This window comes from Sceloporus occidentalis, unplaced genomic scaffold, assembly GCF_023333645.1.
Source record: "Sceloporus occidentalis isolate IW3139 unplaced genomic scaffold, rSceOcc1.0.p SCAF_11, whole genome shotgun sequence".
Taxonomy (NCBI): domain Eukaryota; kingdom Metazoa; phylum Chordata; class Lepidosauria; order Squamata; family Phrynosomatidae; genus Sceloporus; species Sceloporus occidentalis.
In genome coordinates, this window is record NW_028316991.1 from 17738964 (window position 1) to 17883142 (window position 144179).

Sequence of the window (144179 nt, forward strand, 5' to 3'; positions counted from 1 at the left end):
CATCCGCACAGATGAATAATATAACAAAATCTAAAAATACCAAATGAAGCGACGAATAAATAATTCTGCAGAAATGAAGTAAAAGCAGAACTTTGAAAGCATTGACTGTGTGAAAATAGAACCCGGCTCCAGTAAGATGACGGGCAGGAATACGAACAAACCGTGTTATTTCTAATGAATAGTTGAGGGGGTGACAAGTGGCTCAGGAATGAGTAATGACTGGGACCTCAAGCAATAATAAACAATGCAATGCCAGCATTATTAACGAGCGTCACATCAAAACACAATGCGGCGGTTTGTACGAACAAAAAACAAAGAACTGCGTTCGTACTTATTTCTGGTGTGGGTCACACGCGGAGAGTTCTGCTATGTACCAAAAAATAAAAGAGGGAAGTTCAGGGAGCAGATACGTTACAACATGAGGTCATAATCTAAAACTAGCGGGTCAGAGTTTTAGATGTAATGTAAATTAGTTGGATTATACTGAGAGGGTGGCAGATAAACGGAGCAGCCTCCCATCAAACGTGGTAGAGGCAAAATACAGAGAGGGAATTTAAAGACGAATGGGACAAAAGACAGGGACGGGGATCTTGTTTTGAGGGATACAACTCCCATCACCATCAATCATCATTTTGTCTGAGGATAATGGGAGTTAACGTCAACAGGTTATTTTAAAAATAATAAAAAAATTTATGTGTCCATGGTTGGCATCTTGCAATTCTAGGGTCTCCAGGCAGAATCTGCCATAGTATATACTCGACTTGGGCGCCGCCCAACTCTTCGTGTTGGTCTTCGTGAATGTCTTCGCAGGGGGAAAAAAATCTTCGTATCCCACGAATATTCGCCCGTTTCTGTGTTCAGTTCGGGCGAATATTCGTGTACATTCTTCTTGTTCATTTTTTGCCGTTTTTGTAGAAGGGGTTAACACGGGGTTAACGCGGTACGCACTATGCAGCAGCTTTGGCGCCAGGATTTTAAATGTCCGTACGAGCAACTCTATTGGTCGTCTGCAGGGGCCTCCTCTGCCATCAACCAATGAAGCCCCCTGCCGTACGGACATTTAACTCCTGGAGCGGGGAGACTCCCCAGGCCAAGTTGCGCCTTCTGGAGTTAAAGGGCCGTGCGAGTGAGCCTATTGATTGCCTGCAGGGGCCTCCTCTGGCATCAACCAATTGGGGCAGCACATATTATTCGTACTTCCACAAGGGCCAAACAACATATTGTTGTTTCTGTAAGTCAATTATGATGTTAGATCCTGTCTACTCATTGTACAGCGCTACTAAATATGATGGTGCTATATAAAATAATAATATATTTTTTACAGTATGCCATTTATATCCACACAAGAAAATTGTAAATCAGCAACTGACATTGCCACGCTGGTTCCCGGCACGTAATGTGGTCTGCTGCTGTATACAAGGATTATCAAATCATGAACAGAAAGAGGACGGTGCAAATGGACGGAAGTTTGTACAATTTAGCATTTTCTCTGGTCAATTTAAAAAAAAATTAGGTCAGAAATTAGCAGTCAACAAGGGCGAAAGCAAACGTGGGAATAATTAGTGCATATGACAGAGCCATTGTTCCAATGGCCATTTATCACGCCCATCACTCCTGTGTTCCAATGGCCCTTTATCACTCCCATCACTCCTGTGTTCCAATGGCCCTTTATCACTCCCATCACTCCTGTGCTCCAATGGCACCTTGGGTTCGCTGATCCAAGTTTAAGTTTAATTGATGGTTAGAAAACCCTTTTCACAAGTATGTTACAGCTAGAAATGTCCTTATTTTCCATGAAAACAGCTCAGTGACTTTTTTTGTATGCGGTGTTGTTTATACGGCAGCAAGGGTTATATTTTTTCTTTTTTTTTTAGAAAGCAAAGCTTGAAAGCTCTCCGACGCTTGTCATAGTGTTACAATGTCGTCTAGTTAAGATACACCATGATACACATCAGTGATGGCCATTCATCAATGCCTACAACCTGCGCGCCTAGATCTAGTTTGCTGCACAGAGCAATGACCTTCCAATGACCCCAAAGCTATTTTATACATCACTTTGAGCTTTTCCTGAACACAGCCGCGTTGTCAGAATTGTAATAAAATGCAGACAAGCTGCTCCAGAGAAGTATCTCAAACATGTTTAATCCATAGAATTCCAGATGGCTGAGCAACAGATTGCTTTGGGTGAATTTAGAGACATGGTGGGAGAGAAGATCACGGTGACATATGTACTAACCAATATCTGCCGGGTTTTATTGAAGGTGTCGCTGTCCCAGTTTTAAAGCACGTTCAATTCATTTATTAAATCTATCTATATAGGCTGCGGTTTTGAACCTTACAATGGCAGCCTGACCCAATCACCGGCCACCAGGAGGTAACTAAATAAAAGGAGAGGAACAATGACCAAAATGGTACCGGCACAAAATTAGAACTTTAAAAATTGTAAATAATGCTTTAGCTAACTTTAAAAGCTATTACATGGGTTTACTTATGGTACGGAAACGCAAAGTGGAGGATATGGTAGAAGTAGATCGCTCCGTAAAATCCTTCGGCAGGAGCTGTCTAATCATCACGTATTAGGGCACTGCGGCCATTTTTTTTTACCCCTTAATGACAAAGTCCGTACATGTACGGGCTCTAAATGGATTGTTTTCAATGGGTTTAGGGACCGCCCATTGTCCTTAAGGGGTTAATGGAGTAAAATATATATATATATAGATGGGAGCCAAGGTCAATATAAAGTTCCACTCGGAAGCACCATAATGCACAGTAATGGAAATGCAATCAAACCCCATCTGATTTCTCATCTTATTATTAAAATCATTATGATGAGTTCCAAATTGTAACTTAAATTGTTACTAGAGATTATGAGTCTCAAGTCTTTTAACCCCGTTACTCCAGAAGAAGTACTAAAGCTTATATTACAATTACTGGCATACTTCCCTTGCTACAAAAGAGTTAATAAGTCCAAGTACCATCAGATCTGACTTTGGTGAGGAGAGCCGTTTCTGTCTGCTTATCGGTGCTTAGTACATGCCACTTGGATGTATAATGGGCCGATATATTTTCATTTAAATCTCATTTAATGGTATTAACAGCGAGTGAACTGCAAATGAATATATAACTGCTTATTAACGATCGTTTGCATAACAGCTGCTGCGACTAATTGTAACATTTTATTGCTCTGAGTTTTGTCTTTATCAGCACGTTACTGGTGTTATTGTTACTTGTAAGTATGACAATATATATATAGTAATGATTCCAACAGCTCATCCTCTACCGGCAGGTTTACCATATTTCGGGTATATGTTCAGATAAGGATTAGTACCTCTCCACTTCTCGAGCTACTATGATGTCATGACCTGCTTTGGTAGCGTGATGATGCCATGAGCGAGGCTTCTGCAAGAAGGGTCACGAACTTCACACTAATGGTGGGTTGGTTTAAGGACTCCAGTGATCTCCTCCTTGGGTTGCTAACTAGTATCCCAGTTGTCTATGTGTTAAAAAGTTTTACAAGAAAAAGGAAAAAAACTTAAAAATATTGCTGGACTTGCTGTACAGAAGGTACTTGGAGGCTGATGACACATGGACAGATGGACTTCCCATCTGCTTTTGATATTGTAAGGACAGAATAATGTGATGAAAAAACAAATGGTTCTTTTTCACACTATCGTAGCAATTCATTTTTGCACTTACTCTCCCAACATTTCTTCCTCAAACATGAAAGAAGTGGTCATTTGTGAAAATGTTTTAATTTCAAATTTTAAAATAAAAGATCATTTATTTTTAACACTGCATTAACCAGAAGCACAGCCAAAAGCCTGTTTTAAGATGTTAGATAAGATTATCCAAGACATCCTACATTACATTTTCATCTCCTGTTACAGCTCTAATTTTAATTTACTTTAAAAAAAAAAAATAAAAAAAAAAATACCCTAAACATTTTTTAATCTGATTAAGTAATTGACCACCACCTGGTTTGCATATTTGCATAATTACTATTGTCTACACATTCATGAAGTTAATGCTAACACAGTGTATATACAGCAGAAATGTAAATTACCAAAATGAGAAAAAACACAAAGATTTTAGGCTGTCAGGGGTGGCCTGTCGCCACCCCTGACAGCACTCACATTGGTGTTCTTCCAATACGGTCAGTGGAATTTTAGAATGTATGGACTATAGATACACAAATATAAATTAGTTAAAGAAACAGTCACTGGGGAATGGCTTTAACAAAATGTAAATTGAGTCTTGCATTATGTTGCCCATGTCTTTTTAGAGGGTTTTCATTCAGCTGTTAGACCCATCCCATAGGACAATCCTTCTTTGAAACCCACATCTCCCCAATATCCTTCTTTTCTAGGAACTTGTGATATTTGTGGGATACAAGTCCTCAACAGCCCTAAAAGTTATTATTTATTCATTTAAATAGCACCGCCACATTCCACAGCTCTATGCAACATGGAAGCCAGACACACCATGCAGTGCATCACAAAACGGTATGGACCTACTGAAACACAAGCTGAGCGGGGTCCTGCTCAAAAGAGCTCACAATCTAGAAGTCAATGAGATGTGACTATATAACCAGCATACATTAATATAATGTTACATTAATATTTTGCCATCGCTGCTTTGTTCTCCATGATGTGTTCGTTATCCCGAGAAGATGTGGAATCACCAATGGTCAATGCATGGTGGCTATTGTGAGACCAAGAGACAGAGAAATAAGATGTCCCATAAACATTTTATTCTTATGGTTAATGAACAAAGAGAAGCTGACAACATATGGAAAGAGTTCTGATCATTGCTTTAAGTGACAAAGCTTACTGAACAGGAATGAGCTATCCTATCAGAGTCCAAACTAATCCAGACAGGGGATTTGTAAAAAAAAGTCCTAAATTCTTTATTAATACAATAGGATAGATTATTCTAACACACATGCATTTCATCCTCAACTGATGGACACGCCACAAAAGATTGATTTGTTTTTATCAATTGTTCAAGGTAACATTGCTCAAAAGATTGTTCTAGAACTTAAAATTCTGTCTGTGCTTTCAAGGCTAGGCTGATAGTTATTGAGCAACACTTGTGATAAGTGGATAAAATAATTCACCCAATTTTTTTTAGACGTAGAATCATATGTGTTACAGCACCCTTAAGTGGTCAAGACTTGCTACTTCATTAATACATTAGATATCCGTTGGGTGGGCATTAAATTATTATACAACCAACGCCATCCCATTCGAACTATGCTAATGGAAGATATCGTAAACTACTAAAAAAATTAGTTTATTATTAGAAGAATATCATAAAAATCATATTCTTGTATTATCTATGCATTTTCATTAATCTCCACTAATTCCTAGTCAAAGCACCGAAATAGTTACTTCTAGTGTTTGTAAAACCAACATCTTTAAAAAATCTCTTTAGAATGAATTCTTCACCTCGTCTGTTATTATTGACATCATCCCGAGTTGAGTGCCGGTAATTAGCATTCTTCCACTAGGAGAAGGGAGGCAGACTGGTCACAACTCAGCTACCGATCAGGCAATTGCACTGTGCGTCTTAATTATATTCTATCAGCGTATCTTCCGATGTATCCTGTTCTATTATAGTCTAAGACGAGTGGGTTGGGATTGGGCGAGAAGTAGTTTGTTAGCCTGCCGGCTCAGGACTCTCACATCATCTGGCTTCCAGAAGTCGGTCATGGAGGTTAGATGTCTATTTGTTTAGGAGTCTAAACCAGGTCAGGGACATGCTGAGAATTTTTCTCCTATACTTCTTGTCAGCTGTTGCAGTAGACAGAAAATTAGCTTGGAATTATTTAGTGATATCCTAGATTACATACCAGTAAAAAAAGTCACTTATTAAGATTGATATATTTTTTATATCATTTTATATTTGTGTCTCTACAGTGTGTGCTTACAATTCTATTGACTAACTGCTTTGAACAATTAACCTACATGTTATAGCAATTTATCATTTCATCAGAATTTGTGTTTTTTTTCTTGTTTAATGGATCAGTTAGGATAAACATTTTATTGTTTCTTCATTTAGATTGTTTCTTCAGCCGTTCCGAGTGATTATCCTTTCTCTATCTGGCGGTAAATTGTTATTCTTGGCATTTTTATTAAAGGCCATACCTGTAAACTTGGTTACTAATTAACCTTTGATGGACATTGGTGTTCTACTGTAGCCGTGAGCCTTCCATTAAGCCTCCTCCGGTATACAGGACACATTTGTATTTTCCTCTCTTGACTAAAGAATGTAAGAGAAAAGACTGCGGTACAAACCATCAGCATTTTGGAGTCCTAAATTATGTAGGAAAAGATTCAGAACATTCCGCTATCTCATGCTAAACTATTTATGTACCCTACTAGAATCGATTTGAGTCCGGCGATAAGGCATACTTAGAGCCCATTTTAACATTATTCCCCCCCGTACATGCCCAAAATGCGATGCATTCAAACCGGTGCTGGGATACAGCTGTTGAAGAGTGATGTGAAATTAAAGAGGGAATGAAATGTGTGATCTTATTTAATCACACCTGGTGCTTCAATCTTTCAGTAACAGTGCCCGGCTACACTGTGTCGAATTGGATTTACAAGGGGAAAAATAAAGGCGGAAAAATGAGTTAACCCCTGCGGAGCTGAATTATAGGCTGGCCGGCTAATATGCTCAGATCAAACATATTGGGCAGACTGTTCATCTACGTGCGTACAAAAGCTAAAGCAGGCTTCATTACTGGATGGGAATGAATTGTTCACTAAACGGTTAAAAAAAACTATTAAGCAGCTTATTCTGAGCTGCTGATAAACCTCTAATAACATAGAAACATAGAAAGTGACGGCAGAGAAGAACCATTCGGCCCATCCAGTCTGCCCCAGGAGGAAACGGTCATAAAATAAATAAATATTTAAGAACCCAGCTCAGAAGCTGGCATTTTAACCCCTCAAAATGCATCCTTTTCAATGGGTTTTGGGACCGCCCATTGTCCTTAAGGGGTTAAAAAGTGACAAGTGCTGGGTATAGTGCATTAGCCCCGTGGCCTATGCAGACCCCACTCATCCAGCAGGACGGGGGCAACACTGTAGGGGGAAAAAGGCACATCCGGCTTCATGGTGGTCTCCGGCTGGTGGATCAGTGGATCTCTTCCTCCCAGAATGAGATACTACACCAGATCTTAGCTGAAAGGTTAAGATGGGACCTATGGTGGCTTCCAGGTTGCAAGAACTAGCTTCTCAAGTAGCATAGGATCATGGGTAGGTAAGTACTTGCATAACATTTTTTAATTATAACGTCACTATTTGCCTTTTTCCAGGCAATATTACAGACCTATTCCTTACAGCTATTCTCCATCTTGACTTCCATCCCTGCCCCATTTTCTACTCTGTTTTCTCATTCAACTCTTTTCTCCTCTACATTTTACTATCTGCTTTCATCTCCTCTTCCAGAGATGAGACACCTAAAAAAAAGTTAATTCTCGTAGGGTTCTAATTAGAAGATTATTTTAATCTATGTTCCAATACTACTCAATGTATGTATAAAAGCATTTGTTAGTGCCGCGTAACCATGGGGAAATCTGAAAAATGGTATTTTTAAAGTAACCTAAAAAGAGATAAAATGAAGGTCCTACACACTGTTGGCTTTCTGTAAAGTAAAAAATCCAACCTGGGAGACTTGCAATTATCCTACATTTTGTATCAATTTGCCTGGAACCTGATGACACCGGGGGTTCGTTCCCTTTGATGATGAATGCTGGATCTTTTGCTCTCTATTACAGAGGTGTATATGAACATTAAAGGCAGGCTACATAATACCAAACCATTGTATTCCATTTCAATAATTGAAAATGTTCCCTTCAATAGCCTGGACACGTACATTATCTGGGTTATGCATACCCATACTGGCAGTGATATCAATCATTTGACCGGTCCCATTTGTCATTATGACATGAATGTGTTGTGATATAGTTTCATGTGCTTTTCCATTAGTCCGAGAACTCAAACCAATGGACTGGGTCATACGTGTAATTTATTAGGCTTTGCACATAGGAACATGCCTCAAACCGCGATCCTTTTGTTGATTTAATCTTTTATATACCAATGCCGGTAGTGGTAAAAAGACCATGGGCTTCTTATTAGCGGGTTACAAATTCTGACAGACAGAGCTGCTCAGTAAAGGGACTCACTGAGCACCAGATCCATCTGCGATATAAATGAACCAATTATAACGACATGCTAAAAAACTCCGCTGATAAAACCTTCAAGTGTTAGCCAGCCTCATTCTGCCTTCCAGCAACCATATGACTACACATGGTTTCCAATATACGAACAGAATACGTTTTACCAAAATAAACTCAATGGTTAATCTGCTTTATTACGGCAGTAGACAGACAACTGGTGTAGGTTATACCAACACACACACATTATAATATATACTGTACATACACACATACATACATACATACACACTAACCATACTATTTATCTACATGAGAAGACCTTGCATTCCCTACGTTAGTATAAAATACATTACGTTTTCATTCATCCAAAAATGATTTTCAGCATGAAAATACCCGTTGTCAGTACAAACAACCCGATTCATATTAGTGTAGCTCAGACTCAGCTGACAAACTCTGTGATGTGAGGTTTAGTTAACGGCCTCCGTAAAACGGAATATGTCAGGTCTAGTTAGATGCTTTAATTAAGTGATAACATGATTTAGATATTACCCTCTACAAAGTGATACAGAGGAGGTTTAATTAAAGCGACACTCTAGACCTTGTTCCAGATAAAAAGCGTATTCTATTGCATGCAAAATTTCAAATATTGGAATTTAACAACCACTGACTCATGAACCAAATTTTACGTACGCTTTCTGCACATGCGCCGTAGCTGTTTAGGAAAAGCCTATTATTATCATGGTGAGAAGACTGCTTACACAGCTTCATGCGACTGGCTGAGTTTATCTCCACGTCAGGTTTTCTCAAAAACCCTGCAGGATATTAAATGGCGTTTGCTTACGACACAGAAGCCAAAATCTTGTTTAACCCCTTAATGACAAAGCCCGTACGGGCTCAAAATGCATTGTTTTCGATGGGTTTAGGGACCGCCCATTGTCATTAAGTGGTTAATAGTTTAACTCCTATTGTCTTATGTCTTGGGGTTCTAAACAAACATTGGTCTTTTAAGGGTGACACCAGACACAATACTAAGTCTTGAAGTAAAACATTTTCAGGATTGGCATTTTAAGATTCTAGTTTTTGCGTAACATAATGTTTTCAGACAGCGGTGTATTAGCCATTTAGTCTTCTAGCTCTATTATCTTTGCCAAATATACTAGATATAAACATTGCCAGGCAAAAAAAGTCCAAAAACAAAGTAATAAAATATTTTGCAATTAAATATGTAAAAATAGATGCCCAAAACCTCTTACCCCTCTCATTAGCAATATACATTAGAAAATAATGCTTTCCTCACTCCTAAATTTCACTTCCAAAATGAAATAAAAATAATGTTGTATGTAAGGAAAGCATTTTTACTCGCTTATAAAAATAAAAGCCTATATATCTGTGGGATATTATTCTACAAAGATAGAAAAAAAAAAATTGTGTGGCAACATTAACATGGAAAAGGGGGATTATAATTGAACAAAGATAAGGTAAAATGGACAAAAAAAAAGCCTGGACACAAAAATATATATATTAAAAAAAAACAAAAAAAACGCCCTTGATATTTTCTTAATTTATAGAACAAAAAACTTTAATAAATGTAAAATCTTGCCTTTTTGAATCCTTCATTTGTAAAGCAGAAGCCATGTGGGTTGTTTATTGTGTTTTCCTCTCTATAGGCTATGGATGTGCGCTCGGCTAAAAGGTTCTGCAGTCAAAACATCTACATGTTTAAAATGTGCTTAAAAACAACAAATCATTTCTTTTTTAGAACTTTAAACCAAAAAAACAACATTAAAGGAGAAGGTGATACGGCACCTGTCAACAATCTCGTAGAACTAAATGTTTGAAAGAGCACACAAAAAAATTCCATCTTCTCTTGATCTTACAGGACTATTTTTTGCTGATTTTGTGTATTGCTTTTAATTGACTCAAACATTTTGCGGGTATTTCAGCTCAAGGGGGAAAAAAAATACGTTCTGAGTTTTATTACTTTTACGGTTTTATTAGGTTTTTTTATTATTATTATTATGAGGGGGGAAACAAAAACAAAAAAAACAAACACAACAAACTGACGTGAGAATAAATTGCCCTGTTTTATTCTATAAAAAAAGGAAAACCAGGAGCTCTAATCATAATTTTATTAAATGTCAAATATAATTGGATTCCACCAGCATTTCTAGTGTTATTACATTTGCCTTCATGATATGGCTGACACTGAGTATCACAGCAGCGTGCTGCGCGTTCTAATAAATCATTCTGTGTAATGGACAGCAAGGTGCTTCAGCTAATGCAAAAATGAAAGGAAAAAGCAGAAGGTAATATAAAGCTTCCAGAAATTATATAAAAAAATTTGTTTTATATATATATATACATATATAGGTGTGTGTATATTATTTTTTTTTATATTTCTAATATAGCATCCATCATAAACCATTTTTACATGTACTTAAACTATGTAATAAATAAGTTATAACTTTTTCGGATCATGCAATATTCACTATATTTATTTTAACATGTATAGCATGAGTGGTAGGCTAGACCTATCAATCATTAAATCAAATGTTAAAAACATGGGACACAGTGGGCACTTTGAAAGCGGTGTACACTGGTGTCAACCAACGCAATTTGTGGTGTCTGTTGCCCTGCTAGCTCTCTCTAGAGGAGGACTGGACTGCCCGCTGCTGGAGAGGTAGGGCTGGTTGGGGAGATCATGGATCTCTCTCTCCAACCATCTCAAGATAAAACGGAGCGCGAGGTCTGTTCATAGTGAATGATTGTACCCTTCTCCGGGTCAAAACCCAAATCCTCTGGGTCACAGAGTCTTGACAGGCCCCACTCCCCACCCATTTCCCTTTTAAATAGGGGTGTTTTCCGACATCAGCAGGACCCACCACCAACATCTGTGAGAACGCTCTCTTACTTCAGTGGGTAGTCCTGGCCACGTCCCGCCACGTCTATGATGTCCAGGTGATTCTCATACTTATTTGAAGCTTACCCAATCTCAGTGGAGAATGAGCCAATTCTCAGGGTAACCTTGTAACATCGACGCTCGAATGCTTGTGACGATTCAGAATATTTTTACCTGCTGAGAAATCTTGTTTTTTTCTCAAGGATTTTTTTTACAACTATTTCCCTCCCTTAACTAGTCACTACAATAGAACTTTTATGATGGTTTTAATATTTAATGAACATGAGAATAAGCTACCGTATTTGCTCGATTATAAGACGACCCTGATTATAAGACGACCCCCAAAACCTGAATATTAATTTAGAAAAAAAAGAAAAAGCCTGAATATAAGACGACCCTATAGGAAAAAAGTTTTACCAGTAAATGTTAGTTCATGTAAACTATGTGAACAATTGTTTGTTAATAAAAGCTATGATTGAGAAAAATATTTTGTTTTTATTTCATTTCCTTTTTTACAACCTGCCCCCAGTTATGCACATCTGCCCCAGGCTTGCCACTCTGCCCCAGAAATGCCTTATACCCCCTATATGCCTTTTAACCCTCTAAATGCCACTGTGCCACATGATACGCCTTTTAACCCTCTATATGCCACTGTGCCCCATGATATTCCTTTTGACCCCATATGTGCCACTCTGCTTCCAGAATTGCCTTATACCCCTATATGCCACTCTGGCATTTAGGGGGTTAAAATGCATATTATGGGGCAGAGTGGCATATAGGGAGGTACAGTGGCGTCGCTACAGGGGGGCAAGGGGGGGCAATTGCCCCCCCTAGGTTAATCCTTGCCCCCCCTGTTGCCCCCCTGCCGAAATTGGAATAAAGTCGCAATGCGACTTTAAATCCCGTCTTTTTTTTTTTTTTTTTTTTTTTAATGTGGAGGAGAGAGAGGGTGCGGCCCGCGTAAGATCGGCAGCCAGGGCAACCGATCTTACTTGGGCCGCACCTCGAGCCCTGCTACTTACCTGTGGGAGGGTCTTCTGTACTGCAAAGAGGAAGCGGAAGCTAGCAGAGAAGGCAGAGGGAGGCCGCGCCCCCTGCTGAAGTCTGTCAGCGGCATCGAGGAGCTGCAGTGCAGGTAAGGGGGTGGGGAGGGAGTTTGAATGAGAATGTATGATTGAGGGAATGAATCTGTGAATGAAGTGTGTGATAGCATGGATGTGTAAGTGCTGGAACCTAGGCATGATGGGACTGTGATTGCTGTTAGCAATCACACTCCTATCATGCCAAGTCAGCCAGTACATGCTGAAACCTGGCCAGCTGCCCCCCTTGTGTAGTGATAATGCCAGCAGTATGGGGTCTGCACTTACAGCCACCCTGTACCAGCATGTACTGGCTGACTTGGCATGATAGGAGTGTGATTGCTAACAGCAATCACAGTCCCATCATGCCTAGGTTCCAGCATTTACTGGTTGGATGTGTAAGTGCTGGAACCTAGGCATGATAAGACTTTGATTGCTGTTAGCAATCACACTCCTATCATGCCAAGTCAGCCAGTACATGCTGAAACCTAGCTAGCTGTCCCCTTGTGTATTGATGCTGCCAGCAGTATGGGGTCTGCACATCACTTACAGCCACCCTGTACCAGCATGTAGTGGCTGACTTGGCATGATAGGAGTGTGATTGCTAACAGCAATCACAGTCCCATCATGCCTAGTTCCAGCATTTACTGGTTGGATGTGTAAGTGTTGGAACCTAGGCATAATGGGACTTTGATTGCTGTTAGCAATCACACTCCTATCATGCCAAGTCAGCCAGTACATGCTGAAACCTAGCTAGCTGCCCCCTTGTGTATTGATGCTGCCAGCAGTATGGGGTCTACACATCACTTACAGCCACCCTGTACCATCATGTACTGGCTGACCTGGCATGATAGGAGTGTGATTGCTAACAGCAATCACAGCAAGCACAGTCCCATCTTGCCTAGGTACCAGCATTTACTGGTTGCCTTGGTATGATAGGAGTGTGATTGCTGTGTGGGCAGTGTGGACGCAACTTGTGATCTATGCCTGTAATTTAGGGGGTTTTAAATATACCTTTTAATGCCGTGTTTTTATGTGAATTCCAGTTGATCTATGCCTGCAAAGCTGGGTTTTTGCGTTATTCTGTAGAGCCATATCTATATATTTCCATACATTATTTATGTATACCTGCAAATACAGTGTTTGTATGTCTTATTCAGTTGATTAATACCGGCAATGCTGTTTCCATGTATTTATTTGATCTATACCTGCAAATACAGGATTTGTATGTCTGATTCTGTTTATTTGATATATACCTTCAGTGCTGAGATCACAAGTGAATATCAGTTGATCTATACATGTAAAGCTTGGTTTGTGTGTTAATGTGTTGATCTATACCTGCTATCAGCAACTGGGGCTAATATTAATATATATATGGGCAGCAGAGGCATCAATACACAAGGGGCAAAAACACTAAGGGGGGTATAAACGACAATGCAGTGTGAAAAATCCATCCTGATGTAGATGTCTGTGACGTAGATTGTGTCCTGCTGTTTGTGTGTTTTTGGTTATCAGTGTAGCAGAGCCTGTCCTCGGGTGTGTGTGTATAGGTGTTGGTGTGGCAGAGCCTGTCCTGGTGTGTGTTTGGGTGTTGGTGTGGCAGAGCCTGTCCTGGTGTGTGTGTTCAGTTGTCAGTGTGGCAGAGCCTGTCCTAGGGTGTGTGTTTGGGTGTCAGTGTGTCAGAGCCTGTCCTGATGTGTGTGTGTGTTTGGATGTGGGTGTGGCAGAGCCTGTCCTGATGTGTGTGTGTGTGTGTTTTTGGTTGTCGGTGTGGCAGAGCCTGTCCTGATGTGTGTGGGTGTCTGTGTCGCAGAGCCTGTCCTGGTGTGTGTGTCTGAGTGTTGGTGTGACAGAGTGTGTGTGTCTGAGTGTTGGTGTGACAGAGCCTGTGTTGGTGTGTGTGTTTGGTCATCTGTTTCCTGGCACTTAACTTACAGTAGGAATTATTTAATTTATATTTATCCAGAGATAAAATGCCCTCCTGAAGTTGTAGTGACTTCAGGGGACAAAACGTTCAAGGCCCTGAAATCATTTAGTGGAAAAGTTATTTATTGTGTTATAATATTTATTTCAAGGTCGCACTCAATTGTGGCTTCAGGCTTCCCATGTTGAATGATCAAGTATTATTTTAGCCCAATAACAAAAGTATAATTCCATAGCACATTACTTTTGGAAATTATGAATGCCCCCCCAGTTTGACTGTGATATCTTGTGTGCCCCCCCTATATATTGTTTCTAGAGTCGCCACTGGGGAGGTATAAGGCATTTCAGGAGGCAGAGTGGCGCATAGAGGGTTAAAAGGCATTTCTGGAGGCAGAGTGGCATTAAGGGGTTAAAAGGCATTTCACAGAGCACTCTGCCTCCAGAAACTCCTCCAAACTTACCGGTGCTTCTGAGTCCCCGGTTGAGCGGAAGTTGTCTACGTGAATCGCGTAGGGGGGGGGAATAACACAGGAGGATCCAGGTCCCCTGCATTTGAGTCCCCACTGCTTAGTCCGGGCAGCGTGTAGAGCTCTACGCGAATCGCGTAGACAACTTCCGCTGCAGCGGACGTTATCTACGCGAATCGCGTAGAGCGCTACACGCTGCCCGGACTAAGCACCGGGGACTCAGAAGCACCGGTAAGTTGGGGGGGGGGTATAACACAGGAGGAGACATGTCCCCTGCATCTAAGTCCCCGGTGCTTAGTCCGGGCAGCGTGTAGAGCTCTACGCGATTCGCGTAGAGCTCTACACGCTGCCGGACTAAGCACCAGGGACTTGGATGCACCAGTAAGTTGGGGGGGGGCATAACACAGGAGGATCCAGGTCCCCTGCATCGCTGAGGGGGATCTGGATCTTAGTCTCATAGTCAGACCTATTTGAGGTCTGATTATAAGACGACCCTGATTATAAGACGAGGGGTATCTTTCAGAGCATTTGCTCTGGAAAAAACCTCGTCTTATAATCGAGCAAATACGGTAATTTAAGAAGTTCCCAGGTATGAACTTGGAGAACAGTTAAGTATGGCGGCGACAGCATCATATTGTAAGATATGGTAGAAAGGTCTGCTCACAGCAGAATGGAAACTCCACCATGAATGGTTACTCCTTGAGACCTAGCTCAGAAATCCTAACCCCAACAAGTGACATGTCCTTGCACGCAAGACTTCTGGCTTAACGAATAAAGATGACCACTGCTGGCAAGGCTCTGGTACAGCTAATAGACATAACCTTTCGAGTGAGAATTCAGGTTTGACAGGTATGACCCTTATGACCGATCCCGTGCTAAAATTAATCTTTTCTTTCAATTATTTTTAATTTACTAAGATTAGCTCCTTTTGGAACAAACTAAAGAAAAGAACATGTTCAATAATCCGTAATATATTAATATTAAATTAGGAATCTATTTGTACTAACCGTGTCGCTCAGACACGGACTTGCTCTTCTCATACACTTAATTTCTAGCCAACATGGATATTCTAGGAGGACAAGAAACAGAGAGGCAGATAAGGGTCAATTAAGGACCTCAAAAACTAGAAACCAGTGATAAAGTTAGAATACAGCATGGGGGAGAGAGTTAGAAATTACTTTGTCCTAGACCCGCTCATTACTGAAAGCATTAAAGTACAAGCATATTTTAATACAATTTTAATTTAATTTCCTATAAAATATATATTATTTATCTCACTAAGGAAGCATTAAAAAACGGGGATGCAATGGGAACATTGTAAAAGTCAGGCTAAAATTACTTCTAATTAAGTATTAGTGCTTGATACATAGCAACGTTGGGGGGTTAAATCATACTATTCCCTGTACTAAAAAACGTAACTGGAAACCCCATGGAAAGGAAAGATTTAGCACGTTCATGTCCAATGAGGCCTTGATGAACATAATTGTTTATTAATTAAAATCAAATCATTGAAAACCTGGGTGGTTATAGGTAAGGAACAATTTATAAGTGAGTGCCATTTATAGAGCAGCTAGCAGGAATGTAATATTGGTTTCCATGGTGATTGGTCCACATTTAGTCTTTGCTCCAGAATGGATAAATATGGCCCACAGTTGAGGTTCGATCTCTTTATCTGTATTTTTAAAAGATTAAAACCACAGGCAAAGATCCTATTATTTTTTTTTGTAGCACTCCTGCTTACAGAACGATCTATATCCAGAGCTCTGACAAATGACGATGTTTAAATTAAGAACTTCATTTTTGGACAAAAAGTCCAAGGAAAGGGTGATTTTCTTTCATAATCGTATCACTGTTGGGTGTATCACCCAGATCCCTCTGGCAGCTCAAGGTCATACTTTAATTGGCTGAGTAGCATTAAAGTGCAAGCTTTCCAAATAAATTAGGTCTATTTTTCTATTTCTCTAATTGTATCGACCTTGTCTTCACCTATTTCCTGTATCTTCATGACAGGCACAATACCATCTTCTTCTTATAAGTGGCGCAAATAAGCACTGATTTAGTCTTCTAATAAACTTAATTTCTAGCTAATATGGAGACACTAGGCAGAAAAGAAATTAAGTCAATTAATGACCTTTAAAAATTGGAAACCAGTCATAACATTAATCAGATTTATTTGCTCAGATTCAGTGTTACCGTGTCATACCAGGGGATTTTTCCGTATTGACTCACATTGGAGTTACGATCAATAATTGACCCCTAACATAACCGCTACCTTTGCACCTGAAAGTCAAGCCCTGGATACTAGACTAACAGAAAGCTTGTTGCCAGGTCTTAGGGGGTCAGATAAAGGACACCCTATGGGGTTCCTCTGCTGGTTGGGTGGGGTTTTTTGGCTGTCTATTTAGGTGACCCTTTTTCCCGCCACTGGTCAGATACTTTGACCAGCGCTTAAAGCGGTGAATCCCCGCCCTCCCTCCCCTGTTTTAATTGTCTTTCTTAATTTTATTTTTAGTTATGGCGGATGTTTTGAGATAGGTATGCTGAGTTTTATTGGTTGTTATACCACCAGTTATGTGTATTTCAGTTTCTCCACGGGTTCAGTCCCTGGGGGAACTTTAAAGGGTAGGGTGTTCCGACCCAGCGGTCTCCGCATGGTATTTGGCGGGATATCCCTACAAAATGTTATTGGGTTTTAAAATGTGATGTATGCATAACCTATCTCATATCTTCTTTTATTTCTTGCATTTGTCACAGTAATAAAGCGCTGTGGCCTTACACTTTTTCCAACGACCTCATGTCTCACGTGTTTTATTTATGTATTCAGCTGTATGTTATTTTCATACATAATGTTATTGGTCTTGGCCAACCCCAGTTGGTATACAAAGTCTCTAAGTCACTTGAGTCTGTGCTGAGTAAAAGGTGAGTGACTTGTTCTGGGAGCCAGTCTGTTGCAGAAGGACTTCTGTCAACCTCACTCACTCTCAAACTCATATGCTTCACAGCTCAGTAATATCCAATGGGCATGAGAACATTTTGAAGTCCATATATCATACCTCCTATGTGCTTGTGGATCCAAATCCCTCCTTGCTTATGTGGTGTCCATTTATTTCTAGGAGTTCAGAACATTTGGTAGGTATGAGTGTATTAAGGAGTTCTATAGTCATAAAAGAGGTGCCCTTAACCACATCACCTAAAACCAAAGTGTCATTCTTCGGTAATATGGAAGGTGGGGAGGAATGTACTATGAAGCTAGGACGGGTACAATAATAAAAGCCATTCTCTGATTTGGGATTACCGATGGTAAAAAAAAATCTGATTTAAAATGTATGACAGTTAGAGTTTGTGACATGTAGCTTCTGTAAAAAATGTATTAGACAAGCTTTCTGTAGTGTAAATTTTCCTTTGAAGGTTAATGATCAAGAAAAATAGAATATGCTCATAAAAACGACTCTGTGACGCATGGCTAATAATTTCAGTGACGCTCATTTTTGTCATGGAAATATATTTAATTCTTCATTCCCCGTGCGCAAGAATATTTACAATGTGATAAAGTCATTTGCCCCTGTCTGATTCTTTGCATTATTTCATAGTTTTCATATTGATTTTGTAGTAATGTGTAGGGAGGGTCACCACTGTTTTTGTCTCATTTGTTTGATGTGCTAGGTAATCAAACATGTTATTTACGGGTAATTGAAGGATGTACTGTCCTCCACACCGGTAAATGCTACCAAATGAAAAATAATTAATAGGATCAGGTGTTTGAAGACTCTGAGTGGAACTGTCAGCACACGACGTGCAAAGCCACATTTCACTGCATTCAAAAGACATTCCTAAATGGGAAAAAGTCTGTCCTGGGGCTCCACTGAACCACTGATGGAGCCATAATGCGCAAGTGGAGACGGTTCGAGACAGTAGAGAGTTACCCCAGAAGCGGCTCTATCATCCAAGGCCTGTGTATGACTTTGGCATCAGAGAGACACTGGGTAGAATTTTGACAAATGAGTCAAGTGGAACACAGGCCCCATTATGTCCAATTAAATACTGCATTCCACATGAAGGACCTTCTACCAATGGTCAAGCATAGTAATGGCAGTGTCTTGGTTTTGCAATACCTTGCTGCATCAGAACCGTTAAGTCTGTTTTATATCAGAAAATTCTAGAGAAGACTTTTAAGGCCATTAATCCATTCGCTGATGTGCAGCTGGGGCATACAGAAAGACAATGACCCAAAACACACAGGAAATCTGATGTCTTGGGAAAGCCTGGTCAGAGTTGGGAACAAACCCCAATTAAGTAGTGCCAGGACTTGAGAAAAGCAGTTCATGCTTGAAAACCTCCAAATGCCACTGAGTTAAAGCAGATCAGTGTGGAGGAGTGGGTCAACATTCCTCCACAGAGCTGTGACAGACTGATCCATACTTAATCAATAACACCTACTGCACGAGACTCCAGCGGTGCATGTTTTCAGGATTTCCTCAAAGCTGAGAAAATGTACTTTACAAGAAGCATGTGCAGCGTTTGGGATCGAATTTAAGTTTCTTGGGCATTTTGGAAAATGTTTGGGAATGTGTTTTGATTAACACGTGAACAACTGCTTGCTTCCAGGGTTTGAGTCCCAGGGAATGAAGGCCACCAAGAGAAATGAAAAGGCTGGAAAGCAGGCAAAGCCCAAAAAATATATCAAGGAGATCCATGACAGGGCAGGTAAATTTGTAGAGGACAAACTGATCTGGGTTAAAATATCCAGGGAACAATCTAATAGAACAGTCAGGACAGTGGGAAACATCCTAAACCGCTAAGCCCTGGTTACCAGTCTAATGTATGTTCTGTGACAGAACATGTGTGTCCCTCAAGACTGTAAGCTTGCGAGCCGGGCTCTCTCCACCTAATGTATCGGTTTGTCTTAGTCTGTCAATTCCCTTGAATATATGTATAAGCGCTGCTTAAACTGTTCGCGCTATATAAATAAAAGATAATAATAATAATAATATTCTGTGTCTGTCCTAACAGCATCGTTCCCAGCATATGACTTTGCAGCCTCAGTTAATATCAGGTCGCATAATGCTAGGGATATCCGAGGTCACTTTTAGACCAAAAGTTACACATTATGATATTAGATCTGGATTGAGTTATTTATCAGTTCTTAGCCTATAACATGATTTGGCTGCAGGATGGATTGAAAATAACAAACAAAAAAACCCCAGAGTCCAATACTCATCAACCTGAAACAACGATTAGAATATTCTTCAACCATTTTACATCTGGACACAACATGTCTGAAGTTCGTGATTCTTGTAAGTGAATCTTACAGTTCTTCAGCAAATTTCAATATCCCACCAAGCAATAATAATAATTTCCTAAAAAAAAAAAGCATTAACTCCCCAACGACCACTGATGTTACTCCTTCAGCTCTGTGCAGTGCTATTAAAAAACAAAAAAGCTAGGGTGAGAAACGTCAAATACCTTAGGGGTAACTTAAATGTAAAAAAGGGGGTTCTTTTTTATAAGCAAAACCGCAAAATTGACCAATGGGGTATTACATTTATCATTATACCTCTAAGTTCATTCAGGCTTTTAAGTTTTCTGCTCTTACCCCATCACCCGTCTGCCACCATGTTTCTATGCAATCACAAAATAATTGCTTCCTCTTTTGCATGGTCTCGCTAGGTTTCCTTTACAGATGGACTTGATCATGACCTTTTTGTTGGTCTGAAAAGAAGTAGACATGTAGAGCAACAAAAGCATCTCTACAGAATAAACCAGTTACATCATCAAAGATAAATGCAAGATGTGTTCGTCAACATATAACAAACTCATTTTACTACAACTCCACCTACTGTCAAAAGTGCCATTCGCACATACGATTATACTTAATGCACGCTATTGTTCCTCCAACACTTTTCCAGTGCACTCGGCAACCCCAAAAATAACACAAAAACCTACAAAAAATGAATTCTTTGTCTCCAAGATTCCTTACCTGATTTACATTCTAAAGCAGATCACATTTAATTTGCAAACCATCTATCAATTCTTCTGTATTAAAGAGCTTATTTTGGCACTTTGGTCACCTTCTTTTGCTTCATTCTCTCCAAATTGTTATTCTCTGTGTGTCTCCATCCGTCTACAACCTATAATTTAGTATCTCTGTTCCGGATACCACTTATTCTTTCTTGCAAAACTAAAAAAAACAAACTAGAAAATCTGTTTACAGTCTTTTAGTGGTCTTTCAAATCAATTTTGAAGTAAGCTTAGAATTTGGCAGAACAGTCCCAACATTAGCATCCGTTCCCTTTTCAATTGTAATTCAGCTGCAATAACAGTTTTGAACACATTCAAGTCTCTCGAATAAATTTCAGAAAACAGGTTTTTTTAAAAAAAAAATATATAAACACTTTGCAATTTCCCTCTTGATGGGAGCAATAAAGTACCGAGTAGTTATGTTACAACGGCATCTTATCTCTGGAGACTTATTTTTGCAGCTCCATACTATTTAGACGGTCATTCCAACCATCTACCTGACAAATTTACAATCGCTATGAGTCTCATAAGTGAGCTCTACAGAGCTGAGCCAGAAAGTGGCATCATGGCAGCCAAGTAGAAGAACCGATCAAAGAATGGGATCAAAGAATGGGACTGCCGCCGGCCAATACGGGATCGGAGCCGACCAATCCCTGATGAGGGAAGGGGGCTTTTGGAGTTGACCCTTTGTGAAGCTGAGTCTATCCTGAAGGAGAAGCGATACCCAGAAGACTGACCAACTGGTTAAGCCTCAAAGGATGGTATCTGGCCCACCACGAAAAAGGTAGAGCCTAAAGAAGGGCCACTTTAGTGGGTGTACAAGCCCCAAACTAGCTGAGCACTTGCATCATACGCTCATGCTCAGCTGGTAGTAATGTGACATGCAAGTCTTCATAATCTGCTCAATTCTCTTACTTAAGACCCACCGCTTTATCCATTACACACGGTTAAGTTTCATTCGTTTTTTCTATTCTTCTTGAAACAAGTAAATGTGCGCATTTCATTTATACTTATGCATTATAAACATGGATAAAGTAAACAGGAGTTCACTACACATTATCGCTTTCATACTATGCTCGCTGTTTAATAGTCTCAATTTTATGGATATGGACGCACTTTGAGTATTGTGTGACTTTGCCATAAACACTCAGCTCAGTGTAGTGCGTCACCAGGGAAAGCCATCCAAAACATCACATGGCTGACAACAATGGCGGCCTCCAGGTCCGCAGATAAAGGAAGTTTATTGGAACAAAAGATGTTTTTTTTTTGTCAGTTCTAACCTACATTACTGTACTTTATGCTCCAGGAGAAAAAGTATTTTTCCATGGATCCACCCGTTTTACGTAGTACATGTTGGATTTTCAGGGCTGATTTAATTATATTTTTTATCTAAGATGCTCCTCGTTAAAAGAAAAAAAGAAAGAATACTGATTGCTAAAGTTCTTTTATTTATTGTCAAAAAACTATTTTCTTTCTACTTCTTCTGTAGATGATCACCAACTACTCTTTTTATCTTATTTATTGAAATGCGATTCCAAAGACAGCAGTTGTTTGTGTAAACAATTCAGTTTATGCTTAAGTGCCTATTAAAACGTTTCAGCCAAGGCAGTAAAACTAACAGAATATGCAGTGTTTTCAGGATGGTGTGTTTTCTATAATTTTCTTGAAAATTGTACCTTGAGATGTGTGAATAGCGAAATCCGACCGCTTTTGTTTGCGTTTGCTGCATTGTAACGTCTAAGAGCTTTTTAATTTTATTTCCAACGTGTAACATTTTAACAATGTAGAACTTTCCAGTCTCATTTAATAAACTAATGTGTAAAACATTGTTTCCTTGTAGGAATGTAATTTTTGCTTCCCTGAACTTTCCCCCGACATTGCATAAATAACAATAATTATCGATGGTGTTAATCACAAGCTAAACAGCTCATAAGACGATTTAATGAAAGCACGGGAAAAAGCAACAAGAATGGGTTCTGCTGACAGGAGCGTTTTCATTGTATTCTGTGCCTATATTTATGTACAAACAAAGCATGATAAAATTGTATGTCTTTACATTTTAGTAATTGTTAACCGCTGATATAGAATTCTGCATCCAGCCACAATGACGGCTGTTTCTTTGTATGGTTTACTCGCTAATTATAGTGGAACAACGATTCCGCTTTTCACCGACTTCAACGGATATCGGCAAAAGATTAAAGAGGTTGAGAAGACAACGGATATCAATCTAATTATGAATAAACCTAACATTTTACATATTTTACACACATACACAAACTGCATGCTGACGAAATAGTAGAAAGGCATATAGACAATACAATGACTAATATATATATATATATATATATATATATACACTTAAAAAAAACCCAACATTTTATGTAATACAAGGACAATGCCAGACACCTGTTCATTAATAGGACCGTGCAACAAACAAGAGGACCATATCCTTTGAGACTTGAAGAATTGGATTTTGACTTAAAGCAGCAAAAAAATTTCTTTACAGTAAGAACACTAAAGATGTGGAATTCACTACCCACAGACAAGTTACTGTGTTATATTTACAGGTACGGAAGGAGACGGAGTTTACGAGGTATTGGGAGTAGACCGCTTAGTATTATGTTATTAATTGTTTACCTAGCACTATGCTGGACACAATATAATAAAACTGCTGAGGTGTGATCACCCAGCATAGGGTATAAACGTCTCTTAATTATTCATATGTTATTAATGTTGGCGAGCATCAGGTATTTGATAAGGTTGTGAGGAACCGCGGGATAAATGAGAGAAAAACAGATTTTCCAATCTGGCGATGAATTAATCTGACAATGAATGGGTAGCAGAAAGGAAGTGGGACATATGGTCCCTGGCAGATGGACACATCTGAATTACACACAATTCACTGTCTGGAGCTCCTTCAACATTGTAAACTATGGGGAATTTGTATATAATGTCGAAAATATAAGGTTTCACGTGCTGGAGACATTCTGTACCATGGACTGCAATAAAGTGTGATTATAGAATACACACTGTATCTCGTCTGAGATAACAATTAACATACCCTACAATATTTTCAGTAGCCAAGTAGGGAAGCCAAGGATGCTGGTGGTGGGCCTTAACGAGACCTTTTTTTTACCGATTTTTACAACAGATTAAAGCATTTAGAATAATTAATTTATTTACAATGCTTAATTTATACTTGCATTTCAGTTGTTCCTATACACATTATTGTGACATTTAGGGCTTATAAAACATTGAGACACACACCTAGGAAACAATCTGTGATCACAGACACGAAGGACAATTGGAGGAGGAAAGGAGGACAGAGGACTTTGGTCCCAGAGGGACAGTTGGGAGGTACACATTCATCACAACCACACAAAACTAAACTTATGGTATGGAAATGTGCCAAATAGATTTACTTGATTGTACACTAGGTTCCAAAAAGTCAGGAGGTGTCTACAGTGCGAGCTGCTCATCAGAATCCTCTGGTGGAAAGGATTCCACGGCAGTACTGGAGAAATTTGGTTCCCAGAAGTTGCAGTTGTGTTTAACGTTGGAATCCCAAAGGGCCTACTCTGGCCCTTGTAGGAGATTATCAGTAAGAATGATGGAGAAGCCCTCACCTTTCCTTTTTCTAATGCCACCTATTGTTTTCTTGTAGAATCAGAATGAGTATCTAAAAGATTACAAACTCGATGGAGCAGGTTCCTCTTCTGCTTCTGTACCAGCACGTCTTAATGTCCTTTAATCTTATTGTCAAATTGTATAGTGTCAATTTTAATGTAATAGCGCTACAGAATCAGCTGGGGTTCCATAAATTAATGTAATATATATAAATTCTAGACCTTGGAAATGGGCTAATGTAGAAAAAGGGTGTTATGTAAAATAAGTTCTTGGTACCGCAGAAGTCTCTTCCTCATCTGAGACAACCTGAACACTTGTGTGATTTTACATTGTATTTTCTTTTGTACAAGCAAAGCCACTACACAATCCCACGAAAGAAGCAGATAGTGTGTACTGATCATACGATCAATCACCTGTCAAGAAGGACGGAAAAAAATATTATGAAACAAAAGACGGTATTTGCAAACCTTGGCTTGGCTACACAACAAAAACCTAACATTCCATGACATGGTCCCTTTAACGGATACTAAAACAATATTTAAAAAAGCAAACAATCAAGGGTTTGAGCGAAAATCCAAAAGAAAAGAAGAGATGTTGGCAGATTATTATTTTTACGGCAGGTAAAAGGGCACTGAGGGTTTGGGAACGTACTGAATTAAAGAGAAACATTGAACGCATATATATATATATATAACGTGTTGAAGGACAATTCCATAATGGGTTTTCAATTTAATTAAAATGACAAAACATCAAGCGAGCTGAATAGTGCAGTCAGTGTGTGATTTATTCTGTCATCCCCATAAGTAAACCACAGTCCTGTTACACATCACTGCCAACCTTTCCTTTCTTGTACATTTTTTTTCTCCATATTGTCTTTTTTTCCCCCCTGTACATGAGGAGATGTTTTCTTTTCGGAAGAATTTATACACAAGTGACAGATGTAGCCGCGAACGGATGCCAAACAGTTTGGCTCGGAAACGTATGCACGAGCATGTACGCGGGCATAGCGAAATAATGCGTTAATCCCACGTGTTGTGCTGAAATAATAGATGTCCTGGTACAACGTCCATTTCGCATATAGCAAGCGGCACAAAATAATTGACGGATTTATCCTACGTACTAATGCTAGAAAAATGAACAGTTACCTTAATCTATGGCTTAATTAAGGCAAAAAAAAACATACGCACTCTGAATCAAAACCTGATTTATATGCACTGGCAATATGTATAATATGCACAATACATTATATGGAATAAATGTTCATATATATTGTTGGGTTTCTTTCTACTGTAGATATGTGGATATGATTGTCATCTAAATTCAGAATCTGGAAAAATGTGCCCCAGTACGTGGCATTTAAAGAGTTAAGGGCTACATCATTGTCATTTATATCACCTGTGCAAACTATTGACAGCAGGTATATATATATATAACACATAGGAATCCATAGGGTTGTTAACTCAACATTAGATAGCCTTATCTAATAAACAGCAGATTAAGCACTTTAGACGATTTTACAGAATTACGGGATATTTGTTCATCTTAAAGAACATCTCAGCATTTCTCTCTCACATTCGTATTGTGATATTTCTTCGTGCCTCATAAACCCTCGATGGCCTGGAGTAGGAACAGAATCTCTTGTTGAGAATGGAAAGTTCTTAAATAACTTCTACAGTATGAAGGATCTCTTATCTGAATGTTCTCATTCCTTCGCATCCATGAAAGTTTAATGAAGTAGAAAGTTTCTATCCTCTTATGCTGATGTCCAAGAATGCTGCTTCTTGACCCTGATTAAGGATGCTCACCCTTTTTTTTCAAATGTGTGCAAAATAAGGACAACTTTTTTTATTTTATTTATTAATTTATACTTTATTGTATCAAGTCTTTGAGAGACCAAGATAATACTTCTGAAGATGGATGAGGAAGAAAGTGTACTTTTTCCCTATCTGAATTAAGATAAAAGCGTCATGCTTTTGGCAACTCATTACATCGGCATCTGACTGGACAACATTCTGCAGTTAATTATTTTACCTCAGCCATAAAGCTTATGCACCAGCCCATAAACTCTCTCTTTATGGAATCTAAATGTCTTGCTGTCCAAGACTGGAGGAACACAGCAGCTAAGGCCGTCTCTATATGTTAAACAGCAGCAAGACAGAACAGTTGGGACAACAGTGACCGACCATGTCCATAACCAGGGCGGTTATCAGAAATCTATCAGTACGAGTAATAAGACAGGACCCCCATCCCCACATTCATCCCACTGCCTCATCCCAACATCCAGGACCAATAGGCATCAATACTTGGAAAAAGGCCACCAGGCCTCAATCCCCTTAAAGGAGCCATATGAGCCCCAAATGAGTCCAGACATAAGGCCCCAAGTACATGTTGTGGGCCACGAGGGGCCACGTGACAGCTCAGGGAAGCCGGACCTCCCTGCTTGCCCAGCAAATGGGGTTTGTAAATTCCCCTTAAATGCCTGAATTCATGTAGTGAGAAAAAGAAAATGTACGGCTTGTGGAGTCCCACAGTGGAAAGTCTATATTGTAGCAAATATGGTCACCATTAAACTGTTTCTGCAATACAGATTCTTTTCCACTTAGGGGTAAAGAACACCGCTGCTCTTTTTATCGCAAAGCAGGCAGCAGACGTAGGGTTGTATATCCTGGAAGTTCTCTAACAGATCTCAACGTGGGCTTCTCATTCTTAGTAACAGTATCAGTGTAGGATATGTCAGAAACGGTTTAAATAGCAGATATGGGTCGGACGTGCTAAGATTCTGCTCGGAGGTCTCTGAAACTGAGCTCATAAGATCAGAGATATTCACCCCGGAGTATATGGCTGGATGTGTTGCAGGATTGTGTAATGAGACAATTTACTTAGCCATTGTATCTTATACATAGCACAATTATGAAGACAGATTACTAAAGAAGCTGCATCCGCCTAATGAACTGCTGCAGCTTGTGGCATGTTTATTGATGGCCATTGTCACTTTAAAGGTGACCAGCTTAGACCTCACTTATCACACAGAAGATTTAAGGCACGGAGACGCCTGCTAATAGAAATCATATACTATAGCATCTGGACACGTAATTTTATGAACAGTGCTGGCAAAGCAAGGTTAATAACACTAATTGTGACCCCCTTAGTGTTATAAAGCAAGAAACTATTTTTAAATTCCCAAATCTGATTTTTTTCTTGGTTTCGGTAAAAAAAAATTCTCATTTTCAAAACCGATTGATTTATATGGCTGTATGTTATTTAATCATTGATTAAACGGTCGAACTGATTTAAAAATATAAATATTACTTAGGATGAAACTGTGTGGACCACAGAACGGATACGATGGGTACGTCTGCCATTACTGTGTGGATCATTGTTTTCCCCAGTATGAAATGTTAACAAATATCATCAGGATATGTCAATGGTTCCAGATTTAAATGTTGCCACCTTGTCTTTGGCTCTGCAGTTTCGTACTTCTGGTTGTCCTACAAACTCCCATGCAGACCTCCTGAGATAGGGCTAATCTAAATAGGGCTAAACTATATGGTGCAAGAGCTCAAACGTGTCAAACCGTGATCTTTATTACATAGGGCATGTTTGTGAAGGTATTAAAATTATCAGAATAAACAGCCAACCGAGAGAGGTTGCAATCTAACACTTTGCACGCCGGCACTGGGGCTCTTCAGGATGGAATGTTAATGATTTAACAACCCAGGTCCAGTATCTGCTAGAGTTCTGCTCTTAAAACATGTATTTCATTTTACTGACGGTGTCCTCATCATTCTTCAATATCTGTTTAAAATCCAAGAGTCACGATTCAATCTCTGGAGTTCCACATGGCCGCAAAATGGAATATTTACAGCTGCATTTAGCGCATGAACAAGAAAACTAGGCATTGTCAAGCTGTGCATATACATTTTTAATGGTTGCAAGGGACTATTGCATTTTTAAAGGGATCCACCAACGGTGTGGACTCCTTATATCGAAGGCACCGGTCACAGGCTCCAGCCCAGTCTAGAAGCAGACGATAAAAGACTGGGGGGTCTTGTGCGGCAGGGATTGATTTCCCCATATGTAAAGAGATCGGGAGCGTTGTGTTGGGAAACACTTCTGTCATTCTGATGAGACAGTGCCACTGTAATGTAATGTAATATTTCACAATTTACGCTTGTTCAGTCCCGTCTCATTTGGACACCATGTAGATGAGTCTGGTTGGGATAAATTATCCAGGGATACCTGTGCTAGAAAGGGTGCCGTACGAGATACTGGAGGATTCCAAACTTTTAATTAAGTAATGTATGTGTCCCCGAGTCTGCGCCTGGTTTTCTCTATGGAGAATTGACATTTTTAATGTACACGGTCGTTTTCTCTGCAGGCTTCTTACTAAAGATAATGGAGCGTGAAATGGGGCAATGAAACTATTATTATAACAGAATAATTCTCACTCTAGGCAAGCCCAAACTTCATTTTCATGCTGGTATGATGCATCTATTCCTACAACAGTCTACAGTATTTAAACGCAGACTTCTCCAGATTGCTGCTTAAAGCAGATCGGTTACTTTTTTTGTAATATGTAATTTTCCATAATAATATACCATATAAACATATGCAATTGTGCCTCTATATATATATGTATGTATGTAACAGAAGCCCACCTTTTATGCATACCATAGCAGCTGCCATCTTAAGAAATGTATGAATATTCATCCAATTAAGTTATTTTTGTAACTTTTGTTTATTAATTAAGTGCTAACAGATTACACAGCTCATATTTTGATATAGAGTAGTTAACAAATATATATATATATATACACGAGTCGAGGACCCTGCCCAGGAGCTTGCCATCTAGACCTTTATACAAAAGTTCCTGGCAAGTATGGTGAACTCCCAATCGATATAATAATAATTATATATAATAATAATATAATAATATAATATAATAATCTAATATAATGTCAGAACTGAAATTGTCACCCCATTTCCACGTCATTGTCCTTCAGGCAGGCGTTGAAACGTCTGCCTCCTTTGACTATATATATTTATATATATATACTAACAACAAAGTATTTAGTCTTCATGGTGCCGGCAGCAACCGACAAAGGGCCACTTCTAACAATGATCGCTTGAGCGACAAAACACAATACACAAAACCAGGGAAAAAAAGGCAAGTGGCCCCAAATGAGACTAGCCGATCAATTGTTTCTTGTCGTTTGGGGTAAAATAAAGCACTGTAGCCAGTTGTAGCTTTTATATACACTTTAGATTGTTTGTAATAGTGATATGGCAACTCCGCTACCATCAGGTTTTATTAAATGAAACATATTATTTCTTTTAAGGCAAATGAAGAGAAGTGCGCAACTCTGCGATGTTCCTGGGAAAGAATGGGGGGTAACCGAGCGATTGCCAAACACCGTTTCGTATCTGATGAACGGCTTCTTACGCACTGCAGAAAATATGCGCACAGCTGCACCGTAACACCGGCGCGGTCTCCGGGGCGCGAGCGAAACCTGGGACGGGGAAGGCAGATTCCGACCGACGTCTTCCCACATTCCCAACAATGTGATGACAAGCGTCTAGGAGGGACACGTCTACCGAGCAATCAGCTCCAAAGCACCGAGCCCACATCACTGTCTCCGGCTTTCATCGCCTTGTCTTTTGGATTTTTTTTAGCAAATGCTTTATTTTTAATGCAGTGCGGGTATCACCTACTTAACTGTTAGTATGAATAGCGAATGACAGCGCAAAGGAGTTTCAACAGATGTTTTAGATGGAAAATGAAAGCAGGAGCGTTAAACATTGCTGCCGGGGCAAATGTAAGGGAGAATATGCCTGAGAAGTCAGATTTGTGACCCTCGTCTGACACATACTATTATATACTAACTGAGAGAGCACCGGTATAGTTCATATAATGCAGAAAAAAAATCATCTTCAGTATGAAATTAACCTTTTTCAAATATATTGAAATAAATTACTGAAAACAAAGTTATTTAAGGCAGAGAAATTACTTTGACAGTAGGTCATAAACTTGTAGCTCTCCTAAAAAAAAAAAAAAAACCTATAGCTAAAAATGTAAGAAGCTGATGGAGGGGGACGTGTGAGATCTGCATGCATTATCAGAGAGAGTGAATGTGTAAGTGTGTATTGTTAAAATGGCTGTGTGTATGTAGGTGTATGGTTTTAGATTGTGTTCGCATGTACGTTTACGTGTCTGTCGTGTCGTGTTTAGAGTGTACGTGCGTTTAGGCATGTATGTATATATACGCTTAAGTGCATTGTGTTAGAGTGGCTATGTGTAGGTATGCATAAATGTATGGTTTGGAGGGGCTGTGTTTGTATGTATGCATGCATGCATAAGTTTTTACAGCTTGCCTGTGCAATCTTTGCCCCAAACAGCTTGCCTTTGCCATCCTTGCCATCTATGCCATATTTGTCCCCAAACATCTTGTCAGTGCACCCAAACAGCTCGACTGTGGCATCTTTGCCCTCAAACACCCTGTCTGTCCCATCTTTGCTCCCCCAAAGACTTACACATGCATTCTCACACTAATGCCTACACAAGTACACATTCATGTTAACACACACGCTTATACATACATTCTCATTCTAACATACATTCGTACATACGCCTTCCCTTACCCTCCCGGCCACTAGCTCTCTCCCTCTCACCCTCTTGCAGCCTCGCTTTTAGAGCTTCTAAAATGAATGAAACATTAGTGAATTACATTGATGCTGTGCATTAGACTCGCTTGCAAAATTATATTTCATCTACAAATAGCCTCTTTTTGCTTTATTAAAAAAAAAATCTATTTTTTGGAAGTTAGGAGTGCCAAAATAAGAAGAAAAAAAAGGGAGTTTGGCAAAAACAATGAGCGCTTGTGGGTGGAAAACTGAAGCCATATATCAGCAAGAATTACATACTGCAAAAAACTCGATATTTGGAAGCACAGACTGGGGAGGGCGAGGACGGAGGAGCCGACGGCTTTAAAAAAACTACTTTCAGGGAGACTTTCTTTCATGTAAGAATTAGAGAAGGTCCTTGGCTTTGAAGAAACTGCAGTGAAAGAGGAAGAGGTGGATCTCGTTAGATATATTATGCTGTCAATGGGAGAACCAGGTGTGTAAGAAGCCAGGAGAAAGAGACGATTCGTAACTCACTGGGTGCTTTTCAGGGCCTTTGCTGCATTGCTAGACAAAAAAACTCAATTTCTCGGATCACCTCTGGCAATGAATGGGTTAAAAATATTTTTATACCCTGTCCCGTTGTAGACTAAAATCTCTTGATTTTCCCTTTCATTCCTCCTGCGACAATTTTACCACAACCCTATAGGCCTATAAAATGGAAAATATTATATCACGTGGCTGAAACTTAATAACATCTACAGGTGCGGGTAACACGACAGCCCAGTCCTTCCGGTTTAAATATTTTATACTTTTTATGTTTTATAGTTATTTTATCTATTTAATAAATGTGGAATCATAATCCCACGCCGTCCCTGATTAACCTCACTACTTGCGTCTGCTCAGAGAGCCCTCAATGTGTTCAATCTTATTTAAAGCATATCTTATGCGGAATAGTATTAATATATACAACTTTACAAATAATTTCTGATTTTATTATTTTCCTTTACAAAGAAAACCTAATCAATTTGCTTTCATGCTCACTATCCAATATGAAGAGCCAGCAGCAGTGTGACAGGCTGAGCTGGCCCTGTATAATGTATAATTCAATGGGTAAGGAGACACCCTTTGCGATTATGTATCATAGTTAGTAAAAAAAAAAAAAGGCTCAAAATACACCACATATAATGTAAAGACCCATTTTTGGTTTCAGATGAAGAAGAGACCTCTGAGATCTCTGAAAGCTTTACACCATTTTCTATGTTGGCCCAATAAAAGGTATTGACTAACGACTCACTGAACTACCTTGTGATCATTGCTACCTAGTGATGTTTCACAAGATATCTCCCTAAGTCTAGACAACATCCTTTTCCTATAAATGAGTTTTCGGGTAATAAAGGAAGTATCTGGTTAGCTAATTCAACAATAAGACAGCTTTGTCAGCTCTATAAAACTCTCAAATTATACAGGAACAGATGAGGTCTTTGTCTTGGTACATTACAAACACCCCGTCATAGAGGTGCTTTTGACACGAACGCACTTGTTTTATATATTTCTGTTGAAAACTTTACATCTCTGGGTGGGAGATCAACGATCTACTGGCACGGAGCGATAAGCAATAGAGTACCAGGCACACTTTAATGAAGGTTTACGGGGGAAGAACGCAATAAAGACTTTTGGAATTCTGCTATAAAAAAGAAAATAAACTTGGAGCTTAGGAGTCACGTATGATGATTCCAGGACAGCTTTCACCTAAAAATGTGGTTTCCTGTGATTCATACTATTTACCCCCTCCCCGCACACGCACACACACATTTGGGGGTCTTTCCCTTCTCCGCATGCTGTATATTGCATGTTATTTCGAGCAATGGATCCCAAACGTGTCCTTAAGACAGGTTATAAACATTAACCGCCCCACTTCCGACGTCAGCCGGACCACCTCCCCGCATCTGGCAAAGGGGGGATCTGGGTAGCCGGAGCCAGAAAGTTCCCAGGTATGCTCACAGCAACAACCTATTAATGCTTGCTTTTGAGTCATTAGACAAATATGTGGTTAATATTAATAATGATTTCTGGGAAGGGTTTGGATCTGGGAAGGGGCAAGCTGACACAGGTGCCAAATATTAATATTTGGTTAGTAATGCGAGGGATCTGATGTCCCTCTGTCAGTGGCAAGAATATTGGTGGGGAGCGGCAGTGACCGAGCATAGCCAGGAAACGGGGTAAGAACAGGAGGGGCTTTAGCAATAAAACGAATTGGGGCCACCAAGCACAATCCTCCACCCAAGAGCCAGTGACCCTAGGGCCAATGCTGGGCTTGGATCTTTGAGAATACTAGGAATAATGCATTTCAGTTACAAGGGGACAGACACCCTCACAAATGGCTGTCCATGAGCGGTGATCTGGTTACTGCACCTCTTACCCGAGTTTTGTCTAAAGGCTGTCCTGTACAGCGGGCGATTACTTTCAAGGGATCCATGTATAAAGTGGAAATAGAGGGAAAGATGATTATTGTTGACCTTATTTGCATGCCCCTACCCAGAATCCCTTGTGGTTGCGGCAGCACCATGAGATTTCTGAGGGGAAATACAAGCCTTCTGGCTTATCTGGTGTCTGTAGATGAGTGTTTAATAATAAGTCTACTACCCCTTTTTATTTAGCACAGGATATTCTGTAAGAATGAACTGAGCTGAATGGACTGATATGGAAACCTTATGCTACTTTTGGTCCTGGTACGTCTGAACATGGAGACCACTGATTACAAGTTGAAATCTGGTTATGCCAGTGTCATTTCCGTCAACACTCCGACACACTTTATGGCTAAACGGTCACTAATTACTAAAGATTTAGGATTTATGACTTGACTATCACTGTCTGCAAAGGGCATTTCATCAAATTGTAGAAGCTGAAAACATTTAAATCTGTCGAGCATAGTAAATGAGATAATATTATTATCATTGGCCTCCTAATTTCAATGTTGCATAGGTATTATTACTTTTTTTTTTTTTTTTAAATACTTATAAAATCACAGCCTTGCCATGAAAACATAAAAAAACTTGATTCACAGCTCATTGTCTAGACTTATAGAGATTTATTGGGCAATATGCTGTTCCAATCCAAAACACTGTTCAAGAGCACTGTGAATCACTTCAAGAAAACAGATATTTTACATCTCTGAATTAACACCTCGATCCGTCAACATCTGCATGAACATTGTTAGAAACAAACTATTCATAGGACAGCGCTTGGTCGAAAATAAATCTTGCCTTCCATAATGTATTATCTTGTTGTGTGTGTGCGTGTGCATGAGAGAGCGAGGCACTTGTAGGGTTCCATTCATTAAAGTGTGGATTTTTTTCGTCATGGGATGTTATTCGGTGGGGAGTGGGGACTGATTAATCAAGGTGTCTAAGTAACTTGCGTTGAGTCTCACATAGGAAAAAACACTTTTGATTGATATATTGTATGCGATTGTACACCGATTTTATGCAAACTCCGCTTACACCGAGTTCACTGAATTACAGTATGGGATTAGAGGTCTATACCATAGAATATACCGCATGCATCACACCACAGGAATTTCTAATGCCAATGCGATAGAGATAATATCTTTAATCAGGGATGCAATACTTTTTATTTGAAATGCAACAAAAAAAGATCTATAATTTCATGAGGATTCTAGAACTCAACCATTCCATTTGTTCTGACTGACCGATGCTGTAAGGAAGTGCTTAATCCCGTTCTATCATAGGTTTACTTCTGCCTTTATTTTATTCAATAAAGTGTGGTTAAAGGGTATTTTAAAGGTGTAGTACTGAACGACAGAAAAATAAACCATGAGCAAAACTCAACGACACAGCAGATGGCAGAGAACGGCGGTGTTAACATTAATATGCCAATCATCAAAAGGCAGTTATATTATGTATTATTTAACATAATTTTAATGAAAGAGTTAAGTTAACTTTTGATGATAGTAAGAGACAAAACACACCTCTCCTCATAAATTGTTACTTGAAACAGATACAAATTACATAGATGATGGGATGTTTTAGTAAACTTATTAAAAATTTTGGTGAACCATGTTAAACAGCATAACAAAGCATAAAAGTAGTTTTTATACTGTACTGATTCAGGCAAAAAATTAATAGTTGACTTAAATTTCCCTTTAAAAGCCATATACCGTATTTGCTCGATTATAAGACAAGGTTTTTTTCAGAGCAAATGCTCTGAAAAATACCCCATGTCTTATAATTGAGGTCTTATTCTAATCAGACCTCAAATGAGGTCTGACTATGAGACTGGACCTGGATCCTCCTGTCTGGTAACCTCAGCTGCTGGCGGAACTTACGCTGGGCGTTTATCACCGAGTGCTGGCGAAAGTGCCAGCAGCAGCGGAGGTTGTCTACACGCATCGCGCATTCCTTCCACTGGCATATAGGGGGGTATAAGGCATATCAGGGAGGCAGAGTGGCAAGCCTGGGGCAGATGTGTATAACTGGGGGCGCAGGTTGGCAAATAAAAGGAAATAAAAAAATATATATATTTTTCTCAATCATAGCTTTTATTAAATATGAAAAAAATAGTTTACATGAATTAAAATTTACTAGTAAAACTTTTTTCTTGTAGGGTCGTCTTCTATTCAGGCTTTTTCTTTTTTTCCTAAATTAATATTCAGATTTTGGGGGGGGTCTTCTTATAATCAGGGTATTACCTTTTTATGTCTTCGTATCAAAAAGGTAAAACAAGTAAAAAGAAAAACTTCAAAACTATTTTGTGGGATATGGTCATTAAAATGATTTCCATGTTGGTAACACGACATTTGTGTTGAAAGACCAATTGAAAGGTTATAATCAATTATTTTTTAAATAGTAACACAGTAATTTAGATTAAAGAAGTTCAACAAGTTTAAGTTCAACATTGCTTTTGACCTAGAAGAAGGCAAAAACAATGAAGTGATTTCCAATTGTGTCTTAAAAAAAGGAACATTTCTTTCTGGACTCCACAATGGCATCTGATTTCTCTCTGGATCAACAAGCTAAAGGTAATCCAGATCTTATAACCAATGATATCTCTGTATATTCCTCTTTGCTAAAAAAAAAAAAACATTAATCCCATATTTAAAGGCATTTATTGAATCTGTTAGCACAAAATATGCAGGTAGTGAATTCCATATCTTTATTGCTCTTACTGTAAAGAATATTGCGCGACCTAAAAAAGCATAAAAGCCATACATAATGACCAATAAATACACAAAACAAACCATTCAAACAAATAAAGGCATAAATATTAGGGATTCTAATACGGCCATAAATGGCACACTATACGGCCATTTATTGCTTTGCCCAACGCTACACCAAAGTACCCCAGGTTTGGCGAGTTCTATCTAATCCTGATGGCTATATTGCTTACCAAGGAGCTGAATCGGTGGGGCTGAACTGCATTTTAACCCAAATGAGAACAATTTAAAGCCTTCTCTGGACACAATTAATGAGGCGCCTGTGTGACAGGGCTGCTCAACCCTAAGGTTTGGTCACAACCTTCGTCCAAAGAAGGCTTTAAATTGGATGAACAATTAGATAGGACTCAACAAAACTAGTCACTCTGTTCACTGCTTTATGTGAAAATCCCTTTAATTTAAGTATGAATGGAAGACCTCTTGTTCTTTGCACAGTCCTATTAATGAACAGGTCATCAGAGAGCATTCGGTATTCTCCCTGTATGTATTTGTGTAATGATTATATGTTCACTCTAAGAGGTCTTTTTTCTAGTGTAAACTCTTCTAGCCTGTCTACATAACCCTGAGGTTCCATTCTGTTTCCAGCCCACGGTTGCACCTTTTCAAGCTCCATAATGCCCACTTATCAATTTTAATCAAAAATCTTTTCTGTGATTGATGTACCCACACATTATATACATTTTCTTCAAAACAAATAGAGCTGTCATTTAAAACCATAGAAACATGCCAAAAAACTATGGGTGCTAGTATGTAAAAAAAACAAAAACAAAATAGAAAATTCTTCTACACATTAGATGCCCCTGTTGAACTAAGACCAAATTTTTTTTGCCCCTACAGAAATACAGATACATACCTTTTATTTTCGAGAGGGCCACATCCACCTTATAGGGTAGTATTTTTTATACTTTTGGTTTAAGGGGGTTTGGGCGTAGTGAAAGGGGGACTGGGGACTTTTTTCCATGTAATGCTAGGACAATGGGAAGTAAGGGTTTTTCTTTTTTTTTTTTTTCAGCGCAATTTGGATAGAGATGCTTCTCTATGCTTTTTATAGATGCATGGGTACATCTATAGGGGACTGAAGGGGTTAATAACAGGTGCCCAGTCCTGCACTACAAGGTGCGATCTTACCATTGAGCTATACAGAGGTAAAATTAAATGTTCTTCCTGTTTTATATGTATTGTCTAAAACTGTTCCCAAGTCCTTTTCATTCAATTATTTCTCTCACACACCCCATTTATAGCACAATTTACGCATTTATTCCTTTTCTCAAAATGCATAACTTTGCATTTGTTGACATTAAATCTATTCTGTCACTTGGTCGCCCAGTCTTGTAATTTGACCAAATCTCCTTGCAGGTAAGTAACATCTAGTCCAGACTGTATAACCTTGACTCATTTTGCATTATCTGTAAAACACTGACACATGGCTTTCAATGCCCATTAAAGACATTAAATAACAGCGGGCCTAGGAAAAAACCCTGGGGAACTCACATTAGCACTTTGCCCAGTTGGAGCGCTTCATACCTTGTGTGAGTAACTGGAGATTCTTTACCTCTTCTCGTACTTTAAGTTGCAGGACTTGCTGTAAAACATGTTGCCGTTGGCCTTCCTGTGCGATGCCCATTCGTTCTAACTTTTTGTCTGTCAGCCTCATTAAAGCACGGCCTAGGGAGAAGGACAAGAAACAATTATGTTAAAATGACACTTCAATGGACCTGCTCATCTGCTACCATTACATTACCTCATGGCTGCCTTCTTTACCTTTAAGATGTCACATTTCAAATAAAACCATAACTGAGGCCTTCACCGAGAACATTTTAAAGCCCCTCCGACTAAGCATATTTATAGCGCGCCAACAGATTCCATAGCGCTATTACAACAGGGGAACGGTGAAAGATTTGCAGGGACATTAAAATTGACAAAATACAGCTTGACTATCAGATTAACACAATCTATTAAGAGGTTGAGTGGAAAAGAGATGGAGTTCGAGGGGCGGCTTGAATGAGAATAATTTGACTGTAGTCAAGGTGAAGTGGAGAATTCAGTGGCCTAAAGTTCTTGAAAGTGGGAGGACAGAGGTTTTTTTTCAGGGTATTATAGGGGGAGGTGCTATACTTTTCTGAATAGGTGGGTTTTTATAGAGTGTTTAAAGTAGGAAAGAATCAGATAGAATGGGGAATCCAAGAGAGTGACATTATATGATGGGTAAAGGAGACAGAGAGGAGACAAGTGTGACACCAAGGCAGTAAACTTGGTCTCTGTTGGGTAGATTGAGGAATTTTCAATAAAGACAGCTGTATCAGATACTGTGGATTGTAGAGACAGATGAAGAACCAGAAGATCTCGAGATGTTAAGCTTCAGGTAGAGGGGCGATATCCAGGAAGCACAAGAAAGACATATTCCAATGCCAGAAGTCAAGATGGGAGGTCAGAAGAGAAAAGGCAAATTAGCTTGTTGTCAGTATAGATGTGGTACTGGAATCCAAAATCTGGGCATAGAAAAGAGTAGAGGCCTGAGGTACATCAATGAAGTGGTAGAGGAGAGGAACACAATCCAGAGAAGGAGACACTAAAGCAATAGCCAGAGAGGTAGGATTTGAACGAGGAGAGAGCCAAGTTGCAGGTGCCAGAAAAAGACTGTTCAAGTGTCAAAGGCTGCAAAGGACAAAACCAGATTGTAGAGATCAATTACAGAGTCAGAAAAAAAAGACAATCGTAATAAGTTCCAGTAGTTTGGGTGACTGGGGGAGACATAATGGTAGTTTGATTGGGATGAGGCATCGAGGTAGGCTTCTTTCAAACAGGAGCGATGAGGGTATGTTTGAAGGTGGACAGTAACATGCCAATGAACCGAGAGGGGTTAAAAAGATGATTAGGGCAAGGCACTGGAAATAAAGAGGTAGAAGATGCAAGCTAATAGGGTCAAGTAGGCAAGTGGTAAGATGGAGGAACATAAGGAACCTCGTTAGAGGTAACAGGAAAGGCAGGTGAGGGTGTCTGTTGGTGAGGAATCAGAGGTACCGTGTAAGTAGCTTCATAGGGGAGGATATTATATTGTTAAAATGGCTAGCTAGGTCTTGGGCAGATAAGTTGGAAGAGGAGAGGAGTGCTGTGGGACAGAAGTTAAAAGGGGAAATCAGACATTTTGGGGAGTAAGAGAAGGAAGAGATTAATGTAACAAATAAAGTTTGTCAAGGTGGAGAGCAGAGGTACAGAAATGGCACATAAACTTGTACAAAGACCTTGGGCACGAGTGATTTCATCCACATGCACAATACGAGAGCACTTTTTTCAGGTGGTAGGACTGTGCAGTGTTATTCAGGAGGGATGGTTCTTCTTTGGACCCACTATACTTTTCTCCTCCCCTGATGTCCACTTTTACTAGGAGCTCAGAACTTTTGCGAAGCGTGAATGTATCACATTCTTCTACAAACCCAAATCTAAAGAATTGTGCCTATAAGTTAAGTTGTGCAAATAAATGCATTACTTTCCTTCTGAATGCGCTACCTACAAATATGTCACAAAAATCTTGGAAAACACCCTACCTTTTCCTCTAGCAACACCTCCTGAAACAAAATTGTAATATTGTTATGTAAAAAACAGTACATTTTATTGTGTATAAGTGTAGGAATTAGAATATCAGATAATCTGAAATTTGACTGCTCTGTAGTTTAAAATGTGACAAACTGTAAAGAGGCTACTTTACTTTCATTTATTTTTAAGGCAGCTAAAAAGCATTTCTATACCCTCACAATTTCCTTAAAAAAGAATTAGACTGAATAAACAGTACTCAAAAGTCTTTATTACACAGTACCGATAATTAGGACTGTTTGCCATCTAGTTATCGACAACTTTTTTACACAATATGCAAATACAGGCATTTTGCAAAATTAAATATTCATAAGACATTCTTTAAATTGGTACAAGATGATCTAAATATAGAAGGTATAAAGTAAGAAAACGATAATACAGAATATGCAAAAAAATGTTTGGGGTGACAGACGTGTAAGAAGCGCACAGCATTTTTTAAGTGCGAATCCCATGCTGGCACTCGAAGGGTTAATGGCAAAATGTAAATACTTCTTCACAGTTACCCTTTTTTCCCACCATCTGGAAAACATGGGGGCCTGTTTCATCAGACATTCAATCTATGCGAAAATTACAGGAGGTGTCATTTTTTGGTCACGAATTTCAGTGATATTTCCACGGTAAGGCACTAATTAGACTGAAATGTCAAATCGTTTCAACGCGGCTAATTCTGAATGAGCAGAAATTACAACATATGGAGTTTATCCGCACTATTCCTTGATTTTGCATTGCTTTTGTTACTAGACACAGATTAGCTGTAAAATACCGTATTTGATCGATTATAAGATGACCCTGATTATAAGACAATCCCCCAAAATGTGAATATTAATTTAGCCAAAAAAGAAAAAGCCTGAATATAAGACTACCCTATAGGAAAAAAAGTTTTACTAGTAAATATTGACATGTACATTTTTTTTCATATTTAATAAAAACTATGATTGAGAAAAATGTTTTTTTTGCTTTTATTTCCTTTTATTTGCCAACCTGCCCCCAGTTATGCACATCTGCCCCCCAGAAATGCCTTATACCCCCTATATGCCACTCTGCCTCTCTGATATGCTTTTTAACCCCTATATGCCACTCTGCCTCCAGAAATCCATTATGCCCCCCCATTTGCAACTCTTGCCAGTGCATACCTAGACTTGTCCCCGTGCTTCAGATTCCCTGGTGTCTAGTCGAAGCAGCTAGTGGAGGTCTGCGTGCAACCTCCGCTGCTGCTCGCTGGTACTTACGCCGAGGCTTCTATGACTGAGCCGTATCATAGAAGCCCCGGCAGAAATGTCGGCAGCAGCGGAGACTGTCTGTGCGCATCCCACAAATTTTTACCGGCTGCCAGAGAGAAGGATTCAGGTCTCCCGCAGCACTGCGGGGGATCCTCCTTTCTAGCAGCTGGTAAACATCTGCACGGTGTGCACAGAAAATCTCCGCTGCTGCTGGTCGGTACTTCAGCCCGGGCTTCTATGGTGGGGCACCGGAAGGTCATGTGATGCCGGCGCTCCGTCATAGAAGCCCTGGCAGAAGTGCCGGCAGCAGCGGAGGTCGTCTGCTTGCATTGCGCAGACATCCCCCGGCTGCCAGAGAGGAGGATCCCCCGCAGCGCTGCAGGGGGATCTGGATCTTAGTCTTGTAGTCAGAGCATTTGCTCTGAAAAAACCTTGTCTTATAATTGAGCCAAAACCGTAATATATTTTCATTTCTCTCACTGGACAGTCGGCATACTTTTCAAAGAAAGGGATCAGAAAACATATGGCCCTCTGTCTAAAAATAATGAAGTCCAAGTAATAAGTTGTCATGGTTATAACACCTTCAACAACTTTGTGTGTGACGCAATGGCCTTTATACACTGAAGCAGTTTCAATTCATTGACTTCACTGGGTATCATGAATGACCATCTCAGACAAGTTAATTCCACAAAACGCGGAGGCATATTCTGGCCTAGGCCAACTATATCGTTCTATTGTGTGAATAGGCTCCTCGTCGTTCCACCACTCCATGGGCGGGATAGGGAGATCACAGATAGAAACTGTATTACGATCACTAAAAATAATACAATTAAAGCTTATAGAAACATCTCCACATATGCATTTCAGGGAGGTTTGAAGAAAATTAGCGCATTTTAAAACCGATACATTTTAGTCAAGAAACCACATCAAGAAATGTCTTGTTCCAAACTATCAACCCATTGTTAAAAGGTATAACTAGTATTCTAAACACCCTCTAACATAGACAAATGAATCCTTGTCATTTTCAGATGATAACTTGTGCCAGCACTGCAATGCAATATAGTAAGTAACAAAAAGGGTAATTAAAGCAAAAAAATATTAATTAAATATCATAGTCACACAAAAAGTGCAAATATTGGTAAGGATTGTTATTAAAGTGCTTGTTTTATATCTTTTCACTTCAAGTTTCTTATTAATTTTCTTGGAAATGTACCAATAATGATACAAACATTTAATCTGCAATAACCAGATCAAAACCTGCTGCACAATTTGATACAAATACAAAAAGGTAAAAAGTAAAAAAAAGTTTATAAAAAAGTCCTGCAATACCTAAAGTTTAACTTTAAATACCTAGTTTTGTTACTCATTCATAGGTCCTTTCTTGCAGTTATTAAGAGATACAATTTTGTATTGGGGTTTTTTTCAGACAAGAAGGGCTTTCTTTAGATAGATATGTTCATATCACCTAGTTTACTATAAAAAATATGGTGAAAAACTGAAAAAAGAAAGCACTGAATCCTTCTGACCTTTTTTTTGAAAAATCATGTATTCATCTACAAAAGCTAATGAAAAAAACCTTCTAAATAGCTTCTAATATTTGTCCTGATTTTAGACATAACCAATGTCATGTTTTTTGTAAGTTATAGGGAAGGGGCGTCCAACATGCGGCCCGCGGGCCAAATGCGGCCCGCGGGACCTCGAGGCGCGGCCCGCGTGAGATCGGCAGCCTGGATCACAAGAGCCCTGCTGCTTACTTGTGGGAGGGTCTATTCTCTGCTCCAGTCCTGCCTCCTCTGTGGGGAGAACGAGGGAGGCCGCGCCTCCTGCTGAAGTCTGTGATCGGCATTAAGAGCTGTAGTGCAGGTAAGGGGGTGGGGGAGGGTGTTTGAATGAGTATGCCTGATTGAGGGAATGAATCTGTGAATGAATGAATGAATATTTTAATCTGCATATTTTATTAAAGGCCATATTTTCTCACAGTGAAAAATGAGTGCGGCCCTCGCACGGATACAATTCTGATGAAGTGGCCCACTGCAGAAAAAACTTGGACGCCCCTATTATAGGGCAATAAGTACAAGTAACATATTGCTATTTCAAAAACATTATTTTCAAATCTGGTCATCTTGCCTCTACGTCTTATTCAGGACATCTTTGAAGCTGATCAGGTGAACTTAGCCCCATAAAACCACATATGTTTGAAAACTAGACGATCTAGGGTATTTCAAATGCTATGTATTTTTTTGTGTTTTTTTCCCCCCTGACACACATCGTACGTTAGCTAAGAATTTACAGCTTCTGGTATAAGTCGCTTCCAAAAAAGATCCCAATGCTTTGTTGAGTTGTTTGGGGGACAGACAGACATATTTGGGAAATGCACATCTCAGTTTTTCAACTTGTAATTGTGACACCTGTTTGTGAGATCTTTGAAGCTGGTCAGTTCAATTTACTTCATCAAATATTTTTGAAAAATAGGCACACAAGGGTGTTTCAAATTCTAGCATTTTAACTTTTTTCATGCACAAATGTTACCATGTGCTTTTATCAAAGTTTGCAGCAGTATTTTTTGTGTGTTTTTTTCACACACATTGTACTTCAGGTACAGCTTTGGTAGGTATTGCTGACCAACAACACTCCAATATGTGTTCAGCACATTCGCTGATGGTTCTGATGCATCTAGGTTGTTTGTGAGTGCATTTCACATCACACACAGCACTGTTTATTGTTGTACATATTACACTATTTTTAAATTCTTTGGACATATTTATTTGAACTGGATGGTTCCCCTTATGATATTATATTATCATTTTAAAATTTTTGTTAAATGTTTATTTTTTTCCCTTAACTATTTCCATTTTTTTACAATTTATTTTTGTAAAATTTTATTTTACTGATCACATGGTGGTTAGTGAGCTGGGCTCTACAAACCTGCATGGTTGGCCTTAGTACCTGGGCAGTCCCTCTGAGAACTGTATGGTGTGGTCTAATGGGGAATGAATTCTACACCCATTTAACCCCATGACATGCCAGGCACATCAATTGTCATCAAGGGGTTGAAAATAAAGGTCTTTTATGGGTTTCAGTGGACATGTGGACAGATTTCTACAGATAGTTTATCATAACTAAAACATATTGTTCAATTACTTTGATTTATATCTGCATGTAAAAGGCAAAAGACTATCCTGAACATAAGACATGGCTGAGTAACATGTTACGGCTTGAGGGTAAGAGGTGACAACGATGGGGTTCTCTTACAGGCAAGAAAGCCGTCAAGAAAGCCACAAGTTTTAAGAAGAGTACTATGGGCTACCAGATGTTAGCATTGTTGATGGGTGAGCAAGAAGCATGCCTCCCAACATTTAAAAATCTGGAAGAGGGACATTTTTTTTTTTTTTTTAAATTGCTCTTGCGCAACTCACCAATGCAAGCGATTGTACTTTACAATGTCGTGCTTGCATCGCCACGCATCATTTTTGTCAGCACAGTCATGCATATTAAAAATAACCAACACATTGAATTGAATTCCCATGAGGGTCACCCATATACATATTACTTACATGATGATGACTGATCATGGGAAGTGTAGTTAACCGTAGATAAAGCTGCATATGTTAGCTGTGAACTACAATCCCCATGATGCTCAGCCAGCCAATGACTACACATCATGGGAGTTGTAATCCACAACTAACACCTGTCACATCATCTGCTGTTAACTACAGTTCCCATGAGGCTCAGTCAGACATACTGCTTGCACAATGCTGGCTGAGCATCATGGGAAGTGCAGTCAACAGTAAAGCTGCAGATGTTAGCTGTGAACTACAATTCCCATGATTCTCAGATAGGTGTCCACCATGATGCTGGCTGAGCATCAGTGGAAGAGTAGTTCACAGCAGCAGAGATTTTTTTTTTTATAATGTTAACCTGCCTCCCAGGACCCTTACACACACCTGCCCATACACATTACCTTAAGACACACCTGCCCATAAACACACATCTAAACATACACTGCCCTGACACGACTGCCCATACAAACACACCTGCCCATTTACATACATTTACACATACACTCCCCTTACAAACACCTGCCCATAAAGACACATACACACATACACTGCCCTGACACGACTGCCTTTACACACACATACAGTATCTCACAAAAGTGGGTACACCCCCTCACATTTTTGTAAATATTTTATTATATCTTTTCATGTGACAACACTGAAGAAATGACTCTCTGCCACAATGTAAAGTAGTGAGTGTACAGCCTGTATAACAGTCTAAATTTGCTGTCCCCTCAAAATAAGTCAACACACAGCCATTAATGTCTAAACCTTGGCAACAAAAGAGAGTACATCAAAAGTGAGTACTTTACATTGTAGCAGAGTGTCATTTCTTCAGTGCTGTCAAATGAAAAGATATAATAAAATATTTACAAAAATGTGAGGGGTGTACTCACTTTTGTGAGATACTGTGTATGCACATACACACACCAGTTTAGAAATACCTACACTGCTCTCACACACACCTGCCCATACACATACACACATATACACACACACACTGACCTTACACCTTTTTCTCCCCATATCTTACCTTTCCCAGCTTCCATCCCCTATCCTGTGGTGGGAGCGTGAGGTCTGTCATTTCAGATCTCCGCTTTAGTGCTCCCTCATCACCATACCTGGGAACTTCTAGGCTCTCGCTACCGGAGCCTTCCCTTGCGGGACGCGGCCATTACTGCCCACTGGACTACCCAGTGGGCGGTCCAGTAATGTCGATAGGAGGTCCCGCTGACGTCGGTGGGAGGTCTCGCTGACGGCAGCGGGAAACACCCCCTTTTAAAGGAAAAATGGGCGGGGAGCGGGGCGTGTCAAGACCCGGAGAGTTCCCAGGTATGCTCATCACTATGCGCTGGCTATTGATGCAGAGCGTGGGGATTACGTCATTTCCCGGTGTGCACCCTCTCGCAGCTGCACCCGAGGTGACTTCCTCTCTCGCCTCATCTTCCTACGGCCCTGGCAAAGCAGGACAGAGGTAGGGATAGGCGGGACAGAGTCCCAAAATCGGGACTGTTGGGGGGCTGATGATCAGGAAGAATTTTGATCGCGAGTTAATTATTTTCCTTTCTGGCAATAATCTAAATCTGTGGGGTAGCCTGTTGCTATACCACTGAGACTAGTGACGATCTTCCATTTCCTATCCTGTCTGGCACATTACATTCCAGGTTAAATATTCTAGCATAAAATGGCTCAATCTTAAATACTGCTAACACCGAAATTTAAGGGAAAGATCAGCCCTTTCTCAAAGTATTCTAAGAGATATACCCGCAGACGGTTCCTAATTAACGCTTTCTCGAGCACATTAAACATTTAAGTGAGCCATAACACAAACTTAGATTAGAATTGAACCTGTTAGTTTTTAGTCATTCTTTAAATTATTTAAAGATCCCTCATGTAATTCTACATTGTTAACAAGGATATCACAAATTACATCACATGCAAAGCAATCAAAGCACAGGGGAATATAGTGGAATTTTTCACACCAGACAGCTGCGAGGAAGGTGAGCGGCTTTAAAAATGTCAACATTTAATTAGATGTAACAATTAAGGCAGACGTAGCTGTGTCACGCCATTAAATTACCAGAGGTGGAAAGGAAGCATTTTGTGAAGTTAAATGCAAAATAAGTGTTTCACATACTTTCTGTATAAACTTATAAAATCAGCTAATTTTCTCGGTTTTGTGAAATGTTGAAGCCATCACTGTTAGTGTTGATTTAATTTTGAGATGCAGTATTCCAGCAAAAAAAAAAAAAAAATATTGCAAAGCAGAATGAAAACGAAAGAAGAATCTATAAGAGAGACCCGACGCAGGATTGGGTTTAATAAGGGTGAAAATTACAATTTACTGTGGCATTGCTATGCAGGGTATAGGTTCTAGTTCATTGAGTTCTCTTACAATTCTATAGATTGTAAACTCTTGAGCATTGCCCTCCTCATCTGTTTTTATGTTCGGTCTGCACATTGTATAGCGCCACGGAATATGATGGCGCTACATAAAACCATAAATAATAATGATAATAATAATAATAGCGTGCCACTACAGAAATGAGAGACAAGCAAGGTTGGTAGCAGAGGATCAAACAAATCAGAAGATGATATTCAAGTAAGTAAGCCCAAGACATACATATCCAAGAAAGGTGCCATTTGTAACCTATAGGTAGTTAAACGTGTTAAGCTGGGTGTCAGGTGTTTCTGTAATCTACTACCATTGTACTGGCGCAAAGGTAGTTGCAGTTTTCTGCTCCTGTATGATAAGAGCGGTAGGGACAACCTGTGACTTCATTATCAACAATAATCGCTTATCTTTGAAGTATCAAAGGTTCTGGATACGGTAGATTTTTGCCAGGAATGTTAAATTGTTAACCCCAGGAGTAGGTATAAAAGTCACCATTGCAGCCAGGAGTTGAGCTTCATGGATCGCTTTGGCACAATTACTAACGTGCTGGCATTTCCCTTCCCAGGAGACCCCAACTGAGGTCTCGTTTTCCAGTTTCACGAGGAAAGCAGGAAGGGATGGAGCAGGAGGGGGCAGCGTGAGTGTTGGGTAAGTGGGGTTAATGTAACAAAAGGGTGGAGAAGGAGTAGAACCACTTGGAGAGTAAACAGAGCTAAGACCACTCAAGCCAACTGGGTTTCGGACGAATGAGCTCCGGAGCTCCAGCCCAATCATTCCAGGGTATCCTCTGCCAGACTACATAAGGGTAACAGGGATTCTGGTTGAACAAGAACTCATTAGAATTACTGAAATCTACAAATAGTAATCTTGCAGAACATTTCAGTGTTTAGAAGAAAAAGGGTTAAAGAGTAACAGGGCCAGATCTTACTGGAAATGGCTTGGTTAGTAACTTACAGTACTTATGGGAACTCTATTGATTCCTTTTGGGTTCCGTGCCTCAAACATAATGCTGCTTTTTTTATATATATCTTTGCCGTTTCAGGAGCTGAGGATTTTAATAGAAGGAAACGGTAATAAACAAATCCCCACGTGTAGTACACTTTTAGACTTAAATCATATTAAAATGAATTTGTGAGCTGCAACAGTCAGGCTAAATCATTATTAGTCGATTCAGGAAGGACAACTCAAAATCATCATAGAACATTACGGTTAAATTGAAAGCCTCTATCGGAAGCTGTTACATACCTCCGTTACGAGTGGACAAATATATTGTCTAATTTTTTTTTTAAACTAGAAAAAATAGTTAGAATTTGGGTAGAATGTGATCATATGTTCCAATTGTCATCCTTCACAATAAATATAATTTTAGGGCTATTTTTAAGGTAGTTGTTTTTGTAACAAAACACAAAACCTATGCTTTACCCGAGCTCTGAATATGTCAGCGGGTAAATGTAAGACTGTGTAATAGATATTAGCAATGATGGGATTGTGTAAACACGTTTATTGACGCAAACTAACAAATTGAGTACGTAAAGATGTTGTGGTGGATAATGAATAATGACTACTTTGCATCTTTTTTCCAATAGAAGCAGTAAGGGTATACTTACTTCTTCACACATGGCTTTTCCATTTTGGCTTTATTTTTGTTGAATAAATCATGACACAGCTTTATATGTAATGTTGTTCATATGAGGTTGTATTTTCCTAATTTTTAGACCTATTAAGGAACAGATTATTATTATGTCCTGATATGTAAAACCATAGAATTCAAAGAGGGTGTACTTTTTCACATACCTGTACATCAATTAACTTACCTGTAAGGTGTCTTGCTCCACTCCTCTTTAATCATGACGGGAGCTGCCGAGCAAGCGGTGTGTGGGGTCATGTCACATTACTATAGCCTAAACATTGTGGTTACTACTGATGTGTGGCCGGTAGGGGTGCAGCACCCAGGCGATCAAAAAAGACAGGGGGGTGTAGGTAGGTGCCTACGGGTAATCTAGATCAGCCTGAACGGTGGCTATATCCCATGACCAGTCAATAATAATAAAATTTAGCATCCTGAAGTAGCCTCCACTTCAAACTGCCAAGGGTTGCAGTCAAAATACATTGTCTTTCTCTGCATGTATCCCAGCTACAAATTAACATGTGCTCCTCAGCTTGTAGGGCGTGCAGGGAATATTAGTAAGCAAGTAGACAAGATGAGCTTTGCTATATGATGACCCAGAATTATTTGACATGATTTTGATTTTGTAACTCTGCCCTGAGTATAATCACCCTGTACTCAGGGTATTGGGTGCATTACTGAAAATAATCTGTAACGTAACAGTATAAAACAATTGACATTTTCCTAAAAATATGCTTCATCAATGATGGCAACAGCCTTGAATTTGCCAGGACAGTTACAACAAATATGCTTCTGTGCCGGACTTCATGCGTATATGCCCAGTTGAATGTTGCCAGCAACTTAACCTATCCACTGATCAAATCAGTATCGTGAATGCTTAGAAAGGGGAGAAAATAGTATGTTCTGTATGTTAAAAGTCACTGCAGTTCGGAAATACAAATATAGAAATATAGGGGACATTAATTATTTTATAACAGGGAACTTTTAGACATAATTTGAGGTCAGTGACCTAATGAAAATCCAAAAGATTTTTCTTCCCCGCTGTTTAATGCTGGGCTTTTAGCTATAAGAAAAGGAAGTAACCATGCATAACTTTTACATTAGTGTAAAAAAATGGTTATATTAAATGTATATTTTTACACTAACAGATACAATTACATTGTACTGTGCTTCGGAATACGATGGCTCTATATAAATCAGTAAATCATAGTACTGAAGCATTTAAGCATTTTTTTTATTAAAGAAATCAGATTAGCATTCAGTTCTTGTTAATGAAAGTACATGGGCATGACTGGCACTTAATACTATGGATGGCTGATTGCAATGGGTAACTGAATGGTAATCATTCAGATTGCTTGACAATGATATAATAGTATATCATTAACTGGATCAAATGCTCCAGGTTGCTTAGATTGATTGAAATTATATTCTTGATCCATTATTTTTAATTATAAACTAGAATGAGGATAAAAAAAAAAATCTACATGGTATTTCTTGACTCCCTGTCCAGTAATATAATCGACCATTTAATGCATGGAACATTCGTAATAGTGCAGAGAAATCAAAAGACAAGATATTCTATTTCCTGCTTCCTTAAATATTTTATTAACTCTTGGGTTGTAATCTGCGTCACCAAATTGCATCAGTAACAAACCCTCGCAACGGGCCGCAGTAGCTTTGTTTCAAAACGCATGGCGAATGGGATCTGGAAATTGTATTGGGAACGAAATATGTATTTTATTACTCCAAGCAATTTCTTCAAGGTGAAAGCTACTATTGGAGTTTTAGAAAGGCATAAATCTCCACGCCATGTGGGCAGCGTGAGTTCAGGGATTACTGTCAGAGGGAAGTTGAGTATTTACAACGACACCAGTGGTTATCAATGTCAAGAAAACAAAGTGCTTTGCAGATTTCTGACTTTTTATGTCGCCATTCTCAGCGGGTTAACCAGTTTAAAGGTCTGGATGAAACCTCCTTTCGCTCTGGACTTGGGTGTGAAGCAAATTAAGACTCTTGTTAAAATACAATAATCTCAAAGTAGTCAAGCACTCACGGTCTTCAATAATGCTTCATTTTTATTTGCAAGATGCCAAGATGTCAACGTTTCAGTCCATCTCGGACACAAAATATGTCAACATGGAAGAATTAGCCCTGTACTAACCCCAGGCAGAGCGTAGACACAATCCCACCAAAGTGAAAACAGTTAGAGATCGACAAAACTATCACCGATGAATTCCAGCATTTTTAATTAATCTACTTAAAGTTTATGATTTTTGTATGTCAAACCTTTGAAGAATTTTGGTTTAAATGTAAGGCACCATTCTATCACATGGAAGCCGAGATCGGTGGCAAAACGTGGCAGAAGCAGCATATTGATCAATTTCACATCTTGAAATTATTTTCCTTCCCCACTACCCCTTACAAAAGGAGCAAGAATCAAAGAGGGGCAAACACTTGGTAGTGCAGGGATGGATAACGTGGGAAGAATAATCATATGGATTCTGAGACCAGGAAGTTGAATAATCCTATTTAAACACTATTACACATATTTTATAACTAGCTTATAGAAATTACATTTCCGATGATTGCGAAAAGTGACAGATCAGCCTTAATTTCTAAATAAGACAATATCAATATAATTTCAATATAAAGCTGCACAACAGTGTTTTTTTATTTCTATTTATTTTTTAGATACTAAATATTGAAGATTCCCAGCCTCCCTGTGCTGTGCAGAGAGCTTTGATATCTGATGAAACACCGGCCTGTCCAGCAGGTTAACGTGCCAAATGTTACCGTTCCCAAAAGAATTTAGTCTTGAATCCTTCCTGTGTGAGATAAAGTATTGGAGAATTATTTGTGTAGAATACTGCTAATTCCTTTGAAAGGAAGGCATAAGTGATTTGTTTCCCCTGACGCCTCAAACATTTACCTAGGCCTAGGGTGAAGGGTCTGGGGGGAGGCTTTCTAAAGCCTTTGTTACTCTAGACACACTTTAAGGCAGAAAATTCACCAACAGAAGTTAGAAAATCGGAATGACTCCTAACAGGGCATTTGGAAAAGTGACCTAATACTCTTCCAACTATCTCTGTGTTCCGTGGACTCCTAACGGTTCTTTCTCTTCTGATACTTTTTTCTTTCATTGTTCCTCATGAGTGGGATTCTTCACCAATCCACCCACAACAGTTCGCTTCACATAATTCATTGAAGTCTTAGTGGACGTGGCACCAACTCAATGAAGCTATTAAGTACTTGAAATCAATCGTACACCTCACACGACAAAGACACTTGTTATTTTCAATGTACACTTGTATAACCGTGTATCGCACTCCTATTCCAGTGTGTCTGTCGCTGCAATCTTTCACACAATGCTGGCACTGCTTCGAACGCTGTGATTACATTGGTAATATTCTGTGCTCAAAACAACAAAAAATGAGTTTAGAAAAGGTCCATTTGGTCTGTCTGGCCTGTTTTTGGTCTTTTCCATATCAAATGTTGGACCTCAAAGATTACATGGTCCTTGTCCTTCTCTTATGTCAGGATACTCTAATGTCTAACCCTGATATGATTAAATTGTCGCAGTGTATCTCCCAATTCTGCGTGGGGCAATTAACATTTGGGTTTTTGAGTTAGAAAATAAGACTTGTCCTCCTCTACCTGCTTTTACTGAAGTGGTTTCCGCACATTCCGGAAGGCGGTTAGTTGAACTCCCATGGATGTTAATGAGAGGTGGCAACTCTATTGTAAGTCAAGCTAACATGAGCTACAGTGTATACATTGGCAGCATATATCTGATGAAGCAGCAGAATAGAACTATCTCTATGCACATTTTACCCAACATTATCAATGCCACAAACTATATAAGAAACCCACTCTGGCATTCAGATGGTTACAACTGCTGCAGTCTTTGGACACCATCATTCTATCCATAGCCTTCCAGTCCCTTACGGTAGGTGATAGAGCAGAGATCAAGCTTGTCGCAGCGGTACGGAGACTATTGTGTTCCACGGAAGCCAGGAATCCTCTGAACGCTAATACTCTTCAAATGTATCCAAGGCCGTGGTCTTTTTGTATTAATGTCATCTGTTGAACTGATCTGGCTGGGAACAGTATGAGTTTCTGAGACAACACGATAATACAAACAGACAGCCTCTTTTGAGACATAAGAAAAGAAAAAAAAAAAAAACATTAATATGTGGAATGAAAAGACGATTCTCCTACAGAGATGCAGTAAATGTAATACAAAAGGTACAGCGCCTGCATTCTACACAGCGACAGAGATACTTCGTAAAACGAGAATGTGAACGCGTGAGCAGGATTTTATTTTATTTAAAAGGATTTCAAACAAACTCCCAAAGGCCAAAGAAGGCCATTTCTGCTTCAGGAGGTATGGTCCGAGGCATAGCTAGGGGCAGAGCCTTACCAAGACTATCTAGAATTGGTATGTGACCTTTTAATATATATATATATATATTTAGAAAAATAATGTATTTTATTTATAGAATTCTTATAAAATGCATTTCTGATGCTAATCTCAATTTCAAACGACCGTTGAAGGGCAGTCTTGTTTTTAGGAGATGTGGTTAATGGTGCAGTAAGGTGGTTTTACCAAGACATTTTATCTACTGTTTATAGGACATTTGTAAGAATAATATTGTATTTTACTTATCTAACATACACATTTTATATTCATTTACACCAAATATTTTGTGTGCCTACAGAAAACAAGTACATTGGGGAAGGAAGTCAGGACAGAGGACTTTGGGTCACAGAGGACGCTGCTGGTTTATATATACACTGTTTAGGAAAAAGCACGGAAATCCTGAAAATAGGACATTAAAATCACTTTATAAAGATAAAAGGGAACTTGCAGACCAGGAGTAAACTGAACTATATTATGTAGGATTTGAAAAGACTGAGATCCTCTTACAGTAATAAATTTAAACATGCGTTTTTAGATACATCCATAAAAAATGAATTAGCAGCACTAACCATGGGTTTCACATGACAATCGATAAACATAGCTAATACAAGCCACAGCGAGATTAGAAGTTGTCAAGATCCTTGCGTATATTTGATAGGATGATACAGACTACAAGCCTTATTATATGTCTGAAAAAAGATGCAGACAAAGACATATTAAATTATTTTCTTAGTTACTTATTATATTAATAGAATTCAGTTTGGTGTATTAATTGTTACAGAAATATATATTAGATGTGTACATTAACAGTGTCATTGCCCACATTATTTTAAACACTAAACATTCCAAAACTGTTGAGCCTTCCATCTCATGATCATAGCCGAAAGCCAGCCACTTGGCCTATGGGCATTTCAATATTAGAGGACGATACGCTGGCTGTAACATTGTAGAGGCCATACTTCTGTAGACATAGCCCCTTGGTACATCTAGAAGGACGTTATATATAGCATATGAGAAGAATATCGTGTCTTGCTGTGACAAGAAAACCAAAGCAAAGTACAAAAGCGAAAAGAATATGAAGGCAGAAGGGCAAGACATCACTTATCTAGCTTAGAAAAAGCCCAAACCCTACCACTTCATCTGACCAACCCCATTATATATTACCTGATATTCACAATCTCTTCAGCACAAAGATTCCATTATAGTGACAGAAACAACTGCATTTTCCTAATAACATTTCTTATGAATACATTGACTTTTCAATAGGTGGAAACAATTAAATTGTAGAGATTTTATCTGTGATACACCAGTGGGGAAAGCATTAGTTGATATGCTTGGGTATCATTAAATCAATGTACAATATGGAAAAGACATCATTCCTAGGTTTAATGGCCTTGGTAATTGAAAACTAAAACCGACGTCCAAACTCTGAGATTCAGTTACAAACACCATCAGTTTCCAGGTATGACTTTCAGATACCCATCCTGGTCTACATGATAGCTTAACTGTAAAAACCTCTAGGATTTGGGGAATCAATTTTCTACTTTAACACTTCCCAAACCAATGGTATGTTGTACTGTACGTCACAGAGATGGACAACAATTAAGAGGCAGGTAACCCAATAGCTACATATCTCATTTGGTATGATCCATAATCACTAATGACTCTTTAAGAATAAGACCATACATTTACGTTCAAACTTCCTTCGGCTTGGGAGTTTTCTTTTTGGCATCCTACACCATAATTGCCATAAAAAAAACAACTAAATGTACAAACAAAAATCTAAGTCACTGTCATTTTAGTACATAGTCTGATATAATGTCTGTATTTTTGCAGTTGGACTGTTGCCAAAACATCTGAGCTAATGTGCCAGAATTTTATTGTAGGGGAATGTGCCAACCATTCTATAAGAATTGGCATAATTTAAAATGTGGATCATTTCGTTCCCTATGGAATCATAGCATTGCAAATTGGCAGAAATGAGCAAGGCAATAAATATTTTTTATTCATATAGGATTTATTGAGAAAGAACATCAACGGCGGTAGAAGCAGATTATGTAACACTTCTTATTAATATACACAAGGGTTGCCCATTACTTTTCTTACACAGTGACATTAAACTTTAATTTAAGAAACCACTCTAATAAAAACATGGAAAGAATTGTTTTTAATAGTCTCAAATCTCACGTCCATAAATTCATGCAAAGTTGCCAAGTGTCCCTCTTTAGGAGTTAAAGAAACATGGTATAAATTCTGATAACTAAATGATCTATACTGTATCCCTTCTGGTAAACTGGGGTGAAAAACAAGTGTTTCTAGCTGGTGGAGAAGTGAGACAAGAAGGCCCTGACTAGGTGGACAGGGTTTGGTGATCTTGATACATTAGGAGAAAGCGAGAGGAAGACTCACTATATGTCTATAGGAAATTCTCAGGAAAGGTCATCCGGAGCTGGGGAGATGATTCTACCAGGGGCACCAGGTTCGCCCGAGACAGGGATAGACAGGGAAGTGGGCACGGGCAAAACGACCAAAAAGATAAGTAAATCAGGTCTCCTTAAGGTTATTTCCTTAGTTTTTTTTTTAGAATATAAATATTCTATAATAATAATATAATAATAGAACAAAAATAAATATTTGAGGTTTTCTGGTTACTCCAGATTTGGGGTGCTCTAGAGGATAGGAACGCTCTGCCAGCTTCCTTCTTGTATTGTAGGACCACGAGTAACATGCTGGAGGTTCTAGTTCAGAGGGTCTAGGAGGTTTCGAGGGCTGGAATGAGCCAACCGCTTAGACAAGGAGACAGATTTCCGGTGGTTGCGCACCAAGCATGAAAATTAATGGGTACGTCTGGAATAAAGGGTCAGCCAGTTTAGATCTTTTAGCATATAATGCTGAGTATGTCAAAACGGATTTGCGGTGCAGGTGAGTATACTACATCTCAGTAAGCAAGCGATTTAAGGCTTGCTTATTTTGTGGCACCTATTTTGTGGTTCTAACCTCTCATTCAGTCTTCATATTATTATTTGAGCAGACATCGTAACATAATAATTTGGATATACTCTTCTGTGGGTCGTGAATTCCATATTTGTATTGTTCTTACTTTTTGCACGCAAAGGTCTTCGAAATACAATATGTTTTTAAAGGGGCAAATACGTATGACCCCATGAGGATGTCTGGGCAGCTGCCCCTTTTGCCATGTGGTAAAGATGGTCCTGCCTGAAATGTTTCATTCATTTTCCCGTATCCTCTTTTCAGTCTTCTTGTATCGTTTTCTTCCCAGTTATATATGTTTTCTTCTCCTATTCTTGCAGCTCTTACTCTATGGAGATACTGTGTTTGTAAATAATCCAGCTAAACAGGTGGTTGCATTGAGACAGGCATTTGGCACCAATGCCACATCCATTTATTTTGGTTTTATTGTTTTGTCTGAATATTCCTGGAAGCGGAAAAAAAGGTTTGAAACGGGAGGCCAAGTGGCATCACCTGGTAAAAAGAACAGACACTGCCTAATGGGAGTAGTCAATGCGATTCATACTTTGTTCTGCCTTTTTCCCTGATTCTAAAGGCACAACTGCTAAATCCAACATTCCAAAGATATGTCAGGTGAACACGCACGAATAATGTCTTACTTTACAAGCCAATTACTTAACAGCAAAACAGGAGCAAATATAAGTCAAAGATCTTTGTTTACAATGACCAGCAGGAATATATAGTTTTTATGGTTATATTGTGGTGCCCTGCTTTTCTGGTCTGTATGACCTTTAACCCCTTGATGACAATTGCCGGTCCGGGCACGTCACGGAAATTCAAGTCGATAACGACAAATGATGTGCCAGGACCGGCACGTCATTAAACGGGTGCAGAAAGCGATCTATTTACGCTTTCTGCACCGAAACGGCGTTGCTGTAATGCCTCGACCTCGAGGCATTCAGCGACGCCATTATCGGCAGAAAGGGGCCATCTCTGGCCCCTCCTCGGGGCGTCAACATCCGCCATACGTTTTAAAAGCGTTTAGGAGGCGATCAACGATCGATCAGGAGGCATCCAGCGACACCAAACACTTACCTGGGGATGGACTGTGACCGCTCCGGAGAGCGGTCACAGCCGCAGCTGCCGGTGATCTTCGCCATCAGCAAGATGGCGGCGGCCCGGGAAAAAAAATAATAAAGATGAAAAGGTTCGCTAGACGGTCTCCTGACCCTCTAGAGAACTCTGGCTCCACTTGCAGGTTGAATATAGGTAATGCATTCAACCATGCAAGTCAATGGAGCTCAGCTTTCTAATCACAGTGTGATTGGAAAAAATAAATTAAAAATAACATAAAATTAATAATAATTAGAAAAAAAATAGTAAAAAACCAGTAAAATTTTAAAATAATTTCCCACTGATGTCACTATCAGGGGAACCTTCAAGTTGAAATTTTAGTTCCCCCAAAAAATGACAAACCCATGCATGTGGGGTATCACTGTACTCAGGAGATGTTGCTGAACACATATTGGGGTGTCATGTGACAGCGGCATATACCAGGAGCTGTAAATTCATACATAAAATAGGTGTGTGTGGGAAAAATACACACAAAAGAATACTACTGCAAACTTTGAAAAAATGCTGGTGGTAAAATGTGTGCATGCAAAGAGTTAAAATACCAGCATTTAAAATACCCCGGGGTGTCTAGTTTTCAAAAATATATGGTTTTGTTGGGCACACTGAAATGGCCCGGCTCAAAGATGTACCAAATAGGGCATGGGCAGTGGATCCCCAAATGCCAAAGTTCAACATTGAAAAATGCGCATGTCCCAAATGTGGCCCTTTTGCCCCCAAACAGCCAGGCAAAATCATTCATGTGAGGTATCGCTGTACTCAGGAGATGTTGCTAAACAAATATTGGGGTTTTTATGATAGTGACATATACCAGAACCTGTTTATTCATACCTAAAGTAAAATGTGTGTGAAAAAACAAATGCAAAAAAATTACTACCATAAAGTTTGACAAAGGCTGATGGTAGAATAAGTGCTTGGAAAGGGTTAAAATACCAGCATTTGGAATACCCTGGGCTGTCTAGTTTTCAAAAATATATGACTTGATGGGGTAAATTGCATTGGCCGGCTTCAAAGATACCCGAAATGGCACATGGGGGGAAGAATTACCAGATTTGGAAAAAATGGCTTTGAAATAGCAAAACGCTACCTGTACTTATTGCTCCATAACGTGCAGAAAAAAGCAAAAAAACATAAAAACATTGGGTATTTCTAAACTCAGGACAAATAGTAGAATCTATTTAGCAGGTTTTTTTATTACCTTTTATAGATGAGTAAAAGATTTTTCAACTAAAAGTTTAAAAATTTTTCACCATATTTTATACTTTTTTTAATAGTAAATAATATGATACAATCAAAACCATGTCATCTAAAGAAAGCCCTTCTTGTCCTGAAAAAAACAATATCTAATGTGTGTGGGTTCAGTAAACGGGAAAGAAGAAAATTACAGCTAAACACGAGCAGCGCAGAAATGTTAAAACGGCCATTGTCACGAAGGGTACAAAAAGTAAAATCAGCCTTTGTCACGAAGGGGTTAATGGAAATGTGCTCCAGAAATCGTCACAACTGATTACCGAGCCTTTGGCAGTATGTTTGTCTTGCTTAACTGCTCCCATGTCCCATGTTCATGTTGCCTTCTCTCCTGCCCATCTCAGGCTATCTCTGCCTCCTTCAGCCCAGCACCACTCTCTTGTAGGTCCCATATGGGAAGGAGGCCAATATGGGAGGGAGACCAACATGGGTCAGGGCCACTAAGTAGATACCTGGTATAGAGTATGGTATCTTTTTTTCACAATTTCGGATTCCACGTGTACAGTAAAAAAAAACAAATAACCACACAATGAATGTGATCATTGTCAATCGAAGTGTGTGAAAAGAAGTAACAGTAAATACATACACAAAAAATCTTCAAAGTGCTAAGAAGGAACTCACATTGGAGTTTCCACTTCTATTCACCACACCCGTATAACTAATCCATATAGCATTGTCCCGCTAAAGGTAGATACCAGTCGCCAGTGGCTTTGTGTACTTCCTTCTTTCTGACGTTGATGTTGCGTCTGTTGACGTCAATACATCCCACATGTATAGTTGCTAAAAGTTCCAAAACTGAGATACGGGCTGACAGCCATGCGCTGGCACAAAAGGCTAGCTCTTAGGACTTTCACAGCCAATTCTTGACAACTATCCATCTTTGGTGAAGAGGGCTGGCTAATTAGACAGCATATCTATGTAAAAAAGCATGCATCATTTTCTAGAAAAGCCAATTAAGATGGATGATCTAGGTCTATATCCCTTAGAATTTCATTGAGTGCGGAACTTCAATCCAAGCCTAGTATTACAGTGTTAGAAAAGGCAAACTGTGGTTATTTATCAACATACATCACAATTTACACATTTTCTAGGAAATGTAAATAAATTAACTTGGGTTTTTCCGATTGAAGCCAGTAATACTTGCATTGCCTGTAGGGATTTTTAGAAAGCGACTTGTTTATCCGAACACCTTATTTTCCGCAGCTATCCGAACGACAACCGATGGGCTGCAGATGATGCGCTCATGATGTCAGTGCCCGTCTCAGCCAACTAAGTCCAGGCATGGAATAAGCAAAGCTCTCTCGCTGCTCCTGCCGTAGGAAAAGTTCATTTCAACTCACGAACAGTAGAGGAGATCTAGTTAAGACCCTTCTATTGATTTCACTACGAGCAAGCGGGAAAGCAATTGGAATGTATTGCGGTACTTTAAGGGAAAACACATTCTCAGAAGGTGTAAGACAGAGAGCATCAAAAGAACAGTCCAGTACGTCCATAGTTTTAAACTTTTTTTTAATGCATTTTGCCTTTTACTGCATGCAAATTGGTGAATGCCTTGTTTAGTTATTAGAGAAAATGAGGCCTCTGTCACCAAGAACATCTTTTTGTGTGTTGTGTGACCTTTTAATATTTCATTTATTTTCATGTTCTTATTTATAGAACATACTTTTGGCAGTGCAAAAAGGTCATATACAAAACCACCTATGTGTTATTTTTCTTGTTGCTACAGTAAAATATCACATAGTAAAACAAAATCACCATAACAAGCTCAAAATATGCCTTCTATCAGGCCAAAGAAGATCCACTTCTGTAGAATACACTTAAAAAAAGTCAAGGTGGAACTGGAATTAGAATTGTGCAGCAGTAGTTCTGACTTTTAAAAGATTTGCTCCTACCAAATAGCATGATTTTATGAGCACTAAGTAAAAAATCCGGAAAACAGAATAAAGAAGGAAACACATATCCCCCAGTGATGAGACAACGATTGGAAACATTGAACTGAATAAATCAAAGTCTATGTCCAAATTGTAATTCGAAACTGAAATAAGGTGCTTGCAAAGCTATCAATCAAAGCTTCACTAAAATAACTTTCATCTCCAGCAAAACAATAGCAGCAGCAGAGAGCGATCGCAAAGAACATTCTCGTATATCAAATGGGTCTCACGTATGGTTAGAAGGACCTTCCCGATGATAGAAGGAAAGCAATAAACATCTAAGGTAATGCAAATACCTGAATACATCCAAAGACCATGGGGCAAATGATCACAAGAAGAATAAGGTATTGATTTCCATCATCGGAGTATGAGACTCCGCAATTCTCCTTTATTTATGGTAGTTACACACTGCTTCCCTAATGCTAATGTGTGGCACACGCGATCACAGAGACATTTAGGATTAAATAGGTTCCATAGCTTTTAAACTTCACAAATTTGATAGAGCAGTCTCGACGAGTGGTCCTATTTCCCAGCTTCCCCAGCCACAGTGATGATTATCCGCTCACAGCTCCTGATGCTTGTGGGCCACACAAACTGACATACCCATAGAAGAGGAGCAGATAAAGCATACCATGGGAGGAAGATGCCCTAACATCACAATAACACCCAACTTATATGGGAGGATTGCAAAAGGACACCATCACCCAGGGTTAATGGATGGAACCCAAGATGTGATGTCTACTGCTTCTGAGAGCTCCAGCATCAGGCAGAAGTATGATGGTCAGAACAAGAACAATAACACTGGGCGATATCGAGTTTACTCCAGAACGTATTTTTCCCTTTTTCCAAAACACGTCGCAAATAGCTGGTGTGTTGTGAAGATGCTCTTTAACTACATTTACAGCTAGTGTCCTTTATCTCCTGTCTTGAGGCTCGTTGCTCTCAGTAACCCATCAACTCTGCACTGGAGTTAAGCTCGCTGGAGCTCTACTCTTTGTGTGAGTGAGAAAGAGAGAGACTTGAAACTGAAACACTAAACATGTAAAGATGACATCTAAAAATGGCTCGTACTCTGCTAGATTCTGCAATAGGATTTCAAACAAACAGATACCATTACATAAGTTATGGTGGGTAAAAGGTGATGGAAACCCTTCCACTTAAATTTAAGGGGTAAATAGAAGTATTATTAAACACCCATCTAAACACACCAGACAAGCCAGAAGGCTTGCTTTTCCCTCAGAAATCTCATGGCGCTTTCACAACCACAAGGGATTCTGGGTAGGCGCATGCAAACAAGGTTAACAATTATCACCTTTGCCTCTATATCCACTTTATACATGGATCCCTTGAAAGTAATTGCCCGCTGTACAAGACAGCCTTTAGACAAGCCAGACAAGTCTTGTACAGCGGGCAATTACTTTCAAGGAATCCATGTATAAAGTGGATATAGAGGCAAAGGTGATAATTGTTAACCTTGTTTGCATGTGCCTACCCAGAATCCCTTGTGGTTGTGAAAGCACCATGAGATTTCTGAGGGAAAAGCAAGCCTTCTGGCTTGTCTGGTGTGTGTAGATGGGTGTTTAATAATACTTCTATTTACCCCTTAAACAAACAGATAAATCACATCTATCTCACTCCCACGCACTCAAACACCCACTGCAGCCCGACAGGAGCCGGCCAGAGTAATGTGGCCATAACCATTTGCATCAAAGCGCCCTGGGTGGTAAAATGGTTCCTACCTATCACTAAAGCTCTAGGCAGCCAACCCTAGTAGTTCTCAGGTAAACACCTTGGCATGCAATCCAAGTATCAGGGAAACCGTGTTTGGTTGTTGGTGGAACCGGCTGCATGTTGAATAAAAAATAACACAAAATACACACACATATGTTGCAAGAAACATATAAAACATAGAAAGACTTGTAAATGCTGTATTACAATACAATATGCTAAACGAGGTAACAAAGTAACCATTTTAATCACTCTCTGTCTGTTAGAAAGGCATTAGCCATGTTTGTTAAAGAAGTCATGAAGCTGTGTTTTACACGCCTAGGAACACATGTCAAACAGGATTCCCTAACGATACAGTCCGCAACCCCAACAACATTACAATATATATAGGTAAGGATAACGAGTAATTGAGCTATTGATCTCTTGTGTTTGACAGACTGGGTTATTCACATTTAGAGTAAAGTCCTATAACCAGTGGAGAAAGGAAATGCAGTATCTATGCTTTCTGGATTGGATTATGAAGTTGCCTCCAAGTGTCCCTGTGTAGGGGTGCCATTCACCTAATTCACATGGCCCTCTTTCCTCTGTGGATATCCCTCTGTTCCAGGAGCTCAGAATGTTTGCTGGGTATGAACGTATCACAGTGCTTTACAGCCCTACAAGTCACAATAATATTATAGAAACAGCAAAGTCTAGGTTTATAAACAACAATAAGTCGCTAAGTCATATTTAAAGTCCTGTGAAAGCCCGACCCACTTTGGCCACATCTGAATACTACCCCTAAAACAAAGGGGCCACTCTGGCTATTTGAAGTGTTCGGAGGTAGAACGTTGGAGATACAGAATCAGTCTGTGATTAAACACCACGAGCATGAAACCCACTGGACATTCAAATCATTTTCTATGCCCCTACCCTGCTCTTTCCACATGGTTTCTGGCTCTGAGAAAACCTTCAGACTCTGCTACATACCCCCCAACACTCACATACACCCCCCCCAAAGAGACGACAAATACCCCACTGTGGCAACCTGTAATGTTTGAAGGTATGAACTTCATAAGACAACTCCTGTGTCTTATGGAAAAATAGAAGGGGGATGGAGAACTAGCCAAAACACAATGAATGGCCAAGTCTCAATGTGCCTGGGTGGGTGCAGCCAAAAAATAATCCCACCAATGCAAAAGCAACAGTATTTATCACATGACAGTATTGGTCCAGACACACAAAAGTATTATATTTTGGGCAGGTAATGCTTATAAGAATAAAAAACACACAAAAAACAAAGATTCTCTTTTAATGTAATAAGGACAGACAAGCAAGCCTGGAGTACAGCTGAAGCCAGACACGTTCCCTCAGGATAAGAGAAAAGTAGCACACGTACTGCCTCCTTCTCCCAAAATCACCGGCTGCCAGAACTTTGTGTTACTTTACAGCAGCCCACGGCTGTCGGCCCGGCAGGTGCCGTGCTCCATTCTTATTACTCTCTACACACGCTGGCTGCAGGCAGACTTATCTGGCTCCATTCATACAGGACGACACTGAGAAGGAAAGATTGATAACCGCATCGTATGAACAGGAGCAACAAATCAAGGTGATTAGATGTGTCTGATGGGAGGAAAGAATTTCTAAGGAGTTGTCGTTAATGTGTAGGAGGGGAAAAAAAAGGTGTAAAAAGACCCAAAAACAAAAATACATTGTTTTAAAACAAATCCATTGAAAGGCACAGTACAGAAAGTCATTAAAGCTCAACGTTGCCTTCCACAGATCATCAAGTAACAACACATTTAAATTAAGGACTTCACTGGATGATACATAATTTGCATATGGGGACCAATAACTATGTAAAACAAATTCTACTGGCACAATGTATAGACAAGCCTTAGACACAAGCCTTGGGTGTCATTTAGCCAGGTATACCTATAATATATTTTCTGATCTCAGGACTCATGCGGTCAATCCCTTTAGAAGGGACTGATCCTCTTTCAGTCCTTAATCCCCCCCCCCTGCTGTATGTCTATTCTATGAGAAGGGAATTTACTCTATTTGAGTGTTCTATAGTAGTAAAGGAAACTATGCCAGAAGAGATGGGGTGTAGTGGCAGAGGGACATCCAATAAACTAAAATAATGTTAATAAATTGTTTTAACTCATTAGTTAAGGAAACAATGACATCTGTAGGCCAGTGCACTAAATCTATATACGAGATATATCAATATCTGTATTTTAAGAGGCCCAGCTTCTGCATACCAAGATAGCAGCCATCCTAACTCCAGGATCAGCATGATTCCTCCAATTACACCTCTCTCCCATATTACTTGCTGATCATTGTTGATTAGTTCAGGAAGCCTTTAGAAGAATAGGTGGGGATGAGTGAGAAAACTCCAGGACACAAACTGGATTGCGCTGCAGATCTTTAAGGTCAACTTTTAAAATAAATAACTCAAAAAATTAAGTTGATCGGAAAGACGCGCTCTAGCTATATTGTACTAAATACTATGCATCGGGAATGCACCAGTTACCATCTAAACATAAATGTCTTCATTCTACCCCAATGGCACGCCATTCCTGTCGGGAGGAACAAAGTCTGGAAGATGCAGCAAAAAAATTCACGACCAGAGCCTGTGCAATGAATCAAGAGGGTTTCCCGGTGACACGCGGCTCAGTCTGGTAGTGAAACGGTTAATCGTCGCAACGCAACAGAATCCGTCACTGGAAAGGTGAGTTAACCTGATCTATTTTGTGGCGGCTTTTAAACGGTTTAGATGTCTTCTGCTGGATTGGCAGGATAATTATATTTTTATCTTGAACGTTTTGACATGTTTGATGGTGATTTTTGAGAGCTGTCTAAGCGCTTAAGAAATGTATAAAGCATTACTATGTTTCCACGCACGTACACACAATGAGCAAACTGGTTCACAGCAAATTTAATTACAATACATTAACAAATCTTCATTTAGCTAACGGAGAGCTGTTTCAGGTTACATACACTGAAACTAACACCGGGGTATTTATATATATATATATACGCCTTGGATATATAATAATAAGAATAATAAGAATACATTTATTGGAATCAATTATTTAATAATAATATATTGAAAGGACAAGAAACATCCCAGTCTAAAGGGTCTGATGTACACACCTAAACAAATTCTTAGAACAAAATATATTATTGAAAAAGTAAAGAGACCACTTCATGCAGGCAATAGGGATTGACTTTAAACCCTACTTATTTTCCGTTGGCTGTAACATGCTCTGCAAAAATATATACAGAAAGGGGAGCACACACCCTAAAAAGGATAAACCTGGGGTTGCTCCTAGAATAATATTGGCCAATGAATCCACAAAACAAACCAAGAATTCATCGCATACCCAGCAAATATCATTCAAAAAACATCTGAGGCATAATTATTGTGGATTCCGTCACACCATATGGCCATATATTGCTTCGCCCACTACTATGTTAAAATAACCCAAGCTTGGCAAGTCCGAGCAGAAGTCAACTGTGGAGGGCCACTAAGTGGTGCTACAGGGAGCCTGACCACCAAAGAGGGTGATAGGCTCCCTGTTTTGCAGCATAGGAGCCCCATGGACCTGCCACCCTAAGCCTAGTCAGCCTAGGCCAGAATACATGACTAAATTGAATTTCTGTATAGACAAAAAAAAATTATCCCCATATATGTTATATATTAATGTATATGCAAGATGCCTCAAAGTATGATGACCACAATAAATATTCTTAAACTGAGCAATTCAATTATTTAAAATCTCAATATTTTCATAAAAAAAATCAATAATGGGCCAGTGACTGTTGCAGTGATCTTGTTCCACAAAGTACAACAAATGGTTAAATTATCATTCCTATTGCCTTAACAAAATAACCACGACCTGGTGTTTCGTGTGACATTCATTTCTCCTACGGTCTTATTTTTGGACACGTCAGGGGAGAAGTATAAATAAAGACATTATTTTTAACAATAAACATACGCCAATTTGTCCTATTTTTGTCTGTGTCCACAGCACAAGTTTTACAATTTTTCCACAATTGACCTTCTGGGCCATTCAATAAGGTACATATGCCTGGTGATGTTTAGTTTCTACCACAATCAATGTTATTTTTCTAACTTTTTTTTTTATATAGAGGAGAGTATTTTATGCCTATGTATTAATTTCTTGAAGCATTAAGTTTATACACTATTCCATTATACCATCTATATGCCCTTTTCAGAAGTGTCAGTCCCTATTTAGGACCCAAATTCCTCCCCGGATTTCCCCCTTTTCTATGAGTTCAGAATGTTTGCTGGGTATGAGGGTATCACAGTGTTCTACAGACCTAAAAGTAATAAATAAAAGTTTAAAGGCCATCAAAACCAAGGACTCAACCTGAGCAGGGTGAAAAACTCCATTTTGGTCTCGAGAGGTACATTCCTTTGCCTGACAGTCATTTTGTATCAAGGGGTCTGTCACCTTGGAAAACATGACCGTAAGAAGCTGAAAATGTTTATATATAGGGTGGAAAAGTGTGTAATCTATGCCCTGACTCCAGCCATATCCCTAAAATAAGTGTCTTTATTTGGGCCATTTAGAATGTTGGGAGGTACACGTTAAGTGTGGCATGATCCTCATGGGTTGGGAACGTCATAGGATAGGCTACTTGTTCTGGAGGGAGTGGCTAAATGAGGGGTCAGGGCTAGTTGCACAAAAGGGCAAGGCTAAGCATCCTTAAATAGGCAATGAGAAGGAAGGAAAGTAGTCATGGAGGAAAGGTACCTGGAGACTCCGAGGAAGCAGGGCTTACCCCAAGTCTCTGGGTCAAACCCATAGAGTCCCCAAGTACGATGATACGCTAACATAAGTGATTTGTGTCACATTAATCTTCAAGGTGTGTAACTTTGCTATACCTGAAATTGATCATCCTTAGTTCCAACGCAGTAGATTAAAAAGAAAAAACATGACTGCCCGCAAGCTTAGCCCAAAAATAAATTTAAGAATTGTTCAGCTGTGATCAACATTTAATACATAACAGCTGGAAACATGATATATTTACATTTTTTGGTGACACTGTCTTATTGTAAAAAACAAAAACAAAACCCTGAGCTTTGAAAAACGGATTGATATGCGGTATTTCTGAAACCGCATATTTTTATTATTCAGGTGGATACGTCTGCTGTTATCTGATAAACATAATGTGACATGTTTATATCATGCTGTGGCTTTGGGACACAACATGGCCCTAATAGTATTACTGAGCCACCCACACAGGTGACATCAAACGTAACATTATTTTAGGTCTTTTTCCTGAAGAAAAACGGTGCCACGGGAAACAATTATTAAGTCTGTCTATTCATCTATCTATTTATCCATCATGTATTGTCTGTCTGTCCAAGGATCAAATTAAAACTGTAGGCCGTAACATGGACTTCTGTCAGATATTATATTTGTACAAAATCAGCCACATCTTCCGTTAAGGCAAGAAAAAAAATTTCAGCCTAAATTTGCTTGTAAGAGCCTGTTGTGTATAACTCTGAAGGGGTTATAACATTTATATTTTCAGTCCCCATGAACAGTGAAAAACAATTTCTATCGGTAGCTCTAAAGTTCTTTTATGGCAGGGTCAACATTATAATTAATTTCTTGAACTTTATTCCCCTATTTTATACTTTTAAAATTTCCTTTGCACGGTTTTAGTGCTCTGGCGCTATGTGGCAATATTTTAAATGTCAGCTTTATTCCATGTGCTATATCATTTACTTGGTTAGTGTCTATAAATGTCACACCGTGCCGTTTGCCCTGTTATTTTGCCTCTCGCTGGGTAAGCTTGGCTTTCCTTTATGACCATTGTCTACGTATTTGTATATACACGTATTTCAGTCCCCAGGATCTGGAGATGGATTTCTCATGTGTGGCCGTAAAAGTAGAACACACATATAAAAATAATCAAAATGTAACCCTTACTAGCTGCAGAACACTGTGGCTTTAGAGAACATAAGGTCTAATTTAATATTATATATTTAATTTAATATTATAATTAAATTATTATAATTTAATATAATTTATTATTATTATTATTATTAACTAACGGTACTTTTTTTTTTTTTTTTAAACTTCTTTTTATTTAAAGTTTTTTTCTTTTTTTTTTTTTTTATGTTTTCTTTGGTTCGTCACGATAAGGATACAGAAAGAAAGAAGGTGGGGTCACAAATAATGCAGTGTTAACTACCGGTACTTTAAAAAAGACACACAAGAAAGTGCCCTCAACAGAGTTTAAAATAATTTTTTGCAAAATATAATAAAATGTTTCTTGGTCACCGGCAAAAATAATTAATGATCACGTAAGCAGAAATAAGGCTGCAATTCAGCTTTCAATAGAACTCTACAGCCCCAGCCATGCTTTTTAATTGATTCAAATTATGTTAAATATATGGTGATTTATAGGTATATGTGTTCTCATTGCCGTTATGATTTTGCATACACGCGCCTCCATAAAGCGCTGCAAAATATCAGGGTGCTGCATAAATCAATCATTAAAAAAATAAATATAAACAAAATAAGAATAACAGATGATGGCTTAGCACGGTCTATGATTAGAATGGCTGGTGGACTAAAGGAGATACTGGGGGATAAGTGCAAGCTCAAATAATTAAGGAAGAAATGGTGTTGATTTTTTGTAAACAAGCAATTTATTGAGCAAAGTACACAAAAAGACAGTTTTCTACTGACAGAATCTGTTAAAGTTTTTCAGTATTCCATTTAGTTTACTTGTTACTAAAGAACCAATGGTGTAGACACACTTACATTTTTTTCATGAACTTCATCAGGACTACCAGTGTGCAAAGCTGGGAACTTTCTGGCTCCAGCTACCCAGATGCAGATAGGGGGTCCCACTGACATCACAGCCTCTACAGCTTCTCTCTGTTCATGTAATGCCAGACAACTCTATGATGTCAAGACCATGGTTCCATGGGGCCATACCATCACTTCCAGGACTCCTTGTTCTTTCTGCTGAAGATAGTTCGTAATGACTTTGGCTGTGTGTTTGCGGTTGTTGTCATACTGAAAAATAATTTGGGGCCAGTCAGATGCCTTCTTGGTTGTATTTCATGATGGATAAGTATCTGCCTGTATTTCTCAACAGTGAGGGGACCATTAATTATTTCCATGTCGGAGGTATGACATTTCTGCCGCAAGTCTTCCATGAAGACCCCTTCTGACTAGACTTCGCTGGACAGTAGATGGATGTACAAAAGTCCCATTGTTTTCTGTCAATGCAGAGCCCGATGGCACTGCTAGATATCTTCCAATTGCAAAGCAAAATAAGCATGATGTGACTTTAATCTTCTGCATAAAGCTTCCTTCACTGGCCATTGGGTCTATGGTATCACCATTGCCCATTTCTTTGTGCCTTTGCAGATGCGGTATAACTACCAGGTGTTTTGTTGCTGTGCTCAGTCTTACCATGGAGCATGACTTATGACATTAAAATGGTCTTCAGCAACCTCAACTTAGTGAGTTGAGTTTGGCTGTTCCTCAACCAGTTTCCTTCCTCCTACACATCTGTTTATGTTAAATGATTAACAATTAATGATCGTGTTTCAACCTCCATGTTAATTTGATGATCATTAATACTTGTTTGGCATACTGCTTTATTCATACACCTAACTATATGCCTGCAAAAGCCCTCACTTTGTGCCAGTGTACCTAGAAGAATTGATGCTGTTTGAAGGCAAAGATTTTTACTCACTTTGCATTTTGTTCAATGACAAAAATAAACTATTAATTAACATTTCTTTGTTAAGCTTTTGTACATGTTGACCCCTTCAAATTAGACACTTTGTCATCCAGATAAGTTTTTTATGGTGCTTTATTATATACAAGGCACTGCATCTTTAAATCAGGCATTACTCAAATAAACGTTTGAAATCCTACTCCTTTTTGGAGACTAAATAGACATTGTCCTCATTGGCACACTGGGCTGTCTCTCCGGTTCCCAGTTACAAAGACATCTTAATCAGGTTTTCACGCAGTTCCCGCTGTAGGTCTCTGGGCACAGGCTCCACAGTCTCCACACTACAGTCAGACGCCTAAATGCCTTCTGAGTCTCTTTTAAACATTGTCTTTTGCTAATTTCATACATTATATATATATATATATATATATATATATATATACACACACACACACATTTATGAACAAATAGAATCATCTCCTTGGTTATACTGCTTATACGAGGAGCTTTTATTTCACTGCAAGCAAGACTTCCAATCCAATATGCCCTGCATGAGCTGATACACTTCTGATTTACCCAGAACAGTCTGCCTTCTGCTGCCTTGCAAAGAAAAATAATAAAAATCAATTTTCCCAAATCCCCCATAAACCTCGCAAGTGCTGTCCAAATGGGGAGTAATAGATGTATCCAAGGTCTTTAGAATATAAACAAGCTGTCACTGGAATAAGTGGCCCCAATTCAATGGTCTTTTTACCCGAAGAACAGAAAAAATTGAAAATCACGAGCTCCATTCTCCTGTTTTTTACCCGTAATACTTCAGCAAAGTCTCAGGAAGACAAATTACATTGTTAGTGGGCTTGTACAGTTAACAGGCCAGGTACAAAGAGAAGGACGGCTCAATACGAGGGGATCAACTAAGAGGCAAGCAAGGCTATTGCATACGGAATCCAGGAATTGAGTTTTACTCATATGGTCCCGCATACTTGCCATATCCCCTAATACTGGGAATTATGCCAAAGCATAGAAATAAGGCTTTTAAATGTGGTGCCCTGTTAAGGGCTTTTTGTTTTGCAAGTCTATGAGACATATATTGGGTTATGTATAAAACGGATTCTGGTGTAAAGTTTTAAAAGTGACGGAATGATCCTATGGATTGGGCCATTCCATCAGCTTCTATGCTGATCAAAGTCCTGATTTTTATATACACTATATGGACATAACTATTGTGACACCTGGCCATCACACCAACAGGGACTTTTATGTCTCCTTCAGCATACCAAGACATTTTATTATTATTATTATCTTTTATTTATACAGCGCCAACAATTTACGCTGGGTTTCTAACATTTTCGACAATGCTCTGCTTCCAACTTTGTAGGAACAGTCTGGGGAAGACCTTTTTCTATTCCAGCATGACTTAGCCCAGCGCACAAAGCAAGCTCCATAAAGACATTATTGGATGAGTTTGGGGTGGAAGAACCTGACCGGCCGCACTGAGCCCTGACCTCAACCCCATCGAACACCTTTGGGATGAACTTGGAAAGAGATTGAGATCCAGGCCTTCTCATCCAACCTCAGTGTCTGACCTCACAAACACTCTACTGGATGATTGGGGAACAATTCCCACAGAAGTCTTGTGGAAATCCTTCCCAGAAGAGTGGGACCAACTTCATATTAACGTCTATGTATTTAGAATTCAATGTCCTAAAAGTCCCTGCAGGTGTCTCGATATTTTTCTCCATTAGTGTATGTTACGTGTGTAATGTTCATGCATAACAAAAGGTTTCTCTGCATGTACATTATTTGAAGACAGTCTCTAGCTTCATGAAACAGATATTTTTAGTTCTATATACCTACTCAAATGGAAGATGCTGTGCTACAAAACGATGGGATATTATTTCATAAGTAATATGCATTTTCAACAGATGTGACGGTTCAAGGTTACTATACAAACAGCCTCATTTCAGATGCAATTATAACCTGTCCAGCTTCAAAAGACAAACTTTTCACTTGACGTCTCCGGTAACATCAATCTCCCAAACGTACAGGTGCTGCCATTGTGGCTGATACATGATGTCATTAATAGCGGCTAAACTGTCAATGAATGACATATCTTATTCACTGTAATTACTGTAAAAGCGTATCATCCACAAGTCACATGACGATCGTTTTAATCCGCTATGGTCATATTTGTCATGACGTGTGGATAGTCAGCTCTATTTAATAGCAGACCATCCACAAGTCACATGACTAATTCGTTTTAACCACAGTAACAAATCATTCTTTTCAGACAAACCTTACCATGATTCATTAAAGTGAATCTGCCACTTTTCCCAAAGCTCAGTAAAATTAAATTTATGTTATGGAATTTGCTGATTAAAGTAAGATTTAAACTGTAAACAATGGAAGCCATCATCTTAGCTCCCTCCCCATTTAGTTATCCAACTGGGTCCAGGATGCGTTTGTATGGGTTAAGTGAAATTGGCTGGGTTTTTAGTTTTTATTTATTTCCTGGCTTATTAGGCAAGAGATACCCTGAATGATCACTTGTATCCAGTAAGGATTTAACCAGAGAAATGTGTGTAAGGAGATCACTAATAGGCATGTTCAGATATGATTCAGTTCCAGACCTGAGAATCTACCTACTTAATAAAAAAAATAAAAAAAGAATTGATATAAAATCTCTTTTAGCCACGAAATTGTAAAATTGATGTAAAAATTAAATAACAAATAAAAATAAATAAATATTAAGGAAATTTGATTTGAACTCAGATAATGGATTTAAGTTTTCTACCCATCTTACAATAAATCTATATTGGGGTTTACAAGATCAGAGTGTCAGTCTGCCAGAACGCCATTAAAACGTTATATTTCTCGTATTCCATTGAACGGTTTGCAGTTTCTTTATTTTCTTGCTGTGGAATTACAGATTTTTTACATTGTTCATCCTTCTCAATACTCGATAATGGCATCCCCTCCCTGATCACCGCTGGATCTTTTATTATATTAATATAAATGTTAATATACCCCAGAGTATCTCTGTAATTATCTATAACGTATAGCCACGTGGTGCACATCCCACAAACACATACAAATAACAACCTTTCAACGAAAACCCCCACATTCTTCGCTGCATATACACTTATCCCTGTTGTTCTATCCTCTCTCTATATATTATATCAGTGCTTTTTATATGACTTATTGTGATTTTAAATTGCATTACTTTAATAAAAATACAAGAGACTGTAAATTATGATGCCTTAAACACCCTTACCAAACATTAATGTATTTAGAAAAGCGCTCACCGCGCTCAGACATTACCGCTGCAGAGCCCCTCCCCCGTTCATATATTCCAGCCAATCACTGTCCAGGAAAAAGCTCCCAAAGTCTCATTTGAGACCTCAAGTGAGCACTTCTGAAGCTGAAGGCAGTGCAAGGAGAAGAGTACTTTGCAGGGTACTTTTCAGGGGCAGAGCCGCCTCTCTTCTGGTGCGGGGCAAACCACATCCTGAGGTAGGGCCAACCACATCCCGGGGTGGGGCCAACCACATCCTGGGGTGGGGCTACCCAAAAAGTGCCTTTCATTGGAGGGCATTGGGATCAGGGGGGAAGTGGGCAGGGCCACACACCATTTCCCTGCCTGGAGAAAGAAGAAACTGACCCGGAGACCTAGGGAAGCGATGTTTCATCCGGAGACTCCAGGTCAAACCCAGTGAGTTTCCAGGTTTGCTTGTGCATGTGCAGTCCTAAGTGAACCAAGAGCATCCTCTGTAAGGGACTCGAGCTTGGGGAGGCATATTAAATGTCTATAGTGGATATATAGAGGATCATATGCATTACAGTACATACAAAGGCTAGAGGCTGGCAGGGTGTCCAGGCGGTTAAATTATTTTGCATTACTGAATGAAACACGTTGTTAAGTTGACTGCAGCTAAATTAAACCAGCAAGAACAAAAAATACTAGTTACTCAAAGACATTAAATTGAAGGTCAGAATCTACATATTCCAGACAAAGCGCATTAATTAATTTATTAAATAGAGATTTTTTGTAAGCTATAAACACAAAAGCTGTTTATCTAAACAGATAACCGTTTTCTGGGTTATGAACCATTAGTACTTTTACAATGCCTTTATTGTAGTGGTTATGCTGTGGCACATTGTATAAACGGCATATTGTTCGCCGAAGCCTACAGAAATCGGAGTATCTGCCTCATTAGCAAGCTTTACATTTTCACTATTTCAAATGATCATCTATTTCTGTTCTTTGGATCACAATACAATACCTACCGGCAAGAACTAAAAATTGTTATGCATATATATATATATATACACACACACACACATATACATACAGTATATACCCACACACAATACCGTGTATGACTTTTGACATTAAACTGCCTTCAGCAACCTTAATCAGGAGATGACCCTGGAACTCATAATATATTCAAAAGATCAAAACACATATTATAGCGACACTGGATCCATTATGTAACAATCTGACATCATATCTATATTTTTTAAATATTAATCTAGAGAGAGTAAAATGAAGACACAAGTACAGACAGGTAATAGAAACACACGGTCTGTATTATCACAAATACCGGTTATTTTGTGCTATACATTTGCTAGCAATACACAACCTGTAATGTTAATGTTATATTTTTTTTATTTTTTTTTTGTCTGTTGAAATATCATGGAAGAACTTTGAAGATTTCCCCGACTTGGGGCAAAAGATTTTCTATTTATCTCATAAGCGTTTAAAATAATTTTGGTGTCGATGTCACTTTAAGGTGGTTAAGCTTACTTTTATTGGTTATTTTAAAAAATATATACATTAGCACAGGTATTCCAACTGTTTTGCATCTCTGGTGTACCCACCAGATCTTTGCCACTGGTTATAGTAGGGATCAGACTTTTACGGCATGCTAGAAGCTAATCTCACAATAGATCAGTTGACGGCATGCTACCACTTTTATTTTTTTATGCTTATCTGCCAAGTTTTTAAGCCACATTATAACGTCCCCAGACAAAGCCTCACATTTAAGTGTAAATGCGAGGCATCCATCTTTAACTGATGTCTCACATGCACATTTAATCACGCCCGACTTTCACTGAGGGAGGTAGGAGAAGGAGGTCCATCAATGATCTCTTGAAGCAGCATTCATAGCATTCTAAACTCAGTGTGCAAGCTATGTACAGCACACATAGTTAGCACTATAAAGGGTTAAAGGCAATTCACCAATGTAACTTTCCATTATAAAGGGCCAGCTCAGATCTTTTGGGATTAAGAGGCCACTGGGCTTTCCTTTCCATAATCCATAGCGATGTTGGTTCACAATACCTGCAAACACCTAGTTTAGTGAATAAATGTCCACCTTAGTGTAGAGTTAAATAAATGTGCTCTAAATTAAAACATGCAGGATTCTATCGCAGCAGCTCACAGAAACACGGCACAGATTTCACAATCCACGGAGTTGATATGGCCGCAAGTAACAAATAAACTTGTCAATTCCCTCTTAACCGGAAAAATGGCCATTCTTTCACTCGTTCCCGCGTTCGGTGCAAGAAGAGATACATTATACAGTGGACCTCAAACCCGCGGATACCAATGCGTTACTTTCAGTATACTTTTTTGAATTGAGTGGTACCAAAATCTACAAAATGTAAATTGTAAGCAGTCAGGAAAAAGGAAGAGTTAATTACTGGGAACATCACCGGTTATATCGTGCTCCTTGAAAGACTCCTTGTAGAGCTGATACTGACTCGGACAGTGCTTCTTCAGCCACTTGCACACGTCATGCTGCGTCCAAAAGGCTACGGGTTTAGTTCCTTTCACACTGGGCTGCAAAGAAGAAAGAAAAACTGATTAAAACAAAATGACAAACCTAGGTCATCCAAAATGTGTAAATAAACCTGGATAGCAATTTTCCATATGTAGAGAGAATGTTTTAGTATCGCTGCTTTTCCTCCTATGTGACATCATTGGGTCTATTCACAAACGTTCAAGTTACGTTCCTCAAGCAAATTCTCCCACTCTTGGCTAAGAGATCTCAACAGTAGAGTATCAAAAATGCCAGGGCCCCCTGTGATACATACGGTTAGGGCCCCACAAGCTTATCCTATACACAGAGACACATACATATCAATATGCTTACATACACACACACACTAACATACTTATTTACGCACACACAGTAGAATACTTACACACTAACATACTTATTTAAACACATACCTGCCTTTATTGGTTTAGGGGGGGGGTAGGCCAGGGAAAACGGTCTCATGTCCTGGTGCTCAGACTCAGGGGGCACAGCCTGTTGCACCTGCCTAGCGTTATGCCCAGGCCAGGTATAGGTTGGAGGAGCTGGTGTTGGGGCTCCAATTGGTTTGAATAATTTAATTCCAGATTAGAGAAGCCAAATCAATCTAAATGTAAGTAAAGAGATGCCAATATAATCAGGATTTTATGGACAACCCAGAACCACTAATTTTGAATATACAGGAAGATTTTAATTGGAAGAAAATGGATTCATGCCTCCTAAAGTTGTATCTAAATTACATGAACTGAACAGATTCTGGAAACAGCACATTATTGTAGCAGCTTGAAATAGCTACATAACATATATGATTCATCAACCGCAATGTCATTGAGGGAATAACCAACCATCATCTACTTGAAATGTACTTTGACCTCCTACTGCACACCACGCAGCGGGCTTTGTGAGGGAGCACAATGCAGGCATATTCTTGAATTAGGAGCCTTAGTTAGAATTAATAAATTAGGTAAGAATACTAAAATTGTTTAAAGAATAAATTGGTAATTTAGCTCATTAGTTTTGTTTTTTGACCATGAATCATGTATATGGTATAAAATGCAGGATACATCTGTGGTCCACTGGTGGAGCCTGTGGAGTGGACTATAACCCTTGAATTCTTCATGAATACAACAAACCATCATCTTGTTTTACTATCGTGAACCAGCCGAAAGCTGGATCTCACAATATTGGCCATCTTTCTGGCTTACTGAGCGTCATGGGATTTGTAGCCCGCAACAGCTTCTTGACCAAATGACCATCCTGAGAAACATCAATACAAAGAAGCTGGAGCAACAGATGTTAAATATCTTCACATGGAGAGCCACATCTGTCTAGAACACTTAAAAAAATAAAGTAAACTTAGAATATGAAATTGTTTGCTTCCCAAAGATGATCAGATTAAACATTCTACTAACGCTATGTTTATTTGTGGATCATACCTAAATATATTCAATTCCCTTTTTTCCTGGTGAAAATATATATCAGCTATTTTAGGAACAAAGCCCCATCCCGATATGCAAAAAGAATATGCTTCCGGTTTTATAACTTAAACAAAAAGGGATCAGAAAGTAAATGAGAACCAATATGGAAACACATGAACTTCAGACACACACAATTCAGGAAATGAAAACTGAATCCATTTAAGTAGTTTCACAGCCGGACATGGAAAACTTTCGACCACCTTCCCTGTCATGCTAGCTGTGTCTGACACTTCCATTGATCAATAATGCAGAACTTGTTGCTCTTAAGAATATAAAAGGCATAACAAGAGAAGATATTGAATTGTACCTGCCATGTAAGATGTAACTGTACTGTAATTATGTATATAGTAGATGGTTAAAAGTATGAGCATACATGCATTTCAAGTAGCAAGAGCGTAAGGATGTAGAGATGTTGGAGAGAAAAGTATTGACATTTTGTAGAGTTTGCTTACCAATACTTTTTTGTTGCAGGGGTATCTGCGGGGTTTCAGAACAAGGGAATGTAAAACTACTCATAAGAACATCCTGAAGAAGATGGAGACTTTGATGGGAGTTATGAGCAAACAAAAGGGGGTTATGGAGGAAAGAAGGGAATGTTAGGGGGATGGGTGATAAGGACTAGGTTTGTCTGGAGGAGGACGTACAGTGGAAAAGGACATAAGACCTAGAGAAGGATGTGTAAAATAAGTAAAGGAGCCTAGAAGGTGGAGGTGTAGCATGAAGGTATTAAGGTCCGGGAGAAGATGTACAGACATAAAAGCAAGGGAGTCTATAAAGCAGAAGGTGTTTAGGTAAAGAGATGGGATCGTTACAGAGAAAGTGGTTCAATGGTCAAGTAAGTGGTTCAAGTAATGTTGAGGCACCTAGACATCACCAACTTGACGAGGACATCAAGTACGTTATAGACAATGCTGTCTTTTTTGTTTGGAGAGATACCGTGGAATGTGTTGGGCATGAATGTAAGGAGGGATTGCTGAAAGCATATATTTAGTGGGAGAAGGGAGGACCAGAGATAGAGAGGGATTGAGTGAGAGAGAGGTAGAGAGACTGCTTAGTGGTTGCAGAGAGAGTATTTCCGTCAGGGGTAAAGAGGGTATGCCTGCAGGGGAGATGCTTTGCCGATCTAGGATTTTGGGAGTTATGCATCTCATTCTTCCCCATACCTGGGAATCCAAAGAACCAGTCATGTCTAAAAAGTCTTTACTAGACTTGATTATTCCTTTGTTGTTGACATTGGCAGAACCGCCACTCCTGAGAATTGCTGCCGAGTTGCTATTAAGGTTCATTTATTCAGTGAACAGATGATATTATATCTACCGAGTAATCAGACACTTATCAGCCTGGGAACAACTTAATGAAAAATGCGGTACTTAGACTTTCTTGTATAAAATGAGTTTTATCATTCAAAAGTTTGGGGTCACGTTTCTGGCTGTAACATAATTTGCAAAAAGTTTTTCTAACGATCAATTAGCCTTTTAAACTTAAACCTGGATCAGCGAACACAACGTGCCATTGGAACACAGGAGTGATGGGAGTGATAAATGGCCTCTGTACGCTTACGAAGATATTCCATTACAATAGTCATTTACAACATTAACCCTGTCTGTGCTGGATTTCTGATCCATTTTATGTTATTTTAATGGACAGAAAATTGCTTTTCTTTTAAAAAACAAGGACATTTCTATGTGACCCCAAACTTTTGAACTGTAGTGTATATATATTGTAATGGCTGAATACATTATACTTCCGAGTTCTGGAGGATAACCAAAATTATAGTAGAGGTTAAATTCTCAGATAGAAAGCTATTAAAAGCTATTCTAGAGTAATATTCAACCTCAATTTTAAATTTTAGTTACAAATATAAATCAAAGCTCTAACTATAGTGGATCCCCTGTAACCATACAAGACGGCCTGTAAAGTCTTTGCCATTCAGACATAATTTAAAGTGCAATTTAAAAGCCATATTTATACCAAAAAAAACCACAACTTAATGCATCTTGCTCATGTTGAGATGCATTATACGCTTAAACATTTTCCTACATATGTAATGCAATGTACGGTTAGTTTTTGGTACAAACTGCAATGAAAGTGCTCTATTCAGATGATAATCCTCTCTCTTTTTCTTGCTCAGATTCACATTTTTTATTTATTTATTTTTACAAACATTTCAAGAAAATTTGGGTAAAAAATAACATCACAAATGAAACTTATGCAAAAATGTTTGTACCGATGCAGACTTTTTTAAATGGCAGAATACAGAGAAATAAATTGAACATACATGTACCGAAGCATATCTGGAGCGTGATCCAAAATTGAGAATAAACTCATTTACAAACTCACTATTACAAACAAATCAATGTTAATAGGATGTTCACAAAATTTATTTACAGTATTATAAAGTAAATTAATAAAATTGTGGGTTTTTTAGGGAAAAAACTTCAGAGCTATGTAGCTTTTAGAAATAATAATACATATATAGTTTTATAAATAATACTATATCTATATCTATATAGATATATCGATATATTTATCTTTCCACTTATTTGAGGCGACCTCTAATGAGTAATTTATCAGGAAATATGAATACATTAATACAACATCAAACCATTTTATAAATATACTAAAGAAGAGACCTCCGAGGTCCTGAACGCTTGTGCGATTCTCTTTTTTCTAGGTTGGCACAATAGAGGGTGTTACCATTGGCTGAAGATTCCAGCTCCCATAGTTAAAGATATCACAAAGAAGCAGCATCTCTGTCATTTTGCTCTAAAATTGTGTAGCAGCAGGAAACACTGAAGTACTTGTAATATAACATATATATTTAATCGGGATAGAAAGAGCACTTACTAATCTTTCTAACCGGACCAATCATTTTATTCTCTTGTAATCATCCGTACACATATTTATACCTGGGAACTCTCACGGTTTTAACCCTCGAGTCTCAGGGTAGTTACCCCGATCTCAGGGTCACACAGTCCTTCTTATTCTACCCCGCTGTGATCATATAGAAGACTCCCAATGGGTGCTTCTGTTCCAGTATGTAATTGTTGCTACCACTCCGTCAATACACTCAATTAAGTGTATCTTTAAATAATGACAGGTCAAGGTTTCCATTGCTATTAGAGACATTTGGGTAGTCACTACACAGAATCTTTACGATGGGCTATTAACGGGTTAATATTTAAAGAGTCTCAGGGTCAGCTCAGTTAGAAAGTTCCACATACAATTCTAAGCCGAGGACGACAACCACATCTAATGTAACATTTTCACCATTCACTTTATTGCTACCTAGTTAAGTACGTGTTAACCGCAATGAATACCCAGCTTTCCAACTGAATTCACAAAGACGTTGCCACAACCAAGATGGCAGAGAGTTCCTCTCAACTCCGGTGTCCAGTGTTACTTACAATACATTGTCTACTGATTCGGTGCAATTGTACATCATTTTCCATAAATTTCAGTCTTAAAAACTGCATGCATTTTATGCAAACTTTTCTATATATTTAAAAAAAATTGATCATTGTCCCAGGTGTTTTTTTAAACAAGGGAGACCATAAGTTTGGGGATCTCAGTCAGTGTAAAAAACAAATCTGGGTATATTCAGTCGTTCTCAGAAACTGAACATTTTTATTCTGTGTAATTCTGTATTTTCATTTATTATACATGAAGCAAATCCATACAGTTTTACACTAAACACTAATACAATGTAATTCCTAAGCGGTTTACAAGGATTTATTGGATAACTGAGCTTATTTATACAATGTATACACTGATACAGCATAGGCTTATTGGTAAAGACTATAGGAAGACTGTAATATGATATTTTATTTGACTTAAAGGTTTACACAAGGAAAAAAAAGTAATAGACTCGGCTTTAACCACCAAGGGCCCAATAGAATGTTTCTACTATTCACTCCACCTGAAGGATTCTGCTGCCGATGCCAAAAACGAATAAAACCCTAAAACTAATAATTAGGGTGTGTAAGACTGCCTATATTTAAATATAAAATGCAGGATCACATTTCCTGGCTCAGCTGCGGATATGATATCCCAGCACATATATTAACAGAACCATTTTAAGATGGATAATCACAATACGTTTTTGACTCTCCATGTGAAGCCCTGCTTCCCTGGGTCTCCGGGTCACTCTCCTATTTCTCTGTGCAGAGTGGCAGTGTTTAGCCGTGCCCACTCTCCACCCTTTTCCCGCCCACTTCCAGCTTCCAGCTTTTTGGGATAGGAGGCAACCTTTGTATTAAGTCAGGTCATGAAATTGTATCCCTACTTGATATTTCATGGTCAACTGTAAGTGGTATTATTGGAAAGTGGAAGCATCAAGTCACAGAGTGGGGTCACAGAGTGCTAAGGCGCATAGTGCGTAAAAGTCATCAAGCACCATGATTCCATATCTGAGGAGTTTCAAACTTTCACCGACATTAATATCAGCACAACAACTTCTTCCTGGAATGGGTTTCCATGGCCAAGCAGCTGCATGCAAGCCTCAAATCACCATGGGTTTGGAGAACATTACCATAAAGACATGGTTGGATGGGTTTGATGTGAAGGAACTTGACCAGCCGCACAGAGCCCTGACCTCAACCCCATCGAACACCTTTGGGATGAACTGGAACAGAGATTGTGAGTCAGGCCTTCTGACTTCTTCTACTGGATGAATTCCCACAGAAACTCACCAAGATCTTGTGTAAAGCCTTCCCAGAAGAGCGGAAGCTGCTACTGCTGTAAAGGGGGGGTAACTACATATTAATGTCTATGTATTTAGAATGCAGTGTCATAAAAGTCCTTGTTGGTGTAATGATCAGGTGTCCGAATACTTTTGTCCATACACACACATTATATATGTCTGCCGTGTCACTAAATTTAAAATGTAAACAAAAGTTCCTAACTTTACTACACATTAGTACACTATCTGAATGAAAATTGTAGTAGATCTTAAGCGAGGAGACTGAGACACCAGGAAATATATTGAATTAACGGTTAGGTGTACCCTATTATCAGGCAGTCAGACTCTAACCATCTAATCAAAATCAGATTGCCATCCGTGGCAAGACGCAATAATATTATAGGTTGCCACAGGAGAAATGCGAAACCAGTAAACACAAACTCAATTACAGAAGAAAACACCGCACACGCATTAAAGGGAGCCTGTCATACAGGGATGTTATGATTCCAGCACTGAGTGTGTTTGCTTTAAAGGGATGCAACATTTTGTTTATATCTGTCAACATTGTGCCGCACAGACATGTGACAACTCAAGCCATTGTTTGCACTTTAATACAAATTATATTTGCGTAGTCCCTTTAAATATTGGTGTGATCTGTTTACAAAAGCATGGGGGTCCTGCAGAATCCTCCCAAATGCATTTGCCCATTTCCTTCCACCAGCTAAATGCCCTGCAGGAGATGTGTTTGAACCTCCGTAGATGATGGCTCCAGCGCTGACCGGGGAGTATGCTGCGTGCAGGGTCTATTCAGAGCCCCCGCACACGTGTGGACAGCACTGCCATAGGTTTCAAAGGGAGAGCTTTTCTGCCACTGACTGACTGCTACAAGCAGCCAATCGGTGGCAACAACAGTCGGACATTGGAGGAAGAGGGAAGCTGCTGCAGCAGGGCAGCCTCTTCTGCGTCAGGTGTTTTTATTCCCGTTTGTTTGTTTCGGAAGGTTAATATTAAAAACACTCTCCAAACCTGATCTGGGTTCTACTTCTTCAAACTGGATATGCATGTCTCGTACTCCAAACTTAATGTGAGTGCACTGGGGGGATTCCACCTAAAGGAACATATCTCTGCAATATTACACTATATCTGCTTTTCTTTTTATTCTATGTCCTTCTACGTTGGATATCTGAGACTAAACTACAACATATAATTGGGTAAATTATTATTTTCTATTGAAGCGCACCATATCACTCTTGTTTGCACATAGATATTGGTGCTGCTGGTATATTTCACATTTTATGTCAGGGCTTGACAAATTTGTTGTGAATCTAGGCGCCAGCTAAAAAAGTTAGGAGCCAGGATTTTTTTTAAACTAAGGAGTTGATCATCATCAGCCCACTTACTAAACTCACAACGTTTGACATGGAAGCACCCTGGACTTTCAGGTCAGTGCTGTTTTTTTTTTTATTATTATTATTAGTATTTTTTTTTATTTTTTTTTAACTCTTTCAATGCTGATGTTCCATTGGAGCGCAGCATTGACTGATATTTAGTCCCCACGAGCTTGTGGGGACAAATGTTAACCCCTGCAATGCCACGAATGTGTCATTGAAGGGGTTAACGCTGCACTGTCGCTCTCATGAAGCGATCAGGCAGCAGTAGAGGGTTGGGGCTGCTCTCCCCACTCATGTGGAGACCAAAGAACGCTCTCCCCTGTCCCTGAAGCTGCCTCTGGCAGCTGGGATGCAATTGCTGGTCTATAGACCAGCCATTGCAGGGGGAGTCTCTTTGATGACTGCTGTAGGCTCGGGGTCGGTCTCGGATTGGCTGTGCTGGTCTGCCCAGACTCCTGGTGACGCGGGGGCAATTTTTTGTTGATGTAAGAGGCTGACAAACACCTAGGCGCCAGGACAAAATTCTCTGTCGCCGTGCCGACCTGGCGCCTGGGATTTGTCGAGCCCTGTTTTATGTTATATTAATTTTTAGACCTGCTAAGTAACAGATGATTGTTATTACATCCCGATATGTAAAACCATAGAATTCAAAACTTTTCACACGGCTGTACCATCTGCCCACCATGGGTCATCTTGTCCAGAGACACAAGAGATTTTTATGTCCTATTAAACTACTCACATTTTCAAGTTGACAAAGTTTATATAAACTAAAAAACATATAAACAATGCTTAATAAGTGTGTAGTATACATTTAAATAGCGAGCATCAAGAAGTCTCACAGACTTAGTAATAAAAGTAGAATAATCAAACATGATTTTGTTGCTGGAGTACCAATAGCGTATGAATTATTAAAAAAGGACAGGATTTAAACAAACTAAAAAGGTCTCACAAGATATATATATATATTACAGTTTAGTAAGATGGATACTTTATTATCATCACCACATATACAGCTAATTAGTCACCCTCGAGGTGACCCTTTTTTAACTTCCCTGTTCAACTGCCATTTAGATATTTTGATTGTTTTGCTCAATTATTATAATTTCAGGCAATGCCAATAAAAATTGAGTTTTAATTATCAATTTTGTTTTCATTTGAATTTAGTAGTATTTACCCTTTTTGAGATTTATTTTCAGCGATACAATTGATTTAGTAGTTATTATTTGTAACTTTTTATAATCATATAAAACTGTTTTTTGCCATGTCCCTGGATTTTATTTTAAATATCTAACCCTGCAGTTTTAGAGGTAACATTTACTTAGGTACATTTTCCATTTCAGCGCAATATTAATGGAACGAAATACGGAGCCGGCTTTTATTTTTTGGTAATTAGGGAGATCGGTCATAGGTGAATTTTGACACAAATCCCCCCCTCAGCTGATATGCAGTGCACAGTGTACGAGGTGTTGGAAAAAGATAATTGGCACGCTGCATTACAGGCATAGATCGAATTTATCCTTAAAGGAAATCTCATACAAAAGTTCAGAAGAAAGAAAAACATTTCAAAAGAAAGCAATTTCCTTTGATACTAACAAATATATATTGGACATGCACAAACGGGCTAAAAACGATTCAGACAAATTTCTCGGGTCGTTATTGGCCCATTTGCTTTCAGGCAACGCATTTAGTTCCCTGCACATTCAGAGAGCTTGAGAGACATTGGGCAAGAATGAGAGTGTGAGTGAAAGTGGCCGCTTTTGGATGAAAATTCTAAGGTTTTTTTTGTCCCAGTTCGTGGGGCGTCTGGCCTCTTTTTGGGGGTTCCCCGAATTTACCGAATGCACAAGTTTAATATATATATATATATATAACATATACAACTTGACGGCTGATATTTTGGGTTTTTTTTACTAATAAGATTCTATCTATAAGTTTAATGAAGCACACTGCATGTTTTACAAGTTTGCATGACGGCACCGTACGCATCCGTATGGTAATCTGGTCAAACTCATGTGACAACCAGGTGGTTAAACATCTTGGAGACTGTTCTCTTCTGCTAATAATACTTTTTTTGTAAGGGCCACAACATACATCTGAATTTAAAAAGGAAGCAATTTGTACATTTGGTCATATTTAAAGTTAGAAGCAGACGTCTGCTGGCATTTTATTTATTATACCATCTTGTTAATATTTCATACAACAGCTTCCTAGCTTGTGGAGAACTTGTGCATATTGATTTGAAGGCAGTAGAAACGTTTCTTACAACAACAATGGATTCCAGGCTATTCAGGTATGCTTTCAATTCCATACAAGCTAATCAAAATGGTCTCCCTTTATTCTGAGCGACTGCGTGGAATGCTGTTCTTTACCCAATCTAAATGTACTCTTTGTTATATTGCTTTGTATTTCAAGAGACTTAAAAAAAAAAAAAAAATAAAAAGCACTAGATCAGAAGTACAACCTAATTTCATGCTCTGTTTGCCCCATTGTTCAAAGCAAACCATATTCAGATCTTTAATTCTCATGCTGTGACAAACATCTCCACGTATAAACACATATTTCTGACGATGTTAGGTTTGAGCCCTCATTCGAACCGCGGATATGGCATAGCATTTATTCTGGTGCTATAACTTAGGCCACGTTTAATAATATTTGACAGACAGAACTCTTTTTTTTTTTTTTTTACTTGTACTATAAAGCTTGCAAATAAATAGTTGGCTCTTGCCCTTTTAGAAGATAACAGCTCAAACTTCAGGAGTTTCTTTTTTCCATTGATGGCGGTCTTGTCTGAAGTAAGAACTTTCTGAATTCAGTTCAACGGTGCTATCATGGTCAAGCTTAGGGTTATTGGCTCCTGGGTGCAATATATCTTTGGCGCCCCCCCATAACTTAAACACATGCAGATACTAACACGCAAACTCACCACTCACCATAAAACCATATACTTACAAGCACCACCTCCTTCATTCTTCTTCTTGGACCACTAACCCTAGGCTCACCCCTGACACTAACAGCATACAGTAACCCACATGTGTTCTGACACCAAGAAACATAGTCACACATGCCAACACCATATACTAACACATACAGTTACATGCACACACACATATACAGTATATACTCATACATACTAACACCATACACTTTCACACACGCTAACATATTATATATTGACATACATTCATGCCAGCAAAATACGCTCACACACATACTTATGCCATATACTAATACACACATACTCTACTGCCATACAGTAACACATGCTAACCTCATACAGTCACAGAGACATGCTAACACACATTCTACCACCATACAGCAACACTCACTCTAACACCGTACACACACTCTCTCTTTCTCCCTCCCATTGCTCACGGCCCTGTTTTCACTGCAGCTCACACTGATGTCCCTCGTTGAAATGTTGTGAGGTTTGCTGTTATGTTTAACTTTTTATAGGAGTCCTCATTCATAGTACTTGTTGGTAGATAGTGTTGTGTGCGGCAGGAAGAGACCTAAGTAATCTTGACTGAGGTAGCGCCAATGCGACGCCCTCTTTACCCCCCTTCCCACAATAAATACACAAACACAAAGTAAATAATATAATGCTTTATTATAGTCAACTATGGAAAAATAAGGCCATGGTGCAGTCCGCTTTACGCCTTCCACACCGTGACACAGATATAAATAACTTTATTCATAGTAAAATTAACTTTATTTGTAAACACATATAACATAGTATATAATATAGGAATGCACGTGCCGCACCACCCGACTTACTATGACACGTGCAAGCCTTAAAACTAACAATTGTAAACAAAATATAAAGGCTACAAATCGTAACCCTAAATTGTAACAACCGAACCGGCTGGCACAGGCGTAAAACCGTAAAAACGTAGAGACCTCCGGCGTCCCTTGCACGGCAGCCATTGTCACGGCTAGGATTCACCAAGGCACAAGCCCAAGGAGTGTCCTGCACTTAGGCCGAGGGCCTGTGCACCACGGGTCAAACCACACCTAAGGTGGTTAACCCTTGCGCTATGCCAGCTTGATAACCAACCGCCAAGAAACAGAAAAAAGAGAGGGGTGGGAGGGAGGGAAAGCTTTCCTGGTCAATTGAAAAAGTGACCTAAACGGGGTGGGCTCCCATATATATAGTGACCCCCACCCCTAAGCACAGTAAGGTGATGCACACCTATCAATCGTCAGCTCAGGGCCGTCAATCAACATTGCCGGCCCCCATAGCTGACTCAGCAAATTTACTAAAACAGGAAAACGGGAGGGGGAGAGGGCTGCCTGTCGTCCCCTCAGTCATGCGCCCTTCTTGCTCCATGCTCTCGCCTGGGGCTTTCTTGACACTTGCAGTCTAATGCAATTGAGTTACCAACATAACCATCATCTTTACTGCATTGCTTTTTGCAACTCCAATATGTTATTACAAGCAAAAGGGGTCTATACATCTATCAGTGCGAAATTACTTTTGAAAGTTCTAGTTTTAAAAATAAAACAATTATAATAGACTGTATTTAACCTAGTTTTAAAACAAAATATTTCAGCCAAACACTACATAACAAAGCATACAAATTATATTCGAGGGGAAGGTGTTTTAATGTATTTTAGACAGAAAAGCAAATCTTCAATAGATAACAGGATGAATCAACACCATTTGATTACAGGAGCTGCGTATTAAGCAGACAGTATTAACACCCCGTGGAAAATCTGTAATATCCTTTAGCGGCTAAACGGAGATTAACAAATGTGTTGTTGTAAAGGTTCATGGATTTGACCCATAACGTAAAGGGAAAATATTACCTAAAAATTATTGCATTGATCCTCAAAGCATGTGGTGTCACAATTTTTACATTTTGATTACACTTTTTCTAGGTTTGTTAAAGTAATATTACATCAGCACGCACCAGATACATGCTTCCTATCATTGTAGCGCAAAAACCAAAAAAAAATCAGGAAATTGTTAAAAGGTATTCATGTTGAAATATATAGTAAAAGTATTGTTAAATTACATTTTTTGTTAATAAAGGGAAGCATAATAACTGGAAATGTCATTTTCTGGTGACTGATCCAAAGTAGATAAAATATGGATAGGGCATATTTTATGGGGGGAAAAAACCCAAAGAAGAAATGAAGCATTAGCTAGCACACTGCGTTGGGGTTACATGGGACATTACATTCCCTCGCTCACACATTCCTGTAACTGTCAAAAATATTACATTCTCACACAACTAAAATGATGCGTGGGGCGGACCAGAGGGGCCACTGCTCTTAGGGCCAGTCACAATTCTTAATTTTGGGCCAGACCACCAGACACGTCATTTAACATTGTCTGAGAGGTGGGCACTGGGTGGGTTTCAAATAACTCCACATCATGTAATGCACCACACAAATAATACAGCAGCTTGGACCACGTGAGGCAAGGAGCACACAGTGTGTGTTTGTGCATTTCAGCTACAAATTCAGAGACACTTACATTTTATGGAGAGGTCAAAGAAAAATAGGCCACTTGATTGTACTTAAGCATCAGATCAAATGGTGCCAATGACCGCCATATACCTATCCTTCTGGAAAAGATACCACGCACATGCACACGCTTCTCTTTACTGCATCAACCGATCCCCTGCCTGCTAATTGATCAGTGACAGGTAAGCTCCAATTAGTCCACACCTGTGGCGTTCCTGTGTAGAATACAAGCTATGGCCTGGATTTTAAATGGTAATTAGTGCTGTTGGACCATTGGCCCACCCTACAGATGCTGCGCCCTAGGGACCCTTTTGCAAACCCAACATCTTTCCCTGGGACATTCTGGCAAAAAGAAGGCTACTATTTACCAGATCAGGTGTAATATACCTTCCATCAACATCTGTACCATACGTTCTCAATATATATATATATATATATATATATATATATATATATATATATATATATATATATATATATATATATATATATATATTAATAGAATAAGACTTAAAGCCCTGCAAACATTTTCCACTATTTAGAAAAAGCATTAAAACCTTCTTAGAATTTGTTAAGGAAGCAAAGGAATGTATTTATCACACAAAGGAAGGAATGTAAATGTTACACAGTAAATAAAAAAAACATGGTATAATTTTCATAAAAGACAATTAATCTATACCGCTGTGATTCATATGCTAGTCAGTGTAGAAAAGAGTACAAAATGACATGGGATTAAGTACACTAGGAACATTTTAGCAATGAGGACAGCCTAAATAATATTTTAATAGGAGAAAAAGTATGTTTCGATAAAGTTTTGTAGGAGCCACCTACGGAGATCTCATAGCAGGGAGCCTCTTTATTGCTAATTCATTAACACTGTGTAGAAGTAGAAGAAAAGGAATCATTGTATACATGCGGCATTCCATTCATCAATTTAATTGCATTAACAGCTCCTATCTTCATCTGCAATCACTTCTGAATATTCCAGACAGAGAAAGATAATAACGATGTGTTTTTAAGGATAAGAGAAGAAAAACCTCCCCAATAATAATGCAAAGAAGAAGTACAAATCCACAGGTGATTTCCATTTATACGTCAGACTGAAATCAAACTAATCGTAACTGATTACAATACAGCGTCCAGGTATCCGGTTAAATATTTAGGTTCATCATATGGGGACGGAACATCCAGGTGAGCCCCTACACCTACAGCCTTGGTAGCTCAGTAGAAAGTACATTGAAAGTACATTCTAAGGACGTTAATGTTTATTTCTCTATTAGAACACATTAAAGTATTTCCTTTGACTATCGTGTTTGTTACATGTTGATGAAGGACTAGTGTAAAAAATAAACCTCTCAATAAATAACTTAAAAATGAAGCTGCTAACTACTTAGAAGGGTGTTAGAATTTCTCCCTCCTGCCTTCCAGGTCTCTAAGTAGTTTGTCCATCCGATTACTGATTCCAGAACTGATTTGGCAAGGGCCAACATTAGTCACATTAAAATTGGGTAGTACTAGTCCAATTCAAGCTTGATTATTTCTCAAGGTCCATAAACACTAACAATCTATTTAGGACTGCATATTTAAAGGCTTAGCAAATTAAACAAGAACATGTGCTCTTGTAAGTACTTTAAGCTGTTAAAAAATACATTATTTATCTTTAAGAGAAGCTGCAGCTCCAGGCCTTAAGCGCAAATCTCCATGTTTTGGCTCCACTGAATGGTTGCTTAAAGCAGCCAATCAGTGGCAAGAATGTGCTTTCTGCTCAATCCCACGGGGGGTCTAATTGGACGCCCCTAGAACTCTTGGTGAGCCAACACTGGAATACATCTCCTGCAAGCTAAGTAACTGAGGAGTTGGGCAAAGGCAAATAAATGGGGGATGACTCTACAGAATACCTCCATACATAAGGTGGAGAATACAATAATTTAAAGGGTTAACTTAGCTATCATATGTCTAAAGTGCATCTGATGGCTGGAATGTCCCTTTAGAGAAGTATAATAAAGCATTTGTTCTGTTATTGTTCCTTTAACACTTCTTTTAAAATATCCATCTACCAACACAGCTCAGGAAATGAGTACTCCAAGTTCTGTGCACGTCTCCAATCGTACTATTACTCATTACAACATTTGGTAAGTGAAATCCATTAATTAAATGATCACCTCTCATGCAGTTCTAGTGAGGGAAAGCTCCGTGACACGTGGTGAACTAACAGAATTCCATTTCACAGGTTATTAACAAAACAATTTCTTCTTTTACAAAATATCCACAAGCACGTTCTTCAGACTGAATAAATTCAAGGCACAAGGTTTTACCCAAGCAAATAAAACAAAAGCATAATTGACATGAAGTAATTTAAACAGAAGAAAAATCTCCTAATTTTATTCCCTGGGAAAAAAGAAAAGATCAAAAATATTGGTGTGCCGGCAACAACAAGAACACATATGGAACCTTCCAAATTTCCATAAGGAATCCAGCCTGAAACCACCCAGACATTATCAAGATCATGCCACAATTCTCAAAGGAACAAAGTGGACAAGCATTAAACTGGCTCAGGAGGTCACATTCGAGTGGTCTTCAAAAGCCTAGGTTTTGGATGTATAAAAAACTTTGCACATCATTTACAGTAGTAGATGTGGGCTCCTAAGCAATGTCAACCTATAGAGGTGGGTAGCTAAAAAAGATTTGGGTATGAAACAGCAATTATGCAAAAGCTGGCCCAGACTGGCCATCTGGCACACCGGGCATATGCCAGACGGACTGCTGGCCAACAGCACCATTCACACGATCTGCCACTGCAGCTCAGCCACACACTAAGTGAGCATGAAGACGCAGAGTGCTGCTGTGTAAATCCAGTCGCCCACCGAACTTACGCCACTGACATTAAAGAGCCAGAGACGCCATTCTGGCACCGTGCAAAAGTATGTAGAAATATTAATGTAAACTGCCAAAATAAATCAATGCAAGCGGTACCTCCATTTCTCACAACCCGACACTGCCCATGCCTGTGTGGTTTTATTATGGGCCAAAAAAAATCAAGTTGCCAATACTACATAAGGTAATAATATGAAAGCAAACATGTATTGATTTATTTAGCGCCATCATATTCCACAGTGCCGTGTCATGAGTAGACAGGACGTAATAAGTACTGCATTGTATAACACAAAAGAGCTAATGGTAATAAATCATTAACCACAGATGGAGTTACTGCCTGCCACAAAGAGCCCATGTGTGTACAAAGAAGCCCTCTCCTAACTGACTGGGTGTTGTGGGGCTTATCTCATGCCAACAAGGTACATCTCTGTACTTATTTTGGATTTTATAATATTTTTTATACCACTGGTAGGACCAGCGGGTTTCAGGAATATTGAGATATTTAATATCAGCCAAAGAACCTTTGTTCCTATTACCTTCATGTGTTGTTCACAGCAAAGATGTTCTCTTTCTATGAAACATCCCTCATCTACTCATACTCACATTAACATGGCAAGGAAGAGAACATTCTGGACCTTATAACAGTTATTTATACTACAATGTCAAAATAGGGCATTGCATTTTCTAAACATCATCTGGATTCTTCATAAACTTCCCTATTAAAAATTGATACTATTAAAATGCATGCATTCTTTAGTTATTTGGTGTCCTTCATCCACATGCTTGGTACCACTGATGTTCATCTACTATAATCGTGAAAGAGTGCTGCTATTTCCATCAAATTCAATGGCAGCACGTGGATGGAGCATACTTAAGTATGCTTCCTGCTTTCACTAGAGCCACTAGGGAAAGGCACATCATGAGACCAAATCCTCATTCTGTAACATTAACAACTAAAGTAAAGTAAACTAAAAAGATTTTTATGCAGGAATTGGAATCCAACATGCATTAAAGGGAGCCCCTTTAAAATAATAATATATCGCCTTCTAAGAGACATCTATCTAGTTCAAACTGCTTAACATGTATTTGAATTAGACTACGAAACTAATTCCCAATAGTTTTTGAAGAATTTTATTACAGTGACAACAAACTAGGACTTATTCATCATGGTCCTACCACTGAGTTCCCTGCCATGACTCTTTTAAGCTTAAAATATCTCTGTTTCTGTTAGCCTGAGGTACAATCGCTTTAGGTTTTCTAGAATACCAGAATACCAAAAGATTATATTTTTTTACTGAATAGATAAAATATAGTAAATCAAAAACAGGAGGATAACATATCCACAATGCGAAGATAAAACAAAAAAAAAGGGAAAAATGAAGCTTTAAGATCAGACAATGCAAGAGAAGAAAAATCACAGATCAGATGTTTCTGTGAGCAACACCAGGTGACTTGGAGAGAAAGATAGAACATTGAAACTCTTAACACTTAACAGAAACTTGAAAGTGAAAAATGGAATATAACGGGGGTAACAGATGGCAAACAGCTGGATTGCAATGACTCCTCGGAAACATCAAGAGAGAAATCACAATACGGCTCGCGCAGAAATACACCCACAGCGAAAGCAGGAAAGTATCACTTGACCCACTTAGCTTGCTCATTTACCGAGATGCACAATTATACTTAACATCAAGTTGGTGTGTCCTTCATCCTGGCTCGCAAGCCCTTCGGGTTACGAAACGGTAATCGTGCATTTATAAATTCATTTTTTTCTATTACGAAACATTGTTTATAAAAGCTCCATGTAGGAAAGCATATGGTCACATTAGATGAGCGGGCAGGTGACGGCATGTTCCACCACGCTCGGTGTGATGCCGTTTAAACAAATCATCTCACCGTCTTCAGACTGCATTTTATGGGGCAGAAATGCATTAAAAGGGAAGGAGTATTCAGGTATATCCTAAGGACAGAATACGAAGATAACTGCTCTCATATGAAGCTGGGTGTCTAATGAACATTTGTAAACGTCTTGACGTAGGATCAGAGGATACCGATTTGTAATGTGGCAGATGCTCTTAAGGTCAGATTGGTTCAGGCAAGAAGCAAAGACACAGCCTATACATTTCTTATTATATACTTCAAGAACAGGAACAACGAACAACACACATGGAAGGGTTGTGAGACTTTCCATAATTCTCAAACCTCTCCACGGAACCTTCTTCAGTCAGGTTTCAGACAGCCTTCTACACATCGGGCAGTTTCTGGGGGGACTGTTGGTGCCCCCTTGGTCCAGACACCGCAGGCAGCTGTCTGACTCACCTGGCACTGACAGCATTGTCGTTCAGTGCCCACTTCTAACTAATTAGTGGAGAAGGCTGAGGTGTTAGGCTATTAATCTTTGCCAGACTGGATTAACAGGAGATCACAGCCCTGAGGCTTCTAGAGAGCAGAGCACCAGCAGATCCAGCAGCGCTGTTACAAACAGTGGACTAATTTAAAATCGTAAACTGGTACACAAGGAGAGGAGGGCCCTGCTCTTGTGAGCTTACAATCTAGTCAGTGGTTGAGGGGGTGAAACAGCAGAAGAGGGCGGCTTGGATGGGGATGAGTTGGTTGATTAGGTTGGCTTAATTAGGATGATGGCTGAGAGTGTTAGGAGAAAAGGTAAAAAAAAAAAAAAAAGTGGGTTTTCAGAGAGCTTTTGACATTTTCATACAAGGAAGAAAGTTTTACGGAGCAAGGAAGGGAATTCCAGAGAAAAGGTACAGCACGGATGAAATCCTGAATAGGGGAGTGGGAAGAGGTAATGACGACCGAAGAGAGACGTAGGTCATGGGAGGAACGGAGTCTTTAGGGTTATTTTAGGGGCAGTTATAGTTAATGGGATCTTTAGGTTTAATTTAGGGGCAGTCAATGGATGGGAGTGATGAGGATGAAAAGTATGAATTTAATGATAATTTTTTTTTCAAATTTCAGGCCCCAAAATTAAGGTGCGTCTTATACATGGGAGCATCTTATACATGGGGAAATACGGTATATATCACAATATAACAAGTGTTAAATATTTGCAATTCAGAAAAGAGGGCCATTCAAAAAGAGGTATTATTTTGCCTCTAGGAAGCTCGCAAGGGTAGGCTACCTGGATCTCTCCCTCTTCTGTCTGAATGTAAGGTAGTGGGGGTTAGCAGCGGCATACCAAAATATTGGGCACCCGGGACAGATCCTATATCCCCCCCCCCCCCCGTAATTTACATATGCACTAGCACGCGTTTTTTCACACACTCTGACATCTGCACAGACGTACACACTCACAACAACCCACAGCTTCACTTACACCATCATGCTAACACACACAAAGACAAAATTAATGCTTCACATATACCGTATATTCTACACATACTAACATATGCCTGTCCATACATACACATTCATACACTGCCCTCACCACACACCCCTGCCTTTACACACACACACACACACACACATATTATATATATATACACACCAGCTTACAAACACACAAATACCCACACTGCTCTTACACACACCTGACCATACACATACACTGACCATCTCACACCAACATACATACACTGCACTTACACTTCTCCACATCTCTTACCTTTCTCATCTTCTATCTTCTTTCTTCCATCCAGTCATGGGAGCGCGAGGTCTGTCATGTCAGACCTCTGTTTACTGCTCCCTCATCACTATGCGCCGGCAATTGATGCTGAGCGCCGGGACATGACGTCATCCCCGTGCTCGGCATCAATAGCCGGCGCGTAGTGATTAGGGAGCAGGGAAGCCGAGGTCTGAAGTGCCAGACCTCGAGCTCCCTAATGTCGGGCTAGTTAGAGGGAGGTCGTGATCTCCCCAACCAGCCTTGCTGATCAGGGCTACTTGGGGAGATCACGATCTTGCACCTACCTTGGCGCGGCTCTGAAGACCGGCCCAGGGGAGGCGGCTTCTCCGCTCGCCCCTCTCCTAGAGATTCATGGCTTCGTGGGGATTCTCCGGCTCGGTAAGTAAGTATACCCGGCGTATAAGACGACCCCTGACTTTTGAGAAGATTTTCTCGGGTTAAAAAGTCGTCCTATACGCCGGAATATACGGTACATGCATGCCAACACTTATTTATGCTTGTACACAAACATTTACACATCCATCCCCACACACATATCCATTTACACGTCCATGCTCACAAACACATCCATTTACACATCCGTGCTTACACACATCCATCCCCACACACACAAAGATTAACACATCCATGCTCACGCACATCCATGCTCATCCTTCACTGGCGACATTGTCCAAATTTGTGCCTATGGTTCTGAATTAAGGACAAATACGTGCAACTGTTATTGGGGCTTTTAAGAGAACTTCTGAAAACCCATAAAATGCTGGTGTATCAAAAAGATTAAAGAATCCGCCCTGGTGAATTAAGCATTGTGTGCGCTAAACAGCCCGGAGCGGATAATACAATGTAGCCAGGCTCTCACAATTCCAAAGCACAGTATGAAGCTACAAATGGCAGCTGCTACATTGTGGAGTGCCATACATTCAATATAAAACACACAGGCCTCAATACTGTACTTTCTGGTATGTATGTATGTAATACAAAATGATTCTTTAAATTATACATAAATCACAAAATATATGAACATGGTGTCACACAAAGCACCTTTTGGAGAGGTTTTTTTTCTCCCTAACAGCAATACCATCATTTGTTACGCTTAATAAAACAAAAAGGTATACCGCTTTACTGTCCGGATTGAACTCGCATATTGATTATAAATAAAGATTGTGTATGAAATCAGTCCGAGGTGAGTAGTCTGTGGATTGGTGTAGCAGAGAAATTTGTAAAAAAAAAAAAAAAAAAAAAAAAGTATTAAAATCAGGTCTCGAATGTGCAGATTTTAAAAAATTATTATAATAATATTGGATATTGAATATTGGTATTCCTCTGACACAAATCTCCATCACTTGCGTTGAGAGGTACTAGAGTGCAAGAGATCTTCCCTTTGTGGACCACCAAGCAAGAGCTCTTTCTATAAACTGGTCAGACCTTGGGCAGCACCTACCATTTATAACTCCAGTCCCCCATCATTATTGTATGCCATGGGCGTCCAACCTGCGGCCCTCCAGCTGCTGCAGGACTACATCTCCCCTAATGCTCTTTCAGCTAAGGGGCTGGCTGAGGAGGATGGGAGATGTAGTCCTGCAGCAGCTGGAGGGCCGCAGGTTGGACGCCCCTGCAGTATGTAATCAACAACCATGTATTCCTAGAACATGTCCCAATCTAAACGTTACTCCAGGGACAGAGTCATGGGGCAGTATCACAATAATTAATATTTTTTTGCCTCTGGGGAAGTTTTAATTCTAGTTCCGTTCTCTTTTTATTCCATATTTTTTTTCCGTCCGACCAGACTTACTCTAACAATTTAAGCGTGAATCACAATCCTTTTCAAGAAACTCATTACAGCTCTCCACATTTTATTGACAAAGTTATTAGATGAGTCTGAAAATTACAGGCAAGTGTAGTTTCAGTTTTAAGTGTTACATATCGGTTTGATCACCCACTGCTCCCTCTCTATAATATAATCACATATAATTATATGCATACAAACAAAAAACTAAAAAAATCAATATGCGCTTAGTGTGACAAAGTGTTAAAAAATGTTAGGACTTTTAAAGATTGTTGAATGATCCTCATAAAGAGTTAATAGTTCAGACCATGTAAAAAATACAATACAATGTGACAAAATTCTTTCAAATTTATCTGTATAGTATTGCGCTCACAAGTAGAGCAGGTTTGAGGGCTCATCAAAATTATTCCCAAAATCGTGGGAATACAATACAAAAACTTTCATAGTTTTATGTGAAGACAGTGGTTAGTCACCAATCTGGTATTTGCCAACGCGTTTCGCCTCACATATGTGGCTTCCTCAAAGAGGATCTCCTTATCTTGTGAGGTGACAGCTGCTGATCGTTTGTGTTGTGGGGAATTGCGAACTGATATTTGTAGCTGCTGATGTGCATCTTTTGGCGCTGCCTTTAACAACTCTTTGATATAGAAATCAGTATATGTGCTAATTCTGTATACAGTATCATATCATACTAAGTGGTATGTGTATATGGAATGATATGAAACTATGTCAGGCATATCTGTATGTGCCGGACGTAAGGCATAGCTTTAGAACACAGCATAGGCAAATATATCAACCTACATACCATACATACCATCTAAATGTTATATACGGTACATACATACATACATACATACATAGGCACAAAGGAACCAGGTATGTTCTTTGTATTTATGGTAAGGCATAAGGACTGGGAAGTACGGCTTCTAAAAACATTGGTCATGACTTGTGACTTTATGAAATTATAAAAATTGGCTACATGGTAATTGGTGGAAAATAAATCTATAGTTTCAGCTCATACCACCTGTTATGTTTATTTTACGTGTTCATAATCACATACAGCTGTGTGTCATGTGACTACAATTGCAACAGTTTTTAGCGAAGAAGAAAGAATTTATAATCTCAAATGAGTCCTAGACATTGCCTAGGGGTTTTCATCTCTATTCCTTGCCTATTCCTTCTCCCTTGCTGCTCAATAACTCCCGACCACCGGACATTCTCCAAGCTTCAAAAGCTAAAGGATCACCTTTTCTGTAGCAATAGCGTAACTTGGTCTAATTAAAAGTAATGTGTTCTTAGTTTACATGGTATTATCCTTTGCACTTTGACATTAGGCCTAAACTATTTGACTTATTTGGGGACTTTAAAATCCAGAGCTACCCCCAGGGGTGTAAGTAGAGACCTCAGGGCCCTGTTGCTAAAATTCTCCCACGGCCCCCCAACTTCAACAAGCAACATGTCCCACATTGCCACTTTTGCCCTAACTAGCTTATCAGTGCCATCCTAACCCCCAAACAGCCTGTCTGTTCCATCTTTGCTCCCAGCTTGTCAGTGCCCTCAAACATCTTTGGCAACGATTTTCATTATCGATTATTATCGATTAGTTGTTGCAGCCCTAGTGAGCACATCCATGCTCACACACACAATTACACATACATGCTAAGCTCTAAAAGGAGATATTGCAGAAACATAAAACGCAATGGCAGCTCCTTCATACCAAATGTAACAGAAGTCATTTTTAGATAATTTATGAGAAAATGAAAGAAAATGAATAATTAACTTCCTTAATGTGTTATATATATATATATATATATATATATATGTGTAAAAATCAGAATCTATATTGTGAAGTTCGCCTTCATCACTTCTGCAGAACTGCGGAGTTTTCCAATAATACCAATTGTATACTTTAGTTAATTTCCCTTTAGGGCAATATCATTTAATCTGAACAGAAGCTGCTGTCGTGGCACCATATCATACACTTTGGCAAAAAATAGCTAATTATGTTCACGGTAACACCTTGGTCTGCTTCTACTTCTGTCTTCAAAGGAAACAAATTAATCAGCTTGTTATATCATTCAAAAAACATATTGAGTTCTGGTGATATAATTTCCATTTCCATCGTGTTCCATTACTACCTGGAATTAAAATTGTTTTTCTTTTTATTTGGATTTCATGTAATGCATATACAAAAAATAAATAAATCACATTTTAAAAAAAAATAATCCTTTAAAATAAAAAAAGGGAAAAGTAGTGCGTGCATATGTGTTCGCTTCCTCTGCAATGAAGCCCCTAAATAAAATCTGGTGCAACCAATTACCTTCAGAAGTCACATAATTAGTTAAAGTCCACCTGTGTGCAAGCTAAGTGTTACATGACCTGTCACATGACCTCAGTTTATATATACACCTTTTCTGAAAGGCCCCAGAGTCTGCAACACCACCAAGCAAAAGACCATGAAGACCATGGAGCTATCATAACAGGTCAAAGAGACAGAGTTGTGGAGAAGTACAGATCAGGGTTGGGTTATAAAAAAGAAATATCTGAAACGTTGAACATCCCCCGGAGCTTCATTAAATGTATTTTTAAGAAATGGAAAGAATATCGCAGCACAACAAACCTGCCAAGAGAGGGTCGCCCACCAAAACAGAGCCAAAAAAGACCAAAGAAGCAGCTGCAAAGCTCCAGAGCGGAGATTGGGGTATCTGTCCATAGGACCATTTTAAAACGAATAGAGAGCTTGTCTACAAAGCAAATGAACTGACGTTATTTAACTCAACGCACATATTTAAATAATATAACCTTATGATTATCGCGTCTGCACTGGTTTCTGCCTTTCTTGAGATAGTGGCTCCAAAAAAATCAGTAAGGTTATTTCATTAAAATATGCCAGGAATACATATTTAGACAATTTACCAAACAACAGGAACGGGGCAAGTCCATAGACTTACTTCTAAACTACTCAAGCCGTTGTTCCATTTAGTAAATAATGACAAAATGGATGGGTATATACGACTAGGTATCTGTAGCATATGCTAAATTCTGTTTCTGTCCACTAAATTGCATATTATTACTTGATTTTTTCTGTATACATAATATGTGTAGGCTAACGGGATATCAAGATTAAACACAGTCCGCGATCTCATCTTAGATTCAGGATAGCCATATGTCTATCTTATACAGGTTTACATTCAACTTATCTACCACCCCACCAATTGAAAGAAAGAGAACAGAAAAAAAATATAAAAAGACAAGTTGTAATATTTTTAGAAGTCATGACCCCCTGACTCTTGGGATATGTCCGACAATTGGTTGAAAACTTGCTAGGAAAATAGAATTTGTCATTTTTAATACTAAATTAAGGTCTAAAATAATGAACTGGGTGGGGAGTTTCAGAGCACAAAATATGAATGCGATACCATTAAAAAAATTATATATATATGTATATATATATATATATAATCATATTCTACCCCTCAATATGATTTTTGTTCTGTTTTGTTTATAAAAGCCCATAAGTGAGAGAATCGAATATCGTGTTCTATAAACCGACACATGGCGTCCTCTGTCTGTATTGTTCTGCGCTCAGCCAGTTTGCCGGTATCAAAAGAGCACAGAAACCAATCCATGCCACCCAGGCTGCGTACGTTCCGGACGGGATCATTTGCCTTGTCCCTTAGACATCTAATTTATTTAATGCATATTTTTAAGCCATTGGACAAGTATAGTTCATCTTTCTTTTAATAGACAAGCAAGTCTATCAACCAACAGCAGGTTCCGATTTCATTAGCATTTCATTAACCAGCAATGTCAGCCAATAGACTAAACGAGAGGATACAAAGTGCTCCAGAAGATGGATGGAGCCGACATGAGAAGAGTGACTATAGCACTTTATCACCCCAAGCCTCCCGCCACGCATGCTCGACGAGCGCGGCGATCATACCCAAATCAAAACTTCTGACGTGGCGCAGGCACCTGTAAAAGGTTACCTGTACCGTTTATGCTGCCAGGGCAAACAGGCGGATTTTTTTTTTTTTTTATCATCTGGACCATGTTCAAATTCTTTTTTTTAAAATGTTAAATGCAAGAGAAGAAAAACATGGATCTGCATAAGGGTGCTTAGTATTAACATTAAAAAAGTATGCACATATCAACCACACACACCACTCTCAGCCATACTAGTGCACGCTGTATGCACATCTCAACCCCCACTCTCAGCCGCACATTCCACACATCAAGAAATCTATACGGCTAAAATCATGCCATAATATATTAGTGGACTTTATATTTATAAAAAAAAAAAAAATAATAATTTATGTTCTGTGTGATTCCATTACAATTATGGGTATTTATTAAAAATGTTCATAGCAGTACTTGGATCTCAGGCGGATTAAAATGGTTTTAGACATATTGTTTTGCGTACCTTATCTAAGGATTTACAAACTGTTTTTTTTTGTTTTTTTTACTGCCTGCGCAAATAAGGTCTATCTGAAATTATGGGAGCCACGGAAACTTTGTCACGATTGACGTAGTTTGCTGGAGAAAGCAGACATCAGAAGACATCCCTGCGATACTATAATAAGATTGATTAGGTGATTAGATTACATGTAGCAATGGAAGGAAGTTTTAATTCCGTTTTAATTCATGTTTAATACATTGCCTGATCGCAGTAATATCCCACATACATAGTACCGGTCAGGGCCGGCCCTATAATGGGGCAGACTGGGGCAATTGCCCCAGGCGGCACTTTAGAAGGGGCGGCACTTTGCCTCCCCAAGCGCTTTTTTTTTTTTTTTTTTTTTTTTTGAAGCGGAGGAGAGAGAGGGGCACCGAGTGGTTTTCGCTTACCCGCTCGGCGCCCCTCTCTCTCTCCTCTGCGGCGAGTCTCCCTGTTCGATGCCGGTGCCGGCTTGTAATGCAGAGCGCCGGAAGTTACGTCAATTTCCGGCGCTCAGCATTACAAGCCGGCACCGTGGCAGAGCAGGGAGACTCGCCGCAGGACTGTTTAAAGGTAAGTACCGGGGGGGGGGGGGGGTCGTAGATTATGGCGTCGGCGAAGTTTAAAATGCCGCCCCCCCCCCCCCCGGCGTCGGCGGGGGGGGGCGGCGTTTTAAACTTCGCCCCAGGCGGCGTTAAGTCTTCGGCCGGCCCTGGTACCGGTATTTTTATACTCTAGACAGCTACATACATCCCTCACATATTAGCCTATATTGTATGTTTTAATACAAGTGGCTTAAGGAGTTTATGGCTAAAGCTGTATGGCTTTGGTTTATGATATTGCAGAACTTTTATTTTTTGGGATCAGGCAGAGCAATCAAGTCCTTCCAGCAGGGGTCAGCATTGAGAAGGGAATGCTTGTTCAGTGATTGGGCATTCATATTGTAATGGTGCACCAAGTGCCGTCGCAACACAAATGTCGCCAGCAAGCAGATGCCGTCTCTCGAGGGCGTACGTCTTAAAGAGCATCCTGTCCCCTTTTTGGTAGACGTACCAGTAAGTCCATATAGAGGTAAAGGAGTAGATGTATTGCCATTCCAATTAACAAGTAATAAAATAATATAAAGAGTCTTGACGTAGCCCCACGCCAGACTGTGCCTCTAACCAAATACCTGTTTGGCCATTGTAAATATTGGGATGAATGGTAACAAATAATTGACTTGGGATAATCGTGGCTACTTCTACTTTAACAAAAAAATGACTGCCACCACGTCCTGAACTATTCATACAAATCCGTCCATGGGAAGTTAAAATACACTATTGGTCAAAAGTAATTATTCATAACCCACACATTGAAGGCTACGTTACTTTCCAATAATAACAAAGCGCAGGGAACCTTGTTTTGATAACCAATTAGACAAAATAAATAAAATAAAAATGTATTTATCCCTTAAAAAAATTAATGCGACCACAAATAAAGCAGCTTAAAAACATTAAAAATATTAATAGAAACAATTAAAAGAATTTGTAAGACAATGCACTGCCATGATCTGGGAATCTGCTACACAACATTTAGTGCGTTTGGACAGATCTCACGGCAGACATAGGTTGAATCTGCCAAAAAAACAATGAAATGTGCATTTAACCTTGGTTAGCAGTTTTCAGCACCCTCTGAAATGGAAAAAAAATCTTAAAAATTGATCTGCATAGACTTTAATTTAAAAAGAATATATTATTCGCCATTCTCATTTTTAATATTTAGTATATAACATTTCCGGGGGGAAAAAAAAAAAAGCTATCTAATAGAAATTTGGTGGGAGTTTTAGCAAGGAAGAAAAGAGTAAAATAAAATAAGAAATTATTTTCCTGGCATGGGATTTTTCACACCTGCTGATTAAAAATTGAACAACCAATGCAGGAAGCCAAGGCTTCTGGCTGATGCCTGATTTTGTGCAGACTGTGTCTCCACCTACTGGTGATAAGTAATCACTGCAGTGTCTGGCTCAATCAAAAGTAGGGCAAGAGAGATAATGCTATTCTTCAGGCAAGAAAGACAGTTCTTTATATAGCTAAAGTGTGCTTTGGTAAACAACTATAAAAGTAGGTGAGGAACATAACAAAAAGGTTACATCAGTGGGGGGAAAAAAAACCCCAGAAGCCTGATTTAATATCTGACTTTCCAAGTATTGTCGCAGGGCAAACTTTTTAAACTAAAACATAAAATAGCTCAAAGCATTTATTATTCTAAATTTATTTATTTATTTTAATGGCATATTAATGAACAAGGCACAATTACATTGGAATTAATGATCTGTTCTCTTTTAGCATCTTTCATTCATTTTACAAAGAAATCTAAATGGTAGAATAAACACTTTTTAGCTATTCTTAGGTGTTTATGACCTCTGGGCAATCTAGATTCTGTAGGCATAAATTCAGGATAAAAAAAACATAATGTAAAATGCTGATAGACATTAAGGTGTTACCGCGTCACCAGCACGATACTGATATCTGTCAGCCACGCGTATGAAATTATATCTTAATTATCATCAATCAATTGGGTTTAAGTGATGCCATTAACATCTAACCTCAACTGGCTCTATGGCCATATCAATCAAAAGACTGTGCTTAGAACACCACAATTTACCCTAAAATATCAAGAATTTCTTTTCAAAAATCAGTATCAGGTTTTGTACCTTTGCTAAAGGTTACCATAGTAATACATTGTCAATTGGAATTTTACATTCTTTGAAAAAAACTGAGCAATTTTATCTTGAAATTACGACTGCAGAATCTAGATCTAGCTAATTCACACTGATCAGCCATTTAGCTTATTGTTTAAAATAGGGCATTTCTTTTAGACTACATTTTAAGCACATCACATTGCGTGATACACGCTCACACCCGTTTTACAGGTTTTTATTTTGTGTAAGATTTTAAACAAATGTACGATCTTACCATACAAAAAAAGAAGAAAAGAGGAAAGGTACGAAATCATTCAGTGAGAGTGGATTGTATGTGTGGAATGTGTGGATTGGTATGTGTGGAATCTGTGGATTGGTGTGTCTGGATTGGTATGTGTGGAATTTGTGGATTGGTAAGTGTGAATTGGTAAGTGTGCATTGGTAAGTGTGGATTGGTAAGTGTGGATTGGTAAGTGTGGATTGGTAAGTGTGTGAGAGTGATGGGTGTTATGCTGTACCATTTCCAATGTCTTTTTCAGTATATAATTATACTCTAAACCGCAACCCCAACCGCAGGACTCCTGAAAGGTAAGTAAACTTCAAAGGGGGGAAAGGGTAGATAGTTAGGAGGGGGTAGATAGGGAGAAGGGAGTGAGACGGGGGGATAGGGGGTAGATAGGGAGAAAGGAGGGTAGCAAGAATATTGAAATAAAGAGTCAGAATGAGAGAGAGAAAATTAATGGATTAATGTGTGGATGAATTGTGTGAATGAGTGAGAGAATTAATGAATTTGTGAGAATGCATCAATGAATATGTGTAAATAATTTGTGTGAAAGAATAAATGATTGTGTGAATGAATTATGTGAATGAAAGTGAATAAGTGAGTGACTGTAAAAGTGTTTGTGTTAATCATAGGTGTATAGTTGATTTGTCAAAAAGGCAAAGATGGTATAAGCAGGGTGTTTATGGGACAAAAATGGCACAGGCAGGGTGTTTATGGGACATAGATGGCACAGGTAGCGTGTTTATGGGAAAAAGATGGCATACACTCATGCTGGGCTGTTTGGGGGCAAAGATGGCACGTCCTATGTGTGTGTGTAATTTGGGTGCTGGTCAGGTTCTATGTGGGAAATGTGGACACCCGCTTTAGGGTGTGCAATCTGTGATATATGCCTGTAATTTAGGGGGTTTTATCTATACCTTTTATTGCTGAGTTTTTATGTGATTTCTAGTTGATCTATACCTGCAATGCTGTTTCCGTACATTATTATTGTATATCTGCAAATACGGGATTTGTACGTCTGATTCTATGCCTCCAGTGCTGAGTTCACATGTGAACAATAATAATATTAATATATATATATATATATATATATGATTGGTAACAGCAGTCACACTCCTATCATGCCCAGGCAACCAGTACATGCTAGAACCTGGGTATGCATGGGCATGATAGCTGTTAACAATTTATATATATATATATATATATATATATATATATATTTTATCTTTTTGTCAAATTTTGATGTGTTACTTTTAAAAAAGTGTGAGATTTTTTTATGGTGTGGGGGGGGTCATTTTTCGTTTTGGCCAAGTAAATCCTGAATTTTTGGTTTCGGTCCAGAGTTTTCATTTTGGTGCATCCCTACTAAGCCAGACACTGAAGTGGTAGGCCTATACCACATCAATGTTTGGCTTAGTATATAGTGATGGGGGTTATGCTGCACTATTGTCAATGTTTGACTCAGTGTATAGTGATAGGGATTACACTGTACCACTGTCAATGTCTTCCTCAGTATATAGTGATAGGTGTTATGCTCTACCCCGTGAATGTCTGGCTCAGTATATAGTGATAGGGGTTATGCTGTACCCTCGTCAATGTCTGCCTCAGTATATAATGATAGGTGTAATGCTGTACCCCCGTCAATGTCTGGCTCAGTATATAGTGATAGGTGTTATGCTGTACGACCTTCAATGTCTGTACCAGTATATAACGATAGCAGCTATGCAGTTTTAAAGTGTGTGTGGGGGGGTGCCACATACAGGATCCGCCCCAGGTGCCAAATACTCTAGGTACGCCCCCTGGAATCAACACTTTCTTAAAGTGGATCTATCAACTACCTCAAATTCTTTATCTTATACTTAAGGCACAAAAAAGGTAGGTTTATTTGGTATATATTAGTGTAAATTATAGGATTTGGAACAGTAAGACATATGCTTCATGAAAGCAACATATGTTTGGTAAATGGTTTGCAGGATGAAAAATATCAGGAATGAATAAGGGATCTCAAAATATATGGCTTGGAGGAGACAAGAGAGAGAACAATTTCAATAATTAAAGGGACTTGGAAAAGGACGCTTATTTCAAAGGAGAACTGTTAGAATAAAATGCTATAATCTAAAACTAGATGGTCAGAGGTATTAATGTAATATAAGGAAGCTTTTACTTTACTGAGAGGGGGGTAGATAAGTGAAACAACCTCCCAGTAGAAGTAGCAGAGGCCAATACAGTGAGGGAATTTAAACATGAATGGGGATAAACATAAAGAATTTAATACAATACCAAAGGTCTCTACAACAGAAAAAATTAGCCTTCTAGATCGGGCAAATGGTTCTTATCTGCCGTCATATGTGTCTAACTTTTACATAAAACGGAGTAGGTACTTGGAGTAGGTTTCCAGTGGAAGTAGTATAAATATGTACAGAAGACACGTAAAGTTATCCTAAAAAACAAAAGTAGAGGTCTACATTATCGAATTGGTTCCCGCTGTTTCTTATCAATGTATCGCATTGCAGATATTAGCCACAATTCAGTACAATTAAGCGATCGGGTGAAACAAAGAACCTGGATTTATCATAGAATATCAGCATTTCCATGAAAAAAATATTTTATGTAAAAGTACGGTCATAACTTATCACTAGATTGATATCAAAGAAGGGTAATAATAAATGTAGGAGGACAGGAGAAGCCTGTTTATTGGCAAACTGAGATAATAGGAATAAATGTAGATTTTAAAGGGGATTTGTTGCATTGAAAAAAGGCAATTAAGATTCACTTAGAAACGGTGCGATAGTCATTACTTTCGGTATATTAAATTGCTCTTTAAAGAAAAAGAATCTGAGGTGTGCAGAAAGAGAGATATTCGGCGTTGATTATAAAGTGATGTGCAATAGTAAAGGACATTGGAAGGTAAGCAGAAGCAGAACAGGACAAACCTTTCACAATCACACAACTGCTAGAATTTACAACAGCGATAAAATTTTATACCTTGAAAAAACATAATGGGATTGTATGCGTACCCATTGTTCTCGAAAATTGAAAATGCTAATTTTTTTTTTATTTTTTTTTTAAGTTGGTGGGAGGATGAAAAGTAATTTAAGAACTAAGCTATCTTGCCAACCCAACATCTCTGTAAAATTGGAGTGTAATATTTTCCAAATCCACAATCTGCTGTTTTCGTACCTTGGAAGGCAGATTAAGCAAATTTTAGATTATACGAGCTCAGTGGTTCAAAGTCTATTCAAATTCCACCAAATGATTCTAATAATGTTTAATATCAAAAGACTTTAATAAAATGTTGCAAATGAAAATCTCTTTATGGAAACATGAAATTGGTTCTTTGCTAAACTCATAAGGGAGTTATCTGCTATTGATCCTCACTTAGTGTATTTAATGGAAAGCTCATTAATTGGAATGTCACAGTGGTCTCGTTAAAAATGGGAGGAATTTTAGGACGTAGCTATTCGGCCATTTGTAAAAATATGACAGATATAAATGATATGTCATTAGAAAATATATGTCAGGTCCTTAATGTTTAAAAACAGTGAGATCAACTCAACTACAGTTGAGTTTAGCATTAATAGACCAGGACGCCATTCTATTTAAAATAATCACGCTCATCGCTAATTGTCTCCGTTTGCCACGGAGAGCATTGGATTCTGTTGAGTTGAGTTGCACATGAACAGTTTAGATGTTGGTATTTCTGGGGATTGGACCAGGTTAAGAAACAATTGACCCAGAGTCCCTCCATTGTCTTTGTATCAATAAGCCCAGCCTCCTTGGGGGGGGGGGGGGAATGCTTAACTGGCCATTCCAGTCATGTTTATGCATTTTTAAGTCTATTATACATACCCTAAACCCAATGTATTATGTAGCATACACTGTTTTTAGTGTGAACATGTACAGGTTAAGGAGTCAAGTCAAGGAAGAGCGAGCTTGCAAGGCACACAGTGACGAGGTTACCAGTTGAATGCCCAGTAATGTCAATGGGTACTGAATTCCTTACTTAACTTGCAACTTCATAGGGTTCAGTGGATAAACTCATAATTTAACAAAATATTCAGAAATGTAAATGTAAACCATAGATAACATGGGTTCCTACTGAATGATCTTAAAAAAAGACTCTACTTGACCTGACAGCCAGCTATCACTGGGAGCCAAGGTCTATGGTGTCATGTTTTAGGGGGCAGAGAGAAGCATTACTTGTGGCCGTTTCCAGACTTGCCCATTTTGCCCATGCAAGCTTTTAACCACTTTCATTCCATATACTCTCCAAACCCTACCAATTTTACACCTATGCCTTTCCTGCAATGCCTTTCTCCTGGAGGACTGAGCACTGGCACCTAGGATCATCTGGAACCTAAATGCAGCCCGGCTAGTGGAAAACCTGATGGGTGTTCTATAGGGCACGTTGACAAGTTTCCAACTAAATAAATATAAGTAAAACAGTTTATGTGAGATTCTGCACAAGAGCTGCTGCGTGACCGAGCTGAGCTCCCACCTCCAAATAGCGCATAGAAGGAAAAAGAGGGCCATGTGCATAAACTGGCCCAAACGCCCCGCAGGTGTAACCCTAAATTTCAGAATGCAGTTCCAAGTACCTAGTGCCTGTGTTTGTCAGTTTCTGGAATTCATACCCAGACTTCCTTTTGTATACGATGGGAGATCTTTTTGAAAGTCAACTATTACAGCAAATTGGATTTAAGTGTTAAGAGAAGTGGTTAAAAGGCTCCTAAGAAAAAAGAATTTTGTCTTGTCTACAAGCAAGAAAAAGCTGCCATGCAAACCCTAATCCTACGGGAACACAAATGAGCAAATAGTTTGGGAAGATGTGAAAACAATACATTGATGGAGGATAATTAATACTTTAAAAGCTCAATGAAATCTGGGGGCTGTAATGGAATAATGTTTATATAAACTGATATACGGTTGGGTCCATTACTGCAAAGAACATAAATCACAGTCTGCAAAAAGTGACAAAATAATTAGAAAATCATTAATTTGGATCATGTTTGCGTTAGATATTTGTAAAGCTATTTTACATGATTTGTATTTAATCATTGCGGTATCAGCCACTACAGGAATTCCATCCGATAAGAAAAGTGACCTTAGGAACTATGCAGCTTAAATACTTTAATGTTTTTCCATACACTTCATACATCTAGAGGTCTATGCATAATGTATACCCGGCTTTGGTTTTAATTGCCTTACAAAGAAGATGGGAAATTGGATCCTTGCTCATAATGCTAATGGTATGTGCTTAATAAACATTAGTAATGGCATTAATGGGTAGATTATTGGCACTGTCACAGGAATCTGTCAGGACTATTTAAACCCGATAGAAATGTGTATCATCGCCCTTGTAGTTAGCCTTTTGGTGATCTTTTGGCTTATTGAGTTACCAGTATCCTCAATCTCGTTTCCTCCTGCCCCGACCTTTCTCGCTTGATATCTGGACTGTGCTAGAATTCCACCTGCCTCAGCCTTTTGGCCGGTTACCTGGACTACCTTGCATCTTGCCTTGCTGACCCATTGGCCGGATCTTGGATTGTCAGTAGGGGTTTCTCTTAGCTCTTGGATGTTAGAGTTGCGCTATCACAGTACCTGTTGGCTCAACCAATGGAGTATGTGACTGTTTTAGGCAGAAGAACTGCTACCCCAATGTTTCATTATTCAGCTCAGACCAAGGGTCCATCTATAGACTAGGACCCATCTAGAGTACCTGGAGGATCAACCAACGGGGTATGTGACTGTTTTAGGCTGAAGAATTGCAACCCCGGGGTTTTCTTAGTCGGTACAAGGATCCATCTATAGAGTTTGAGATTGTAACGAAATTCAGACCTATGTACAGTTTTTACTATTATTCATAATAAATAAAAGACTATACAAAAATGTGATATTAAGAGAAAGCCCTATTTGCCCTTGGAAAAACATATATCATTTTCCACACTAAACATGGGAAAGGGAAATCGTGGTTGAAAAAAGATATGGTAAATAAAATCAAAAATGCTTACTAACAGATATATCAAATAGCATACTACCACCACCGTCCTGTGCTCGATTCAATGGACGTTAAAACTAACACACAATAAACTAGATATGTAGCAGACAACACATTTTGACTGAAGATTCATAACCATCTGCTATATTCACGTCTAGAAAATTATATAGAAGTCCTTAGCAATTACCAGCATTTATGTATATATTTGTCTTAAAATCTGATATGATTTTCATCTAAGTTACCATAATGAACAAACACAATCTGTTTTAACACAACATTTATTGTATTGTCCTTGTCCTTATTAAATATATCATTAAAACATTCACAGTGTTCATTGAAAAACATATGTGAACCCTTAGGCTAATCCCTTCAACAAAAGCTAATTGGAGTCAGGAAAGCTGGAGTCCAATCGATAAAAAAAGAATTGGAGGTGCGTTTTAGAGCTGAACTGATGAAACGATGGTTGAAATGTTCAGGAAGGGTATAAAAAGGGCACAGCATCCCCACATGAAGTATGGTGAAGGAAGCATCAAGATTTAGGGCTGCTTTGGTGTCTCAGGGGCTAGACAGCTTGTCATCGAGGGGACAATCAATTCCCAAGGTATGATATAGGTTAATGTCAGGATAATGTTAGGTGACCCTAAACATCAAAGTAAATCTACTACAGAATGGTTTCAAAAAAAGGAAAAACGCCTTTTGGAGCGACCCAGTCAGAGCCCAGACCTTAACCCATTAGAGATGCTGTCCAATGACCTCAAGAGTGGCGTTCCCACCAGACATCCTAGGGATATTACTGAGCTTAAGCAGTTCTGTAAGGAATGGTCTAAAATTCCTCCTAAACAATGTGCACGTCTTATCCGCAGCTAGCAGAAGTGCAGAAACCCATGTCATTCCAAAGAGTTCCCTTACTTTTTCTTGTGTATATATATATATATATATATATATATTTTATGTGCGTTAAAAAAAATTTGATAATCTAAATTTAGAGTTTTTAGATTGTGTGACAAAAGCACCAGAACAGATAGATTTCTTTCCATTCAAATCTCTGATCCAAAAGAAAATACACCGATAATTAAATTATCTCGAAGGGCTTTTAAATAATCTATTTAACAAAATATATGACATTTAGCTTTCAAAACAAATCAACTTCTTTCAAATGATAAGAAAAATTCAAATCTCTCCCAAAGTACCGTATTTGCTCGATTATAAGACAAGGCTTTTTCAGAGCAAATGCTCTGAAAAATACCCCTCATCTTATATTCAAGGTCGTCTTATAATCAGACCTCAAATAGAGGTCTGACTACAAGACTAAGATCCAGATCCCCAGCAGCCCTGCAGGGGACCTGGATCCTCCTCCCTGACAGCAGGTGAACGTCAGACAACCTCCGCTGCTGCCGGCACTTCCGCCGGGGCTCCTACGAGGGAACACCGGCGTGACCTTCCAGTGCTCAGTCATAGAAGCCCGGCAGATGTCACGGGTAGCAGTGCAGGTTGTCCGCGCGTACCGCAGCAAGCCATGCAGCAGATGTGCATAATGGGGGGGGGGTGGATTTGGCAAATAAAAGGAAATAAAAACCAAAATGCATTTTTCTCAATCATACTTTTTATTAAAAATGAAAAAACAGTTTACAAGTGAATTAATGTTTACTAGTAAAACTTTTTTTCTTATAGGGTCGTCTTATTCAGGCTTTTTCTTTTTTTCTAAATGAATATTCAAATTTCGGGGGGGGGGGTTGTCTTATAATCAAGCAAATACAGTATAATTACCTATTTGCAATTTAATTTCAGGTTTGCAATGCAGGAACCGGGAAAATCTTGAAAGGGCTGTAGTTTTTCCTGCAGCCAAGTTAGAGATTCATGTGTCCTCTGTCTATTTCCACCATATAAGGCTAAGATATTGTTCAGAACACAGATTTTGATTCTTGTTTATATGTTTTTTAAGACACTGCACAATTCTATCTTACAATCATGAGAGCCGAGAACAGGAACTTGCAAACGGTAAGGTTCTGTTGTCATTGCAGAATAAGAAGCTTCTACTTTTCTTTTTTTTAAAACCTTTAAGAACAATTCTAAAATGATAGATCTGCTTGTTATCATTGGTCTTTTTTTTCTTCGAATTTTATTTTAAAATTACAAAAAAGTAATAATTGAACCCATCACAGGAGGATACCTAGAGTATTTAGCACTTGGGGGGGCCTGTATGTGGTACCACACCCACAAAAAAAGAATAATGTTCTAATGTGAATATTTATTTCATTTTACAAATTTGTAATCTGTATGTCAACTTGAAAAAAACGAAAAGCATAAATTAACTTAGTTTAAATAAATACATTTACTGAACAGATAACGCCCATCACTATACACTAAGCCAGACAGTGACATGGTAGGCTTCTGTCCCTAAAATTCTGCCCCTGAAACAGCTTGCCTGTGCCACCTCTGTCCTCCCTAAACAGCTTGCCTGTGCCACCCCTGCCTCCTAAACAGCCGGCCTGTGCCATTTCTGCCCCTAACACTCATTCATTCACCTATTCACTGTCCCGCACCCCCTTACCTCTCTTGCAGATTTCACTGGTCTGGGGGCCAGCCAAGCATCACTGATGTCATGCAAACGTCTACCCTGTGGTGCCCACACACTGTGCGAGGAAACTCTTTTCTCGCCCAGGGGAAGCAGGGCATGCGAGCTCCACAGCGCAGAGCATGAGAGCTCCACAGCGGTAAGCTGCAGGTCTGCGTTAGACATCTGCCCCTGGCCAAACCGATGAGTGGCACCCGGGGCAGACCACCACCCCTTACGTTTGCTGCTGCTTTGGGAAGAAAATCTGCATTTTTCAACACAGTGGAAAAGCTCAGGTTCAATGGGAAATGGAATTAAGTACAAGCATCTCATTCATTCGCTGCTTCGTAACTATTTAAAAAGAATAGTACTTCATTCTCCTTCAGGGCTACATCGGTATATTTAATACAAACTCCTGCATCAAGTCCTCTACAAAACCTATTCAAATCCTTCTGTGTGAAAATTCTTTTTTTGTGATTTGAACAAAAAAAAAAAAAAAAAAAAAGTTATTTATAGATCTGATGGATAATCAGACTATATAGGAAACCATAATTCCATTATAACCTACATTGTATTTGAAAGATGATTTTATGTTTTATTGTCAAAAATGCAAAAATGTACACCACCTACTAAATGTACTGTATTATCTCTAAATTCCATTAGAAAAATACAGAATACCCCAATATTGTAAATTTATTGGGGTTGACCTATAAGGTGAACCCTCCTCTACTTAACCCCTTTAGCATGAAGACATTTTTACACTTGTGTAACTCACTCAGCATTTTCTATGTCCTTGTTCAATGGTAATTTCCCTATTTCTCAGCGCACCCAACCCAAATTATAGTTTTTTTTGCAGGAAAAAACATGGCGTTTTTAAACCATATTCATTTATAAAATCCTTTTTTAGTATTGAAAATATATTTGCATATTTGAAATATAGTGACAAATCTTGGAAAAACAAAGGGGGAGGGGCAGTGCAGATTATTATTATTGAGTATTTTTTCACTTTTTAAATACATTTTTATATATTTTTTCCACAAAAAAAAAAAAAAGGTCAGATATAGGGTCTTTCCACTTGAAACAGGTGAACCAGGGAGCTAACAAGTGTGATCAGAGGCAGGAAAACCTGATTAGAGATTTCTCACTGGGGCCCTCTACATACACCTTCGAGTCTCTGTGACCAGGGGGGAACCCTGGTCACCAAAAGTTCTGGCATTTAAATCTCTATAATGTAAAAGTGCTTGTTTTAAAATAGCTGAGGTTGGGGGCATACATTTGGCCCCTATGAGAAGGGGAGCTTAGGCTGTCAATTTATCTCCTATACATCAGCAGGGATTTAGCCCTGCTGATGCTTAAATTTGGGAATATGCTATTACGAGGCATGAGAGCTGAAACCGAGTTGGCTACAGCCTATCATTTATGATGCAAAAGGGTGTATTCCTTTAAAGATCCAAAATGCAAACATTGAAGATGGGCAATGACCTCTAGATAGTTTGTCATTTATAGTTATTTAAGTAAGGCATTTAGAAGAGGAATAATGTGAACTATACAACCAAAAGTATGTGGACACCTGACCCTCACACCTATGCAAGCTTGATGGACATCCCATTCCAACATCATAGGAGAGTTTCTGTGGGAATTGTTGGCCATTCATCCAGTAGAACATTTGTGAGATCAGGCAGTGATGTTGGTCGAGAAGGCCTGGCTCTCAATCAGTGTTCCAATTCCTCTCAAAGGTGTCCATTGGGGTTGAGGTCAGGGCTCTGTGCGGCCAGTCAAGATCTTCCACAAAGTGGACCGGGACAGATCTAGCAGGGATGGATTTCACGAACTGGCTCGTGGCACCAGTGGCATCCTATGGCCATGTTTAAAGTCACTTAGATCTTCAATTCGGCCCATTCTACAGCCAATGTTTGTCTATAGCTCCCATAATAAGGACAGGGTGACCACATATTTTTCGTCATAGTGTATTTTACCAACATTTAATTTAAAGGCAAATATAGTAGACTACTTTATCGAGAATCAGGATTAAAAATTAAGAGCAATAAAGTCATTTACAAATCTGCAAGAATCATACTATGCAAAATAATCTGCACATAATTAAACACTTTTAAGAAACACTTATACATCCTCCGAAAATGTTTTATATTTATAATTATTTAACTGCCTACAGAAATCAGAAAAACACATTCGGAAACTGTACTGGGGAGCATCCATTTAATTAAAATGAGCAAACTAATTTTACCCATTAGGAATCCAGGGCATTTAGCATTTAAAATCCAGACTCGTCTCTGTCCAAGTTTTATCGTTAAGCGCCCAGAATGGAAATTAAACTAGGTAGACTGACAGCATTAGGATTTATTTATTTGTTTGGTTGAAAGAAGCATATAAAAATTTAAGGGGTCTATAAATAAATTACAAAAAAAATGAAGCAGACAAGCTCATTTAGGTTAATGGATATTGTGGATAATCAGAGAGGTGTGAAAGAAAGACTTAAAAAAAATAAAAAAAAATGGAGTACTGAAAATAAAGTATTTTGCAAAAAAGGTGCAGCCCTCGTATCATCAGAACATTATGACATTTATCGGAATAAACATGAAAAGCTATTACCCTACAATGGATTTGTTGAGAAATATGTCTAACTCAAGAAAGATACAAAACAAGTTGCTGGCTACAAAGCCTTTATGTCTTATTACAAGTAGAAACTGGGCTGTAATGCAACAAAGTAAAAAAAAGCAAACTATGTCCTATCAATGTAATTCACTGTTTTTCTAACAGAGAGAAAAGAGTTTAGAGAGTTTAATGCTAAAGATTCATGAACCTTACCCGGCGGGTCAATAACAGGTCTCCAATTATGATTTCTACACGCCTTATTAAAATCTACATTTGTAGCTAAAAGCAAAATTGGCAAAAAAAAAAAAATCACTTTTGCTTTACGGGTTGTCGTTAGAAGGGTCTATAGGAAGCAAGGTTTCATCCAGATTTTCTTATGTGAATTTAAGACCTAAAGCATCCATAGCTTTTATTGTAACAGGATGAAATATTTAAAGGCATTAATCAGCCATCATATTCTCTATAATCCATATGATAGCCAAGAGGTCCCTTTACATTTCCGTGGCGTATCGGGGCATTCTGCACAATCCCCATATACCTTTGTACCTTTGCCCCGTCCCAACGGTATTTCAGTTCAGCCGAATGCATCTTCTTACACGCAATATACAGGGCCGGCCGAAGAGTTAACGCCGCCTGGGGCGAAGTTTAAAATGCCGCCCCCCGCCGACGCCGGGGGGGGGGGGGCGGCATTATCTACACCCCCCCCCGGTACACCCTTAAACAGTCCTGCGGCGAGTCTCCCTGTGCTGCCACGGTGCCGGCTTGTAATGCTGAGCGCCGGAAATTCACGTCACTTCTGGCGCTCTGCATTACAAGCCGGCACCGAGACCGAACAGGGAAACTCGCCGCAGAGGAGAGAGAGAGGGGCGCCGAGCGGGTAAGCGAAAATCACTCGGTGCCCCTCTCTCTCTCCTCCGCTTCAAAAAAAACAAAAAAAAACCGCTTGGGGCGGCAAAGTGCCGCCCCTTCTGAAGTGCCCCCTGGGGCAATTGCCCCAGTCGGCCCCATTGTAGGGCCGGCCCTGGCGATATACTTTCAACCTGAGAATTCCAGAGCGGCATAGGTGGGAGGTCTAATCAATGATCATGCTTTCCAGTCATGGATCAGTCCAGGAGCTGCAGCTTCTACCTAAGAGTGTCAACATGCTGCGATTTTGAAAAACTGCCACAGAGCCCAAAAAAGCAGTAAAACTCCAAAGAGGACTGAAAAAACGCCAAACAGAAAAACGCCAAACAGAAAAACGCCAAGTGGATATGGCATTGTGCTATTTCCTATTGAAGAACAGCAAACATCTGGCCGCAGCGTTTTTTCACGAATAAAACGCCGTGTGGCTGAATTGGCGTTATTATGGGTGTTTTTGCAAAAAAAAAGCCCAAGTAGAAACCTAGCCTTATGAGGGTCCCACTAGTGAGCTTCCAATTTTACAACCAGAGAGTTGGCATCTAATGTCACTCAAAATGCTTCTTAAAACAAAATATTGCGGCTGGGTGTCTCTTAGATATGGACACACATAAGAGGGACGAGAAGAAAAACATAGCTCAAAATTGTCTACATGACAAAGCCTGTACGTGTACAGACTCACAACGCATTGTCCTTAATGGGTTTAAGGACAACCGTTTGTCCTTAAGGGGTTCAAATACACTCACGAAATGAATGGCCCTGAGACCAGCTCAAGTATTAACCGCATATAAGGAATGGAGTTACCAGACGTGGCGGAAACTCCACCAACCCTATAGATGGAATGGGAGAATATAGGCTGTTCACTGTACAACAACAATGGCAGATACAAAACAGAATCAGATAACCGTATCCGGTAATTAGTGCCAAAATAATAATAATAATAATAATTAAAAATGCCGCTCACACTCTACGCGTTTCGTCAGGTTTTACCCAAATTCCTCAGGAGCACATATGTAAGAGACACACACGCACAAAATACAGAGATACACCAAATATCCCCACCACCAAAATCAGTCCAATTCCTATCCAGTCCTCATAAAATAATTAGCAGTCTCCGCTACATATGTAAGAGGCACAGACACATACAAGACACAGATACTGATAATAAGTAATAATAAATGACCACTCTCAGCGACATATGTAGGACGTATACACATACGCACACTCATATTTTAATACACATACACATTTCTAAATACAGATTCAAGCACAAAAAGGCATTAGTGATGACAAATGTGTCCTCATTGAGGAACGACTGGACTAAAATACTAACCCCCCTCCTCTCTTCTTTTCCTTACACATATAGGAGTCTCCGCAGCCGCCAAAGGAACGGGAAGCCGTGTGTTTGCAGCGATCAGCAAGACAGCGGCAAAGACAGAACGTTTTTCAGATCAATAGTACAGTTACAATGAAACTTGAAAACAAAAGAATTTGCCATGAGCAACCCAGCGTCAAAGTTGTTAAGCTTATTAATCTCATTAAACATTAACCTTCACTATTAACCGTTTCTGTCGTTGTCCGTGTCGACACCAGAACCCCCCCAAAACACTGAATATCCCTAAGAATAACAAAAGAAAATTTATAAAAAAAAAACATTTTAAAGCCGAGCTCACATGTAATGAAAACCATAATAGGAAAAAAATAGATATTTTACAAAAAAAAGTCAGGAGCGCTGCTTAGGAAAAGTTAAGATATTTGATAAATGTTTTCCAGCATTTTATATGCATAGCTGTAATTAAACCGATCCATTTATTGCCGATACCCTATTTACTTCCTTGAATTAAGTCAATGTTTACTGGAAAAGACACGACCAAGAAAATACCGGCCATTTGTGATGAGGAAGAGAGTCATTAACTTTCCAATTGCAATTACCGGCAAATTTTATAATTTGTTCTACGGTAAGTGGCGTTCAATAAAACCAAATGGTTTTCACAGAGCCAGTAATCCATTAATATATTCCTATGTTCAATATGTCTAAACCTCAGTCTAAAGAGAGCTGTAGCGTCTCAAAAACAGACAGGCATCTGTTTTTAAGAATCTCTTTATGTATCAGAGCTTACTCTTCTTTCAATTAGCAGCTTGGGGAAAATGTATACGGTGACAGAGAAGCAAGAGTGTTGTGTATGCTTTAATGGGAAAATTCCAAGCTACAGCGACAACCCCCCAGCAGGGTATAAAGCTCCAACCCCCGAGCACTGTATACAGTAATATACCCCCCAGCAGGGGCGTACCTAGAGTATTTGGCACCCGGGGCGGATCCTGTAAGTGGCACCCCCCCCCATCAAATGTGAAGACATCTACAAAATTATGTTAAGAATATTTATTGCGCCAATTTGTAAACTGTATGTCAATTGTAAACAACAAGAAATCTGAAAAAATAAATTAATAACTTAGAAGTAAAATAAATACGTTTAAATAACATTTACTGCACATATAATAGTGCTTTCTTTAAGAACCCTCCAAAAAAACAGCGTCCACATTGCCCACATTGACCAGCACCCAAATTACACACACATAGGACGTGCCATCTTTGCCCCCAAACAGCCCAGCATGAGTCAGCATTGTTCCCAAACAGCCGAGTGTACGCCATCTTTGTCCCATGAACACGCTACCTGTGCCATCTTTGTCCCATAAACACCCTGCCTGTGCCATTTTTGTCCCATAAACACCCTGCTTATACTATCTTTGCCTTTTTGACAAATCAACTATACACCTATGATTAACACAAAAACACTTTTACAGTCACTCACTTATTCACTTTCATTCACATAATTCATTCACACAATCATTTATTCTTTCACACAAATTATTTACACATATTCATCGATGCATTCTCACAAATTCATTAATTCTCTCACACAATTCATCCACACATTAATCCATTCATTTTCGCTCTCTCATTCTGACTCTTTATTTCAATATTCTTGCTACCCTCCTTTCTCCCTATCTACCCATTCTCACCCCCTTCTGCCCTATCTACCCCTTCTCACTCCCTTCTCCCTATCTACCCCCTATCCCCCCCCCGTCTCACTCCCTTCTCCCTATCTACCCTCTCCCCCCTTTGAAGTTCACTTACCTTTCAGGAGTCCTGCGGTGGGGGTGCAAGGCCTCTGTCTCCCAGCTCTGCCACTGTATGGAACAGTATAGAGTGATGGGAGTTATGATGTACTTTAGAGCATAATTATATAATGAAAGAGACATTGGAAATGGTACAGCATAACACCCATCACTCTCACACATTTACCAATCCACATTTACCAATCCACAGATTCCACACATACCAATCCACACATACCAATCCACAGATTCCACACATACCAATCCACATTTACCAATCCGCAGATTCCACGCATACCAATCCACACATACCAATCCACAGATTCCACACATACCAATCCACAGATTCCACATTTACCAATCTACAGATTCCACACATACCAATCCACACATACCAATCCACAGATTCCACACATACCAATCCACACATACCAATCCACAGATTCCACACATACCAATCCACTCTCACTGAATGATTTCCTACCTTTCCTCTTTTCTTCTTACAGCAGTCAGCTCCTTTTCTTCCTCTTCGCTCCTCTTCTTCTGTCTTCTTCGCTCCCTTTCTTCTGTCTTCTCCGGGTTCAGAGGGCACGGACGGCGGTGGGCGCGGCTTCAGTGTTGTGCGCCGGGATCTGACAACAAACCCCGGCGCACAGCAGCAGTTGCCGCGTGGATCGCGAGGGAGCGGTATCGGAGGTCTTTAACAGACCTCCGGCTCCCTTGAGTGATTTTAAGCCGGTTCAAGGGAACCGGCTTAAAATCACTCAAGGGAGCCGGAGGTCTGTTAAAGACCTCCCATACCGCTCCCTTGCGAGCCTTCTCCTCCAGCGGCGGACATTACTGTCCGTCTCTGGAGGGGTGCCGGCAAGTTGGCACCCCCCTGATGAGCGGCACCTGGTGCGGACCGCCCCCCCCCGCCCCAGGTACGCTACTGCCCCCCAGCGCTGTATACAGTAATATAACCCCCAGCGCTGTAAACAGTAATATAGGTCGGCATTGACAAAGACTCGGTTTCATCTCATTTCATAAAGTGTCTTGGAAGCTGCTGTCTAGAGTGTTTTCTTGGAAGCTGCTGTCTTGAGGGAAGTTCAATTTTTTATTACTTTATAGCACGTGATATCTTGGTTTTTCATCTCATTTCATTTCAACAAACTTTCTTTAGCTGCAGACCTGGAGGCCACTGTTGCCTTAAGATAACAGAGCTAGAACACAAACATATACATATACACACATATACATATATATATATATATATATATTTTATTTTTTTATTTTTTTGTGTACGGCGTCTGGGACGTTAGTGTGATGAACGAGAATAGTGAGACTGATGAAACGCCTGCCTACAAGATCTGAGGTGTCCCATGATCTTGATGGTCGGTACGCCAAAAAGAGGGCATACCCAAGTAACGAGAATTAATATAAGGAGAGGGTGGGTGGGGGAAATGCGTGACCCTGACTCAACGCATAGCACCTGAAGGTGAGCTGTAGGGGGTTAAGTAGTACCCCAAACTCCGCCCACAAATACGGCCATTGCCATAGCCTCTAACTTGTGTACGGCGTCTGGGACATTAGTGTGATGAACGAGAATAGTGAGACTGATGAAACGCCTACCTACAAGATCTGAGGTGTGCCATGATCTTGATGGTCGGTACGCCAAAAAGAGGCCAAAAAGTAAGCATTGCAAATATTCCGTAACTGCAACAAGGTGATCTGTCAACAACTTAGAAAAGCTAAACCCATTCCACCTGCTTATCTGGGATGAACCTAGCATAACACCCAGAGTTCCATCTACCAAGATGCTTCATGACGTGGGCAGGCACCCCCATACTTGGCAGCAGCTGAAGCTGCGCCTACACGGAAGGAGTGAGCTGGAAAACTCTTAGGGTCACAGCCTAAATTAGCCAATAGGACACGTACATGCGTAATAAACTGTATGGTGGTAAGGGGTCTCATCGGGAAAGGAAGCAGAGGACTATCTGGTGGTTGGTCCACTAAAGCGGATAACAGTCGGTCAATTGCCACTGGACACCGTTGATTCTGTGTATCAAAAATCTTAATCTGTCTGTTTGACGTGTCTTGCAACGTCGCAAATGCAAGTGGTAACCCTGCGGCTGTCTGGTAAAATCGCTTCCGCAGCACAAGGGACTGACTGCCTAATAATGTACATCACCAATATCACCAATATTCGACGAATGTCCACGCTTTTCAGCAAGGAGAATGTAATAATTAATAATAAAGAAGTTCAAAAAGCAGGAAAGGTTAATCCCCAACCAATAAATTACTGAATAACTCCTTGAATTAGAGACAACACAGCAGTGACATACTAGATAATCTGGATAACCATGTGAGCCGTCGTTCCAGACTAGGCCCCAAAAGACCACGTATTATTACACCGGTAGGACGGTATGCCACGGCACTGTATTAGGCCTATACTAGGCCTGTAGAGTAATATAAAGTATTGAGGCACCACCAAATTAATAAACAGGCATATCAAGCCATCCACATATTATATTGCAAAAACATGGCACAGTCTAGCATGGTGTGCACCATCCGGTGGCCTACCGCACTTTAGTGTCAGCGATATCCCGGTTATCCTATGCCGTTGGCAGACCCGTGAAACAACTGGGCCGCTGGACCACTAGACTACTGGACTCCCGGGCTCCCGAACCGCTGAACTCCCGGGCCGTTGAACTGCAGAGCCGTCAGACCACTTCCGCCGTCGGCAGGCCCGCAAGACCACTAGGCCACTGGATCTCTGGCCCGCTGAATTCCTGGGCTCCCGGACCACTAGATTCCCAGGCCAGCTGCCGGGCAGACGAACCGGGGCACCAGGCAGCCGTCAGCCGTCAAACTGGTGCAGCCCCGAAAAATCAGCGGCGTCCCGGACAGAGCCGGACGGAGCCGGACAGAGTCGGCGTTGGCGTCTGCGTTGGTGTTGGCGTCGACGTCCCAGACAGAGTCGGTGGCGGCGTCCCGTGGAAGAGTCGGCGGCGAGGAACGAAGAAGGAGGAAGAAGGAGAACACGCAGGTACGCCCCTACGTCATGACGTCTCCCACTGACTGACTGCCTGAGTAAGAAAATTTGCTGGGCCGCAGGAAACCATAAAAGGCCAAAAATATGGCAGCCCTGAGCACCAAGCTCTGCAGTACCCCAAACGGAGAACTGCTGAGCAAGGAAGCTTGAACCAGGGTACCAAAAATAAGCAACCACATGCGCGATGGGCGGTGTAGCTTGTGCAACCCAGCGAGCGCCGCTTTGATTGGCCTAGAAGCAAACAACGAAGAAATGTTGGGGTTAGCTATAGACCTAGAGTGCTGTGTCCCCGCCAGATACAGCCTAATGGTACTATAGGACAGGTTAAGGTCCGTATGACAAAAAGACATGAAAGCTAGTATATAAGTGGTATAAGCCTTCTAGTATAATGGGACAGGGAGCTGTCGATAAGGGCAAGGGTGACGTCCATATGCACTTCAAACCACGGTGAGCTGGGAGAAGTGCGATGCAGGCGTGGGTAAGGGGTCTGCTGCTGGAGTCTGTAAAAGAACATATGGAAATTAGCTCGGGAGAGGGCATCGGCTGCCGGGGCTTAACACTCCAGGTATGTGAGCGCCCAGGAAAAGAAAATGAGGATGCAGAGCCTACGCAAAAAAGGACATGACCAACAGTGACGTAGACGGCTGAGGGACGAACAAAGACACATCGTTCCAGTTACGTAAAAATACATCCCACATAACAAGATCTGCCCGTGCTGCTACATCTAAAGAAATTATAGACCTATCAGCAGGTGCTACCATAGTGCGGGCAAGATAGGGAGAACTTTGAACACATCGCAAATGTCTGCATTAGACAGTCAAGCACCTGCGTGCAAAATACTCTGAATGGCCAAATCAACCGATGAGTATTAAAAGAAAACTCCTCAGAAGGAATCAGTGAAGTAATACTGGGGACACAGTAAGAACGAGGCGTCGACAAGTCCTAAAACAAGCAGTATTCATTAGAGAATTACCCTCCAACAACGCCAATGGGGTTAATCCTCCAAACATGAAAGGGAGGCTCATTGAAAGGCCCTATAAGGAACGCCTGATCCAATTCCGTGCGAAGCAACTCTGACACGACCCGGGGGTTTGCCTCTGCTGAGAGGACCATAGCTGGTGAGATGGGTGACCCTGCAGATACGTAGCTAACTGAACCACATTGACCCGTCTCAGTCAGCTGTGCTGCAGCTTAATAGTACAGGCAGTTCAGGGTGTGCCTTATAGCAAATAAAACACACGTGAAGCAACCGACACTGCGCATAATTGCATACTGCAAGGTTAAAATATCGCAAATCTGAGCCTTCCCTAAATAACGAATGGGCCTGCCCAACTTATCTACCTGTGGTGTCGGTGAAGAGGATGTCTGAAGCTGCGCCCCTCCCCTATCCAAGCTGGTAGAAGCTGCCAGAGCAGCTGTAGGACACCAGCTGAAGACTGGCAATTGGAGCAAAGCGGGGCCTTAATCCCCGCAGTGTCTACAAAACAGCTCCATATCAAGCAAAGCCCAATCAGTAGTGCACTGGAACTCGGAGAGAGCGGTCACTGCTTTGGCCGAAAAGATGAACCCCTGTACTTGTAACCCAGATCTACCACATTGCACAAATAGAGGTCCAGCTCTTCTGTCCGATCCGGGTGCACCGAGCAGATCATATCCCTAAATAGACTAAACGCCAGCACAAACTCAGGGATAGAAAGATTCCTGTTCAACCTGAGATCCTAGGACTAAAGAACCAACGACACCTCCCTGCAAGCATACGACTAATTGTCAGCGACACCATGCGTGGTGATCGAAAGAGAAGAAAGGTTAACATCTTTGCCTTCCAAGACGTCCCTCCTAATACCAGCCGACACAAAAATGACAGCAGGGTTAGTGGGGCCCGTACCCAAAGGCGGAGGGGCTGCCGACTGTTGGCTAGGACTAGGCTGCGCGACATGGGTGGCCAGTATACAACTACCGGTGTTCAATCTCTCCAAAGCTACCGTACGTTGTTGAAGCCGAAGCATAGAGGTAGAGAATACAACACTTAATGAATCTGGACTAGCGAGGTATTAAAGGACTGGAGAGACACAGCCTCCGAGGTTGAGGCTTGTGCCGTAGTGGGAAACAAAAAGTCTGAATAGTTCAGCTTCCTGGCCGTGGTTGAGTAAGCGATCCCCCGTTCCTGTCACTCCACTGCAAAGCTTGGGAATAGTCCAGGCCCTGAAGGACTGATTGCTACCCCTGTCAGACCCTCTGGCGGGAGTCTCAGGAAGGAATCCGAATCTTGAGGGTCCGAGACGTGAGACATGACGGCTGGGAGAAAACAAATGTTTAAACTATGAGAAAATACAGTAGGGGAGAAGGGGGAGGAAGTGACGACCACCTGTACAGAGCCTAGAACGAGGTGGGACCTCCACGACCGTACGGTAACAAGCTGGACATGCAGCTACCTAGGGGAAATGTACGTGCGAGGGCCCAGCATTCCGACCCAAACCGTGTGGACTGGATGGATCAAGTAAATGAAGAGTCTAGGCATACAAGTCCGAAAGACATGTCAGACTTTAATTAAAGAGGCGGAGGAGGCCTGTGGTGAGAACACATAATAGGTAGCCATGCGAAATGTGAGCCTAGAACAAGGTGAGAGCCCCACGACCGAACGGTAACAAGCTGGACATGCAGTTACCTAGGGGAAATGTACGTGTGAGGGCCCAGTATGCCGACCCGATCCATGTGGACTGGATGATCAATTAAAAACGAAGAGTCTAGGCATACAAGTCTGAAAGACGTGTCAGACTTTGATTACAAAGGTGGAGGATACCTGTGGCGAGAACAGGCTAATAATCTCGGCCTAGTTTGGTGCAAGTGGACGAGTAAAAATGTTATGAGCGTTGCACGTATGACGTATGTAATACAGGCGAGAAGACTGGACGCCAGTCAATTAAAAACAAACTCTCAGCCCGTATGGACCCCTAGACGTGATAGAACAACAAAAACATAGAAAGTGCCTTACTGTAGTAACATCTACCACTTCTGCTGGAAGGCTATACCATGCATCCACTACCCTTCCGTAAAGTGATATTTCCTGATGATACCATTAAACCCTTAAACTGGAGCTCGCCTACCCTGACTACAATGGAAGGTGTAGGTATAGAACTGGCGTGCGTGATAGTAGATGAATATGAAGCCACGGTAGGCTATGTAAGGAACGTGCAAGCAGAACAACTCACAGAGGCTTATAACGGACAAAGATGGAAACCGTACAATATAGCAGCCCCCACCCCAGGAACCTAAAACAACATAAAATATCTATGCACTTATATGTGCCAAAGCACACAACCCCTCAGGACCAGCGGTGAAGCATACTTCCCATGTAAAGCAATAAATAGGATTGGTAGCAGAAATTGGAGCACCAAGGGTTAAAAGCCATACTAACATCAAACCTGCAGCCAATCCGACATAAAGAGTGGACAAACCAGCGTTGTCCGTGTACCTGGTAGCTTAAACAGGTATTGAGCGAAATAGCGTGAAGGCTAACGGAACAACGCTAACAGAGCTGACTGTGCACATGGCCGCCCGCCAAAACTTCAGGCTGCTACTCAGGAAATGCGTGACCCCAGTAGTACCCCAGACTCCGCCCACAAATACGGCCATTGCCATAGCCTCTAACATATATATTGTGACAAATATCCCTTTTACATCAGAATTGTACCCAGGACACATCCAGGTCACTTTCAATGTTTACTTGGTGATAATAAACAGCAGTGCATATAACGGAGTACAAAGCAAGTCTTTGCTCTTGCCATACACAGCAACAGCATATCTTCAAATCAAAGTTCGACACCGAGAAGACACCGACACCGAGGAGACACCGAGACACAGACACCGAGGAGACACCGACACACCACTCTTCAGTCCATCAGTCTCCTAGCTGGAATAACAATGGCTTCTCTCTGAATCCACCCGACCAAACTGCTAGCACATTATATATAATAACGGGTTGTCCTTAAACCCATTGGTGATAATGCATTGTAAGCATCGGGCTTTGTCATTAAGGGGTTAAAATAATAGTATTACATGGGGTCTAAACTTCTACTCTACTCAAATATGTACTTTTAATGTTGTTTCTAATTTGTTTTTGCTAGGGATAATGTAAGATTAAGAAACTTGGAAAACGATTGGCTTTGCTAACGGAATATGAAATCAGCATTAAGGGAGCCAAAAGGCAGACAGGTTTCAATCAATCAGTCTGTGCGAAGACGCAGATGACGGTAAATTTCCCTTCAACCTAGCGGGCTTCCAAAATTAGAAACCATTCCCTTTGCTTTCTTGGAACAAACAAACAACAGGTGTACCAATTAAACGAGTTGGCACGATGGTGGCGGGGAGGACTGGGGTTTTATGATGCATCATCAAGTGCAGATTGACAGAATCATCATTTCATTAAAATGATTGTTAGCCGTTACCCTATTATGAGCGGTCAGATGTTAAAGGGACAGTTGGCTAATGCCCATGTGTTTTGTAACTCAAACGCTCGTCTGCTTTTCCCAGCCACTCCTTGGAAGAGCGTATTACTTATTCTATTGCGCATGCACAGGCATTGGGAGTACACATTCTTACGCTTCCAATGAATTCTCTACTAGCAGTAGTGTTGAGGAATGAACGATGCTGGAAGCCATCTGGCTCAATGGTACATATTTGGGACCATTACTGGGTCAAGTAACATACAGGGCCAGCTCAGGCTCTCTTGCCAGAGGAAAAAGAGCTTCAACTCTTGATTCTGTTTTTTTTTTTTACAGCAGGCAAGGGGTTAACAGTGGTGGTGGGGGGGGGAAACGTGCAAATGTGCACAAGAAACATAAGATAAAACAAAATGTGATATTCAAAGATCCCAAATCCCTGCTTGAATACAGGTAGATCATTCACAATATCTTTACCTATTGTAGCTTGTGTGAGTTTTGTTTCTTGTCTATTTAAATAGGACTGCAAGGCGAACCCTAAGCCTCGGTGAACCTTCTAAGTGCAAAGTTTAACGTGCAAAAACTGGTAAGCCAGGAAGGAGTTGAAAGACAAGGAAGGACGCTTGTTTAACCCCTTAATGACAAAGCCCGTACATGTACAGGCTCAAAATGCATTGTTTTCAATGGGTTTAGGAACCACCCATTGTCCTTAAGGGGTTAAATTGTTTTGTAACACCAGGGATTTCATGGTGGAAAATGCCACTGGAGAAGGTGCCCCAGGGGCTGTATTGTTCTGAGAAGCGTGAGCAAGGAGCCTACTCCTTACTGAACAGGCACTGGCTGGGGTCAGTGCTGGTGAGGAGAGAGATGGGACAGAGGGGGTATCTAGTGCACAGAGCTGGGTAAGTTGCAAGAGGACTAGTAGGGTTAGGGAAGCCACCACAGGACCTGCTCAAACAAACATTTTGTTGCGGGGATGCGGGGGCCATCAGTTCAGATCTGGCAGGCTGATACACCCAGCAACACCCAGAGGGTGGTAGATAAATGGAAAAGTCTCCCAGCAGAAGCAGTGGAGGGTAAAACAGTGAGGGAATAGGCATAAAGCTATCCTGACTCTGGGACAGGACCAAGGACTGATTGGGGTTTCCATCAGGAAAAATAAGCAGACAAGATTGGCCAAATGTTTGATATCCTAGGTTTCTTGACAAGTAATGATATTCATAAGCACTGTTCTTTATACATATATCACACAATTGACTTCTGTTCATTTAGGGACAGCAGAATTGGAAAATAAAGTATTAAAAAGGGATAGAGTACATCGGGCAGAGTTAGAAACAAGTCTGATAAAGCAACTAAGGAGAGAGTGATTAGAAATTCCTACTGCGTTTTAATTCCGTATTCTCCCCTCTATTTTTCATCACTAATTATTTTCACCCCGGGACTTCTCTTTTGGTTTTGCATTCTAATCATCTGTGCCTCTTGTATTTACAGAACAAATACGCTAGCCTAATTAAATGATTTGTTTCAACATCACTCTCAAGCCCGTGGTGTTTATTACCTTGGGTGCATCTGGCTCGGTTTGCAGTTTTTTGGAAGTTTCTTTGGGCTCGGGAACTTTTGAAGTGTCCTTAAAAGAGGGCGACTGAGAATTTTCACCTTTGATGTTCAGGTTGATGTTGTCCGTGCCGACAGGATGATCAATATTATTTGCGTTCCGGTTGCAATGAATAGCTGGAGGACAGAGAAGAAATGCCTTAGAAAATGTAACACCTCTGTAGATTAAACAAACAAAACAAAAAAAAAAACACACAAAAACAGCGACACATCAGATACATTTTCACATAGAAGTTAAGCCTAAAGTAATTATGTATAAGTATTAGATTATGTATTTAATACATAGGAATAACCGCACAAAGGGAGGCCGGCAACAAAATGATGCATATGGAGATACAAAACAAAAATGAAAGCAGGAGATCTGTCAAAAAGAGCGTATAAATAAGTGGATGAAACCTTTGGGACTGTATTGAGACAGAACATCAACAGGAGTATTTAAAAGCCTACGTCTTTTAATAAGAATCAGGCAAAATGTCATAAGCGTTTCAAATTGCATTGGCATTATAATGTTAATCTTCAAGAAACAGGCATAGTGATTACACACATATATAATATATATACACATTTATAATCTTTGGCCTCCAGGGTCTGTACCAAAAGGCTACAATGAAACATGTTTTGGTATAGAACATTTATTGTCCATAGGTCAGGTGCTTCAAGGTGGCGCTCAAAGGAGCCCGATGACCCATTAGAGGTCTCACAATTCCAAAAAACTAAATACGGTACATGCTTTTTTCAAGGAAGATATACAAGAAGCCTGTGTTAGCCCGGGTGAACCTGCACACTTCACATTATGTGCCTCCATGGATACAGTGTTCTTCTGCCTCCAAACCCATGCCAGCCTGCAAAATCATAGCAAGGGCAAGTGATGCCAGCTGATTAATTCAATTTTTAACTTTTTTTCTCTTTAAGTTGATTGGAGGTATGCCTGATCTAGATCCCAAACCGGTTCTGAGGAACGCACCATATCCAGGAAACCATACTCATATCTGTCCAGTATAGCCATATAGAGAACAAACGCATACCTGGGGACTCTGAGTTAGATTCTATTCTTCTCTGGGAAGGGGGGGGGGGTAGCGTTTGGCCACGCCCAACCCCCTTTCTACTGCCTAATCGCTAAAGGCTGTCTCAGGCTAGCCCCACCCCTTCACAGAGCTAGCCCTACCTTTTTGATGGAGGGCTCCAGGTAGCCTACTATAGAATGTTCCCGGTTTTGAATATGTGGCTTTATAATGCTTGCCGTGGCAGGATTATCGATTTTTTTTTTTAAATAAAGTTTTACATATTTTCCTGAGCTAAAGATTTATTTTTTGGGTACATTGACTAGCAAGATTATGCTTCGTTCAAACTGTGCTTCTAATGCTTATTTTCTTGTCCTTTAGGCTGTCTGTAATAACAGTGGCATAAGTGACTAATGCGTTTTCATTGGTTTTATACAGATTTCATTGTCACAGAGATGCGCAAACCCCTCTAGCATATATACAGGGGGGGGTGAAAATCAGTTCCTTTCTCTTTCAATAAAGTTTAATGTTAATAACATAAATAGCACATTCATCCATAAACATGTATTTTATATTGCATTTTTTATATTTTAGATCATATGCACTTTGATAGCTGTGTGGATCCTTTACATTGTCTCTCTCTCTCTCATTTCTGCAGAGCCTATAGCACATTCTGAGTTCCTAGAAATATCAGGGAGACATTTTTGTTTTTGTTTTTTAATCAGTGTGATTGATTTTAGGAAATTTGGCATATACATTTCTTATCCTTCTGGGTATCTCTCTTCTCCTCACCCATCCATTACAACCGAGTAAGGACAAGTTAATGGTGGGGAACAAACATCCACCTTATAAAAAGGACATTAGGGTGGCTTCTCCCTTGATTTCTTATACAAATTTATATTTTTTTACTTTCAATGCCACTATACAGGTTAACGTAACGATCTGAGCTACAAATGTAACAGAGACGTGATAGATTCCTTTTGACTACTTCAATCATGCCGAAAGATCTTTCAACTCCTTTGTCATCAGGACAGATGAGGTGGATCCTCATGATGGCTCTTAACCGGTCCTAACAGATTCTGTAATGTTGATAACTCTGATAAAATGTATCAGAGCACAAGGGTTGGGGTTGATCTCATCTCTGGAGTTAACCTAAAGTCTTTATACTTGGTATTTCTCAATTTATTGTTTTGTAGGGTCTTTCACCCCAAGTGAAAAGGCGAGTCCAGACATGGACCTCCTTGCTCTCTTGTGCCTTGAAGGTTACCAACCAGACCTCACCGAGATTTTTTCCTCTGTAATGTCAGAAGAGAGCGAAAACTTGAGATGCTTCCTGGGAGGGGAGACTTCATATGGCAGGCTATAAAGAGGCCGTCCGTCCTTGGTGAGCGTCTCTAGTGTGTTGTAGCATGCCAGAAAACAGATTGGAACGATGACAAACGCAAAATCTAACAGATAAAACAAAGCGTACAACGCCCATAACCTATGTAAAAACAAATGCAATCAAACCGATTAGACACCGAATAGTGTATCATTGTAACCATTTCACAAAATTAAATACATTTTCATTCTGAAAGCTAATGAACTGCATTGCTGTTCTACAAGGTCAAGTGACTTGTAATTATACGGGGATGTAAAAGTTGGTTTTATTGTAACATCAACTAATACATTTTACTGCATTTTGTTCATCTATTTTTAAGCACAAGGGAAATAAGACGATATTCTAAATTGATTTTAAAACGGCATAAGTAATGATGTTTAACTAACACGTATAGTCAGTAGGGTATCCTGGCCTCAGCCGACTACCCCAGGTCCAGAGGTGTTGGGGGGCAGATTGCCCTCTCGCATGATCAGCCCTCACGGTGTGTCGCTGCTTAATAGGCCGGTTCCAGGGCCGATCAGCCTCCATGGACTGAATTAAAAGGCGCCGTGTGAGCTCATATACCGTGCCCTGTAGTGATGATGGAGGTTGTGGAGGGTTGTGGAGTCAGGCCTAGGGCAGCACCAAAGTAATTCTACTAGTAAATATCTAGAATGCTGTCCAAACAAAAAAAATTTTTTTTTCCATATTTGTGACACTTCACGTTGTGACATGTAACCGTTTGTTGACCATCTAATTCACATCTTCTATATGGTCTTTATAGTGTGATCTGTGGCTGGAGCCTATGGCAATATCAAGCAGCATGGTGCTGAACATACCTCTAGATTGTAAGCTCATTTAAGCAGGGCCCTCCTTACTGGGCGTTTCTGTAAGTCAAATTGTGATGTTATATGTTACTTATGTCCTGTTTACCAACTGTACAGCGCGGCAGAATACGATGGCACTATAAAAAACAATAAAAGTCAACTGAATGTTAGCCTGTTAAATAAGTTGATACGTTGCCATCAAACTAGGGTGAGTGGAGCTTTGCACTTCTGTAGAGTATTTCACATAGAAAAACACTCTCCAGAGTATGGGGATGCAGGGAAATTACAGTAAAATTAAAGACAGTTATGTTAGGCAATACTGACCCTTTTACAGAGTCAAAGTCTTTCTAAAATACTTGATAGGTTACCATTAGCTACAAATATGAAAAGTGAATGATGGTGTCTTCACTATAGTTAGCACTGATGGGGATAGTGTGTAGACTTTCTAGAGTTTCAGAACCCTGTAACGCCTGCCAGTGCCTCGCTGAGCCGTGCGGCACTGATCATGAAAGTGGGTGACTAACTTTCTCAACACTCCTGGGACGTTAGAAAAATAAGTTCGGCTTCTTCAAAAATCTCAAATGACGTTAAAAAAAGTTTAGAGTGAAATAATAATGATTAATATGTGATAATGTAGAGGAGAGGGCGATACGGAATACTCAGCCCACACGATTCTATTACAAAGCACAAATTGCTATAATTTGAATGTACACTCGCATGTCGCTTACAGCCGGTGATATCTTTTAAAGCGCAGAGATAAAAGCTCTTCTTAAACGTTACCACAATCTTCTGAGACGTGCGGGCCTCTCCATAGAAGCATAACATATCATTAGATATGCTGGGTGCAGCGAGCCTTTATTACTTTGCAAATGGCGGCAGAGGCGTAGGAATATACAAACTCCTGGCTGTTGTTACAGGAATAGGTGTGATGGCATAAACATGTTTGGCCCTTTCTGTAATGTGTCAGTGTAATAACTGTCACATTACTCGATTCTGAGGACTCAGTCACGTGTCCGCTGCAGACACTGCATGCGGACACAGGATTTACTGAAAGTCTTACTCCCCCAGTCAAAATTATTCACACTAAAGTCTTCAAAATCACTGCGATGAACCCGGCACGTATTCATGTTTATTATAACTCAGCAATGTTTCAGGACCCCAAAGCTGGATTCCTTTGTTGGGAAGGCATTGAAACAGATCTCCTGAAGCGTCACTTCAATAGGTCACGAGGTGACCGATAATGAGGATAGTTGGTAGGTAAGACCCTGAGATGTAGAGGAGCTGGAATGAGATGAAGAATTGTGTCTCATCGCATTAACCATGCACCAAGGCATGGGTATATATGTTCCTGCTAGAAGAACCCAGCTAGTACTGTGTAACAGCAGATCTGTCACTTTTCCCACATAAGTAAATGTAAACAAATAATCATGCAGATCCCATGAACTGGAAGGAACAGTTTAGTCCCTAAAGCTCAGCTTCTATTTTTAATGCACGTGGATGTTTCCTGCATGAATCTTGCAATTTTTTAACTCAAATCTGATACTTAATAGCGTTGGAAGATACGATTTTCCTTCTCTGCCTGGCCACCTGTAATGAAACCGCAAACCATACTTGGGTACCAACGGGTGCACTATGGGACATGTGCAGGAAGTGTACCCAATTACTTTTGTGCTAGCAGAATGATGTTATCGGCTATGCCCACCGATTTCAAAAGGCAACGCTACAGCGCATGTGCAGTAAGCCAAGTCTCAGTAGAGATGAGAGAAGTTATAAAAAGATAATGCGTCTTTACCGGTGTAATAAAAAAAGAAACGCCAATAACTATAGTAACTATTCTTAGGAGAGGCACACTTTTAGAGTCAATGTGACAAACGGTTATATTTGTCGCTCTTACACATAACTCGAGATAAGCAGTAGCAGGTTCTCTGGTTACCACCGCCGTTACCAACAGCCTGCTCATAACGGCACGTTCACTAACCCCAAAACTCAGATTCATTGCAGTATACACAACGTGACAAAATGTGTTAATCGGGGTGACAAACTATATTAAAGTGCACATTTTTACCAAGGAAGAGAGCATTGTGATAAATTCAGCAAAACTACAACAGGAGGGTTTGGAATAAACCCCAACGCCGCTGAACCGCATGAAGCAACAAGAACCCCGATCCAGTACTAGCCGGGTTAGCCCAAGGAGGAAGAAAAATCCATGAGAGTCAGAATACATTACATTACATACATGCATTAACCACTTTTTGACAGATATTTGCATGACCTATAATCCATATATACACATTCATATATACATATAACAGACAAGTTGAATATATGTTCAAAGCGTGGAAAGAACAGTTACAGAACGGTTATTTAGAACTCTTGATCAACCAACAGGCTAATAGAATGACAGTATTATTATTTAGTCCTGTTTTACCGAACAACTTCGCTCTTCATCTTTTTTATTGCAGGGGGGGGGTTAAAAAAACAAACAAAAAAAAAAACATTAAAAAACCAACTGGTCTCAGAAGCGTCTGAACACAAAAATTCCATGGTTTTCTCCAGCCTCAAATTGTACCGTTCCCTATCACATCGTTTTTTCCCTAATTGTCAAAATAAAAAGTTTTTAAATATTTGCTGTAATTAGGACAAAACATTTTTTTCCCCACACACAAGCTTTCAAAATTTCAAACATGCAAGCTTTATAAGTGTTGATCACAACAGTCTTTGAGTTAAATACTTCTGAGGGCAAGGGACTTCTTTCTTTAATGGCATGGTACCAGAAGATTAATAAACAGCACAGCATGGAAGCATTTAATTAACAACGTTCAAACAGAAATTATTTTTAGAAAGAACATGCGCCATTCTGTGTTGGTACTGAATCGTTAACGACTGTATCTAGGATGTTTGTCATAAACACAGCCAATGCGCTGTCTGAATTACAATGTGCTGCAATTATATATGTATCAGCGCGTTGCGGTCTAACTTAAAAAAAAAAAAAGTATGATACTTGTGTATAGCATGCCCCGCTGCGGTTAAATGACTTAAGACATCAAAAATAGACATTTTCAGCATTATAAATTATTAAGACTAAGACGCTACTAATAACTGTACTTTTTTTGTTAAGAGTGACAGGTTTGGATATACAATGTGTGTCTCTGCGTGACGCAACAAGCAAATCTGATCGATGTCCTGTCCAGAATTTGTCCCCTCTCCTTTCAAAGGCTGACCAATGAACAACAATCAGCAACTTATGTTTATTGCATAAGAAAAAAAAAAATAAAAAAAAATAATGCAAAATGTAGAGCAACAGAAGTCCTGCGGTGATAATCTAGATACTTGAGTGAGATCATGGATATTTTTACCAAGTCTTTTCAAGTTTGGAGACATACGTTTCAAGGAACTACCTTCCAAACACCAAATAAAAAGTCAACTTTATGTTTGATGAAGGCTTATAAGCCATCCACACATGCCCAGTTTTTACTGTTGAAAGAAAGAAAATAGGATAAATAACTTGGTGTGTATTTGTGCTGCGGATTCATATGCTAGCAAACCCTAGACACTAGGGTTCCTCACAAATCATCGCCTTAATCTTTGATCTTCTTGGAGTCCCTATATAGAGGAGATACTGGAGTGTTGGTGTGCAGACCTGACATGTATTTCTCAGCTCCTACATTTTCAGCAGGAGTGCCAATTAAAATGTCTCTGCAGCGTCTCCCCTGGAGTGTTGGTATTCTACCGTTATCTCAGTGGAACTGAACCATCAGCAACTAGCCTTCAACTCCTCTAGATGTCATTCTGACTTACTTGAAGTAATTACAGTGATTGTGTCGCGTAATATGGCTTTCATCAGGAACATACATAGAGCCAGAGTGTTTCATGGAACAAATATTACAGTCGGAATGATGTCATAACATAGCTGATGTCATAACCAAGAAGAGGTCACAGAGAAGAAGCTTAGCAGGTCAAGAATATGGCAACGTCTATTTGCCTCTTGTAGTATTAGGCTTCTGATAACACCGCACTATATTTCAGTAAACTTCCCCCAATGGTCTTGAAATGAATATCGAGAGAAGAAAAGTTTGCGATAAACAGATTAATAGCCTTAGACTTGGAAAGTTTTCCCACTCTTGTGAATAAAGTTACATCCTATCATAGAATATCCTAATCTTGCGTAAAACAATAGATTCTAGAATGTTTTGTTATACTGTCCAGTCTAGCGAGGTTTATTTCGCTGGTGGCGTTTTAAAAAATAAATGAACATCTAACACCCTAGAACCTGTTTTAAGCCATTGTAAATGAGAACATCTTTACACACACAATTAACTCACACTTGAATAATGAATATCCACATCCCCTGCCTCTTAAAATATTAGCTCAACAAATTATGTCCTGCAGTCTCCCCGGTCCTGCTGAGCTCAGCAATGTTTCGTAAAACAAAATCAAATGAGATGCATAATCTTCGGCTCGTACGCTGGAGAACAGCAATAAAGAAAAAAAACTTTTCAGACAGCAATATCGTACAGTACATAAAGTATATAAATATATTGGAAAAGACATAACAATCCACTCCTACTCGCTTTGCAAAACGTCAAATGAAGACATTGTAATAAAAAAGTTAAGATAGTAAGAAAGTTCCGTGCTTTGGTAGATAAGATCGAACCACGCGTCTGTCCCATATAATACAGAATTATGCGTTTGATGGCAAATATACAGATGCATGAATAGCCCAATAATTGTAATAAAAAGGCACAGTGGAAACTTTTTACCCTCACATTGTAATGTTCTATGTGGATAAGTGTAAATAATATCACAAGACGGTAGTAGACTAAAAGTAGCTTTTTTTTAAGTAAAAATAAATTAAAAAAAGAGATACATCAGCTGCACCCATCTTTTTGGACAGTGATGGCAGAAAGAACCCAGTTGACTCATCTAGCCCAGACTGGCCATCAGGTACCGCCGCAACACAAACCTTTATGGGCGTTCTCTGGGTCAACACCCGAATCCTCCGTGTCACAAGAAAGGGGTCTTCACACGCCCTGCTCACCGGCCATTTGCCCTTTAAATGGGGGTGTTTCCCACTGACATCAGCAGGAAAGCCCCACCCCGCCAACGTCAGCAGGACCACCAGCCAACGTCAATGGGCAGTCCTGGCCGCGTCCCGCAAGGGATGTCTCCGGGTAGCCGGAGTGAAGAAGTTCCCAGGTATGCTAATGAAAGGCCACATGCTCATGCACTTTATGAGCTCTCATTAATTTCAATGGAAGCACTTTCCTGCCGCCGACTGTCTGCTTCTAACAGCCAATCCGTGGTGCTAATCGTCAGATCACAGACGAGGCATTGAGCTGCAGCTTTTCCCGAAGGTAAATGATTTATTTTATTTTGCAAGTTTAATGATTTTATTATGATTAAAGTACTTACAAACCTAAGGCTCCCTGGAACACTAAAGTATCCATTTAAGACTCTAGACTTCTAAGCAAACATACCCCAGCAGATTTTATTATTATTTCTTCTTAAGATTTAAATCAAAATTTTTTTTTCCAGTTTCTATGGCAACAACCAATGAGTGCCTGCTCCTGCATCACGTGAGTACAAGGACTGTACAATACATGATGTTTCTAATGCTGCATTTAGTTACAAAGGGCTTACCTTTAGCAGAGTAGATGGAAGAACATTTACAATAGTATTCATATTTTCCTTATTTAAAAGTAAAAAATAAAAAAACATTACGCGACATTATGATAGCGTGCTGTGCTTTTTTCATGCCACCGACGGAAAATAATCAAACAAGTAAAAAAAAATATATACACATACATTAGTCTCCTTCCTGGGAAACCTTTGTAGTTACAGCTACTTCCAGCTGATAAACGGGGGTGTCAGGTGGGCCGCATTATGCTCTAGAACAGCTTCCCGTGTTTACCGTTCTTTATGGGAACAGAACATGCAATTTTGCTTATTGTTTTTTTTTATACATACACAGAAGCAATGACAGCATTATGTAACGCAGAGTTACAGAGCCTTTAAAGAACATTAAAAAAAACTTTTTTTTACCAAAATTTTCCATTAATTCAATAGATTCATTATTATTATATTTTATCGAGAGGGCACCAGCAGATTCTGTAACTATAACAATGAGAGAGATTCAAAGTTTAACAATAATATAAAAATTAACAATACACACGAGTGCATATACCCAAGAAAGCTCAACAAGTAATAATTTTAAAATAGATATCACTGCCCTTTATTATTTTTATATAAACTCACTTTTTACAGTACAATCTGCCCTCTTTAACCTTGGAGGTAATTTGGAAATAGTCCCACATCAGGAAGAGAATGTGAATTTGGGATTGCCGTTACTGAGGTAGCATCTTGTACATCACAAAGGTTTTAATAGAGGGTATTAATCAGAATATATTTATATATCATACACAAATGTATATTCTAATGTAGGGATTAGGTTTTATTCATCTGGTATCACATATTATTTTCCTTTATGTAATTTTATATATTATTACGTACATTTTTTGGGCATTCCCAGTGCTTTATGTATGGCCTTTTATATTTTCGTGTTCATGTTTGTTATGTTAATTTTTTTTCTGGACTGTTATCAATATGGAATACACACCAAGGTTCAGAGTGTACTAGAGCCGCAATAAAGTTATCCACCAACAGCCCCTGGACTCCGTTGATCCACCAGGAGCACCAGGTCTCAGGACCCAAAGTGACAACAGCCAAGGACATACATATGAACAGTAGCTAAAGCTGTAATAGACAGGAATCGTAGTCAGGAACACATTGGTCAATACACAGGAACAAGCCGTGGTCACACACAGGAGAAGTAGGGTAGTAAGAAACGTCCAGGTCAAAAGCGGTTAAAAAACAAGAGTTTGCGGGAACCACACAAGAGCACCAGAGCCTGAGAAAGCCGGGTATTTGTAGGCCTGACAATACAGTACATAGGTACTCGAAATACCAACACAGCAAGCTCCTAGGTGGCTGATGGGAATAATACGAGTTTCACAAATCGCCAGGTCTTGAGATGAAGCCGGGTGAAATTTAACATGGACTCATTTTTAGTAATCTGCCCATTGCTTTATTAGCTCTGGAACCTTGAACTTTATTTAGTATTTGAAGTTATTTGATAGCTCAATTATAAGTCTGAAGGAGAGAGAGAGAAGCCATATTTTTACTCCCTACCGGCTCCTGCGAGAATGTGTGGTGGTGACTACAACAGTTGGTGGCAGGTGTTGCCTATTCCATATGATAGGGATTGACCTTCCTCTGTGTCTATAGGGATAGATGCTTCCTCTCTCGCATTAAGGCGACCTGCCTCTCGGATCATGTCAGTCAATGGAGGCTATCCCTATGGTGAATAGCCAACCGTCTCTGTGTCTATGGCAGTTGGTGTTGGATACAACCATTGTCACAAAGATCAGCGACCTGACGATTTCAATAGGAAGGTTTAAAAATAAGCAGCAGAGATTGTGGCGGGTGTAAAAAGGCCGGTTTCAGGCAAGGCAGCTAAAACAAACAACTCAAAATACAAGTGTACCGCAAAATAAAATACTGAAATAACGCTTAACGGTAATTTAGTCAAACACAGCATGACTTATATTTTTCTCCGTGCTACATTCTATCACAGGTCCATACCTGTAATCTCATACAAACCACAGTTCTAACACAGCAATACAACAGAAGCAAATTGCTGCTCGTTGGCACGTCTGATATATGAATCAGGCCCAGAAGTAAAACTGCATTTAAAATAATGTATGTTTTTGGCTCCCTTTAATCAACAAAAGCGCATTACACAAGATTTGTAAGTCCCTAAATCCACAAAATGAACTCATTAGCTGCATTGGCATTTCCTCTGATATAGATTATAACAGAAAAGGAAAGTAATGACTTGAAAAGCATGAAACCCAAATAAAGTCCGACAACATATTTCACTTAAATTATTTTCTTGCGAAAAAAAAAGATTGCAAGGTTGACAAATTGTATGTAATAAATAACACTGTTACTGTAACTCTCCACCAGTGCTCTACACCGCGATGGATAATAAAAACCGTTCTAAACAATTCCAAATTTAAACCAGGGGTAAGAATTGAGCAAACATAATTAAATCAGACATTCTAGTCCACAAATACCAACATTTATGTACTTGAAAACCTCACGGCTATATAACTACGTAGATCAAAATGTCATTTTAAAGACCACGGCACAGGCATAATCTAAATAGTACAAGACTGCGTATCCGTAATTACAATTTAAAGAACATTTACATTTAGGACATAAGTAGTATGTAACATAATAATTTGACTTACAGAAAACAACAAGTGAGGAGGTCTCTCCTTAAACGAGCTTAAAATTATTATAAATTTTTTGTTTTCCATTGGTAGGGTACCCACATGGTTCAATCCTACCAAGTCCTTCCTCCGGGGAAGAAAGCCTTGGGAACACATAAACCTACACGATGAGCCTCAACATTATGACCACACGCTTAAAACCTTTTGCCATCAAAACAGCCCTGACCCGTCGAGGCGTGGACTCCACTAGGCCTCTTAAGTTGTGCTGTGGTATCGGCACCAAGACGTTAGCAGCAGACCCTTTAAGTTGTGTAAGTTGTGAGGTGCGGCCTCCATGGATGCGTCCCGGTGCCGCGTGTTCTCCAGGTAAGCGACGCACCCGGCTATCCACATGATATCAACTAAAACGTGATTCATCAGACCAGCCACCTTCTTCCATCGCTCCGTGGTCCAGTTCTTATGCTCACGTGCCCATTGCAGACGCTTTCGGCAGCGGTCAGCATGGGCACCCTGACTGGTCTGCTGCTACGCAACCCCATACGCAACAAACTGTCATGCTCTGTGTGTTCTGACACCTTTTTTTATCAGAACCAGCATTAACTTTTCAGCTCAAATCTTATGCTTGCTCATTTTTCCTGCTTCAACACGTCAACACTGAGGATGAAATGATCACTTGCTGCCTAACATATCCCACCTGCTGATTGTCAGTGTTATTCACTTATGTCAGTGGTCACAATGTTATGGCGGATCTGTGTATATTCCCAATGCCTGACCATTAATAAGACATTCCTCTATAACAGAAGCCTTGAGAATTCTGTTCAACATCCAAAATTTTCTCCAGGGGCAGCAAGATGACTGTTACTCTGCGATCACTTGTACGTGGATTAGTGGGGGGCTTCTAGTGTCCACTTTCCAACCATGTATCACTTATGTAGTCGGCACTGAAAGTGATCACATTTTGTATGGCTGGGGTGGGTCAAGGTCTAAAATGTCTTCTTATTGCAGGGGCGTCCAACCTGCGGCCTTCCAGCTGCTGCAGGACTAAATCTTCCATAATGCTCAGCTAAGGGGCTGGCTGAGGAGGATAGGAGATGTAGTCCTGCAGCAGCTGGAGGGCCTCAGGTTGGACGCCCCTGTCTTATTGCATTACTATTATGATTATTATAATTGATTTATATAGCACCATTAGTATGTCAACTAAACTAGAAAGTCTTATTTACAGCAATGAGACCACGCACTACTTACCAGAAATTACTAAACCACTGAAATAGCAGACCTTTTAGTAACGTCCTCATTTAACCTTTCCATTGAATCGCTTGTCTTGTCTAGGGAAATTTTCTATATGCTGCTTGGTGAAAGAGATATACCATATTTGATTGTTTATAAGACGACCCCCCATCCCCAAAATGTGAATATTAATTTAGAGGGGAAAAATGCGCACAGAAACCCTCTTCACCTACCCAGGACTTCCGCTGGGTCTTCTATGACTGAGCGCCGGAAGTTCACTTCACACCGGTGCTCCGTCCTAGAAGCCCCAGCAGAAGTGATGGGTAGCAGCCGGCACAGACGCCCACCAGCCGCCAGAGAGGAGGATCCAGGTCCCCTGCAACTCTGACAGACCGTGACATCACAAGACAACTCATGACATCATATACTCCGATCAAGAGTCATTTAAAGTTGACCAATATGGGTACAAATTACAGACAAAAAGAGATCACCTTCACCCAAGCTGGAATTGGCCATTTAGAAGAAGGTAGTTATGATGCACAAGGGTAAAACTGGAGTAGTCACTACAGAAATCAGCAGTATGCTCTAGCTTGTGGATCCATTGTTAAATATATGTTAGCCTTTTCTCTAATAATCATATAATAATATATCTGCCGATGGTTGCTGCTTGGCAGGAGTTTAGCCAATAACCCGGATTTTAATCCTTAGCCTCACGTTTCTTGGAACTCTGACGATCACTTCTTGGAACTTCCTTGGTTTGTTTGAAAAGTGTTTATTAAATTAATGTTTGCACAAGAGTTGCTCTGAATAGGATGCTGGATGCTGACCAACTGGTGTAATTTCCTAAGGAGATGTAATTGTCAAACATTAGTGTTTGCCTTGCCTTGGATAATTATAGGATTTTAATGAATCTGCAGTTTACAAAACAAAGTAAGAAGAGCAAAAAGATTTAATATAGAATCTAGATGTTTTGCGGTTTATTCCCTCACAGAAGTACAGTATTGTCAATAAAAGTTACCGTGGTCAACAAAACATCCGTTTTAGTGCGCTATAAGTATAATACATAATTTGAAAAATACAGAGAGAATACAAAAAGAACCTTGACGATGGCGTCATATCGGGGAGGCTAGGTTATAGGTGGTTTATCACAACAGTGAATTAGAAAGTATACGAGACATTTTTTCCATGATCTGGTTAATGGTTTCAATAACTCTGAAGGATCCAGCAGGTTTTTCCAGTTTCTCAACAATCTCCTGCTTGGCGGTAACGAGAATGCAGCCTGCCGATTGAACCTGCCTTCTTGGTACATCATCGGGGGAACATATGAAATCATGCTTTAGAGGGGACATCTGTTTTTAAGTACTCTTCTTGCTCTGCAGCGTGTTTCTATGTGCGTCGGGCACCTAGCAGCGCTGCTTGTGTAGCTCAATGAGAAGCAAAGACTGTTTGCTTCACTGATGTCGGGAAAATCAAACTGGTGCATTCCTGCAGATTATTTTAAAATATTTGTTTATTATATAAAAAGCTGAGACAGCCAAGTGCATCTTGGGAAAATCTTAGGCTCCCTTTTCTACTTTGTTGAAATTCATTATTTACTTAAATGGATACAAAAGAGTAACGTTGCTGTTGACTTCACAAGCTCAACTTTACCGAAAGTGATGTTGGGATATTGGTAACTCTTGAGCCGAGCTATTTGGTGAGCCAGTAAAACAGAACCAAAGATGCTGAGCTTGCAAAGATTTCCAGAGCTTAAAGGAAAACTTAAATCATCACCCTTTCCACCAACTACTTCACTCTTGATTCTCGAAAGAGGATACCTTTTATTGGCGCCAACACATAAAAGATGTAAACTCACACAAGTTTGCCGACTATATCTTCTTCTACGCTGGCCCAATACACGTGTGACTAAAGACTTGACCTTCACCTGGACCAAAACACCAATATCCATTGTCATTAGTTATAAACCCGATCTACCCGCGTCTTAAAAACCATAGGTGGTTCCTCAAAGCTCTACCGACAACAGTAACCTCTGTAACGGTCCACTAATTAAATATTGAGACACCAACAATTACATGTGGAAATTCTTGAGTAACACGGATGATTCATATATCTATGTATTAGAGTTTCCTAGAGGTTTGAGGCTACTGGTTTAAATGTTTGATAACAAAAAAGTAAAATTTCTGTATTTGCTTCATTATAAATTTTGAGTATTAATTTAGAGAAAAAAAGAAAAGGAAGGCCTGAATATAAGACTATTCTATAGGAAAATAAAAGTTTTACTAGTAAATATTAATTCATGTAAACTATTTTTTCATATTTCATAAAAACTATGATTGAGAAAAATGCATTTTTTGTTTTTATTTCCTTTTGTTTGCCATCTGCCCCCCCCGTTATGTATATCTGCCCCCTAGATATGCCTTATGCCCCCCATATATGCCACTCTGCCCTCCCAGACTTACCAGTGCACCCCTAGACTTGTCCCTCGTGCTCCAGACTCCCTGGTGACCAGTAGGGGCAGCCGGTGGACATCTTCGCAATAAGCGTAGACAACCTCTGCTGCCTGGCACTTCCATCGGAGCAAAAAACAAAATACTGTCTGCGCTTCTCACCCTAATAAAGTTGGCAACAAATATATAAACATAATATAAATGAGAGGTTTTGGTTATATGAATTGGCCAATCCTACTCTCACCTCCTACATAGTGGGCACACAAAGCAGTTTATACTGCTACCAAAAACTTCCGTCGGAGCACCAGAAGGTCATGTCACGTGGGCGCTCCGTCATAAAAGCCCCGGCAGAACTACCAGGCAGCGGAGGATCCGCACAGACGTTTACCGGCTGCCAGAGAGAAGGACCCAGGTCACCTTCAGCGCTGCGGGGGATCTGGATCTTAGTCTTGTAGTCAGACTTCTATTTGAGGTTGGATTATAAGACGACCTCGTATATAAAACGCGGCTGTATGTTATCCGGACTCTGGACTCTGTTTCTAGGCAACTGTAGTACTTTTATAAACGCATAAACTTTTAAACACAGTTTTTTAAGAGACAGGAAGCATTAA